The following is a 129,859-nucleotide window of genomic DNA, read 5'->3' as shown; positions in this document are numbered from 1 at the left end:
AGCACAGTGCATCCTGTTGCTGCAAATTTTAGTTCATATTAAATGGATCTTGTTTATCGCCTTATTTAAATTGTCCAGTACTTTAGCATTGTCTCATAATTCATTTCATGCTGGTCAATAGTATGCAATCACGTACTTTCATGTGAGGATACTGTTTGGTATTGTCATAATGCTGGTGGCTGATCGTATATGAAGAACCCACCGAGTTCTAGTTCTATTCCACATACTTACTACTTTTAAGCCTCAACCAAGCGAAGAGCCTTTCATTCAATCCGTCAGATCAATACCATTATCATCAAGAGATTGCTCATTGCTGTTCTTAGCATGAGACGCTGGATTGTAGTCCGGATGATCTAGGACCCGAGTGAGGGGCGAATACTGTGAAAAGTCCAACCAATCCGTCGTCGAATGTTCCTCATGTTGAGGCTGAGAAGCACCGGGGTTCTGCTGTCCTATCGATCTTGTCCGTGTGCTAGGATTCTCCGCTGATGTTATATTAGGCCGAGGCGAATCAAGTGAGATGCCGAATTCATTCCTTCTCAGATGTTCCTGAGGTTGAGGCTGGGTAGTATCGAGACTCTGCTGTCTTATCGAGCTTGCCGGCGTGCTAGGATCCTCCGCAGGCGTCATGTCAGGTTGAGACGAGTCACAGAGAAGCTGTGGGCTAGAACTATATGGTGGCTGCTGATATGATGAAGTTTGAGTATAATTATTAGGGGTTGGCTCGGCGTGAGACTGTTGCGGCTGTTGCAGATCTTGACTTTGGCTATGCAGGTAAGTAAACGCTGAAATAACTCTATTGGGCCGGATTTCTTACTGATTGCTCTGTGCAGCCTGCAGAGGAGACGACTGAGGTAGAGCTTGCTGGGGACTCACGAGGTATTGCCACTGAGCTTGAGTTCCGTTATAAGGGAGCTGTATATAGGGATTTGGCGGTATTATTGGCCAGGGCTTAGCGGTATACTGTTGCGAAGGTTGAGCTCCGTCCTCCTGGGACGCATCATTACTCATGCTGTTGTAGGTTGTATATATGGTGTCAAGTATAAGAGTTTGATAGCCGGTGTCCAGCGGTGTGGTCCGAGCCTTTGCAGTAAGATAAGGAACAGCGATCTCCACAAATTGTGTCCTTGGCCTTTCCATATCAGGGTATAAGAAGTACTACAGTTTATACCATGCTGCCTCGGGCTTTCGACCTATGGTGGAGTCTAGATATTGTTGCAGCTCTGAATCAAGCAGGATGCCTGACTCTCCCGGGCTAGTTGTGGCGCATTTTGACGGATCATGGTGGCTATCCTGCTTGTGATCGTAGATTTCCTCACGGCAATTCGGGCAAGTCCAAGGAGTAGAGTTGCTGTAGGCCAGGTGCTTCGATCTGAGATGATCCCACAGGCATGACATCCCTTTCAAAGGTTTGTCGGTGCACAAGTAGAACTGGATGCTATTGTATTTGTGAAATGGGCATTCCAAGAAGCTACGGGGGTTCGTAGTACGAGGAAACCTGGGCTCGTTCAAAGGCGCCATGGGAGCGTTAATGCGGCGTGATAGTTTTGTGGTGTGTATTCTGAAGCAATGATGATGAGGAGGAAGAAGAAATGCCGAAAGAGAAAGAACGGGTACTTAGGTATCTTGTGGTTTCTTCGGATACCAAAAGACCAAGGGCAGGACAGTTCTTTCCTGAACATGGGTGAATGAAGAAGAGGAAGAAAAGAGCAAGCTTTAGGATGTTCACGCACGCCTAAGGAAGGAACTGAAAGCCCGCAGCCTTGGAAGTGACAATACATAACCAGTATAGGTTAATTTTATGAAATATGTCAAAGATTTGTGAAACAGATCATAAGTTATCTAATAATAACGAAGTTTAGAGTGCTGATAGAGAAGAATTCTCAGTAAAATCTCTTACTTGCTCTTTCACCCACAACCAAACTCAGCGCGGTAGCTGTAAGCTCACAGTCAAAGCAATGTCTACTAATGCACAAAGTCGGTTCACAAAGCAGCTCAAGGGGGCTCCAAGCCGTACGCAATGGCCGAGAACACGAGGTGAGTGACGATAAGAGATAGCTCTTCTACAAAGTATTGACACGAACCACAGAGTGAGCAAAATTCTCAAGGTAGTCCTGAATGGCAGCCCTTGATCCAATACTCTTACGAAACTCCGAGGTTTGACGAGACTTTAAAATGTCACTAAAATGCTCGCCTGAGACATATGCATCGGATCGATAGAACTCACAGCAGCACGATGTATACAAATAACTGTTGGATTGCACTATGAGAACTGCCAGCATCTCTACTTCGGGTATCTTTCTTCAACAAAGCCAGATAATCATACTTGAAAGTTGAGTCCATAGAGACTAGCATCTATCATGTTCGGTCCACAGATCAAAATTCAAACGGCCTTGTTAAATTTTCTACTTACATCTGTGGTCAAATGCGCATGACAGCTCTGAGACCTTGTGTGCCGGCTATTGCCGGTGCATTGTTAACAGATGATTAGAAGTAAACGTACTTGTTTAGGCGGCCAGTGGATCTCGATATGCCAGTTCCTTCTTGCAGCATTTGCAGCATTACTTCTCCCATCCTGTTGAGCCGATAGCCACGTTAAACAAGGCCAACCTACAGTGATAAGACCTACTAAAATGCCTTTGTCGTATCTTTCGGCGTCTGCTTGCCAGTGAAGGTTCATTACCGCATTCCGCGAAGTATTTGACACCTAATTATCATACTGAGGACATCCGCCTATCTGTGTTTCGACGTCATCATCGTCACCTCAGTAGTCACGTCAGCAAGAGAATCTCAGGAAGGGCCATGATAATTATGTTAAAACAGTCGAACTACAGCGATGAGTTAAAGACCTCTCGACCTTCTGGTACACGGTTCCGCGGTCCAGTCACTTCAACCTTCACCCCAATATTGTACAACTACCCTATGCGGCGACACAAACGTTATAATTAGCCCACAAATTGGTGCACTTGGCACCGATAGCAGGATTCCACTTATATAGCTGTGCCATTGTAATCTTGTAATAGTTCTGAATCGAAGATGGAATACTAGGTACTGACATCCTAGGGGCTGGAATGGCTGCAATAAACTCTTGCTGGGGCAGAAGATATGTATGAGCAAAGGAAGTCCTCCACTACCAGCCCCGGTTTCGAACGCCCAGTGTGGACCGACCAAGCCAGGAACCAAGATGCCAACAGGTAACAAAAAGCTCGCTGATTTGAATCCTTGTCCTCTCAAGGCTTGCTGCAATATTTGGGGACAGTGTGGTAAGTGTCCGATTGCCCATAGAGCCCAGAACGAACCGACTAAGGCAACCTCCTCACAGGAACGACCAGGGACTATTGCACCATCTCCAAATCGACTACGGTTAACCCAGGTATGTCTAAGCCTAGAGAAAACGGTTGCATCTCCAACTGTGGCATGAGAATCGTCAACAACGAAAAGGCTCCAGACTCCTTCAAGAAGATCGCGTATTACGAATCATGGAACCAAGACCGACCATGTATGCACATGGACGTACGGACCATCACCTCTGCATTCACGAGCGGATGGACACACGTGCACTTTACCTTCGCCAACATCACTAGCGACTACAAGGTGAGTGTAAAGGATACATATGGCCAGTTCAAGAACTTCAAAGGCTTGAAAGGCATAAAGAGAATCATTGCCTTTGGTGGATGGTCCTTTTCTGTTGGTGTGGATACATATACGATTTTGCGCGAGGCAGTCAAACCTGTCAATCGTGAGGCCTTTGCCAACGAAGTTGTTCGTTTCGTCAAGGATCACGACCTCGACGGTGTCGACTTTGACTGGGAGTATCCAGGTGCAAGTGCCTCCACCAATCGCCCCTCCCATAGACTACGCATTTCTAACCTTTCATCCACAGGCCCCCGACCTCCCCGACATCCCGAAAGGTAGCTTAGATGAGCCTGCAAACTACCTCAAGTTTCTGCAGCTTGTCAAGAGTAAGCTCCCGTCCGACAAGTCCCTCTCCATAGCCGCACCGGCTTCCTTCTGGTACCATAAGCAATTTCGAATTGCTGCCATATCCAGAACAGTCGATTACATCGTATACATGACCTACGACCTCCATGGTATGAATCTGAGATTATAATACCTTCTCTAGAGCTGATAAAGTGTCAGGACAATGGGACTACGAAAGTCCCTGAGCCAGTGATGGATGCCCCAAGGGCAGCTGCCTCAGATCCCATGGCAAGTCGCCATTCTAGGTATCGTTGAACCTTGTAACTAACAGTGTTCTAGTAAATCTCACTGAAACCGAGAGTTCTCTGGCCATGGTTACCAAAGCCGGTGTGGAGGCTCGGAAGCTCGTGGTCGGTCGTTCAAGATGAGTAGTGCTAGATGCAAAGGTCCAATGTGCACATTCACTGGACCGGAGCCAGGTGCTGCCAAAGGTAAATGCACTGACACCGCTGGCTACATCTCCAACGCGGAGCTGAAAGCCCTCATGCACTCACACTCAGGAGACGTGGAAAAATGGCATGATGCCAAAACAGATAGCGACTATATGATCTTTGACGGTAGGTACGCACTCATCATGGCTTGAGAGGATCTGAACTGATTGGGTCATGATTCAGATACGAATTGGGTCGCATATATGAGTGAGGAGACCAAGCAAGGACGAACTGCCAAGTACAAGTTAAGAGGTGATTCTCTGATTACGAAGGACGCCATTACTGATAACAGGGCGACAGAGTCTCAACTTTGATGGTACATCGGACTGGGCAATTGATCTTCAAGAAGAGTGGGCTGATACTCACAACGTCGATGCAATACCGACGATGATGAGGAAGATTTGGAGATCATTGAATCGTGCGACAAAGAGTACAACTCAATTGACGCCATTCCCTCGTCCACCCCCGGTCACTGCGTTGCCCCGTACATTCTACTGTCTGTGGCCGTAAAGGACTACAAGGAAGTATCTAAGGACTATGACGATAAGGTAAGCCGTATGGAGAAGCCGCAAGTTCACGACCCGCTAACTCGGTCACAGTTCAAGTGGTACGTCGATTGGGTAAAGGAGGGCATTGACGCGGCCTTATACACATTCATGAAGGTCAAATCTGGTGAAGGCAATAAGTATATGGATTGCGAGTGGACAGCACCCAACAGCAAGGGTTCAGGTCCTTGCACTGACGTTGAGCTGCGTGTACCAGTGAATACTCCAAAGGCTGCCAACAGACGATTTATCACGTACAAGATGCGCGACGAGGATGGGTTCTACGAGGCACTTCTGGCAAATCACGGGATAGAGAAGGATTGGGTCGAGTGGAAAGACTATGCAGATCACGACATTTGTATCTGTCCCAACGGTCCACATGCCCGCGATGTTGATGAGAAAGAGCCCAACAGGTTTGCTGCTGGTCCGATCTGCCCTTGCGAGGCTCGCGCAGGTTTCACCATGCACAAGAACTACCCGCGTCGCATCCAAGACACTAGCAAGATCGACGTTCCGAATCCCAAGGCCATCATCGAAGAGGCTATTCCGAAGACTGGTGACCTTGCGGAGCTTCTCTATGAAACATACATGGATTCTCTAAACGAGGATCTCAATGCTTCTGGCTCTGATGCGGTCACAGCGTTCAGCATGCCTGTCTTCATGCTTGAAGACGCCATTAAGTCTATCAAGTCTGTGAAGGAGATTGGCGAGAAGCAGAAAGAGACGAAGACTCGCGAGCTGGTCCTTAGTATCCTCAGCATCGTTTTCGCAGTCATTCCTTTCGCCGGGACGGCAGCATCAGCTCTTGGTGGCGCTGCGATGATTGCGCGGGCAGCTCTCATTATTGGGGAGGCAGGGAGCGCTGCACTTAGCATTGTCGACATTGTCGATGATCCAGCGTCGGCTCCCTTCTCAATCCTTGGCATGCTTATTGGCTCCAAGGGCGTGAAGGTGAAGGGTCCTAGAAAGGCCTTCAAGGACGCAGCCGACGCTCGACGAGCCCTGAAGGGAGACAAGCTCGAGGCCTTTTCTCCAGAGTTCAGGCGCAAGGACGCGATTGTCCAGGCCCTTGTCAAAAAGAGCAAGTCGTGTTCTGCAAATTAGAGACTTTGAATAGTATTATGTAACTGTTCTGGAGTAGTGTGGGGTTTGCGGTTATGTGGAAAGATTGTATGGCCAGTAGACTGGTTCGCCTTGTAGTTGCCGCTCAACAATGGGCGCATGTTGTGAATCAGTCGATAAGAGTGATTCTGCTATCTTTTACCGCCAATTTGGCAGTTATAAATGTGAGAGAGTCGACTGTATTGTTCATTTCTATCCTTTTAATATTTTTCCTTGTTGTACTCGCCCGCCATGCTCGTTGAGGAACTTGAGACGTTGCGAGAGAGCATTCTCTCTCTAGAGTTGGACCCACTACGAGCTGCCATCCGTGGACAAGAAGTTCCCCATGATTTCCCGCATGAGTTGGTTTACAAGTGCCTGGTTGCGGGCATTCGGTATCACGATGGCTTCGCTGTCGAACTTCGTGGCAAATCGATACACCAATCCTTGGAACGAGCCTTCAACGCTAGAGATATCATGAGTAACCGACTACCCGAGATGGAGAACCCAGAAGACATCCCATACTGCTTCTGGCATCCCGACGTCCCCAGTCAAGAAACTTTGCGACAGCTCTTGAAGGCCCATCCCACACTCTTCATACGCTACAAGGTTGGACGAGCGTGTGCTGCTGGTGGATACGTGAAGCTTTACAAAGAGCTAGATCTTCTTCCTGATGTCGCCATTGCAGAGGAAGCCCACGATAGTTTACCTGCCTCCAAAGGTATTCACGATATCGTAATGGGTACACGAAACCTCTACCGTGTCATGGACGATTACAATCTTTGTCTGTTTGACGAGCCCCAAGTTGGAGCCTTTCTGAACGGCGATACCTGTGTTCGGTCAGCATTGGACAAGAGGCAGCCAGTGCACCACGAAATCTTCCCTCCTCCGTTTGACATCACTGAAGATTGGTGCTTGGCTGCTGATGGGAAACGGCCGGAAGAAAGGCCTATTCCAAGCGACATCTTGAGTCTCCTCTACGCTCCCTTGCCACGGCAGTTACCTTCAGTTGAAAAAGACATCCTCATTCTTATGGCGGCCTTTACTGGAAACATTGATCGTTACGTCCGACTAAGAAGACCTCGTCCTATCAATGGTGAGATGCAGTGCATAGTGCGCGGTATCTACCACAACACCTTTTTCGCCAAGTGGTGCTATGAACAACCAGACCTGGCCGTGCTTCAGAAGTTTGTTCATGCGCGCTTCATCATGAATGACGATCTGTCGTGGCTCAACAACGATAGGCCTTTCTCAAAAGAAGATGTGCCGCGTATTATATGGTATCCGCAGACAGCTAACCGGACAACTTATCTGGAGCTGCTGCGTTTGATCCCCGAGCTGAAGCAGCTTGTAGCTCAGGCATTAGTGGTATCTGATAGCCCAGCCGCTTTTGCGCGTCTCGAGCCGGAAATCACGCCGGAAATATACGCGGAGATAATGAGTGAAGCTCGTTCGGATGCATTCCAGGAGTTCCTACATCAGCGGCTATCGAAAGAGGAAGAAGAGGAACTGGCTGAGTGGATGGAGCTTCCACACGATATCCACGACGTGGCTTCTTATGATCATTTGGTATCAAAGGAAATGAAACCATGGTTTTCTAGAGCCCTCAGGGAACTCACTTTGGATGACGTTGGTTTTGAGAATAGAGAAGTGTACGAGCCCGATACGAGAGACGCTAGGGACTTGATGCGCTACATGTCTGCATTCCCCAAACAGCCGAGGGATCATTATCGAGAAGAAAGGGTCGCGAGAATGAGAACTGTAACGGGAGGGACTAGGAAGGGTTTGGAGTCAGAGACTTCCTGGACTGGTAGTTAAAGAATGGTGATTAGTTTTTATTGCTCTGTTACGAAGGTTACGGTAGTCTCCTATATCACTCTTGAGTAGGATGACCTTGTTTTCTAAAGCATTGGAGAATACAGGGCGAGAGGAATCTTAGAAATTACAGCCAAGATTGACAATAGGCACTCCTTGGTAATTATGTATCATAATGGAATAGGCATAGTGGAAAGCGAGAAGACCTTTGAAATGTTATGGTGCCCAATGTCAGGCTTGGAATTCATTAAGTATCTCGTCCGTTACTATCAAACAATATTCCTCTTCACGATAGGTATCTTCAAATTTAATACGCCGTCCACCATAACCCTATCTCTTCCATCCGTTGCGAAGGCGTTATCTCCGCCTTGGGCTTTGTACTCCTTGTGCTCTGGAACATCTGGCTATTCTGTATCGAAAAATGTGTGTACATGTGATATTCCCGGCTGGGAGCGTAGTAATATGTGTAGTAATAAGCCGCTGTACGAGTGTGAGTATTTGTCAATTGAAGTTGAGGTTGGGTTGGAGACGTACCAGCTGTAGCGACAATGGCGACAGTGGGGAATGCGCGAGCCGCCTGGGCTGTGAATTTTGGAGCAGCGGGTTGGCGGGGGAAATCGAAGCGGGGAAGCGCTGAGCCAAATGAATTGGTCGTCATGATTATTGTGTTTATCCAATAATAATGTTTTGGATGTTCAGTGGTAATTGAGTAGTGTTCAATTGGATGAGTAGTGAATTAGTTCGATGAATGCTACTCACAAGTTGCGGTCCAATTCTCTTTTATCCTCAATTGACCCGGCTGATCCCGATAATTTGGTCTTTTGCGCTGAGATCATGGGCGTTCGCGAGAATAAACTCGAATGGTGCTGCTACGAAGCTGTGGCCTGATCGCCGAAAGCTGCTGATTTCCATACGCTGGGTACGGGGGAACCCCCAGAAGTTCAAATTCACATGATCCAAAAGTCATCTCACATTTTGGCTGAGTGTCGTCATTCTGCTCTGAGAAAGACCCTGGCCTGAGCACGGATTAGTGGCGTGATGGTGGTTTCATGGACATTTGGTGGATTCTCTCGCTCTAAATGGCGCGCAATCCTGTCAAGACGCTGCCACAGCCTCATTTTTGCCATGATAATTACTCCTGCCAGCAGTATTTTATTTTCGCCCGAAGTTCAGGTTTCATAATTCATTAGTGATGACATGAATGCTTCATTTTCCCAATCCTGTATCATGAACCCGTGTCTTTTTTTACGGCAACGCCCGTATGTATTTTGTTTAACCGCTCCACTCCTCGCTTCCAGACGCCAAAACCCAAGAAAACGGGCAAAACAATCCCAATGAAAGACAGTATCGAAGGAAAATCGCATGGTTCGCACAGCCTGGTTAGCGAGCGCCGTTGTAATTGTTCGTGGCCCAATCATCACTAGCAAATGTCTGGTTTTGTGTCGACGTTGTGAGGGGTTGTGCGAGACCAGGCTCGAACCGCACTGGCCTCATTGTTCGCAAAACAGTAGGTGCAGCATTTGGGATGTCGCTTGTGGCATAATTCATATTTCCAATATTATCCGCCATATCCCAGGGGCCAGGAAAGAGGTTGAAAAGCATATTTGGGTCTCGTGTATAATCCGGGATCGGGGGTGCCAAAACTTGTGGAGGGTCATGGTTGGGACGGCGAATCTCATTGACGGCGCCTTCGTACGGCATTTGTGGCTGGGTACCACCACCGATTGGAGCAACATTATCCGTAGTTTCTGCCTCATTATACTGGGTTTGGGTAGATTCTCTCGGAAAACATGTGGTCCATATCTTCTCCCACTTCTCATGATCGCCAGACACCGCAGCGACTGCGCCTTTGAGCTTCTTAAACTCGCCTGGTAGCAAAACCCCCGTCTCCGCAATGCTTTGTTCATCGCAGCCTGTATTTGTATGACTATCCCATCTCTCATCGGCGCCAAGGCCATGGAACTCGATCCGACATCTCCAACAGTAGAAAACTATTTTATCTGGGTCCCTTGTCGTTCCTGGGTGTGTCGCATTGTCGTCCGTAGATTGGTCGGTTTCCTGTACATCCAGTGTAACATGGTTCAATACATGGCATCGGCCAATATGTTGAGTAACATAACTGATGGAAGTGATACGGAGTCCTTTGCACAGACAATACCGGTCTGGTTGGGCCTTGTAGAATGGGCATACAAAGCTTTTACGGTCGGAAGAGTTCTCAGGCCAAGGAAAACGTGGTCCGTCATGGTCTTTGCGGCGCTTACGACGTTTGCGACGTTTGTCCTCCCCCCCATTATCATCACTACCATTGTCACTCTGGGCCTTGTCGGAAGTTTTGCTTTCCCTGCGCGGCTTTTTGCCAGTGCTGCCAGACTTGCAAGGGCTTCCAGAGGGGCGTTTTTGGCTGGAACCGCATTTAGTAGCCCCGCGATGATCGTCGCTAGAGGTGCCTATCCGTAGCTTGGGTACTGGGTCTGTCGGGAACGGGCCGATGCGCAAGGCTGGCCCAAAAGCACCAAGATGGCCACTGTGCGGATTGAGAACTAATTACCTGAAGTCAATAACAGTTTCGATGCAGCCGAAGTTACTATGTACCGTTTTGCTGAATGTGCAGCCTTGCCCGAGACAGGATATCTGCTTTAGGGTAACCTGACTTCAACAGGAGGATCAGGGGGTTACAAGTCCTATCCCGGACCTCTTGGTCAATTGATTGGTCATCATCGTTTCCATTGATCGGTGTGGCAGCACATGCTTGCTTGGCTTCGATATCTTTGACATCGGGCTTGTTTCGTTTGCGTCTGTAAAAATGTAAGAGGCGTTTGGTGGAACGCCTGTGCGAGCCCGAGCAAGACGATCCATCGTTATCGCTGGCGGACAGCCTCCAACGGCGGGGCACTGGAAATGCAGAGAGCATCGTCCCGCTGCTATTGGGTTTCAGGGCGTCAATAACAAGACGCCGCGTCTTTCATCCCTTTGGTCCTCAAGAGTATAAAGAATTCAATTGTGACTTGTTAAGAATGTGAAGTTAAATAAAGGTCAATTGTTTTGTAAGAGTTATGTTGTTTGGCTATTGGTTTTGTTCTTATACGCCAAGTATCTGCCTCATCCACCATTGTGTAGGCGTTCGCATCGCATGAACATGGCCTCGACAGGCAGACAACCGCAGAGCCTCATCACAATGGTGTGCATGGTGTAGAAAACAACAGGCCCATTGCATTTAGCCAGATCCTTAAGATGCGCGTACGCACCCTGGCCTGTTTCGTCGCACAGCAATGGGTTTTAGAAGGGTTTAAAACGAGAAAAGATATGATATCAGGGTGATTAAAGTTCAATAGATCCAATGCCAAGATATCAAGAAATGCGGTAAACCATAGTAGCCGGGCGGCTGGGTCCCACGAATGTGCAAGCTTGGGGGCCATTGTTGAGAAAAGCAGGGTTTGCGAGTGTAGCTGCAGAGTTTACTGCACCGATGTGGAGGAGTTAGGGGGTTCGCAAAAGAGAATGCAATGCAGGAGGCCTCATTTTGAAGACATGATCCTCCACAGATGTGGGAGTTGCGGGGAAATATTGGGACTCCACCGTACAAGGCGGTTCAGGTTTCCACGATTGTGGAAGGTTATCAACTGATTTAAGGAACTGGAGAATTTGATTGGCTGCAGCTGAAATGGCTAGATCTCAGAGGGGAGCTCACGAGGAAGTTAATCTAATAAGAATCAACAGTGCCGTAAAGCTGCGACTGTTACCGCATGTCCCGAATCCGCCTTGGCATATGAGTGGTGTGCCATCATTAGGTACATGTACATCAGGACCTTCAACACTTGAGAGGGTCACTGTTCATTGACCTATGTTTAATCCATCAGAGATTCACGGCGGTGGAAGAGAACCATGCCTCATCAACATTGTGAAGCTGAACAGACACGATTGTGGAAGAGAAGCGTAGTCATAGTATATAATTCGGGTTCAAGTTCTGGTAGTTGAAACTCGATCTGCATAGAATACAAGCCCAGATCATCATGTTTGCCAGCACACAATGTTCGAAAAGGTTCTTCAATCTGCGCAGACTTCCACGTGAGAAGAAAGACTAAGTAACTGAATGTACCTGCAGGAAATCGAGTCAATCAGTCTTGGACAAGCAATACGATGACCGCATAAAGGACTGGTTGCTGGACTCGGGCCTCGACGTTCAGCAACAGCTGCTTACAGGGGGCTACAGCCAACGAGAACCAACATCACTGCCCCCAACTCCTCGAAAAACAGGCCGGCCCAAGACAAAGGACCCCAAAGCAAAGTTTTAAGGCTTATCAAAAGTGCGACACCTTGGAAAGCATGATTATCTGTGCGACTGCGGTGGTTGGCATAAGGATCATAACCACAGAAAGTGCAATAGTAATAATAGTACTGTGTTCAAATGAAACATGTTATCAGTCTTGTGCCTGTTGTACCTCTATGTAGCAGGCGCAGCAAATGCATGCCCCCTACCTGACGTAGGCCGATGCTCTAGGCCGATGGAGCCCCACTGGAAGTTGAAACGGTATAGCTAGCTTATCCCCCCAGGTTGCCTTGGATGCCTTGTGATGTTTTTCATGGCCACCAACCCATTCGACCAAAGTAACCGCCCACGTTCTTTTCCATCAGTGTCGAGCAGTTCGACTTGAAATCAATGTCAGTTATATCCTCTTGTAATTTGTGACTGCTGAAAGATATAGAGTCGTTGTCTCTTCGCGAGATCGGTCTATGCGCGCTATCCGGTGCTGTGGCTGGCTAAATACCCAACCGACGATACTGACTACATGAGATATAGGATATGCTGGTCCGATACTATCCTGGTGTTGCAGACTCGGTTGCACCGTGTTCTCAAAGGAGTGAATGCATCAATTCGGACGGGGGCCATATAGAGACTGCGAAGTCCGTAGGTCTGGTTGACGGGCATCCCAAGCAAGCGGAGAAGAACGGACACAGATATGCCAGGCCTTCAACACAGAATGTAACACAAATGAAGGAGAAGGGGCAATCTAGCTTCAATAAACGAGCACTTGAATACCGCACGAACCTGGATTTAAAACCAAGACCACTAGCCCCGAGTAAGTGAAAGCCTGTGTGCCGAGAAAAACCCTCAAAATCGATGCTAATAATATCAAGAGCATCAAGTAAAGTTTCTAGATGATCAGAAGAATGGTTATTCTGAGCGAAGGATAGGGAGACTCATGTCTCCTGATCAAACAAGCTCTCGGCGTGCGTCCCTACCAAACAACTTGCTGTCCTCAGCAAAGACGAGCTACTCGGTATCAAATTATTCACCTAACCAGGATTTAACACTAAATGTATTTGACAGTGGTTCAACAAGTGCTCAACTACACTCTGACGCAAATCACTCAACACAACACAACAAAGAAGAGGCTAGGCAGGAACTCCCTCCTTCAGGGGCTCAAGCTTCAGGAAAGTCGATAAAAAGCCCTGCCGAGAGCAGCAGCGTACCTCATAAGAAGAGTCGCCGAGCAAAAAGCCATAACGACCTTGAGGAAGCTGATGGCGATGATGATAATCGCCATAGCAGCGCTGAAGACAAGAAAGAAGAGAAGTTTGCGTGTCCGTTTTACAGAAAAGACCCGGTGCGTTTTCTTGAGTGCATGAATCTCCGACTGGTCTCTATATCCATCGTCAAACAACACCTGAAAAGACGGCATGCAGCAAATTCAGATTCAGATAGACTGGGGTACCGGGAGGGTTTTGCATTGTCAACAGTGGCAGGGGACCATAACACAAAGGGAAGCTGTGCACGAGGCAAAACGGAGGGCCTCGATAGCATCCCTCCTCAAATTCTGGAAGCCCTTAAGCTCCGTTCCGATAGACGCATGTCATCCACGGATCAGTGGCATGAAATTTGGCTGCTTCTATTTGGGGAGTCGGACTTTACGCCGAAGCCGCTTTTGGATGGTGTTGTGAAGGAAATGACGGGTATAATTCGTGACATCTGGAGTAGAGACGGTGACCAGATTGTGTCGAAGCATATTCAGACACGAGGTATGCCAGTTAGTTCGGACCAGTTGTTATCATTGCTTCCGGAGCTTCTCGATTCTGTCGAGGATCGATTCGAAAACAAACCTGTTGAGATGGGTTCAGACCAACAGATTGCCGGCACCAAAAAGCCTGCGTTGAAAATGACGACAGAACGAATATACAGCGGTCACCGGTACTCTACGGATCCTTACCAAATGCCCCATCATATGCCCAACGTTTCTAACTACATCCCCATCTCAACTTCAGCTTCTCTTACCAGAGATTCTCCAACGCCAATATTCGGTATCGAGAATCCTTATGATCTTCGGTCGGTTGGGGGAGTCTTCGAATTACAGGCCATGCCCTACTCCCTTACTAGCTTCCCAGCATACCTGGAACCGCTCAACGATAGAGGCATTTCGGATTCGGTTTATGATCCATGGGGTATACTTAAGCAGATTTCTGTGGTAAAAATGGGGATGACTGAAGTCCAGCAACAGTGTCTAGAGCTCCAGAACAACTACTATGATAACTATACGGGGGATCAAGAACTTGACTCGGCGTTACCTTATATGTACAGATGAGTTCTTCTACTCAACGTTCAAACCTCAGCTGGGCTATTTACAAGAGCCAAATATGCAGACACGCTTGCTAAGCTCAACTTTGGACTGCATCCGATTATAAATCAGTTCGCCTGAACTCATTAGGCTGCATGAAGTTTCTTATGTCTCTCAAGATCAATAGAAGGGAATAGAAAACTTAGTAGAGTTACATTGTATCGTTTTTGAAGACAATATCTTTAATGGCTTGCAGAACTTGGTGGAATCACATGTAACAGGTCATTTAAAGAAGCGGTAGAGAAGAGCAGTGCCTGCCCTGAAGAAAAGTTGAAAGAGCTAAAATAAGTTGAGGACAACTACTGCGTCCATTTTAAAAAGAATTCAGGCCAATTACCTTAGAAAAAGCAAAGGTTTGGTCGCACGTTCTATGAAGAAGCCCCAGTACCCTCCAGGACCTTGGGGCAGGATTGAAAATATGGGACCAAACTTGGCAGGCTTTAAATTTTCCAGACCATGAGGTGCCCAACCCATTTATGGGCACCTACGTAAGCTGATAGCCAAGAAAATACCTAAGAGCTATATAGAGAGAATTAGACTCTTGACTTAAGGATCGGGGATATAATAAGCACCTAATAAATATATTATATTAATAAATTACCTAAGTAAATAAAAGGAAGTTAATATATATAATAAGCAAGTGCTCTAGATAAGCAAGTGCTCTACTAATCTATACTTAAAGACTTAAAAAAAGGAATTAAAATATTATAACCTATCTAATTAATTAAAATTAATTATTAAATTATTTCTTATTAACTTTAATTAACTCTTAATAGGTCTTTATAGTATACCTAGTTTTTTTATAAATACTATATTACTAAGGCTTTAATCCTTATAACCTTTCTTAATTACCTCTTAAGGCTTTAACTATTACCTATATATTAATATCTATTTAATTAAGTATTTATAATACTTTTATTATAACTAAAGCTTTTTCTTTTTATATTATAATCCTTTTTTTATTTTAATACTACCTTATTATCTTATTTTACTATTTAAATTACTAATTCCTTTTATATAATAAGGCTATTTAATTTATAAAATTAGTTATTAACTTCTTAAAATACCTAATAGCTTAAATTATTAACTTAGGAGAGCTACTTTTATATATTTTAATTTTTCCTTATAAATATTTAAAATATAATTAGGCTTTTATTATTATCTTTAGGGTTCTTAAAGTCTAAGGGGTTAATAGTATTATAACCTTAATAAGAGGTATTAAAGTTTATAATTATATATTAAGCTTTAAAATAATATTCTTTAAGTTAAAAGAAGTAAACCTAGCTCCTCTAAAACTACCTTTAATATTACTTTTTATAATAGTAGTTTAATAAGTAATATAAAAAGTAAGAAGGAACTTAGTCTTAGTAATATAGGTTATAAAGTATTTAATTAAATACTTTATTTCTTAATTATAGGCCTTTTTTAATAGCCTAAAGTACCTTATTATGACGGTTAGAGTCCAATTATATTAAACTAAGCTGTGCTTGGGTTTATTATTGGCAGATTGCATAGGGTATATAACTAAGCTTATTAAAGTATTATGTCTCTTAATAGTAGATTTAATGCATATTAGGCTTAATTAATATAAAGAAGTTTTATTAATAGCTAGTAAGATAAGTTTTATAGAAGTATAATAAATATAATCTATATACTTAAGGTAGTTATAAAGTGATTTATATAGTTACTATGTAATTCTAAGAATTACTAGTGTTTTTAAAGTGATTATTATAACCAGATCTTAGCGGTTATAAATAGAATCTCTTAGTCTATAATAATTATATGTAATTAGTAAAAAATATAGGATATATATAATATAACCGCTAAGATTATAATATAATTTCTCCTCTCTCCTAGTCTTGCCCTTAAGACCTTATTTACCTTAAGTATATTATTTCCTCCCTATATAAGTCCTAACTTATTCTTATAATTATTTCCCTTAATATACTAATTATATCTTCTTTAGAAACTTAGTATTATCTTACCTAAGTAAAACTTATTATATTTATAGGTTATAAAATTATGCCTTATTCTTTTTGCGCTAAGAATTATAAGAGATATATAATAAAGAAAGGTTAAAAGAATTATTCTAAGTATATTTATTAGGGCCGTTCTTATAATAGGAAGGGCATTTCTTTATCTAAAGGTTTATTATACCTTCTTTAGGTAAGTATTTTTATCTTATTAATTTTCTTTTTAGCTAATTACTTAGTTTAAGAGAAGAACTAAATTAAGGCTAATAAAGAGGCTATTAAGAAAGAGCTTATTAACTTATAAAAATAATTAAATAAGCGTTTATTAAAGCTTATATATCTTTGTTATTAGAAGCGCCTTATTTAGGTAAAGGGTTTATAGGTATTAGAAAAGGATTTTACTGTAATAGATAATTATAAAAAGGCAGAGAACTTAGTTTCTAATTCTAATAGGATAGTTAAGTTAGTTAAGGCTAATATAATTAATCTTATTAATTAGTCTATTATCTTTAACCCTTCTTTTATTATAATTAGTAAAAACTTTTTAGAAGTTACTAGGTATTAATAAGATATTTTAGTAATTCTTATATATTTTCGCTTTCTAGGTAGTTCTTCTATTTAATTAGGTATATTCTTTATTTATTAATTATATTTATTTTCCTAATTACTTCTACTTTATAGGTTTCTAATCCTATAATTTATTATAATTTATTACCTATTTTGACTTATATAATATCTGCTGCTAATTCAAGTAATAAAACGTAAAAGACTAGATAGAGCCTAACTTTCGGTAGTAGGTCTAGTTTATAGTTATTTTCTAAGATTTTCTGTAGTACTTTATAAGGTCTGATGAATTTATAGTCTAATTTATGTATTAGTTAATCTATTTTAATGTTTTTTATGGCTAGGTAGACTATATCTTCCTCCGAAAAGGTTAGTCTCTTTAACTGTTTTAGATTATAGTAGTTTTTTATATATTTTTTAATAAATTTAAGTTCTATTTTTATTTCTTTATATAGATTTTTAAGGTTATTACTTTTAATTATAATAGCTAGGTTAATTAATTTCTCTTATTATATATTATAGTATATATTTAGTATAAATCTAAAGTTAATATAAGTTAATATAAGCTTTATACTTTTATTATAAGCGGTATTATAAGCAAGTTAAGCTATTAGTAGTTTCTTAACCTAATTATTTTATTTATAGTTAATATAATACTATAGGTACTATTTAAGTACTTGATTTATTTATTTAGTTTGTTTATTAACTTATAGTTAAAATGCTATTATAAGTCGGTGATTTAATCTAAGTTATGCTATAAGTAATTGCTAAAATATTACTATAAATATAGGTCCTTTATTTAAAAGGATTTCTATAGGTAACCTATATATACTAATAATATATTAGTAAAAAATATAAGAAAGTTCTTTTGCATCTATTGCTTCTCTGTAGGGTAGATAGTAGGAAAATTTTATAAGTTAATTTATAATAACTATAATATTATTATAGAAGATTCTAGTTAAGGGTTCTTTTAATAAGGGTAACTTTATAATAAAGTCTATTATAATTAAGTCCTAAGGTCATTATACTACTGGTAGTGGTTATAGTTATCTATATAGTTTATATCTCTAGGCTTTTATTCTTATATAGAGGTTATATTATTTAATAATATCTTCTATATCTCTTTTTATAAACTTATATCCTTAGTCTTATAGTTATTTTACTATTTTCTTAATACCTTAGTATCTATATAGCAGATATAAATAATATTTGCAAAGGAAGTTATATTCTTTATCTAATAGGAATTTTATTCCTTTTATTATTCTTATAATTATTTTAATAGGTTAAGTAAACTGGTATTTTCCTTTAAGGTTAAATTCTAGGAGTTATTCTTTTATTTTTATAGTCTCTATATTAAAGTTAGGTTATTAACTAATAGCATCTATATATCTATTATCTATGCCTTTATAGTGCACTATAGTAAAATTAAATTTATATAGGTATTCTATATAGTATAGTTATTATTAATTTAGCTTTTATATTATTATAAAGTAAGTTATATTCTTATAATTAGTAAAGACTTTTATTAGGTATTTACTTCCTCTAAGGTAGTATTTAAACTCCTTAAAGCAGTTAATAATAGCTAGGAATTCTTTATTATAAATAGGGTAGTTAAGTTCTGCTTTGTATATCTTATAAGAATAAAAAGCAATAGGATATAATATATTATAGTTATTTTATTATCCTATTTATCCTTCTAAGGCAAAGTTAGAAGTATTAGTCTTAAGTTTAACTTACTGGTTAGGATTAAATATAACTAGAATAGGTTTATTTATAATAGCTGACTTAAGCTATTTAAAAGCTTATTATATCTTATTATTTTATTAGAATTATTTATCCTTTTTAGTAATTTTTATAAGAGGGATAGTAATTCTGCTAAAGCCTTTAATAAATTATCGGTAGTAGTTAGCAAATCCTAGGAAGGATTAGGTTTCTTTTACTAATATAGGTGGTTTCTATTTAGTAATTATTATAATCTTTTATCTATTTATTCTGATTTTATTATATGAGATTTTATATCCTAAGTATATTACTTAAGACTAATAGAAGTGACTTTTGGTAGGTTTAATTAGTATATTGGCGTCTTATAGTGCTTTAAGAACCTTATAGATATATTCTATATACTTTTCTTCTGTATTAGAGAAGATAAGGATATTATTTAGGTAGTAAACTATAAAGATATTAAGATATTCTTAAAGTATATTTATAATTATATATTAGAATACTGCAGATATATTAATTAATCTAAAAGGCATAACTAGGTATTTAAATAATTTATATTTTATTTAGAAGGCTATTTTTTATTTATTACCTTCTTTAATTTAAATAAGATTATAAGCAGATTTAAGATTAAGTATTATAAACTATTTCTTATTAAATAGGCAATCCTTAAGTTTAGTAATAAGCAGTAATAGTATTCTATTTTTATTTATAATCTTATTAAGTTATTGGTAATCTATTATAAGTCTTAGTTTATTAGAGTTAGGTTTTAGTATAAATATAACTAGGTATCCTGCTAAGGATTTTAATAGTCTAATATATCCTTTCTATAGTATATTATTTAACTATTCTCTAAGCGTATTAAGCTTATCTTAAGATAGGTTATAAATAGGGAAGAATTTTAGGTTCTTTTTATCTTTTAGTATAATTTTAATATTATAATTTATATATTAGGGTAACTTTATGTTAAGTTCTTTTTAAAATAGTTTTTTATAAATATAATACTCTGGTAATATATTCTTAAGTTATTTATTAGATTCCTTTATAATAATCTGTTTTATCTATTTAATATCTTAGTCTAATTATTTAAATTATCCTTTAAGAGTTACTATTATTTATCTAATATATTTTATTCTGCCTTTAAGGTGCTTATATTATATTCCTTTTAGAATAGGTAATACTTTATTATGCCTATCTTTACTGCTCTTATTAATTAAAGTTTAAGATCTTATATTATTATTATCTAAATTAAACTTATTATCTAAAGGGTAATCTTTATAGTTTACTTGGCTAGTTCTCTAGTTAATTTATATATTATAGTATTATAACTATAGAAATCTAAGTATTAAATTATATTTTTATACTAGGATAATATTAAAATTAATACCTTAGTTTTTTCCTTTAATAAATACCTTAAGGTAATTAATCTCTTAGGTAATTCTTTTATTATTATAATTATAAGTACCTCCTTCTTTATCCTTTATAATATAGGATTTCTTTTTATTTCTCTATAATAGCCTTAGTTTATTAACTATTTTAGGGGAAATAAAATTTATATTAGCTCTGCTATTTATAAGTATATTTAGCTACTTATCTTTAATTCTAACTTTTAATTTTAGGCAGGTTTATTAACTTCCTTTTATAGTTATTCTTAGAGCTTTTTCTAAGAGTTTATTTTCTTTTGCTTTTTTGCCTATCTGCTGCTTTATTATAGATAGTATATGCCTTTTCCTTATAGGTAGTCTATATTATATTTGCTTCTAATGCAGTTAATATTATTAGGATATTTATATTAGGTGGCAAGTTGTTATTAGTATATAGCTTTTATTTTTCTTACTTTATAGTCTAGGATAATATTTGCTTTTTCTTCTTTAATAAGAGGTCTTCCTCTTTCTTATTTTAATTCTTTTAAGCATTCTTATAGTTATTACTTATTTAGCTATTAGATAATATCTTATTTATCTTAAGATATTTCTTCTTCCTATTAGGTAATATCTTAGTTAATTTAATTAAGTTCCTAGTTAAGTACTTTATCCTTAGTAATTTTAACTTCTTATTATACTTTTTATCTCTACTAGGTAATATATTAGGAATTCTAAATATATACTAAAGCTTATTCTTATATTTTAGTATAAGCTTCTAGTTTTACTACTTAAGATCCTCTATATCTCTTTATAACTTAATATCTAATAGTATTAATAATTATATAAGGTTTTTATTCTTAATACTTATTAATTTATACTAGGAAGTAATTATTTACTATTTTATTTTATTAGTATTATAGGCAGTAGTATTATATATATAATATTTATAATATCTACTAATAGTTTAGGTAATTTAGGTATCTCCTTAGATCTTTTTTAATCTAAATGCATTCTTTAGGTATTATAAAGTCTTTTATTACTTCCTTTATATATACTTAGATATAAATATTATTATCTTATTCTATAATTATATATTCTCTTATAAGTTCTATATATTTCTAATATTTATTATTCTAGAAACAGACTCTATATTTATTATATTAGGGTATAATTTCTATATTTTAGACTATTTTATTTTCCTTATATCTAATATATCTAAAGTTAAATTCTCTTTAGACTTAATAAGATTCTAGGTAATTTAGGTTATTAATATATTAATTTAGGCGTTATAAGATAGTTTTAATAGGAATATTATTAATTTCCTAGTTAGCCTCTCTAATACTTAGTTTATTATCTAGGTTAGGGTTAACTTTTTTTCCCTTTCTAACTATAAACATAGATTTCCCTTTAGTAAGGTATTATATTCTTGATTTAGGTACTAGTGCCTACTTAAGTTTAACTTCTATATTTTATTTTACTTTTAGTCTTTATTATTTTTATTATTTACTTTCCTTTCTTTTAAACTTAGGGTCTTCTTATCTTTTTATATTATATACTTTTTTCTTTACCTATTTTTTACTTTTACTTTACTTATAAACTTCTGCTATAAGAGCTGCATATCCTAGGGTAGGTTGTTATTCTAGGTCTAGATATAAGTAATATTTCTTAAGGGTTTCTTCTTTATTAAGGAATAGGTCTTAAATATTAAGAGATAGATTAAAGTTCTTAATATATTTTATTAGTTTGGTTATATTATATCTATCCTTATAGGTTATATTAATAGTTCTAATTACTATTTAGGGTTCTTTGTCTTTTTTAATTATATTAATCTTCTTATTTTTAGGAACTGGTTTATACTTCTAGTTAATTTTAATAAGGTTTTTATATTCTAGGTTATAATATCCTTTCTTACTGTAGTTCTAGTAAGTAATTTTAGACTTATCTTTTTTAGTTATTCTAATAGTTATTAGCCTTGTATTAGTGCTATAAGAAGTATTATTATTTTATTTCTTTCCCTAATTAGTATTATAATATAGTTTATTCCTTTATTTTCCTTAATTATTTTAATTATAATAGATTCTCTATTAAAACTATATATTATTAATTTTAATTACTTATCTTATATAGTTAACTAATATTTTAGGTCTTATTTCCTTATAAAGTTCTACTTAGACTAATTCCTTAAGTCTATTAAAGAAGAGTAATATTAGGGGTTCCTAATCTTATCCTAGCTTAATAGCTAGCTAAAGGAACTTAGTTTTATATTCTAAGGCTAACTTATTTTATTAGAGTATTTTAATTTTTTATTTTGCCTAGCTTTTCTTATTAACTAATCTAAAGGCTTATTATAGGGCTTCTTTAAATATTATATAACTTTTATAAATTTAAAAAGTTTATAATAGCAGTTTATATTTTAGTTTAGTAGTTATATCTTCTAATATAGGTTAAAACTACTAGGCTATATTACCTTTAAGTCTTCCTAAGGTATATATAACTTAGTTACTATCTTTATTAAACTAATTTAGAAAGTAGCTTATAAAGGCTTGGCATTAAGTAAGGAATATAGCTAGTTTTACTAGGTTTCTATTAAATAGTTTAGGTATATTAGGTTTAAGGATTTTACCTGCTTCTTTCCTGCTTATAGTAGTAATAGCAAGGTGGCGTATTTCCTAGATAATATTCTAGTAGTTAGTAGCCTATTAAGCCTAGAGTGCGGTAGCTTTAATAAAGGCCTATCTAAGGTTATCTATTTTAGTTATTATATTAGTTATCTGCTGATAAAGCTAGGTAATATTAGAGTTAGTGCTATTCTTAGAATTATTATCTATATCTTAGTTGTTATTAATAGGTGCTAGAGTAGCATAGGATATAGTATATTACTAGGCAGGGTTAATATAGGTAGCTATTATATTTGTATTACTTAGCGTTATGCGGTATAGTTTAAATAAGAACTATTAATATATAACAGTTAGAGTCTAACTATATTAAACTAAGCCGTACTTAGGTTTATTATTAGCAGATTGTATAAGGCATATAATTAAGTTTATTAAAGTATTATGTCTTTTAATAGTAGATTTAATATATATTAGGCTTAATTAATATAAAGAAGTTTTATTAATAGCTAGTAAGATAAGTTCTATAAAAGTATAATAAATATAGTCTATATACTTAAGGTGGTTATAGAGTGACCTATGTAGTTACTATATAATTCTGAGAATTACTAGTATTTTTAAAGTAACTATTATAACCAGATCTTAGCGGTTATAAATAGAATCTCTTAGTCTATAATAATTATATATAATTAGTGAAAAATATAGGGTATACGTGATATAACTGCTAGGATCATAATACTTATATTAAGAGGCTAAAGTAAATAAGAGATATAAGTAGATATATAAAGTATAATAATCTTATTCTCCTTATAATATCCCTTAAATTTAATAAAATAGTAATTTTTATAACTATTAAGGATTAAGAGTTAATAGTAACTATTTATTTATTTAATTATAACTTAATTAAAGTATTTTAATTACTTAAGACTTAAATTATTATTAGTTTATTTATTTTTACTTAATATAATAACCTAATTACTAAGAAGGTTATATTTTTTATATTAAGTAATAAGGTAATTTTTATTTATATTAATAATAAATAGTAACATTAATTAACCTTTTATATTAATCCTTTTAATTATAATAATTTATTTATAATTCTTAGGCTATACTTATTTTAGTAATCCTTACTTATAGGAGCCTATAATAATTATTCTAGGCTTAATTATATTTATTATCAAGTTAATCTTATTAAAGTTTTAGATATTATTTAATTAAATATTATATTTTATAATTATATTTTTTATAAGCTAAAATTAGCTATAAATAATAATTAGATTTTTATATTTAGCTTTTTAATAATTATATCTATAAAACTAATATATCTTTAGCTTTAGTTATTACTTAATAAAGTTATATACTTATTACTTATTAATAGGTAATATATTATAATTAGTATATAAAGAATTTATAATATCTTTTATATATATTAATTATAAGGGAAATCCTTATAAATCTAAGTTAAAAAGGTATTAAATTATTATATCTTCCTCCTAATTAGAAAATAATTATAACTTTATAAGAGTTTTATACTTTAAAAGAATACCTTATTAGTAATAACTTAAGGCAAAGCAGTTAATATAATTATTATAATCCTAGCGGTTATATCACATATACCTTATATTTTTCACTAATTACGTATAATTATTATAGACTAAGAGATTCTATTTATAACTGCTAAGATCTGGTTATAATAATCACTTTAAAAATACTAGTAATTCTCGGAATTATATAGTAACTGCATAGGTCACTCTGTAATTACCTTAAGTATATAGACTATATTTATTATACTTCTATAGAACTTATCTTACTAGCTATTAATAAAACTTCTTTATATTAATTAAGCCTAATATATATTAAATCTACTATTAAGAGATATAATACTTTAATAAGCTTAGTTATATGCCCTATATAATCTGCTAATAATAAACCTAAGCATAGCTTAGTTTAATATAATTAGACTCTAATTATTATATATTAATAGCTCTTATTTAGACTATACTATATAACACTAAGTAATATAAATGCAATAGCTGCCTATATTAACCCTGCCTAGTAATATACTGCATCCTATGCTGCTCTAGCACCTATTAATAACGACTAGGATATAGATAATAATTCTAAGAGTAGCACTGACTCTGATATTACCTAGCTTTATTAGCAGATAACTAATATAATAACTGAAATAGATAACCTTAGATAGGCCCTTACTAAAGCCGCTGCGCTTTAGGCTTAATAGGCCACTAACTATTAGAATACTATCTAGGAAATATGCTACCTTGCTATTACTACTATAAGTAGAAAAGAAGTAAGTAAAATCCTTAAACCTAATGCACCTGAACTATTTAATAGAAACCTAGTAAAACTAGCTATATTTCTTACTTAATGCTAAGCCTTTATAAGCTACTTTCCGAATTAGTTTAATAAAGATAATAACTAAGTTATATATACCTTAGGAAGACTTAAAGGCAATGCAGCCTAGTAGTTTTAACCTATATTAGAAGATATAACTACTAAATTAGAATATAAACTACTACTATAAACTTTTTAGATTTATAAAAGTTATATGGCATTTAAAGAAGCCTTATAATAAGCCTTCGGATTAATTAATAAGAAGAGCTAGGCAGAATAAAAAATTAAAATACTTTAATAAAATAAGTTAGCCTTAGAATATAAAACTAAGTTCCTTTAGCTAGCTATTAAGCTAGGATAGGATTAGGAACCCCTAATATTACTCTTCTTTAATAGACTTAAGGAATTAGTCTAAGTAGAACTTTATAAGGAAATAAGACCTAAAATATTAGTTAATTACATAGGATAAGCAGTTAAGATTAATAATATATAGTTTTAATAGAGAATCTATTATAACTGAAATAATTAAGGAAAATAAGGGAATAAATTATATTATAATACTAATTAGGGAAGGAAACAGAATAATAATACTTCTTATAGCACTAATATAGGGCTAATAACTATTAGAATAATTAAAAAAGATAAGTCTAAAATTACTTATTAGAACTATAGTAAGAAAGGATATTATAACCTAGAATATAAGAACCCTGTTAAAACTAACCAGAAGTATAAACTAGTTCCTAAAAATAAGAAGATTAGTATAATTAAAAAAGACAAAAAACCCTAAATAGTAATTAGAACTATTAATATAACTTATAAGGATAGATATAATATAACTAAACTAATAAAATATATTAGGAACTTTAATTTATCTCTTAATATCTAAGACTTATTCCTTAATAAGGAAGAAACCCTTAAGAAATATTACCTATATCTAAACCTAGAATAATAACCTACCCTAGGATATGCAGTTCTTATAGTAGAAGTTTATAAGTAAAGTAAAAGTAAAAAATAGGTAAAAAAAAGAGTATATAATATAAAAAGATAAGAAGACCCTAAGTTTAAAAGAAAGAAAAGTAAATAATAAAAATAATAAAGACTAAAAGTAAAATAAAATATAAAAGTTAAACTTAAGTAAGTACTAATACCTAAATCAGGAATATAATACCTTACTAAAGGGAAATCTATATTTATAATTAAAAAGGGAAAAAAAGTTAACCCTAACCTAGATAATAAACTAAGTATTAAAGAGGCTAACCAGGAAATCGATAATATTCCTATTAAAACCACCTTATAATGCCTAAATTAATATATTAATAACCTAAACTACCTAGAATCCTATTAAGTCTAGAGAAAATTTAACTTTAGATGTATTAGATATAAGGAAAATAAAATAGTCTAGAACGCAGAAATTATACCCTAATATAATAAATATAAAGTCTATTTCTAAAATAATAAATATTAGAAATATATAGAACTTACAAGAGAATATATAATTATAGAATAAGATAATAATATCTATATTTAAGTATATATAAAGGAAGTAATAGAAGACTCTATAATACCTAAAGAATATATTTAGATTAAAAAAGATCTAAGGAGATACCTAAACTACCTAAACTATTAGCAGATATTATAGATATTATATATATAATACTACTACCTATAATACTAGTAAGATAAAATAGCAAATAATTACTTCTTAGTATAAATTAATAAGTATTAAGAATAAAAACCTTATATAATTATTAATACTATTAGATATTAAGTTATAAAGAGATATAGAGGATCTTAAGTAGTAAAACTAAAAGCTTATATTAAAATATAAGAATAAGCTTTAGTATATATTTAGAATTCCTAATATATTACCTAGTAAAGATAAAAAGTATAATAAGAAGTTAAGATTACTAAGGATAAAGCACTTAACTAAGAACTTAACTAAATTAACTAAGATATTACCTAATAGGAAGAAGAAGTATCTTAAGATAAATAAGATATTATTTAATAGCTAGATAAGTAATAACTATAAGAATACTTAGAAGAATTAGGATAAGAAAGAGAAAGACCCCTTATTAAAAAAAAAAAAGTAGATATTATCTTAGATTATAAAATAAGAAAAATAAAAGCTATATATTAATAATAACTTACTACCTAATATAAATATCTTAATAATATTAACTGTATTAAAAGTAAATATAGCATAGACTACCTATAGGGAAAAGGCATATACTATTTATAATAAAGCAGCAGATAGGTAAAAAAGCAAAGGAAAATAAACTCCTAGAAAAAGCTCTAAGAATAACTATAAAAAGAAGTTAATAAACCTGCCTAGAATTAAAAGTTAGAATTAAGGATAAGTAGCTAAATATACTTATAAATAGCAGAGCTAATATAAATTTTATTTCCCCTAAAATAGTTAATAAACTAAGGCTACTATAGAGAAATAAAAAGGAACCCTATACTATAAAGGATAAAGAAGGAGGCATCTATAGTTATAATAATAAAAGAATTACCTAAGAGATTAATTACCTTAAGGTATTTATTAAAGGAAAAAACTAAGGTATTAACTTTAATATTATCTTAGTATAAAAATATAATTTAATACTTAGATTTTTATAGTTATAATACTATAATATATAAATTAACTAGAAAACTAGCTAAGTAAATTATAAAGATTACCCTTTAGATAATAAGTTTAATTTAAATAATAATAATATAAGATCTTAAACTTTAACTAATAAGAGCAGTAAAGATAGGCATAATAAAGTATTACCTATTTTAAAAGGAATATAATATAAGTACCTTAAAGGCAGAATAAAATGCATTAGATAAATAATAATAACTCTTAAAGGATAATTTAGATAATTAGACTAAGATATTAAATAGATAAAATAGATTACTATAAAGGAATTTAATAAATAACTTAAAAATATATTACCGGAGTATTATATTTATAAAAAACTATTTTAAGAAGAACTTAATATAAAGTTACCCTAATATATAGATTATAATATTAAAATTATACTAAAAGATAGAAAAAACCTAAAATTCTTTCCTATTTATAACCTATCTTAAGATAAGCTTAATATACTTAGAGAATAATTAAATAATATACTATAGAAAGGATATATTAGACTATTAAAATCCTTAGTAGGATACTTAGTTATATTTATACTAAAACCTAATTTTAATAAACTAAGACTTATAGTAGATTACTAATAACTTAATAAGATTATAAATAAAGATAAAATACTATTACTACTTATTACTAAACTTAAGGACTGCCTATTTAGTAAGAAATAGTTTATAGCACTTAATCTTAAATCTGCTTATAATCTTATTTAAATTAAAGAAGGCAATAAATAGAAGATAGCCTTTTAAATAAAATATAGACTATTTAAATACCTAGTTATGCCTTTTAAATTAATTAATATACTTATAGTATTTTAATATATAATTATAAATATACTTTAAAAATATCTTAATATCTTTATAGTTTACTACTTAAATAATATCCTTATCTTCTTTAATATAAAAGAAAAGTATATAAAATATATCTATAAGGTTCTTAAAGCACTATAAGATGCTAATATGCTTATTAAATCTACTAAAAGTTACTTCTATTAGTCTTAAGTAATATACTTAGGATATAAAATCTTATATAATAAAATCAGAATAGATAGATAAAAGATTATAGTAGTTACTAAATAGAAACTACTTATATTAGTAAAAGAAACCTAATCCTTCCTAGGATTTACTAACTATTACTAATAATTTATTAAAGGCTTTAGTAAAATTATTATCCCTTTTATAGAAATTACTAAAAAGGATAAATAATTCTAATAAAATAATAAGGCATAATAAGCTTTTAAATAGCTTAAGTTAGCTATTATAAATAAACCTGTTTTAGTTATATTTAATCCTAATTAGTAAGTTAAACTTAAGACTAATACTTCTAACTTTGCCTTAGGAGGATAAATAAGATAATAAGATAACTATAGTATATTATATCTTATTACTTTCTATTCTTATAAGATATATAGAGTAGAACTTAATTATCTTATTTATAATAAAGAATTCCTAGCTATTATTAACTGCTTTAAGGAGTTTAGATACTACCTTAGAGAAAGTAAGCACCTAATAAAAGTCTTTACTAATTATAAGAATATAGCTTACTTTATAATAATATAAGAACTAAATTAATAATAACTATGCTATATAGAATACTTATATAAATTTGATTTTACTATAGTATACTATAAAGGCATAGATAATAAATATGTAGATGCTATTAGTTAATAACCTAACTTTAATATAAAGACTATAAAAATAAAAAAACAACTCCTAGAATTTAACCTTAAAGAAAAATACTAGTTTACTTAACCTATTAAAATAATTATAAAAATAATAAAAAAAATAAAATTCCTATTAGATAAAGAATATAACTTCTTTTATAAATTTTATTTATATCTGCTATATAAATACTAAGGTATTAAGAAAACAGTAAAATAACTATAAGACTAAGGATATAAGTTTATAAAAAGAGATATAAAAGATATTATTAAATAATATAACCTCTATATAAGAATAAAAGCCTAGAGATATAAACTATACAGATAACTATAACCACTACTAGTAGTATAATAACCTTAGGACTTAATTATAATAGACTTTATTATAAAGTTATTCTTATTAGAAGAACCCTTAACCAGAATCTTCTATAATAATATTATAGTTATTATAGATTAACTTATAAAATTTTCCTACTATCTACCTTACAGAGAAGCAATAAACGCAGAAGAACTTTCTTATATTTTTTACTAATATATTATTAATATATATAGGTTACCTATAGAAATCCTTTTAGATAAAAGACCTATATTTATAGTAACATTTTAGCAATTACTTATGGCATAACTTAGATTAAATTACTAACTTATAATAGCATTTTAACTACAAGTCAATAAATAAACTAAATAAATAAATCAAGTACTTAAATAATACCTATAGTATTATATTAACTATAAATAAAATAATTAGGTTAAGAAACTACTAATAGCTTAACTTGCTTATAATATCGCTTATAATAAAAGTATAAAGCTTATACTAGCTTATACTAACTTTAGATTTATACTAAATACATACTATAATACACAATAAGAGAAATCAATTAACCTAGCCGCTATAATTAAAAGTAATAACCTTAAAAATCTATATAAAGAAATAAAAATAAAACTCGAATTTATTAAAAAACATATAAAAAACTACTATAATCTAAAATAATTAAAGGGACTAACCTTTTCGGAGAGAGATATAGTCTACCTAGCCATAAAAAATATTAAAACAGATTAACTAATATATAAATTAGACTATAAATTTATCAGACCTTATAAAGTACTATAGAAAATCTTAGAAAATAACTATAAACTAGACCTATTACTAAAAGTTAGGCTCTATTTAGTCTTTTATATTTTATTACTTAAATTAGTAGTAGATACTATATAAGTTAAAATAGGTAATAAACTATAATAAATTATAAGATTAGAAACCTATAAAGTAGAAGTAATTAGGAAAATAGATATAATTAATAGATAAAGAATATACCTAATTAAGTAGAAGAACTACCTAGAAAGTAAAAATATATAAGAACTACTAAAATACCTTATTAATACCTAGTAACTTCTAAAAAGTTTTTATTAATTATAATAAAAGAAGGGTTAAAGATAACAGACTAATTAATAAGATTAATTATACTAGCCTTAACTAACTTAACTATCTTATTAGAATTAGAAACTAAGTTCTCTGCCTTTTTATAATTATTTATTGCAGTAGAATTCTTTTTTAATACCTATAAACCCTTTGCCTAGATAAGGCGCTTCTAATAATAAAGATATATAAGCTTTAATAAATACTTATTTAATTATTTTTATAAGTTAATAAGCTCTTCCTTAGTAGCCTCCTTATTAGCCTTAATTTAGTTCTTCTCTTAAACTAAGTAATTAGCTAGAAAGAAAATTAATAAGATAAAAATACTTACCTAAAGAAGGTATAATAAACCTTTAGATAAAGAAATGCCCTTCCTGTTATAAGAATGGCCCTAATAAGTATACTTAGAATAATTCTTTTAACCTTCCTTTATTATATACCTCTTATAATTCTTAGTGCAAAAAGAATAAGGTATAATTTTATAACCTATAAATATAATAAGTTTTACTTAGGTAAGATAACACTAAGTTTTTAAAGAAGATATAATTAGTATATTAAGAGAAATAATTATAAGAATAAATTAGGATTTATATAAGGAGGAAATAATATACTTAGGGTAAGTAAGGTCTTAAGGGTAAGACTAGGAGAGAGGAGAGATTATATTATAATCCTAGTAGTTATATTATATATATCTTATATTTTTTACTAATTATATATAATTATTATAGACTAAGAGATTCTATTTATAACTGCTAAGATCTAGTTATAATAATTATTTTAAAAACACTAGTGATTCTTAGAATTACATAGTAACTACGCAGGTCACTCTATAACCACCTTAAGTATATAGACCATATTTATTATACTTCTATAGAACTTATCTTACTAGCTATTAATAAAACTTCTTTATATTAATTAAGCCTAATATGTATTAAATCTACTATTAAGAGATGTGATACTTTGATAAGCTTAGTTATATGCCCTATGCAATCTGCTAATAATAAACCCAAGCACGGCTTAGTTTAATATAGTTGGACTCTAACTGTTATAATAATATATAGCTATGGCCTTTTTAAGACTTAATTTTAGGTTATTTTAAAGGGCCTAAAAGGTAAGAATAATCTTAGCTTTATTTAAAGACTTTAGTATATTAGGTTATTAAGAAATATCTAATTAAAAAGTAATAATATAAGTTAAGGGATTTTTAGAGTACTTACTTATCTAAAGTACTTACTTATTATATATATTATATATATACTATATATATTTAAATATTTATATTAATAGTTATATTAATAAATTAATTAACTTATAAGATAATATATTATATACCCCTAACCTAAGTTCTATCTATTCTACTTAGATTTTATTATTAACATAACTAGAATCTAGTCTAAGACAACACTCTAATTAATAGCTACAGAGTAAGTATACTTATTATCATAAGAAACTTTCATCCTATTATACTTTCATTGCATTCATAACTCTTCTCCTTATCCAAAGTATTTGATATAGTGCTAGTGGCTCGGCAGCTATGTTGTTTGCTGCTTACAGAAGCCTTATCAAGAATCTGAGGTTAGCAGCTCGATCTGCACCCTGCATAGCCAGGAGCCGCTCCATATTTGTCACCATGTCTGGATAGATCGAGAGCCGATCAAGGTCACAGGCTCTGGCTGTGGAATTACACGCACTGTAAGCAACATATGATGTTCCGACCAGAAGCCAATGAATATAAAAGAAAGTCCAGCCAAATCTACACTGAGCATATAGAACACTTTTACAATTTGACATGTTCAATGACCACCACCAAGCTTACATAGCCCCGCCATATCCATTGTTTCAGGTTTATCCATCAGAGGTCGGAGAAGTTGACCTGCTATCCTGTTTGAAAACCCATTCCATCAAGGTCGCTAATGCAGTGTGGCAAATCGCATTATATGTTGCCTTGTTCTCATCAGTAGGTATGTCCTTGCCCGCGAGAAAGTCAGAGACGACCCCTTGGCCGTCGGCAGTCCAGAAATCCCTGACCATAGAAGCGCTCAGCCCATTACCATCGTCTAGGTACGGGGATTGAGGCTGCTCCGAGTCCGGGAAGACTGTGGACCAAATGCAACGCCAACGAGTTGCCTCGCCTAGATAATACCGATCCCTCTTGATCAATTTGGCTTTTTGACTTTCAGTGAGCCCGTCCAACTGCTCTTTGGTGTTCCTTTTGCAAGCGTTCTCCAAGGCGTGATCGTCTCGGTCAATGAGTGTTCTGAAGGTCTTGCGGCACGTAGGACAATATAGAGGCCTATTATGATGCCGTAAGAGATGTTTGATCAATGTCTCGATGGAGTCGAAATCATCTTTGAAAAGACATTGCTGGTATTTCTCTGGCGCATTGATGAAGAAAGGGCAAGCAAGGTGAAGGAAAGCCGTTTTGCATTCTGGGTGAGAGACCGCAACGAATTCTTCTTCGCTATCCTCCTCTTCCTCGGCTCGTGAAAGACCTGATTCCCACCGCAATGCCTTGAACCGCTTTCTTGGAGGCAATCTGTCCTCTGGTGGCGCAGCATATTCTGTCCCATCACTCCAACAGCGGAACCTTTCTCTCAAAAGCTGTTGCAAATCTGTTGCCTGTGCTGGAGACAATTGATTTCCGAGAAGGCTGTTGTGTTGAGCTGCAATATTCTCGTCGGCGCTAGTGGTTCCATCACCGTCATCGCCGTCATAGCTTGAGCAATGTTCGCTCCTCGATCGAAGGGAAATAACTTGGTGGCATCCAGAGCTTTTACATTGTCGTTCAGAAGCATACATCGGCCGACCTGCTCTGCCCCGTTTCGTCCCAATGAGGCTTGGTAGTTGGGCCAATTGTCCAGGGAAGCGCCTCACTGGTAACTTGCCAGGCTTTTGCGATATCATATTGGATATTGTGGTTATCCTGTAATAAATAGAATATAATCCTTTCTAACAAATACAACGAAATGAACATATGGTGAGAGTCTTTGCTGTGAAGAGTATTATGAAACATGGGGTTGAAAGAATGCGAAGAAAGGTGCTCTCGCTGTTGATACCAAGATTTCACTCGCGGGAACGATGAGCTGTAATATATCCTAGCCTGCAGCCTGATTTGACGTCGTATAAAACTTTTAAAACTGCAGTTTTCTTACGGCGAAACAGCCAATGAGATGGTCTATGTTGACACCATGTTGAATGACAATCTAAGTTAGTCATGCATTTAGCCGCCAATGAACTGGGGTGTCTGCACAATCGTGCGCCACTTTCAACCCGAGCCGAAAGGGTACTTACTCCCATAGATTCGAAGTCCATTCAACAGCTGAAGTCAAATTCTAGGATTTAGACTATTTGAAGGACAGCGAATGAGTACATGTCACAACTAAAACACTCCAAGTCATGCTGAATGAGACATGCGCAATGCTGCATCACAAGCCTCCAACATCAGCCTGCCACGACTGTGGGTGCTATCAGATGCACAACTGCCGATTACATTCCCGGTCGGAACACAAGTACTACATGAAACTAACAAGTGTTATGTAGCTTGAAATTTATTTCATGCACAGCCGAGATTTGAAACCGGATGATTGGTGTGTGCTATGTTTTGAGGCACTCGTTAGTTGCTTTTTGCGTCATCTTCCACGTTGATTTATGCCAGACGGCAGAATATGAGGTAAACATCATACTTTCCGATCGAGTGACTATTCTATAGAGAAGTTCACAAATCGTCCTGATGATGCTGTGTTTAGCCCGAGTATTAGAACTCCATAAAGCACGGGTGATATGCGAACACGACCACTGTGAAAGAAGGGACCTGTTCTAGCATGGCCAGAGTACTGCCTCGGCCCTTTTCCTAACCACCAGAATGAAAGGGATCAGCTGGACTAACTCTCTCAGCCTTCCCTGATACCGCTTACTCTCCTTATTTTAATCGAATAAATCACGCATAGAGTTTCTTACGGTCACAAACGGACTTTAAAAGAGTTAAATGACAGCTCAACCTCATAAATCATATTCGGAACACCGCTTACGCAAATATCAGCATGAATGTAACCACCCACTAGTCCTTTTGAGAAATTGGAAGGCCCTCGTGATAAATTTCCTCCGCTGAAGTAAGCCAAAGAGGTCATAGGTTTCGCTGCTGTTGATTGGCCTCGACTTTCAGCTCTATCCTACTATTGAGCCGTGGCTGCGACAACCCATGACTGCATATCGTGGCAGGCTCTCAGCTTTTCCTCAGAGGAGGATAAATAATTGCTAATTTCCCACGAGCTCCCTCTTCTACCAGAACCCAGGACACACGGTCTTGAACCACGCGCTTTCATCGAACCCAATCGCCAGCAGTGCCATTCAAAAGCCGAAGTGAGCAAATAGCCATGAATTACCAAACAGCACTCTATGGCAATAAGTTTGCCGAACTAGTCGCCCAAGACGTGTCGAACCCCTCCAGCCGAAAATGCAGTCAATGCTAAACTACCTAGCATCGACGGCACTGGGATTGCCGCCCTGGTCAGCAGCCTGTATGTCCCTGAGGATACTAAGAGGTACGGCGGCTTCGGTCTCATCTTCAAAGATGATTCCAAGTACGACGGCTTTGCATGGGTGCAGTTCATTACCCGACAGCTCGTCATTAATGGTGCAGCCCAAACTGGGAGCTTGTCCAACAAAACGAGCAAGCCCGCTTACCAGTTGGTAAAGTCTACGGAGGACATCACAGACTTTACAACTGGCTCGGGGGCGCCAAACTGGAACACTTGCTGGGGAGTGGACTCTAAGCTTACCGACGTTTTCTTCGCCAGCACTCTTGAATACGTTAGGTCTGATACCCTCAAACTGAACGGTATCATGGACACTCCGAGCGTCTCGATCGGCAAGATTCCGAAACCGTATGACAGGGACTCTTATCAAGATGCTCCGGATGACTTGGTTGATATGAAAGAGTTGGCGACTGGCCCAGGCACTTCGGGTGCTTACTTCTCGGACTATCTTGTGAGGAAGCTCGATGGGGGTGGACATCGCATCTGTGCGCGCTTTGACCTCAGTTTGACCTGGAACGCGAGCGAGGGGGATAAGAAGAACTTTGAAATCACCTCTTTGAGCTCTACTGCGACCAACACATTTCTGAGCTGTCACAGAGCTGCTCTTCAGCACTCGACAAGGCCACTCAAAGAGGGCAGTATGTCAAAGCAACCTTATCTGGACTTTCTCAACTCTATTGTACCGTGATCAGAGTCAAGGGATGGCTTTTAGAGACTCGCGAGAAGACATTGCCCCTAAGGTTCTTGAAGATAGAAGAGTTTTCAGGGGATCTAACAGGATAGTAACAACACTTAAATTGGCTCTAGTCCTCTATACTGGCAAATCAGTGTGATTTCTTCCACTCAGCCTCGACCTCCCGAACAAACTGTCCATAGGCCCTATCGCTATTCGGAATAAACTTCCTCCTATGCCCCTCCTCATCCTTCCAATAAAACGCCTCGTCATGAATTTGATCATCGTCATCAAACTGATAGCACTGAAGAGTGATACAAACAGTATCCGAGGTATTCTCAAGCTGATGAACTTGATACTGATCCTTGCCCAACCAAGTGACTTTGCCTTCTTCAAGAATGACTGGATTGCCAATCAACTGTGACGGACTTCCCTCTTCAACCTTGTCAAACCAGGAAACTTGGATCTTGCCGTAGAGGACTCTGATGACTGCTGAAGCATCGCCGTGCTGGTGAATGGGTGATTTGTGGCCAGGGGGCCAGATCTCCATCACATAGGGGATACCAGGAGAATCCGCCTGTTGGTGTTAGTTGTGAGCAATTCCGGGAAGGAAGAACATACCAGGTTATCACCAATTGTGATACGAAGATAGGTCTCCAGTTTGTCTCCAAAGGTATTCTTTCCCTCGAGGATCTCACCACAGACCTTTTTAGGATCTCTACAGCTCTCGTCGATGGCTTCAGGGAGCTCCGGGAAATCAGCCGGTCTCGCTGTAATCTTGGCCCCAGAAATATTGTGGTACAGTTTCTGACAGGCCTTGGGCAGATTGGCAAACGTCATGGCTGACATTTTCTCCAGTATGTCTAGTGTCATCTCCGACTCGGGGATGACCACGGGCGGGAGATCAACCGTGACGGGTTGTGGCTTGTACACAATGTCTTTGTTGGAAATCGGAGAACCATCTTGCTCCACTTGGGTAGAAACGAGGTTATCCATCCAAGCAGCCTTGTCCTTCTCGAACTGGATCTCCATGAAAGTCATGGAATTATTGATCAGATGCTGGCCATACCGGATGCGAGCGTTGCTTCTGTCAACGGAGATCCAATAGGTAGCCTTCTTAGTCAACGTGTCAAGCAGAGCTGAGGTTTTTCCTTTCGGAAACATGACAAAGTCGTAAAACTTGTTTCTCTCCTCGCCAGGCTCAAACTTCAGCTTTTCCTCATATGCGACAAACTCGTCGGCATCTTTCCCTTTCTTGGATAAAACGCAGTCATCTTTTGTGATCTCAAGCTTCAGGGTTGGCTGCTCATTCCGCTTTCCGGGGCGAATGGTGAATGTTACACCTTTTTGGGGGGAGGTAGCCTTGGCAGCAATGGTACCAAGACCTCCCACGGCAAAGTCAATTCCGACGGGGGTAGTCTCCCAGGAAGACGAGATTGAGTATAGAAGATTGGCGGTTTTGAAGGGGCTGACTTGGGGTTGATAAGTGTCGGATTCAGCAGGGGTCTGATCCTGGGGTTCCCAAAAGGGATCAGTGAAGTGGGACGGATCGGCCATGGTAGAAGCTCAACAGTGAATAGTACGAATTGATCAGGAAACTGATGATGCCCCTCTAAGAGAAAATTGTTTAGTATAAGTAGGTATTCTTCGAATTGTGCTTTGACCTCAGCATTTTGATACATCATTTGATACACGGCCAAACTGCCTATCGCATCTGTTGAATTCGTCATCCAAGACAACCCACTCAGTTGCAGGAGACTAGTGGTCTTCAGCTAGCCACAAGAGCCCTTTACGGGAAAGGATCACAGAAACAGTCGGTCTAGGACGCAAGAGTTTCCTTTCCGAGATCAATCAGGTCTTGCGAAATGCTTGAGTGCGGGGGTGCAGAGACATGTGCGGCTTTTGCATGGGGACGAGAAATCGCAACCACTTACCCAACAGCATACTAAAGCTATCCCAAATTTACTGAGATATTATAAAGGTATTAGATATCCTCTAATTTAGCCCTGTGTGAACATTCCCCCTACTTATAGTTGATGTCGGGATTTATGCATCATGAGTGACACTGCCTGCAATACCTACCTGCTCGATACCCATGAACTGTTCCACAAGAGTACAGCCTCTTAAGAAAGATATGGGACCAGATCTGCGGTCAAAAAGCGTTGAGGGGTTGATTCAACTCTGTCAATGGGCTTATACAGGCCATAGCTGCATATATGTCTCAGAAAAGCAGGCCTCGTTTCAGGTATGACAGGAAGGTCAATGTCAGTTTCGTTTATTTGGCTAGATAGTTCTCATCTTGACCATGAGAGCGTCCCAAATTCGCGATAGCAATCCCTGTTTACTTTTGGGGAGCTCTTGCCAAGATAGTACCATACTTGGAGTACGTGTTGTTAGACGAAGCAACGAAATCCTCAACCTGAAGCCCCGCCTGGGGCTGGAACACACAAATGACATCCGATCCTCCAAACTGGAAGTACGAAATCTCTTGTCCCTTCTTCACTCTGTCACCCTTCTGAATCGTTATCTTGACGGACGAAACTTGTGCCATTCCAATGGGAAGCACAGCAACCTTGCCCAAGACGGGGTTATCAATGATGATCATTCCACGGGTCTGCAAGAACTGATATCCCGGAGTGTCAGGAGCATCTGGACCGCACATAACACGCATGGGCTCACACTTGGAGTTGACCTCCATGTACGCCGCGCCCTGGATGTTCTTCGCCTCAAGGACCTCGCCAGCAACAGGAGCGTGCTGGCGATGGTAGTTGAAGGTGTTGAGGAAGGCATGCATCCAGACACCGCCATGGAATTCATCCGCGTATTCACTTCCCTGAAGGAGCGACGAGATAGTCCATGGAAGGTTCTTGATCATGATCACTCCGTCAGACTCAATGTTGACAATGTTCTGGTTGGCAACCGAATTGTCATACGTGCAGTCGGCCGGATACACAATGACACGGTCGTTCTCTGGCTCTGCAATAGGTCGCATGCCTGGCTTGAGATGGCGAGAGAAGAACTGGTTAAAGGTACGGAAACCACCGTCTGGGACCAAAGCTTCGTCATAATTGTACTTGGGAGAGTTCTTCTGGCTGAAGCTCTCCAGGGACTCTTTCGTGAGCGAGGCAGGGGAGTCCATGAACAGTCCAATAAGCTGCGCATATACGACTATCCATGAGGAGAGCCAGGTGAGTGGCTGACCGACCTGATCAGGGGAGATGGAAGTCTGGAGGTTCTCCAGAGGAGGTTGGTCGATGATGAAGTAGAACATACAGAGAATATCATAGATATCCTTGCCTTCGTAGTTCTCATGAGGCACCCATTTGAGGAGATCGTTGGCAAAGTCCAAGAACGATCGAGCATCACTGATGTTCAGCTTGTCCATGAACTGGGGGATCTGCTGGTATGCAGAATGGACAGCTTCATCGAGAGCACCAGGCTTGATGGTCTCGAGGTAGCCCGTGAGGACGATGATGACGGGATTGTAGATGACAGGTTTCTCGCCAAGCTCAGGCAAGGGAATGATGCCGACAAGACCTTTGCGGATCTTGTCGAGGGGACCCTTTGAGGGAGGAGGCGGCTGGAAGCCGATCTCAGTATCGGGGGCGGTGGGAAGGCCAGAAGGCATGATGTTAGGTTTCTGTGCAACGTGGTTGAGGTGAAGTGATAGATGATGATGAGTCTGTCTGTTCTCTCGGTATGAGGGTTGTGAGATTTATACTCATCGCTCCTAACCCCCATCTCCTTTGGTAACCTTTGTCTTTTCACTCTTTCCTCTTTCCCCTCAATCTTCAGAGTTCAATCGGTCCTTTGTTGCCCCTCCTTTGGCAACATCAGAAGCAATTGCTTGCGCAACACCATGATGTGCTTTCAGGTAATTCGCCAATTCAACTTCGGCAAGTCTATCATGTCTCACAACCCCGCGTTCGTGCGTCGAAGCCCCTCCTCAGTCAACAGGAGCTGAATGTGTTCTGCATCTAATGACCCTGAGGTGATTGGTTGGTAGTTGTTTTCTCAAAAAGGTCGAACCTACAGCTGGTGGTCTTGGTCCCTTTATGAGCCACTGGGGGCTAGGAATCGAGGCCGGGGTTGACTTGAGTCTGCAGCATGTGCTTCCGCCTCTTTTGACGATGCTCTTCAGGTGAGGTCCGTATGAACACAGTACCATTGATCTATAGTCTTTGCTTCTCTTGTCTCTTCTCTCTTGTCGCACTCACCAAGTCTTGGTTACGAGTGAGCTGCCTCTTCCGGAGCAACGGACATGCTGTGAATGCAATGTATGTCGCACACTCGAGCGGGCTCCAATAAGCAAAGAATTGCAGCGATTCGATGCTGTTGGTAGCTTTTCCGGGAAATTGACAGGCGGATGGAGCGGGCCGCATGCATGTCTCACTGATATTTTTGCTTTAGCCAGGAACTTTGGTTGTGGACATGACAGTTATGCAACACATCCTTTGCTTTTCAGTGACGCGCAATGTTAATCGAGTGAGGGGATCAAATCCTTCGGGACCATATTGTTATCTCCTCTATGTTTCTAAGTTCTGTGTGTTGATCATAAGCTCTCGGTCACAGGTCTCACCTGTAAACAACACGCCTCTATGTTTCAACAAGCCTTCAGCGCCATCGATAATATCAAGTAATCAACGCAGCCTTAAAGTGAGCTCCTAAACGCGGTTTGCCAATCAACAAGATATTCCAAAATTAGAGAATGAGAACATTGTGTAAATCAATTAGGCAAAAGAAACTAAGCATAGCTCCGCTCCGCTCCCATCTCAGCTTTGGACCGTTTAGTTCAGTCGTCAAAGCAATCTTCCCAATCTCTCGCTCTGGATAAACATCACAAATCCGAACCTTGGCATCTTTGATCGTTTCAAGTCTGTCTGAACCACCTTTTCCACTTCCGTCTTGAGAGACATCTACGAATGGAGAATCTCTTGTCAACCCGGCGACACTATCCAGAAAATCGGGGGCTTTGATACGCTGGCGAACAACGATATTGTCAACAGCGCAAATCATCAATACCACCGTCGATAGCATTGTCGTAATGAACCACGGCTTATTCAGCTTGTATATATCCTTGTCAAACTCCGTCCATGTTGCTGTAGTATTCTGCCAGAGCACTGGTCCCCCTCCATCCAAGAATAATCCTTTACCACCAGTTAGCACATTCACTTCATAGGTCGACATAGTAATCGTATGTAGAGCAGTCGCGAGTCTTCGTTCAATGACCTCTGGTGGAAGAGAGGCTAAGCATGCAAACCTGTCAGCAGTCTCCGGATCATCTCTATATCCCCCAAAGATTCGCTGGAAAATACCCAGAGGGTCTCTCAAGTACATTTCGAGGGTGCTGGATTCATCAACATGATGACTCGCGCCTGTGGATGATAGTTCCCGTAAAATCCCTCTGGAAAGTTTGAGGCTTGATAGCGCCGTCAGGTTTCCCTTGATTGGGTATGATGGTGTGTGCCTAGCCTGTTTGGCCTGACAAACGAGGTCGGCATCACCTGTTGCTCTGCTGCAAGCAACTTCCATATCGATATACGAGGTGCTGGTATCGCAAAGCCTTATTATCTCCGATTTTTCGCCCACAGCAGTAGTGCATAAGCCTCCCATCACAAGCTGTAATTTTGACTGTGGCTCCGTTTCGAATGATGCTGTGAAATGCTCCGTGATTGTTGCGCTATTAGGGAAGTCGAACCAGATATTCGGGTACACCATATTTGGCTCTACTCTACCATTGTATTGTTGACTTAGAGGAACACTGGAACTAGTGTTGTGAGACCATGGGGCCATGGAACCACTTCTGACCCATTCGCTCCCATTGAAGGCTTTTCCACATGAAAGAGTCTGATAGTGGAAATGGACTGCCATAGTTGAGTTTCCTGGCCTTTCAAATGAGCCACCTCTGATCGGAAGTCCAATCAACGAAGCATAAGGGACGATTTCATCCTCGGGAACGGAAATCCAAGTATGAGGGTCGCTGGCATCGTATGCTGGTAGGAGTTCCAGGAAAGGTATACGAATATTCCTCCATAGGTCCCCACGTCCTCTGCAAGACGCTTCCCACTTCCCGCCAAGGTCAGCTATTATGTCATTGTAGTGTGAACTACTGGTGTTGGCATGAGAGACAAGGACATCCTGTGTTGAAAACGAGGCAGAGAGAACGGTTCTCATATCAGAAATCATAGACTGTTCAGCCGATGCTCCAATAAACACACTCGCTCCAGAACGATAGTACTGGTAGATCTCACTTTTGTTGTTACCAAGATAGTATGTTGCCGGTAATTCCGTGAACATCGGATTTTGCTGAAGACCTAATGAGCGGAGTGTGGCTTGACCTCCTAAAGGACTCAGGGACCATACTGCAATGACGCATATTGCCCAACTACCAATCCACCCCGTCGTGAGAATGTTTTTCAGGGCAGAGGCCGTGGTCTGGCTGGTCAGCAGGAACTCCAGGGAGCCTAATGCTGATCCTCGTTCAACACAGAAGAGCGCGATAGACTTCAGTAATGGTCCAAGGACGACAGCGAATAAAATTGGCCGCAGAGTGGAAGCAACGCTGAGAACCTCGAGTACTGTATCGCCGAATGAACTCTGTTTCTTTCCGTGTAAGGAAACCATCATGGCAAGGAGAACTATTCTCCGGTGAGCTTCTGTGCTTCTCTGACTCATGTAACTTACCTGCATATGCGATAGGGATGAGAAGAAGTAGCACAGCTAAGCCGACTCTCCTGAGCCAGGACGGCGAAGATTGTCGAAGTGACTCTCCAACACCAGCAGAGTGTAGGATTGAAGCATTTTCAGGTATCCGCGACCCAGTCGCTGAAATGAGGCTCTTCAACCCCAGCGGTGTAGTTTCGTCCATGACGTAAGTATCTGTAACATAATGAGAATTTTGAAAATACCCGTATCCTGAGCCCAGTTGGGGACTTTTATATTTGAGCCTCCATTGTAGTCCTACTCACTAAGAATTGAATCTGAGAGACAATAATAGTTGAGAAAGCCTTTCGCAAAATTAGTGGCTCTTTGCGTTGCTCATTCTTTTCACCCGGAGGTTCTCATCCCCAGAGAGTCACATTCTTAAGAGACATGCGTCCAACTGCATGGCGGTCCTTGGTTTTCTTTGGTCAGGTTTCTCATGTGCGTTACACAAGAGGCTGAAACTGTCCGAGTAATGGCCTCCATGTGACAACCGATGGACGCTGTTGGTCGAGAAAGCCACAGCCTGCCTTAGAGCTGAAAGCCACATGTAAGAGTGAGTCCCAATGCAGCCGATGTTAATACCAACGAGGTCGTGAACCAAAATATTTAATAATCTACAGAGTGCAAGATTATCACGAAGAGCTTCCATGACTTGAAGGGGCAGAGTATGTTTGAGATCGACACAATAAACTCAGCCCTACCTTATAACTCAACATCAACGGTTCGTTGAAAGTCAATTAACAACTCAGCTTATCGATAACGTCCGGCGAATACGGGATTCCGCTAGCTCAGTGATCATCCCTGCAGGATAAGCACTAAGCCTCCGACAACCCTGCAACAAACCACCAATCGCCAATCTAGCGGCGGGTCAGTCCCTTTTTGGTTCGAGATGTCTCCAAAACTTGGCACTCCTGATGCGAGATTCCCAATTCTTTACTCAAAGCCACGAATCGATGCTGATCATGAAGTGATGAGAATGGAAACTGCAACAGAAGATCAGAGCTAATCAAATGTTTTTCGGTCATGTAACGGTCAAAGTGGCGGGGATCAGCAGCTGAAACGAAAGCGCCTCGTAAGGATCAAGCTAAGAACCAGGGTCTCCCCAGCTTACGTATTTTGTTTAATCTGCCCTCGCACTCTTGAATGCGAGCTGTGTCTTTTCTCATCTTTTAAGTCCATTCCAGTAATCTCAATCTTAATTTTCACAGCCTCAACTTCTTCACAGCCTCATCAACACCCGTCAAAATGTCGACCGTATCGCCAGAAACAACAAACGCGGATATAATCTCGCCTCCAAAATACACAGCAAACGCTGAGTCCCCCAGAGACGAGAAAATCGCAATTGAGTACGCTACGCTAATTACCCCCCAAATCTTACGCGACGCTGACAGTGAACAAGACAACCAAAAGTTGACGACGAAAACCTCCCCGAGGTCGTTACCGAGCAAACCAGCCCAGCGCAAATGAGCCCTCCCCCCGCAAGCGAATACCGTCCTGTTTCGACCGTTTCTCCCGCACCGGAAAGCACAATGAACTGGGACGGTACGCAATCGCCGCCCATCCTGCAGCATCCTGCTCTTGCCCAGCAGCAGTACGCGGGCCATCAGTCAATGGTCATTCCAGCGCAGCAAACACCACAGGTTCCCCCGGGAGAAACTGTTACGCCGTTGCATTTGCTAGCTGACCAGGCTGATACAATGGATTGTCCGTTTTGTCAGCGTCGCGCTGAGACAAAGGTTAAGAAATCTGCTTCTTCAATGACACAGTACGTTTTTCCGCAACTGATCAAACTTGAGGTATCTAATTGAGATGTAGTATTTACGCAACCGCTCTTTTCTTTACGACTCTTTTCGGTGTCATTTTCCCTTACGCATGTCACTGCGCGCCAAACATTAGCCATTTCTGCAAGAACTGCGGTCGCAAAGTCGCATTCAAGGAGCGCGGTGGACAGATGGAGGCACTGGGCACGCCTGATCATTTGAGGGAGGTCTCGAAGTATCCAGCTGCTCCGCCTAAGCAGAAATGAGCTATTACGGGGGGTAAGGCGTTGGTAGCGATCTATTGTCTAATCTAATGTTGCGGCTCTTCTTCTGCGAGGAGAGGTGCTGTCTCGGGGGTCTTTTTGTCTTTCTTCATCCCGTAGGATGCGACTGTGTAGATACCGAAAATACCCATGAATGTACTGAATGCGAATGCGAGGATGCCTTTGAGCGTGAAGCTGTGACTGTTAGCGGTGTCGCATGAGAGATTGGGGGACATACCCTTCTGGAAGACGTGGTGGAGGGACGTTTTCGCCGGAGAGATCGAGGAGATCAGTGTTTCCAGCTGCGTTGCCGACGGTGGGAATGTTGCCAGCTTTGCATGCGTCGAGATGGTTGTGGGGGAGTTTCAATGAAGCTTGTAATGCGAGGGGATCTTCAACGAATGTCGCGATCAATCCGGACGTGACGTGCCATTCGATATGGCAGTGGAATAGCCAGACACCTGAAGATTAGCTTGGTTCAACACTCAATCAGACGACATACCTGGGTTGTCGGCCTTGAATCTCAGCACCACATTGCCATTTCCGTTCACAACAACTGTATCTCGTCTCATCGGCGTCTCTGCAAACTCCACTGATCCATCAAAGTCACCAGCGTCATCATCGCTCCGATGCAACACTTGAAAGTGATGACCATGCAAGTGAAATGGATGTCGTCCATCATCTCGGTTGTTAATCACCAACTGCACGATCTCATCCTTCTCCAAGACAAAGCTATGCGTATACGTTCCATAGATATGAGGATTCGTCGCTTGCTTTCCACTCGTCAATGCAGTGTAGAGTGTCGGAACCTTGGGAGCTTGGTAGGTGATGTTGTTGAAGAAGGCATAGTTTGCGCCGTCTCGGAGGTTATCCATGATGACATCCAGCTCAATACTTCTGCTTGGTTCAGGAAGTCTAACCATTTCATCGTACGGCACAAGATCCATATCATCATAAGGATCAAAGTCGTAGACGACAGATTGCTTGGGAAGAGGCTTTTCTTCATCGTATACAAGCCAACCTGTAACGTTCCAGTTGAGATCATCGGGGAGAACATCGAATAGATCCTAAACGGTCAGCGACGTAAATCAAAGAGTAACAAGCTTACAGTATCCATGCTCGCAACAATAGGGAAGTTTGCTGATGCGTCGTCCTTGGTTGCTATCAACACACTGCATCGTTGTCCAGCAGATAAATAAACCATATTCGCTTGTGCCGGCTTCGTGTATGCACCATCAACTTCAACAATCGTCATGTTATGTCCCTCAATCCAGAAATACTGTCCCGCAAAAGCACCGATATTCGCCAATCTCAAAAAGTACGTCTTGCCTGTTTGAACAGGCACTTTGAGATCTTGAGTCTCGTTCATGAGAGCTGCTTGAGGGACGGGCTCTGCACCAGTTGGGTTTCCTTTCCTCATAAACTCTGGTATTAACGTCTGCATTTGATCGTGATACCAATCTGAGATAGTCATGATAAGTTCTTCGTCGTATTTTCCTTTGAAAGGTGACTTTGAGTCGTGAATGATCAGAGGTCCTCTAAGTCCATCAGGATATTGGCTTTCAGTGTGTGAGTGATACCAATATGTGCCGGGTTGAGTGATCTTTGAAGTCAGCATATTCTCAGTACAGAGATAAGAGACATACCGTAAAGTTATAGAGAAATGACTCTCCAGGTTGAATAGGGCACTGCGTAACCTGCGACGGCCCATCCATATGATTCGAGCCATTCATGAAAAGCCCATGAAAATGCAAACTCGTAGACTGATTCCCCAAATTATTCCTCACATTAACCAAAACCGTATCCCCAACACTCGCTTCAATCCTCGGTATCGGCCACTCTCCATTAATGCCTATCGTCGACCTCTCAAACGCGCCATCTGGATTTGCTCGAACCCAATCAATAGAAAAGTCATAAGACACCGTCGCAGCTAACGCCGCCGGCAACAAAGCCAACCGTAAGATTCTCATGTTGACTGGGGGAGGTTGGAGGAGGGATTGGGGGAAGTGGATCTTATCAATCAGATAATCCGACGTCGGACGAAAAGAAAAATGTCATGTTATGCGCGGTTATTTAAGATTTAGGGCTTCTCTTTGGACAGAATTTTCTTAGCCTGGTTTGATTCGACGGTCATACGATCAATTGTGGACATCGTGTGACCCTTTAGTTCCAAACCCGGCCGAGGCAGAGACGAGCTTGGCAAGCGGTTATCGGAAATTCTGTTATCTGATCTTTCTGATCTTTCATCGTCAAACATCGTCAAAAATGCTCGATTTATTCTCCGTGCCCGTGTTCGTCGTCGTCTTTCGGGAGACGCTCGAGACTGCTATCATTGTCTCGGTGCTGCTGGCTTTTCTGAAACAGACGCTCGATGGATCACAGCGCGATGCTGGCATTTATAAAACCTTGCGCACACAGGTACATTTGACTGAGTCAATTTAGAGTACAATGGCTGATTCTTTAGGTCTGGCTTGGAACGGCTTTGGGTCTTGCGTTATGTCTTATCGGTTCTGGTATAATTATCGGAATATTTTATATCCTCGGTAACGATACCTGGGCTGACCATGAGTATTACTACGAAGGAGTGTTTTCGCTCATTTCGGCCATCATCATCACCATCATGGGCGGTGCGTTGTTGCGCGTGGGTAAGATGGAGGATAAATGGAAGACGAAATTGGCAAAGGCGATCGAGACACCAGTAACAGCTCAAGGAAAACGAGCATGGTTGGTTAATCTCTTCGAGAAGTACGCCATGTTCGTGTTGCCCTTCATTACTGTTCTTCGTGAAGGTATTGAGGGCATCGTTTTCGTCGCCGGTGTCTCATTCTCTGCACCGGCTTCTGCCGTCCCTCTCCCCGTCATCATGGGGCTGATGTTGGGCGGCCTTGTCGGATATGCTCTCTATCGGTAAGTCGGTCAGTCAATTGATGAACGTGTCTAACTTTTCAGGGGCGGTTCATCTGCGAAACTGCAATATTTCCTCGTCGCTTCAACATGTCTTCTTTACCTCGTCGCAGCGGGTCTGTTCTCCCGAGCAATCTGGCTCTTTGAGCAACAGCAGTGGAACAAGGTTGTCGGCGGTGATGCCGCGGAACTCGGAGATGGTCCTGGATCATACGATATCGACCGAAGTATCTGGCACGTTAACGTGAGTAGCCTCCAGAGCCTTGCGAACCCTACTGACAATCCAGTGCTGTAATCCTCAGCTCAACGGTGGTGGAGGTTGGGCTATTCTGAATGCTGTTGTCGGGTGGAACAATTCGGCTACGTATGGATCTGTGCTAGCCTACAACCTGTACTGGGTTTTTGTGATTGCGCAATTTTCCCTCATGTCGTTCAAGGAGGATCACGGACATTACCCATTGCTCAAGGAGGAGGACACAAGGACCGATTAATGTGTTGTTTGTTCCAGTAAATACATATCCATCGTGTGCGCCCAGATACTCTCTACATGTCCTTTTGGCTGTCTTGGCCGAAGCGTGCGCCTTGTCAAAGTGTAAATAGCCCACGATCGCTTCAATTGCTTCACCCTCTTCGCCAACTGTCTTCTCCAACCTCCCCAGACGCCCTTTAGTCGTCGTATCGCGGCTTCTTGCGAGGTCGTCCAGGTCCACGTGCAGTCTTGCGCTTCTCAGCAGAAGCGCCGCTAGCTAACTGCTTGGCCTCAAACTTCTCCAGCTCACCCGGCGCGATCAATCGCAGCTTCTCTTCGTTCTCCCAGGTAGAGTCGTTTTGCTTGTACCCGACCCACTGGACCTGGTAGCTGCTCTTCTTCCTGCCAGCGGCGGGGATACACTTGAGGATCTTGAAGACGTGGTAAACGTCCAGCTGGGTCGCCTCCTCTCGACCTCCAAGCTTCTCCCAGTACTTGTAGACGAGCGTGGGGACCTGCTCTTGGAGACTCCATTCTGACTCCCAGGAGGTTTCGCCGCCTTCCCATTTGACTTTGATGTCGACGGTCGAGTTGTCGGGGTCAACGCGATGCTCAACGAACTCGTCAATCGCCACATCTTCCTTAAAACCGGGATTGGCGGGTTTTGGCGCATCGCCGTTGACCTCGACACCGTTCACCTCGTCTCCATTGGGCTTGTCGCCGTTCTTCTCAGGGCTCTTTTCGGCGGGTTCTGCAGGGGATTCGGAGACGACGGGGGCGGATTTCTTCGCGGGGGTTTCTGTTTTAGGGGTGCTGACTTTGGGGGTTCCGCGCGGAGTGCCAGCCTTGGGTGTGCCAACTCGAGATGAAGTTCGTGGGGTTGCGCCTCGAGGAGTATTTCCACGAGGAGTCCCGGTTCTCAACGCAGGAGAAGCCTTTGTAGTGTCGGGCTTCTCGCGATGGGCCAAGCCATCTTCCTTAGACGGGGTCTCCGCAGTCATGGCGTCTCGGGTCTTTAACGGGGAAGCTGGAAAGTCGTAGGGGTCTGAATCGTGAGCAGAAGCAGCGGCATGCGATGAGGAGAAATACCTTTGTTGGGTGATACCATGACTGTGCAGCGAAAACCACGATAGTCGCGATGACTTTGCGATTGTTCGCGTTGAGTTGTGTTCAGTGGTCGTGGTATTGCGTCACTGTAGTTAGATGCTGGTCGCAAGTTGAGCGTGGGCGCGTTTACCGGCAACGCGTTGATATGGGGCTGTGACGCCACAATCAGCCACCACGTTTGCTGACTGTATATCGGCAATTGATACGGCTGCAGATAAAGACATGAAGAGAGTTTGCAAGGTAAAAGAGCTAATGTTAAAGTTATATTTTATGCCCAGAAATTGCTCGTGTGACTGATTCACTGACCGTTGAAGAGATCGGCATGCAATTTGAACCACTACTGGCCATGCCGCTTGTCATGACCATGCCGTCATCGTCAACGGCACACTGTCCCTGTCAATTGACAACTCGCAAGGTTGCCTGTTCTTATCGGCAGTTTTATAGCTGACATTTAGTAAATGTTGCATGCGTCGACAATCAACATTATACGACGCATAGCGATCAATTGGGGAGTCTACAGTCTGTTTCGGCATCCTCGGCACGCACACAAGGCTTTAGGAACATAGGTGCAAACACTTCTCAATGTCGGACGTGACTAAGAACTCCTTCACCGACCTCCTAGCTACTCTTTCATCGCCAGTGAACATCAAATTTGCTGTTATGCTGACCCGCGATGTGGTGGTGGCTAATGCTCATATCATGAGACCAAGCAGCAACAGGCCATCACACTTTTTCTGGTCCATGACCTCCCCAATGTGCAACCAACAGTCTAATGAACCAGAAATCTCTCTTAACAGGAGCTATCTCAGGATACTAGATCTTTATACGTGCCGTTGTTCCAATATTGGCACTTCAGGTGTTGCCTATGTGTCATGATGGCTTTCATGTGTTCCGCCAAACTTGTGAGCCAGCTGTGTATCTGCCAAATGCCAATGGACTCTTTCCCAACAGCACTCCATCTTTAATCTTAGCTTCGAGCGGAAATAAAGATAACTTAACAGTTCGGAACACTGCATCTGCATAGGTAGGTGAAACTTGAAAGGCGATGCAGGTCAAGTCTCATGATGAGCTCTTTGTCTCTTGGTATGATGGCCACGGTCGAAAAAAGTCTCTTGTGAGCCGGCCATTCTCAGAGGCAGAGGCCTGATGTCTCTTAGTTGGAGCAACTTTTGTAATGAATAGGTTCGAATCACCTTTGTCTCCAGTGCAGTCTATGCCCTTGACTCAGTTTGGTTCTCAACTTCTCATGGGCCAGGCTGCCAGGCGCATCTTGTGAGTTCTTTGGGTTATGTCAGTTTCTGAAATTAATGCTGGCTCGCACATAAGAGGATTTAGTGTTCCTCGAGATGCGCATCCGTTTCATTGAGTGGTATATAAACCATCTGTAGAATTGTATTATGGTGATGTGCTGGAGAGCTGAAAAGTTGACACGCAAGCTTTAAGGCCAGTCGATGGTAACGATCATTTGGAAGATATCAAACTTGGTACTTGTTGAAGCAATATAATGAGAGATATCTAGCGTTGATTTGCGACCTGAAAGTTGCTGCGCATTGGCTGGATTGCGGTCGTCCATAACCGTATCCTTCTCGCGTCGAATAACAATTTGGACGAGAGCCTTTGTACCATAAACTTAAATACCACACCGATTAAAACAGCAAGACTCAATATTGAAGATTAAACATGGCTCGATAACTCAAAAGAATATGGATGGGTTCTCCGGTATGTCCTAGCTGCAGGGTAAGGGCAAGCAACATTAGCTCAACACATGCAACCACTCAGCGAAAACGAATTAGAAAAACTCTTCCGCTACTAAAGAAGCACCTTAAACGCCTTCGGATCCAGTAGCCGGGAGATCATGCTAGGTTAATAGCCGCCAGGCAAACTAACGCCACCCGCATTGTCAAGGATACAGTAGTGTCGTTCTCGATCGTCCTCCTCAGTGGGGAGAGTTGTGATATTGGACACGAGATCATGTAAGTCTTACGCTATCCAACTGCTGACCGTGGGATTTTCGATCTATGATCGGTATTTTCCTCCTTTGGCGATGGCTCTATTTGGTGGCTGAATTGCAAATGATCGTCTCCATGATCTGAGTTCCATATCATCTTGGCAAACAATATTCACGGGCAACAAACACAGAATAGGCAGTTAATATCTGACATATTTCATCCTTCATACATAAATTCACATGAAGCCCGGTTCAAAGCGTGTGAAAGCGAGCAAAAATATTAAGTTAAGGGACAATCCCTTGGCCCGGGCACGTCATCGGCCAGCACCCAACAACAAGTTAGCCTCGATATAAGCAAACCAATAGTTCAGCAATTCACTACACAAAGCCAAGAATTAACAAAAAATGTCTTGAACTTTTGTTCAAGCTATTGTAGATCAGGCAGGTGAGCTTACTTGACGTGGTCTGAGGCGACGATGGTGATATTATCGCAGCTCCCGTGTGGCAAGCAGGGATCTTCGGGGAGTACGGCCTTATGGGTTAGGAACAGGCTGAAAGGGATTGTGTATATTATTTGTGTTAACTCTCTTTGGAAGTGTGTATGTTCATCACGCTATGCTTCGGGGAGTCTGGACATGTCACACGAGGCGGTGCTCCCTGTTACAGTTGGCCAGGATGAGCGTGGGATGTAATTTTCTTGACAAGCAACCACTTCCATCGAGTGCATCTGATCCTTGATGCAGACTCACCCGGACTTCCGATCGTATACCTCATACGCCAATATCCACAGCTAAAATTGGAAGGTAGTTAAAACAAAGACCTAAATTGAGCCTCAACAAGCCGCAATCCCACGAGTCTGGATTCATATACAAGCGGCGCGATGCCCGGGGAGACTTTTTCGTACCCATGCCAACTGTGGATCAATTGTGCGTCTTGGCTAAAATCAATTGGCTAACTGGAAATAAGCGTGCGATCACCTCAGATCGCGTCATCGTCCTAGTCACTCTAAAAACACCAAGCAAAGATTTTCATGACACATTAGCTGCCCACCAAGAGCTTCACCCCATCCACTGTCCGGTGATGATTGGTGGCTCACCGAATGGCACGATTCAAGGATCGTGCCGTTCTGGCGGCCTTCTAGATTCTTGGGTCCGCTGCGCTGTGGATCACCCAAGCTTTTTAATTTTTTGCCTTCCCATGGGGATTAAGTTATGGGGAGGTATTAAAGAGGATGGGGATCCCCTTTGTTGGTGATGGCTCATCAGAGATTGGCTTTTTGTTTTGAAGAACTGAGTCGGAATCATGAGTAACGACGATCTCAAGGGTCTTGAGCCCAAGGCTAACAAGACTAACTATGTCGGTTCAGACAGCGAAGAGGGTATGTCTAGGCACAATACCTTGATGAGAACGTCACTAACTTTACAGGCCGTCTTCAACACGCCGCCGATAACAAACGCCAGATCGGTGTTCTGAGCGCGTCTATGCTCATCTTCAACCGTGTCATTGGAACCGGTATCTTTGCTACACCCGGCTCTATCCTCGCTCTTCTCGGCAGTCCAGGTCTTGCTCTCATCATCTGGGTAGTCGGTTCCATCATCGCCGCTGCTGGTACGGCCGTGTACCTCGAATGGGGAACCGGTATCCCCAAGAACGGTGGTGAGAAGAATTATCTCGAGTTCATCTACCGCAAGCCCAAGTTCCTCGTCACCGGCATCTACGCTTCGTACATTCTTCTCATGGGCTGGGCTTCTGGTAACTCTGTCGTCTTTGGAGAGTATATCCTCCATGCTGCGAATACCGAGGTTGATCGCTGGAACCAGCGTGGTATTGGTCTGGCTTGTATCACCACTGCGTTCCTCATTCATGGATGTGCTCTCAAGTGGGGTCTTCGTCTTCAGAATGCTCTCGGTATCATCAAGCTCTTCATCGTCTTTATCATGATCATCTGCGGTTTTGTCGCCCTTGGCGGTCATCTCAAGACTGACGAGAAGCCCAACAACTTCAAGAACGCCTTTGAGGGTACTACCGGCAGCGCTTATGGTGTTGTCACTGCTCTGTACAACGTCATCTGGAGTTTTGTCGGTTACAGCAACGCCAACTACGCCCTCAGCGAGACTCGCAACCCCGTGCGAACCCTCAAGATCGCTGCTCCTACTGCCATCATCTCCGTCTCGATCATCTACATCCTCGTCAACATCGCTTACTTCGCTGCCGTCTCCAAAGCTGAGATCATTGCCTCTGAGCGTCTCGTCGCTGCTTCGCTCTTCCGCAACGTCATGGGCCCTGCTGCTGAGCGCGCCATGTCTGTCTTTGTCGCTCTGTCGGCTTTCGGAAACGTCCTCAGTGTCATCTTCTCTCAGGGTCGTCTTGTCCAGGAGCTCGGTCGCGAGGGTATTCTGCCCTTCTCTCGTCTCTGGGCCAGCAACCGACCTTTCAACGCTCCTCTCGCTGGTCTCTTTGAGCACTGGGTCATCTGCGTTATTGTCATCCTGGCTCCTCCTCCTGGAGATGCCTACAACTTCATTCTCAAGTATGTCTTTGCCCCAGCTCTGTCTGTCAACGTCGCTAACCAATCAGCCTCATCTCTTACCCTCTCGCGATCGTCAACACCTTTGTCGCTGGTGGTCTCGTCCATCTCTACCTTCACGGCGCAAAGTACAACTGGAACCCTCCGATCAAGGCGACCCTCCCCGTCACCGTCTTCTTCCTTCTCAGCAACATGTACCTGGTGATCGCACCATTCATCGCTCCCGACGATCCCAGCCAGAACCAGTACAAGAGCATGCCTTACTACATCCACTGCGTTGTCGGTATCGCTATCTTGGTCGCGGGTGCCTTCTACTGGCTCATCTGGGCTGTCATTCTTCCCAAGATTGGTGGTTATAGGCTTGTTCGCGAGACTCATGTCGATGAGATTGATGGCTGGGAGTCTAACCGCTTCCATCGGGAACCTATTAACAAATAATTGTAATTGCTTTGAGTTGTCAGCGTCTTTAGACTAGATTAATACCCAAATTGCTGCTTGTTCAACACAACAATTGACTTTCACCTGATGATCTTCGTGGTCCACAATTAACCGTGATGCTGCATGTAATCGAGCTATGACTAAGAATGAGATACCGAACTGAAGGTCTGTCGAGCTACAGAGTGGGTGTCGCGTATGACTTCACTGAGAATGCTTTAGACATCATCTTTTGCCTGGGTACCCTGTATTGCTTCAGCTGTATGGGATCAACTATGATCCGGCGGCTTTGAATCAATCGCGAAACCAACACCAAACACCGCGTTCCAACCGACAGAGATTATCACGTTCATTCAGATCCAACTCTTCCTCACACCCGAAGTCCGATGTCAATATTCAGGGTCCGACCCGCTCAAGCTCATCGGTGCCAGTTCTCCCGCCGAAAATGACGTCTCTCCGGTCCTACTTCTGTCCCCGATCGCCGCACACTCGGAACCACAATTGCTCCCGATCCTCTTCTTTAAACATATCGCAAGTCGCAATCATGACTACGCCAAACAAGACATCACAGCAATCATGTCGAAGCTACTAAGACTACGGGCGAGACCTCTGACGTGGGGAAGCAGCTTCACAGCGCGCCAATTCAGCACAACAAGGCCCGCGCTGGCGGTGCGGGGAGGGTCGAAGCTCTTTAAAGATGCGGACGCTGCAGTTGCGGATATCAAGAGCGGTTCTACTCTTTTGAGTTCGGGCTTTGGACTCTGTGGTGTCGCAGATACATTGATTGGAGCGCTGAACAGAAGAGGCCGCGATTCTCTCAATTCGCTGACTGCTGTGTCGAACAATGCTGGCGTTGAAGGCAAAGGCGGTTTGGCAACGCTCACAAGCGCTGGTCAAGTCGATCGCCTGATCCTATCATACCTCGGAAACAACAAGGTGTTGGAAAAGAAGTACCTGACAGGCGAATTGGCTATTGAGCTTTGTCCTCAAGGAACTCTCGCTGAGCGCATTCGTGCTGCCGGCGCTGGTATTCCTGCATTCTTCACGCCAACTGCAGCTCGTACGTTGTCCGTCAATTGATAGAACGAAGCTAACAAGTTAGACACTCTTTTGCAGGATGGAGAAATCCCCGTTCGCTTGGACAAGTCGGGCGCTGTTGTCGAAAAGGGACGAAAGCGAGAAACACGCGAGTTCAAAGGCCGAACATTCCTCATGGAGACAGCAATTGAAGGCGATGTAGCTATCATTCGAGCTTGGAAGGCTGACAAGGAAGGCAACTGTGTATTCCGGTATGTCTGCCCAATTGAACTCTCAATTGATGCTAACAAGTTAGATACGCAACAAAAGCATTCGGACCCATCATGGCAAAGGCCGCGAAACTCACAATCGTCGAAGCCGAAAACATCGTCGAAGTTGGCGCAATCGATCCCAACGATGTCGACCTCCCCGGAATCTTCGTCGACCGAATCGTTCAATCGACAGCCGAGAAGAATATCGAGGTTCTCAAGTTGAGAGAAGAGGGATCGGATGGACCACCCAAGGCTACGAATGAAGCGCAAGAGCGACGAAATCGCATTGCCAGACGAGCGTCCAAGGAGTTGAAGCCCGGTTACTATGTTAACTTGGGTGTTGGCATTCCTACACTGGCTGTTTCTTTCCTCCCTGCCGATTCGACTGTGCATATCCAGTCTGAGAACGGTATTCTTGGAATGGGTGCTTATCCTACAAAGGATGAAGTTGATCCGTATGTTAATCGTCTCTGTGTGAAGCGTCGCTAACAAATTAGTGATATCATCAACGCTGGTAAAGAGACAGTCACCCTTGTCCCCGGCGCATCCGTCTTTGACTCCGCCGAATCATTCGGCATGATCCGTGGCGGTCACGTCGACGTCTCAATCCTAGGCGTAAGTTCTCCAAACCCCTCTCACTTTATTTCTCCACTAACAATCCCAGGCCCTTCAAGTCAGTGCAGTCGGTGATTTAGCCAACTACATGATCCCCGGCAAGGTCTTCAAAGGCATGGGCGGCGCAATGGATCTCGTCGCCAACCCCGACAACACCAAGATCGTCGTCGCCACCGAACACTGCGCCAAGGACGGCTCATCAAAGATCAAGCAGCAGTGCACGTTGCCACTAACAGGCGCACGTGTAGTAAGCACCATCATCACGGATCTGTGTGTGTTTGAGGTAGATCGCGAGCAAGGTACTCTTACGCTTACAGAACTTGCGCCGGGGGTTAGTGTGGATGAGGTCAGGAGTAAGACGGATGCGGACTTTTCGGTGGTGGATGATTTGAAGCAGATGGAGTGATACCAAATAGAAAGAGTTAATGAACTTTTGTTGTGTAATCATGTACTTGCACTTTTGTGTGATGAGTGGAACTTTTGAAGATTCGTCATTGGACCCTGGTGACTTGGAATAGAGTTGGCTCCGCTGCGGGGAATAGATTAAGGTTAGGAGTCTATTTGGGCGATCGGCAGGGCGGTTGAACGGTTTCTTGCGCCATTGATACCTTGTTATAGCGAAGATGAACGCCAGTGCCGATGGGGAAGGTCCTGTTTAGTTTGCTGATGATCATCTGCGGTGCTCAAAAGTTTGCCCGATGTTACTGTCGCCAAGAATGAGGAGACGGTTTATATAGCAGTGTTGGGTTGCACGTAGTTCAATCATCACGCATCAATCATGAGGTACTCAATCGTTTCTCTCCTCACCCTCGCCTTGGGCGCAATTGCTGTTCCCAAGACTGAGATCAAGTCTTATGACGGTTATAAAGTCTTCCGTGTAAACACCCACGGCAAATCCGCCATCAAAGAGAAGCTCACTCCTGTGACTTTCGATGAGTGGGAGCATGGCTACCAACACGTTGACATTGTCGTCGCGCCCAATGACATCAGCGCCTTTGAGAGTCTGAAGCTTGACTACACCACTCTGCATGAGAACCTCGGCACTTCAATCACGGGCGAGAGCGTGTCCCGCAAGAAGTGGAAGCGCCAGGCAGATGATGATTCATGGTTCGATGAGTTTCACAACTATGAGGATCACATCGACTACTTCCGTGACTTGCAGGCGCAGTTCCCCAATAACTCAAAGCTGGTGTCTTCGGGCAAGTCGTACCAGAAGAGGAACATTTATGGGCTGCATCTTTGGGGTGAAGACGGTCCTGGAAAGCCTGCTGTGCTTTACCACGGAACTGTCCACGCTCGTGAATGGATTTCCGGTCCTGTAAGTTCGCTGCCTTGTTATTGACTTTCGTGGCTGACCGTTAGACCCTCGAATACATCACCCTTCAGCTCGTCAAGGGCTTCAAGAGCGGCGATGAAGATGTTCAGTCTTACCTGAACAAATACGACTTCTACATCTTTCCCTTTGTCAATCCCGACGGCTTTGTAAGTTAATCGCTCATGCTGGATGCATTAAGCTAATTGTTAGGTCTACTCTACTACCGCTGATCGTCTCTGGCGCAAGAACCGTCAACCACCTCCCGCCACCGCAGCCAACCAATCATGCTACGGTCGCGATATCAACCGCAACTGGGAATTCGGCTGGGACTCCAACAAGCGCGGTGCCTCCACCGATCCCTGCTCCCAAGTTTATCGCGGTGAAAAGCCAGCCGACACCCCAGAGAACCAAGGTCTCGATAAATTCGTCCGTCAGCTTCGCGACACCGTGGGCATTGCGCTGTACATCGACTGGCACAGCTACGGACAATACATCCTCTCTCCCTTCGGCTACAAGGAAGACCTTTACGCACCTGAGCTCGGAAAGTGGACCAAGGCCGCTGCGTTGGTCAGTGAGGCTATTCGCGAGAGCACAGATGATCACACAACATATACTTTTGGACCTAGTGGTGCTGTTCTATACGTTACCACTGGCGCTGCCCCTGATCATGTTTATAGTGTCGGAGGAGCCAAGTTCTCGTATACTATTGAGCAGCGCGATACTGGTGAGAATGGTTTCGTTCTTCCACCTGAGCAGATTCGACCGAATGCCGAGGAGCAGTGGGCGGGTCAGAAGGTGCTGCTGTCGCTGTTGGATGAGACGTTCTTTGATGGAAAGGGACCTGCTCTTTACCAGGGACAGACTTAGATGGGGATTAAGATCTTCGTTTCTTGTACATAGTTGAGAAGCCAATTGAAGTGGCGGAGGATGCGCAAACGTTGCACTCCTTCGCCGTTGAACTCTACAGCCATTCCGAGATCAGACCGTTGCAAATAGCTTGATCGCATGAACTCAATTGTTTAATTATCCAATTGTATCATTTACAATGTCTATCATAGCTTAGAATCTCTACCTGGCGCAAAGCTGCTTCCACCGATTGCCTCAACAATCTTATCCACCGTATTCAAGATCCAATGCCCACCCTCATCACTAGCCAAATACTGCACAGCCTCTTCACTCTCTCCATCCTGATCATTCTTGTACGTCCCATCCTCAAGCGCCTTTCTCAACCCAAACACATGCGACAACACTTGCGGTCCAACACCAGTCTGCGCACGTAGACAAGAAATAGCAATCATAGAAGTATGAACCCGTCCCAGGCTCGCAAGTGTATCGCGCTGTGAAGCAGGAGGATCGGAGAGCAGAGCAGAGTAATGGCTGCTGAGGATATAAACGGGCAAATCGGGATGCGCAAGCGCAAGCTTCTCGAAGAGCTTGTCTTCGTACGGCCTGTAGATCGAATCCCATAGTCCGCGACCGCGCGCTAACGCCTCGTCGATGTTTTGCGATGTCGGTTGTCGGCTTGGTTTCGTGCAGAGTTTCGATGTTACTTCTTCGGGGAGCGATGCGTGGAATGCATTTAGGGAATTGATCGTTCGTGGGATGCCGTTGAAGCTGATGCATTTGAGACCAACTTCTCGGATGAACTCGGCATTCTGGACAGCGGAGTTGGGGTCTTTTGCGGACGCGACGCGATGAAGAACGGGTAGGGAATCAGGAGAGTTGAGGGTAAACGTCGCAGCAGCCTGAATTGTCAGTATATACAATCAATTAATGCGACAACGGTGGGAGAACGAACAGAAACTGTTAGCCATGACTTTGGGCCGAGGTTCCTAATCGCAGCATCATTTGCGATGGCCTCGTACAACTCCTGTACTTGCTTCGGCGCAGGACGAGGTCCCGGCTTTGCAAACGGCGCATTGATAAGCGCTTTCAGCGACGTAGATAGTTTCGACATGTCTGCTTGTTTCTCGTCTGACATTGTGTTTCTGCCGAGGATGTACTGACGCTTTTGTGATAATGACGATGATGGGCGGGAGTCAGAGTTGGAGACCGAGGGATGGATCCGCTTTTTCTACGGGGTTCAGAATGGATGTGCGGGCGGAGCTAGATTTGGATGCCGAGAGCATGTGTAAGTGTACAAAACAATGAGATGGAAGGGAGATGGAAGGGAGCTGTGAGGAGTAGTTAGATCACAGCGTGTTAGGATAGAATATTGTTGAAATGACTTCTGATAAGAAAAAGGAGCCTTTCTGGCTTGGGTATGTCTCTTTGAGTGCGTTATGAATATGACTGACTGTTTGTAGTGGTGCTGCAGCTTGCATGGCTGTTTGCTTCAGTATGTCTTCTTCAACCATGGAGAGCTTGACTAACATATGAAGCCCACCCTCTGGACCAAACGAAATAGTAAGTTTCTCATTCAACACTTGTATCTCCAAGCTAACCAGTTAGTCGCATGCAAGTACTCAAAAGCAATGCCTCCATGCTCAACGTTTTATACCGCTTCGCTGCACGCGATGGTAAGCTCCTCGATCTTTGTACCGCCCATCTACTGATTATCAGGCATCCCATCACTCTGGAACGGCTTATCAGCTTCCATCCTCCGTCAAGGAACATACTCAACCGCCCGTTTCGGCTTCCACACATACTTCTCAGATAAACTGAGAGGATACACAGGCAAGAAGCTCTCAGTTGCGCAGAACATCGCCTGCGCAGGTGTAGCTGGCGGTGTTGCTGGTTTAGTCGGCAATCCAGCTGAAGTTGTCCTTGTCCGTATGTGTGCAGATGGCGCAAAGGCTCCTGCGCAGCAATTCGGATATGCTCATGCTTTTGATGCGCTGGCGAGAGTGTATAGCGAAGAAGGCATGAGGGCGTTCTGGAAGGGAATCGCTCCGAATATTGCGAGGAGTGCTTTGATGAGTGAGTTTCCTGTTCTATGTGTGAACATTGCTAACAAATTTAGATGTGTCTCAGATCGCTACGTAAGTTTACTACTACTGTGGGTTGACTCAATTAACAACTCAGATACGCATCCGCCAAACAATACCTCCTCGGCAACGGTTTTGGGGATGATACAAAGACACATGCTATCTCATCTTTAGCCGCTGGAACAATGGCGACAACTCTATGTGCTCCCGCAGACGTTCTCAAAAGTAGAATGCAATCTAGCGCTGGGAAAGAAGGCCTAGCCCAAGTTCTGAGCACTGGTCTTCGCGAAGAAGGCCCACGATTCCTTATGAGAGGCTGGACTCCTGCTTGGCTAAGACTTACGTACGTTCTCCGTTCTGATTTGGGACCAAGCTGACTTTCTAGACCGCATACTGTCTTGACTTTTGTGTTTATGGAGAAGCTTCGACAGCTTACCTCGATAGATTGGTTAGGTGGAATTACTGCTGCTGAGAAGGAAACTCTGCGTTGAGAAACTCGCATTCTGGATTTGAGTGAGATATTGATTTGAGCAAGTAACTTGTTTGTTGATTTATGTAGCAACTATATACCAACTTCAGGCCAGTAAAGCCATTCGAAATTCGTCATGTCCTCCCATGACAATCCCCCAAACGAAGGCTCAAAATCGTTGCCTGGCTGATTCAGCGCTTGAACGATTTGGTCATCAGACATTGCTGAGAACTGTAACGGTTCGGGCCATAACGCTTGCTGATCCAAAAAGGTTGGAGTCGTAATTGGTGCTTCGTTAACGATTGGCATTCTCGGGTCTGAGATACCATCTCCTGTCGCTGCCCTCCTCACGATCTGCTTGAGGTATTTTCCGTACTTGATGGAGAGGCCATTACGATGCCGTGTGACTTTTCCGATCCTTTCCAGAACTGTGGCTGTTTCGTCGATGAGGTTGCGGACACTTGGTGCCAGGGCTGATCCACCGGTTGCGTAGGAACTTAGTGTAAGGGCAAAGCAGGCCGCGAATGAAATCATGATGGCTGTGTTGTTCGGCATTGACTGCAGTTGTGACTCTCCCTGGATCGCAGCTCGCATGACGTTGAGGGCGGATGAGAGACCAGCCGTGTGGAAGAAACGGCGGACTTCGAGTGGTGCTGTTGGATGGTTTATCACTCCACCGTAGATAGACAATCGGGTATGTGTGACGAGAATTTCGACGTAAGGAGGAAGACGACGATCTGATGGTCAGCGTGGTCCTTGTCGAGAGGCCATAAATCTTACCTGGTCCTTTCCCGATCGATACTCCCCATTCGGTGTACCATTGATCAAAAAACCGTTCGATTGACCCTTGGATTCTGTAACTGTTAGCTGCGTCACTGGCCTTGGTGACATACGTACGATTGCGCGATTAATGACCCATCGCTGGAAGCCATCTGAGATCCATCGCAAAGGGCACGAACAGTCGCAAAAAGTGCATCCAGATCTCTTCTTAGCACCGCCATGGAAACCAAATGACCATCAAGAGGATCAGCATATTCAGAACGATGCCAATTGTCGCAATCTTTCAAAGATCTTGTCATCGGTACTGAAAACGGACGCCCTCTAGCCAGAGACATTCCTCGCTCAAGAACAAACAACGAAAGCCAGCATCGTTCGCGATTTCTCAGAAATAGCCGTCCTTTTTCTGACCATGGATCGATTTCAGGGAACCCATCCATTGCGAGAGCAGCTCTTGGGTCGAGACAGTCACCTCTTGCTAGGCCAATACCAGACCCTGAGCCAACCATTTCCGGTGAGATTAGACTCTTGTGAAGTGATAAATCCGTAGCAACTGTGTTGGCAATCGAGATGTAAGTGCATGTCTCATCGTCAGTTGAGTGCTGTCCCGGAAACATCCATGGGATATTAACCATGAATGCAAGCACAATTTCAACTGATCGATACCGATTTACCATGACTCTATGCGCAAGAGTTCTAGCGTGATTCGATAATCGTTTTGAGAGAGCGGCTGCTGATGGCATGAAGAGTGCAGATGCAGCCATGATAGACGTGTAAAGGAACGCTGATCTTGAACGCGTGAATTCGACAGTGTATATTCTCGGATCAAGACCCCATCGTGTATGCGCGAGGTTCCGATGAAAACTACGCGGTTAGTACGCGCCAAACATGGAGTGATGAACTCACAAGTTGAAGAGCTTGTCTGCTTCCTCCTCCGATACAAGGCCCAGAGAAACAGGGTCAACATCATGTCCAACATCGAGATGGACTTGCGCCGGCGCAAAGAATGCTTGTATTTCATCCTCCGTTTGACCCTGCGTACTAGCCGTATGCGCCTGTTGTGGAGAATTACCATGTCGCGACTCAGGCGACGGTTGAATATACGATGCCCTCGCAAGAAGCTGTAGGGGATTCTCAGCATCGTCAATAGCAAGACTCTGTTGCGTTCTCTGAATGAAATCGGGCATTGCTACAGGATCCTGCTCCTCCTCCTCTTCCGAGTACGCATCTTCATCGCCATCACCGCTGACACTGTACCCACGAGTAGTCGCGTGTTCAGGTGTATTCGCATTGCTGAGTAATTCCTGCAAATGGTTCAGAATCCTATCATCTTCCGGATTCTTCTGCGACGCTGATCGGGCGCGTTTAACAGCCTGGTCAATCTGATACAGCGCCTTATCCAACCCAGTTCGTTTACTGACAAGTCAGCATTGAATAGACAACAACATCAGATCGGCAACGTGCGGGGAAGCTTACTTTTTAATACCCTTTTGTCGTCCGGGATGATATGCAGGACGCACACACTCGCAGTCAAGCTGTATGCATCTCCTACATCGTTCCTGGTGAGGTTTCCAGTCGCATTTGATCTTTGAGCGACGACATACGAGACAAGCAGCTTGTCTCGGACGCGGCGAATCACCAGACTCGAGCGGGGATGTCTGGCTCTGAGAGTCAGAGTTCCGCCCCGCCATGATTCAAAAAGGACAAAAGAAAAAAAGTCGGAGGTTGATCTGTTACCGACGATGGGAAGTCGATGAGGTGATGAGAAACAAAGTTGGGTAACGGGGGAATGGGGGAGTTGAGAGGCGGAGACGTTTCCGACTCGAGCTCGAGTCAGTTCGTCGGAAACACACATGATTGGTCAGTATTTAAGCTTCCGATATTGACTCGCGAAGCGGAGATGCATCTTCAACGGTTCACTAATAGGCATGATTAAGATTATGCATAGTTATTTGATTTTATCGATAAGTTATATTACTTGCAGATGCATTATCCACAGACTACAGAGATTATCATGTCGCCATCGACCCTGTCGAGCACGAAATGAACGGACAGTCGCAAAAGTGGAAATGGCCACTGACTATATCGTCGGGCAACTTGCGATTCTAGCCTGATTCGGAAGAGTTGTGCACTAACCCTGTTTCAATCCACATTTGATACTCCATTGATGAAAATCTTTTGAAAGAATGGTGATATGAGAGGGGTTTATAAGAGGTGAGGGTTGGAATTATTTTTGAATTGAGTTTTTGGTTTGGATGTTTGCGTAGCCGTCAAAATGTCGTCCAACGCTGTGATCGAATCGGGCAGCGATAAAGATGTCAAGGATGTCACTGAACAGAGCGTTGAGCAGTCTAAGCCTGTATCTCGGTTTACACGATGGTATCGCAGTCCTTTATTCAATGTCATAATCGTTGGTTTAATCTCCTTCACCCAGCCAGGAATCTGGAATGCCCTCAACAGTATGTCAATCGTCCCCTTACTTTACATGGCTGACGACTGTAGATACCGGCGCTGGTGGTCAGCAGGAACCATACCTTGTCAATGGCGCCAACTCACTCACTTTTGGCATCATGGTTTTCGGATGTTCCATTTTCAGTATCCTGGCCAATAAGATTGGTCTGAAATGGGTTCTTGTTATCGGTACCCTTGGCTATGCACCTTATTCTGCAGCGCTTTACACCAATAACAGATATGGTGTTGAGTGGTTTGTACTCCTTGGCGGTGCCACTTGCGGTATTGGTGCTTCTGCTCTTTGGGCTTCGGAGGGTGCCATTGCTTTGGGATATGGTGATGTCAAGGATCGTGGAAAGTTCAGTAAGTGGCATGATCTGATCGTGAAGTCACAATTCTAACCTATGTAGCTGGAATTTGGCTCGGTCTTCGTGAGCTTGGTCAACTCATTGGCTCTTCCATTCAGCTCTCACTCAACGTTGAGTCCGGAAAGAGAGGTCGTGTTGGATACACCACTTATCTGGTCCTCATCGCTCTCCAATGCCTCGGTCTTCCTCTCGCCCTTCTAGTCTCACCTCCCAACAAAGTCATCCGACCTGATGGCTCCAAGCTGCCTCACACCCAAACCAACAAGAGTATCAAGGAACAATGCAGACGATGGGGCGCTCTCATCAAGCGCAAGCAATTCTTCCTCTTGATTCCTATTCTCGTGGGTTTCAACTGGAACAGCACGTACCTCGGCATTTATCTCGTCAACTACTTTTCCGTCCGAGCTCGTGCTTTGGCGTCGTTGACTTCGGGTATTGCTGCTACTGGTGCCAATATCTTCTGGGGTTGGTTCTTCGATCTCAAGTACTTCAGCCGACCTCAGCTTGCCAGAATCACATGGGTGTTCTTGGCTGTTACCATGACTGCTCTGTTTGGTTGGCAGTTTGCTATGGAGCTGGAGTATCGTAACGCCAACCCTGCTGTTACTCTCGATTGGGACCTCCCTGGCTTCGGCCGTGGATTCGCTGTCCAAGTTCTTCTTCGGTAAGTTCACATCTACCTACATGTGAGGAAACAAGTGCTGATCAACTAGTTTCATGAACGAATCCCACTACATGTTTGTGTACTGGATCATCGGAACTTTCTTCGAGGACGTTGAAACCCTGACTCTCGCTGTTGGCTTGGTCCGATCTTTCGAATCTCTTGGATCATGCTTGGCATTTGGTGTTGGTGCTGCCAAGGTGCCATCTCTCACCAACCTCATCGTCGCCTTTGTCATGTTCTGCATCTCTCTCCCTTCAACATCTTTTGCCGTTTTCCTTGTCCCTGAGCGTCCGGCAAACCATGTACTTGACAAGGATAACGAGTCTGAGGAATAAGGTTAGACTTCATAGCTAGACTTTAAATAACATTTTGAGACTCTCCCACTGTGCATTCCAGGCTCCCGGTTTTCTAACTCGTATCTAATCGATGGTGGATCCGATCGATCGTGATCGCGATGCAGGGTCGCGGCACAAGGTCCTGCTGGATGAATGAGGAAGTCGTTCAATCACAAGCCACATGTGTTGGTCCAGAAGAGGAAGTTGGCAATCTCCAAAAGAGCGCCACGAAGCCAAGAAAATATACACACTTGCCAAGCAAGCTGCGCCGTCATATCCCTGAGGGCATAGGTCGAGGGCGGCATAGGGCTGAACATCCGAACACAGGAGACAACAGCCAAGTGTAGCATTAACTAAAAAAAAATTACAATCGAACCCCTGTCCATAGATAAAGCTATTTCAACGACGAAATCATGACCTCCTCCATATCCCTATACCGTATTGTCCCATTCTTGAACGCTCGAACTAGTCCTCGCACCTTGTGCTGTAGAGGAGTAATCTTTCTCAACTGCAGAAACTTGCGAACCAGCTGAGCAGCGATAGCGAAAGCTCCCGAAACAGCACCAATCTTGAAAAAGACAGATGGATCACCTTGCAAGGTGACATGTGGCAAGGTGAAGCAAATTGCCATCCTGAGTTTGTAAGCAATGAACCTAACAGGGTCATGATACATACCATGGAACGATGAGTGGAGATATTGCCGTGATATAAGACCGCTCCTGTTGTTTGATCTGTCCAAGAATGGCGTCGAGCTTGACGAGATCTTGTATAGCGTTGGTTTGTGAGAGTCGGGCATTCTGATCTGCTTCTGAGCCTCGGGGCTGAAGAGGCCTGGCATACAGCCCAGCAAGATCATATTGAATCTTTTCATGTCCGATATACTTAAAATATCTGTTCAAGTGGCCATTTGCGGACTGTCTGCAAGTTTCAAACTGTTTAAGCGCATCGTTGTCATGGTAGATCGTTGAAACTGGTGATAGTGTTTGAATGGTGATGCCCGCTCTCTTGATAAGAGAGCTGCCCATGTTGCCTTTGAATTTCCGAATGTTCCTCGTTCTTTGATCTACTTTCAGATTTGTCCTTGGTGGAAACAAAAGTGAAAGCGTTCCCTTTAGATACGATCCCTTGCAAGCATGAGCTGAAAATGACCAGAAAGCAGCAAGGATTCATGCATGTTGATTGGCTGTATAAAGAACAATAGCTCGTTTAGGTTCAGAATCAGGTTGAATTTGATATTCTTCTCAAGACAATGCAAAGTGGCGTCAAACTAGTCACGGAGGTGGGCTTGCGCGCATAGCGGCAGACGAGAGAATCAAGGGCATCGTTGAATAAATTTCGAGTAAATTGGGGGAATAGTCTTCGAATTCTTCCTCGGACAGGGTCCGCGTGACTCTAGACATTCTTCATTTTAATAGACCTACGAATTGCGATAGCTCCTGTAGTCGAAATGCGCTGGGCTGATAGGTCTCCCTCCACAATCACTCTGGCTCAACCAACAAGGACGTTACATGTTTGTGTGTTTGATGGATCGCGTGCATTGACCCAATGACGCGCTTGGTTCTAAGCTCTTCAAGAATTCAGACTGAATGATACTTTACAGTTTGTAAGAATGTATTCATTAGTTTTGCTATAAAGGTATCAATCAACTATCGTTCTACAAAGACCTATCGCTCGGACTTTCAGACCTCATCTGAGTCGTAACTTGCGTCTTGTTAAACTTACTCTCCCCATTAACAAGACTCTGCTCATCATTCTCACTATACTGTACATGGAACGTCCTCTGCAACTCAATACCTCCATGCTCAGGCGTGTGTATAGAGTCACCCGCATGAGAGGGTAACTCCACACGAGCACGGCTGCGACTCATAATATGTGATTTCCGTCCGTAATGTTCTCCGTAGTTGTTGTATTTGCTCGAATCGTAGGATGAGCCTCCGAGAGAGGGGAACATACGCACGAGAATCACGCGAAGAGCGGGCATGGATGCGCAGATGATACCGACGTTGATTTCAACGGTTGACCAGATGGAGATGTCTGTTTGGTCGTATGTTGGGTTGTGAGATGAGCCGAGATCGACGAGGAATTGAAGACGGATGATGCTCACGACGGTGACACTGAAAAGTTAGCTAGGCTCATTGAAATTGACGGACGACTTACAAAGTTCCGACGATAAACATGGCGGCAACACCAATCTTCTTTTTCCAATGCAGCTTGAGCTTTCGCAGATACCACATTGGAACTGCAAGCATCCATACATCCACAGCAACACTGATGGATGCATTGGCCCAGCCGATGGCAGTTGAGTTCATGCTGACACTGTTAGCCAAGCCCGACAATCACAATTGTCAACATACCATGTTCCCTTATGCTCCCCATCCCAATTCAACCAGAAATAGCTCACAGGCGTGCACTGAAACGCCGCCAAAAACATAAACAAAACACCAAAAACACTATTGAAAATGATAGTCCCCCAGAGCAACTTTTGCGCCGTACCCGGAAAGATCCTCAGGTAAAAGAACAACAATGACGTCTTGAGCAGCGAGACCTGGGCAAAGTAGAATATCTCGAGTAACCAAAAGTAAAACCCAAACTGTGTTATGTCATCAAACTCTAGCGTCCAGATATCGCGGCCTTCTCCGTGTCCGGCGGTCCCGTGGATGTTCATGGCTGTGGAGGGCATGCCGATGAAGAGCGTGAGGACGATGAAGAGGTCGTCGAGGCCGAGTTCGGTCTTGGTGAAGAAGAATTTGGACCAGAGACGGAGGGCGGTTGCGACGCCGGATATTACGCCGAGAACGATCGTGACGTTGATGAAGATGGGGGTCTTGTCTCGCACGGGGACTTCGCAGTAGGTGTATGTCATGTTGAGCGTTGCTATCAATGTTAGGGACAGGCGACGTCAGAGGAGGGTCGACGTACTCAGACTATCTCTGACGTGACATGCTTGGGCGGCGCATGCCTCTGCTGTCTGGATGATGACTTGGGTCGAGCACACGCACTTCACATCGCTCGATCTGCACTCCGACTTTGTGATGGCATCCTCATAACAAGGAGCCTGCGACATTAGCACAAACAACCAAATTGACGGGGCGAACTCACTGCGCAAGCAGGCAGATTGGTCAACAACTCCTTCGTTGCATCCGCTGCCGCTACCAGGGGCACAAAGGCCACCAGAAAAGGCACAATCCACTTCATGTTGATCGACAAACGTTTTACAAGGAGGACGACCCGCGTGTGCGGACCCCAGGGGATATTTAACAGATTTCCTCTGGGTGAGATCTAGGGGTTCTCTTTTTGAACCTTGACCTTACAGTCATCGTCTCAAGGGATCAGCGCAACCCCACCGCGTTCGTCCCGTCAATTTGGGAGGAAGTTAAAACATGGATGATCCGGATTCTTCCAGATACAGCGTCACATCGCCTACAGGTTTGTCCCTGCAGGGGCTAATAATTTTAGTGTATTAATTGGCGCAAGCTCAGTTTGTCTAGAGTATCTCGTAATATGGACTGTCACTGGGTGGTAATTTAGTTTGGGCCGAAATATCAGGTACCGCACTAATCGGCATGGGACTGCCGGGCTTGGGTAACCTCCTTTTCGTGAGAAAAAGACCGGAGTTTCAAGTCGTGGATGAGGTCCCAATTCTGGAAGGTCGTCTCAAGGGTTAGTCTAGAGCAAAGGATCCTTGACACTTCAAATCGTCGCCTTGGCATGTGCCAACGGCCCGATCCCTGTCTCGCCAAGGATTGGTTGGTCTGTAGACGAAGATCATCTCAAGATTTGCTCTGAATGTGAGAATGGAAATGATCAGCATATCACTCGGTTGAGCATGTTAGAGGCGCTCGACTTCGAGTCAGCCAAATGCATGATTCTGCAACGGAAATCGTTCCGTAACAACGCCCCCTTTATTCCTGAGCCTGATAAAACTCGGGTTAGCTTGGTCCGATCCTACCCCAGGTTTCAGCTCAACGCGGCAATTCAACCGAAGACGAGGAAATTTCCAAAAGCTTATCAGAAGAAGAAAACATTACCCCGAGCGCCCGGTTGACGGTCTATTCTCACATGTAATTTGATAGCTTCGGACGATTGAACAGAATGGGTTCGCTCTCGAGAAACAAGGTTCTCGTACTATGGTCGCGTTTTGCGGAGGTGACCCATTTCCCATCCTCGCCTCGGTGAAGCTATTGGAGCTAGAAGCCAAGACCTGTCCAGACCGCTAGCCTAGCTAGTCATGATCCTAGGGCTGTTACGCCAACGGTCACTAAGGAATCTGGCAGAAAGCGTTCTGTCATCGGCCGGGTAGTTGACTTGGCAATGATTAATGCTCTCTCCACTTGGTAGTCATCATTTGACTATAATTATGCCCGTGGTTTGTTGGCTTTAATGTTTTGTCGGCCTCCATCGACATGGGTCACTTGCATATACCCTTGCTATCGCGTCGTCTCTCATTAGAAATGCAACCTTGACTGATGCAATGTCCACCCCTGATTGTTTGACAACGTGTTCTAGATTGCTTGCAGATGTTCCATGTGGTCAAAACCCCCCTGCGTCTGTCAGTGGCGATGAAGCAGATCTGGTATGCATCTCGCGTGGCGTTGACATGTTGCGCAAAGTGTTCGCTGTTATTCCACCTTTTAAGCTACTCTCAATGATCTACCGAAAAGCTTTGGCCTCAAAAATGCGCAGATTGTTCCTTTATGAAGTAACTTGTCCGGGTGGGTAAGAAGCATATCGCCGCGGGTAGCAGATCCCCTCGCAACCTAACGAGTCTGAATGTCTCTTTGGTTGCATTGAAGATTGGCGCAATACAGCACATGATATTGTCGTTTCAATGCAACGATAAGGTTACCAGTTCCAGTGATCGAGTCATGAAGGCGATGAATACCGCTTGCATTGAACAGGACCCAAGCTCGACTTTGACATCGTGAAGAATTAAGCAATAGTCACCAGGGCATTTGCGAATTTTACAGGGACTATTAATAAACCCATACGGGTACTTGACAGCTGCGTTCCGATTCGTCGTATAGTCAATCTAGTGAATTGATACCGTGGGCGGATAGTCCGTTACCATCCAGCTGATCACCCTGTCCACAATCGGCCGTATTCCATCCAATCCCGGAGACTGTGCACTATTCTTCATTGTGTTATGCTTAATACATATAGGCTGAACTCGATTTCTTTGTCGAGAACTCCCATAGCTTTCGTCCAGTCTTTTGACAGGTGCCCAGGACCTTATCAGCCTCTCTCCGATGGCCACGATCCTTATCTTGGTTCAGGGGGGACTGCCAGCACACACGGGACATCAGGGCTCTGTTCGTGGGGGGGGATCTGTAATGGTTGTTCTGAAGCTTTTTTGTTTCTATCTTCTGACATGGTATTTCCTCCAGCTTGAGCATTTTCGTTGGTAATGAGATGAATATATTCGTTAAACCTTCTTGCTTCTTCGCTATGAGTTTTCAACATTATGTTCAATGGTAGCTCTCGGGCCACAATAGAGATTAGTTCTGCTTCTCAAACTATTTAACAAGTCATCTAGAATCTGCCAGTCATTGTCGTCGCTTTACTGGAGAAATGATTTCGTATCATTCTTCAAATCAGGCTGGAGGTATATGCTCCATTTGGAAGCGGTCCGTAAACTATCCATAGATAATTTCAGATGGAGATACCAACTCAAATGGGAAGTCTAGTCAGGATGTAAGTATGATATTGCCTCTGGTTATTGTCAAGGATGCTTATGCCCAGCCGGACAAGGAGGACTTGGCCGTGTCAACACTGGAAGCCTCCCCGGGCCGCCACGTGGGTCCCGATCGTGGGGAAGCGCCAATGCTTAGGTTCCGGGTAGGTATCGCATTTTATCATTGAGTTATGTTATCGATAGTCGAATGAAATGTGCGTGAGTGAACTGGAAGATATCTGAGTTGCTGGACAGGCTTGTGAGGATGTGATGGCAATTGCTTCATTGACCTACCCTGAAGATGAAATAATGACGTCAGATTCAATCGTTACTTCACACATCAAAAGCTCAATAAGATCACAATCGCTCAGTTCTTCACACCTTCAATACACTATACATAAAACTACTCACAATGTCTCTAACACCGCTCTCGTCTCTCCGCGTCTCTAAACATCTCATCCCATCTCACAACCTAATCCCCAATTGCAGCACCCACCAAAAACCCCTTCTTCACTACCACGCCGCCTTCAGCCCCCCCATAACCGCATCAAAGATCGAATCGCACCTATCCTCAATTGACGTAGTAACACCGCAGTGGCGCTACACAATGTACTCTCAAACACACTTCCACAGCACCACCCACGAGGTCCTCTGCATAAGCCACGGCAGAGCCCGCTTATGCTTTGGTGGCGAGGATAAGAAGGGGAGGGTTGAGCCGGTGGTGGAAACGGGCGATGTTGTTATTGTGCCTGCAGGAGTGGGGCATCGGTTGTTGGGGGATCTGGACAGCGGGTTTGAGATGGTGGGGAGTTATCCGACGGGTTGTGACTGGGATATGTGCTATGGGAAGAAGGGTGAGGAGGACAAGGTGAAGGCTATTAAGAACGTGGAGTGGTTTCGGAAAGATCCTATCTACGGGGATGAAGGGCCAGCTACTGAGGTTTAACAAGTCACGTTTGTGGCATGTGCCGTGGCTTCGGGAGCATCAAGAGTTCAACTTTTACTGCAAGGTACAAGCCTTGGGTCAAATCATGTATTCAATCCATCATTACCATCGTCCATTAATCCATACCATTTACATAGCCATTAACCATTAATCCAACCAAGCTTAGAAGTTCATGACAAGGGCAGCACCACCGAACAAGGCGCCGAGCGCAATAGCGGCAGTGGCCTGGGCAGCGCCTTCAGTGGAGGTCGAAGGCGACAGGCCAGTGGCCGCAGCTGTGTTTGTGTTCTCGGGAACGCCCGATGTGAAGGGGATGTCGCTGACGGAGCTGGCGCCGGAGAAAGCGGCCTCCTGGGTGCTGGCGGTAGGGTTGGCGGTGGCAGAAGGCTTGTCGGGGTTGAGGACACTGAAGATGTTAGTTGGGTTTGTGAAAGCGGATGGGATGACTTACGCATCAATGACATGGACAACACCGTTGGCGATGAGGACATCAGGAACGATGACCTTGGCCTCGTTGACCCAGACAGTACCGTTGTGGATGACAATGTTGAGCTTCTCACCCTCAGAAGTGGTAAGAGAACCGTTCTTGAGGGTTGAGCTGTAGCCAAGAGTGTTGTTGACAACGTGGTACTTGAGAATGCTCTCAAGATCGGACTCGCTCAAGTTGGAGAGGACCGAACCAATGTTGGCAAAGGCGCTGTTGCTGGGAGCAAAGACAGTGATGTTCTTCTCGTTGGTGAGGTTTGTGACGAGCTTGGACTCAGTCAGAGCGCCAGCAACGGCGGAGAGGTTGGCTGCGATGGCCGTGTCGGAGAGGTTCTTGGGGACAGCGAGGACCTTGTTGATGATGTGGATGACACCACCAGTGAAGTTGAGGTCCTGAGTGTGTTAGTGAGTGTTGTTATTGATCAATGGGAAGACTTACAGCCTTGGTGACATTGGATTGTTGACGGAAACCACTGTAGAAGCTGACAGTATCGCCCATGGCCAGAGCCTCGACACGCTGTCCACCAGTGACATTGGCATATGTCGCATTGTTGAGGAGCGTAGGGACAAAAGCGGGTGTGTCGCTGATGTTGCTGGCATAGTAGGTACCGTTCAGAACGTGGTACTGAAGGATAGCAGCGACGGAGCTGGGATCATTCTCGACCATGCGGGCAACAGCAGTGTCATTGAGGAGGTCCTTGATGGCATCGTTGCTTGGGGCCAAGATGGTGACATTCCTAAGACGGCCAAGGTCTCTAAGAAGACTGGGCTGGGCACGAAGAAGGCCTACACGGTCAGCTTGCGTCGGCAGATGAGATACAGTAACATACCGCTGAGCTCAGAGAGGGTAGAGTTCTCAGACTCAAGAGCAGCAGTGAGATTGGGACGGCTCTGGGCAGTAGCATAGCCCGAGAGGGCGACGGTGACAAGAGACTGCAGCTTCATTTTGATGATCGACTAGACAGAGTTGATCTTGGAAAAACATCACAAACCCAAAACACGGGGGGGATACACAGCTTAAGAACTCCTCGAGAAACAAGCTCGACAAGAACCCCGTTAGCTCTCGCGGCAGTATCCTGGCCAATTGGTAAAGCTTCGCCCAGCACGCGCCCTTGCGAGGCCAGACTCAAAACAGAGTCAATGACATAGACCAAGAGCTCGAGCGTCATCAATGGCCAGAATGGTGAAGTGCTACTCAGCCAACGCCAAGGCTCTTGGTCTGAGACGATGTCAAGGGGTGAAGCTCAGTCGTGGCTTGCCGTGTGCCGAAAGCCGGGGAAGCTGTGTTTTCGGGAGTTTGCAGTTTGGAGTCGCACCGTGGGAGAGACGTGCATTCAATTGGACAACGCGAGAGATTCCATTTGCTATCGTAACTAACCCTGCTCGTATTGAACCTGAGAAAAGCCTGTTTGTTGTATCGGTTCAAGGCGTTGGAGGCCACCGAACCGCGTAACAGACAACCTACACAGACAATAGCTTCATTCTCTTGCTGGTGATATCCGAAAAATCTCATTGGGCTTGGAGTCAATTCGGACTAGGCTGCAAGCTTCCTCAGCCCGGATCCCCACACTCCACAGCCGATCGGGTATCGTGATATCGTCATAGATATTTATTAAGGTATCGCAACAGCTCAATTTTCAGCACAGCCGACTTTTGTTTTGACTGATTCTCACTCAATTGAAGACGCTGCCAAGGCCTCGGCACTGCTAGCGTTGCATTCCAGCTGTTTCATAGGGTGATGAAGAGCTCCCTTGGACTGTGAATCGGCCAATGCAACGCCGAGGGATGAAAGGGATGTTGGTCAGCTCATGCATCGGTGAAAAATGGCCGGACATGGTTCAGAGTCCAGACTGTCGCAGAGTTTGGCAAAATTGTTGGCAGATGCCGATTGGTTTGGTCGTTGGGTGAAAGGATTGTTCACCAATTGACTGGACAACTCAGAGAGGAGGTCCAAATGGATCGGCGTTTTCCAGTTTCACTCTCTTTGTTTCTCGGAGATCATCCCCAAATACTGTGCCGTCCTCGTTGGCTGCCGACTTCTTTTCTTTGTTCATAACTTGTTCTCGTCTCGCTCGTTGAAGATTGACCAGGTTCGCTCGATCAGGATCACGACATTTCTGCAGTTTCTTTCGAAGTGGTTTCATCGCTTTGACAATCTCGGGCTACTCCTGTTAGTCTGGTTCGGGCAACAAGCTTTAAACGTACCGTCCCCCAATACTCTGTCATTCTCTCGGGAGGTTCCTCTTCAAGCATCTTGCGGCAGCTGTCCACAGCTCCTAGAATCTTGTCTCGCATGTTTGCAAAAGCTGATTCCTGACTAGCATTGCCGCCTTGACCAGGAGTCGGGATCAAAGTGTCGAGCAGTCCATGATCTACCATGGAAAGTGCCGCCATCATGATTTGACTCGGCGCATAGTGGAAATATGCGTCTGTCACCAGAGGACTGAACTTGAGAATGTCTCGCGCGCGGGCATGCGCCTTATTGATTCGCGTCTCTTCGTCTGGTAGCCTCCTTCTCAACTCCAGGATGGCACCCTCGAGCGCTCTGAACGGATGTCGCACATCAAACGCAAAGCGGATTCCCTGACATAGAAGAAACTCTCCCGCCAGAATTTGCTCGCCCGTTGTGTTTGGAAACTTCTCCGAAAAGGCATTTAGCTTGTAGAAGAAACCTTCGGCCTTGCATCCAAAGAAGAGTGATGTTTTGAGGAGATCGGTCGCAGGGTAGGTCATGACCGAGTTGGTCACGTAGAATCGTCGCAGAAAGATAGCGGCCGTCGCTCGAATCTCAGTAGGAAGCTCGCAGAATTGAGCCGCACGAATAAGCTCGACGGTGAAGAACTTGACGAGGCGTATCTCTTCATCGGGGGTAAGAAAATCGGGCGGAGGATCTGTCGCAAGTCGAGGAGCGATCTGTTCTCGAGCGAGGGAGTTTGTTTTTGCGCGCAGTTCTTGAAGGTTCGCCGGCGTAAACGACCAGAGCCGATATTGGCTCGACTGCCTGTAGCGCTCGTCTTCTGTCGCCATTTTGTTGTTGTGAATGATGATGCAGAACAGACATGCTGCATGATGGAGCTGCCTACCACTTGTTTTGGATGTCACGTGACCTTATCTTATCGAAATGATCGTCAGGGACCGCACCCCATTAAAATAGCCTCACATTCAAGCTCAAATTCAATCAATTACAGACGCATTCGCGTGATGACTCTATTGTCCAAATCAAATCCAAACGCCAGCCAGATACCAAGTTTACCAATTGACTCATAAAATCCATCAATATCCCAAGTTCTCCCTTCTCGCAGGAGGAGGAGGCGGGGGCTTTTTGGCCCGGTTGGGAGGGGGAGGCGGTGGCTTCTTTCCAAGAGCCAAACCGCTTGCGCTTCGGCTTAGACTTCCATAGCTAGTTGCAGGGCTGGCAGTGCGGTGTTCCCAGTCAGGACTGCCGCTTCTGCTTGTCGAAACATCATCAGAGAACACATCGTCATGTCGTCCGTATGAACCGCTGTCAGTAGCAACGCGAGCAAGAGGAGCACCTGGGACTCTGAGATTGGCCAGTGGTGTAGCTGTAGATGAGGAGCGGCCTTCAAATGTTGAGGCGCGTCCAATCGGGGGTCGTGCGGGTTGGGGAGGGGGAGGCGCAAGACGGCTTCCGGGAGAACGATGGGGAATGCGAGCGGGCTCTTGTTCAGCCTCTGGCTCTTCGTAGACGGCCTGATGACGAGGCTCTTGCCAAGAACGAGCGGTGTTGGATCGGCTTCGGCCAATCTTGGGAGCACTGGTAGGCGAAGACGCAGCTCCAGCCCAGTTCTGACGAACACGACGCAACTCTTCAGCGCAGCGCTCATGGTAGTCAAGCTCAGCGTCGAGGAATTGGGTCAGGGATGTAATGTTGTCCACCTCGGATTCCTTGATGTCCTGCATACGACGAAGGACATCCTCGCTGGTCTCCTCAAATTTGGCCTTGTTCATGCGAACTTCTTCTTCGATGCGGAAATCGTCACGGCGGGCCTTTTGCAGCTTGTTGGTGCTGGCGTCATAGGCGAGACGGCGGTTCTCAAGCTTCTTGCGGGCGTTCTACTCTTGTTAGCGGGCGTATCGTCGAGGCAACTGATTGACATACCTGGTACTCTCGCATCATCGCCAGACTCCTCTCGAGGTTGTCCAGCCAAGTAGCATTGGCGCAGTCTACGTAGGAATCTTGGATGCCAGCAATGCGCTCGTTGGCGCGACCCAAGGACAACAGGCAGTTTCCGAACTCGGACTCTTGCTCAAAATCCTCGCCGTGGGTAGCCATTGTACGGCCAAGAGACGACATGGGAGTGCCGCGCTCCTTGTTATCCATAAGCTCATTGCGTTGGGACAACCATTTAACGTAGCCGCTCATAGATCGTTGCATGCGCTCCATACCTGGGGTCGTTAGCCGTCGAAAAGTTAATGGTCAACGGGGAACAAACCGTCTTGTCGGAGAGCCATTTCGGTCTCTAGATTCTTGAACTCATCAGAATGAGCCGTTCGGGCTTCAGCGCCCATTCTTTCACCGGCCCATTGGAAGGCTCGGTCAATCTTCTTTGTAAAATGCATATTGACTCGTTCGTTATCGTAATGTCGGATCCAGCCCGATAGTTGTTCGCGGGGTCGTCTGGCGCCGTCGCTACTATGCAAAAGTATAACGAGGGACAGAGGCAAGTTGTAGAAGTAAAAGAAAGAGTATTTGAGAGCGAGAGACGGGGTAATGAATGATTGCAGAGCACGAACAAGGGGTAGAAGAGGGATGGGATGCTAGGGTGGCGAACAGTTGGGGCGTGAGATGGAAAAGGACACGACCTTGAAGGTCTTGACTGAATCCAATCCTTGACTGGTTCTGGTGATGCGACCTCAAGTCCGTTGGGAGTGAGCGTCTTCAGGGGTGCTTGTAGTGGTGTGGAGGTGAGGTTGGGGAGCCCCAGCCCCGAGCTTTAAGGGAAAGCCCCCTGAAAAGTCCCAAGCTACAGTGCGCTGCAGTAGTTTAGCTTATCTTATCGCCCTGCAGAAGGCAGTGAACTCAACTCAGCGGGGACCAAAAGTCTCAGGAATTGCATTCATTTTTATGAAACAGAGCCCGAGCAAACAAAGCGAATTATTGGAACAGCAATTACAGGTGACGTTATTATTGAGTCTGTGGAATCCTGATCACGTCTGACAAGGAGAGACGTGGTGCCATGGGCAGGCGATGGGAAAGCCAAGAATGGCATGAGAAATGAAATCCTGAGGCGAATCGACCCCAAGATTTGGTCGAGGCAATTTTAGATTATAGCCTACGGACACTTAACTGAACTCTCTTGGCTTGGCTGGACTGGACTGGTCAAACGGGCTGGGCGCTTCGGACATGGCGCGGCTAGAAAATTGATCTGTGGTCCATTCGATCTGGAGCATCGTGTAGACATGACACGGTGACTGTATCGCGCTGACGTATTGTACAGTCAGAGTTTCTGAAAATAGGACAATCGCTATAAGTCAACGTGATGTAGAGAGTCTGTACCCGGAACGAGCCTGAGCGAGATGGATCCTGATACGAGTACGGATCATACCTGTAACCACGTATTGGCGTCTTGGTGGCCCGTGTCTCCAATGGCCCCTGAGACAACGGCGCCAATAGCCTGCGGTACCGCTACACTAACAACGGGAACTGTCTCCGGCTGGGAAAGCCAAGTTGGTGATCCCCACCACGAGATAGCGAAATGGAACCTACGCCGTTGGTTTCTTTATCTGGGGGTCAGCGACAAGGATGGATAGATAAGTTATTGAATGCTGCGTACGGAGTATATAGACCGCTATAATTCATTGAACACCCGTCAAAGTCAATCAAGATGCCATGCATCATGTCGACTCCCAAGTTGACCGCGACTTTGAACTAGAGACGAAAACTCTGAAAGTTTCTTTAAGCATACCATTCTCCATAAACTAACCTTACTACAAAAGGTTCGTCGTTGGGACAGTCGACACCACCATTTTGACTCTTTCTCCTTCTCTCTCTGTCCGTCAATACCACCCACTGCTGATCTTAACAGCAGTGTCGGCCCGTCCAGCCCATCACCAACCTCACACCTTTTCACTCTCACGTTACCCTCGCGTGTCCTGTTCAACCCCGCTTCAAAAAAAAAGAGCCGCAGGGCAGGAAAGTGATCGACCAGGTTCTTAGAATTCATCGTTATCTCGTTCTAGAAGACCCCAACCTCCAGCCTCGTTGGGAATAGTTGAACTGTGTGTGTCGCCTAAAAAGGGCCTCGCCCCCCTCATTCTTTAACCGCTCCACTATATACGGGGGGACATCCAGACCATTCCTCCAACTCTCCACCAACGAGCTTGCGTAATGCTGCACGGGAGGAGGGAAAAAAGCACGCAAGACATTGGTTTCAATCGGATACTGTGTGGTCTGTTACATTGAAGAGTACGACGACGATAGAAAAGCTTTCCACTTGCCGATCTCATTCCCATGCTTTTTTCGTCTGACACAAAGAAAAAGCTTGGCCTTGGGATTTATGCGCTAAGATGCCGTAGACTCTTCTGGCTCAGACTTCCCCAGAATTCTGAGCGTGGCCGATTTGGCGCGCGCCAGTATTGGATGATCCATATTTTCCCTGAGGCAGTGCTGTTTTTGCTGTGATCTTCATTCATTGCGATCCGCGCTGGTGAAACGTACATGTGCGCCATTTGAGACACTTGCGTGGCACAAGTGATGTGATCTGCAGGGTATGGACGTATCGATTTCAAGGGCTGGGCAAGGGTGATACCGTGATTGACGTCTGTCAGCATCCCTTGTCTCATCTGGAAGGTCCCTTATCCAGTTGATGATCTGTAACTCGGTAGTTCGGTAAGAATGGCTACTGAAGGGTCCGTCTCTCAACTTCAATATTGGTGGTTTGCTGCTATGTACTCGTTAGGTACATCATGACCTTCATCCCACCAGCCACTCCTCAGTATATACACTTTCCGCAATATCCGCACTCTTGATCACACGCAGCATAATCACTGCCACTGTCACTATCACTATCCGATTGCGCCGCCGTCAACTCTTCCTCGCGCTCCGAGTCCTCCGGATTCTTGTTCTCATTCCCCAACCAAGCCTCCCATTGCTTTCTGGCAGGATTAGACAAGACGTCACCTGCACCCGACAGCTGTTGGCGAATCTCGAGAGAGCCGCCGTTGGACCATACGATCTCCAATCTACCGTCCTTTGACGCGTGGGCCTTGTCGATTATGAGGCGCAGGAGTGCAGCGAGACGCTTGAGAGATGGCTGGTTGAGATCCTGCCACTCGGTGATGTCGGCCTCGACATTCTTGATCTCAATGTTTGAGTCTCTGAAGAAACCTCTTTCGTGGTAGGCGAGGAGGAATTGCGTGACTTGAGCGATCCACAAGCGTGGAAGTTGTTCGCCAAGATGATCTTCTCCACGAGCTATGACTGATCGCGTCTTCAAGTCGAAGATGCTGCTTTGAGGGACAGATTCACCTCCATCTGACAATTTGAGTTTGCCAGTACCGTTTGACAGCGATTCAACGATGCCGAGACTTTCCAAATCGTCAAAAGCGTGTCCTTTCACAATGTTTGCGACGGGACTGGACGAAATGTAGCCATCGCCTTCGAAGCGGACCATGAGATCAAGACCGCCGAATTGATACGAAAGGATTCGCTGATGGGAGGTCGAGCGCTTGACCGAAGAGTCCCATGTGGTGTACATCTCCGGGAATGTATGCCCGTATCCTCGTACACCTTCAATCTTCTCCCGAGGCGAATTCTCTCTGCGAATGAGATGGACAGTTTCGCCGACCTTCTCAACGAGCATACGAAACGGACGATCTAGACCAACGCCCCGAGCAAAGCGCAAGAGGTTTCCGATCGTGCTTCCACATGCAACGATGTTGACGGGGATAGGGCTGGGATTCATCTTCATTACAGAGACGATTGCAGGCTCAAGAGGATGTTTGGGGAAAGCTGCTGCGTTGACGTCGCGATAGTACTCGCCAGAGTCACCAGGCAGCTTGCTTGGGCCCTTGGGAGGTGTCCATCTTGGAGGTTGACCTGCACATGTTAGGCATGCTGTTTTTCTGGAGTGGCTCACGTACCTGGGATGATGATCTCGGGAGAAGATGAGCTGATCCAGTTGTAGGACGCGACTAATTTGACATTCTCAATCCCCACGTGGTCGCCATCGCTTTTGAGGCTGTCTTGAGTGATGCGCTCAATTACATCTCCGAGTGGAGGTGCTGGTGATGAAGTCACAGGCGCAGGTGCTCGCCATGCGCGCGAACTTGCTTGACGCCGTCCGTACATTATGGAAGTGAGTTTTATGAATGAGATAAATACGAGAATGGTATGCTAGGTATGACTGATAGGCTGAAGCTTGTGAAGATTGGATGAATGAGGTTGATGAGCTGGTTGAAGATGAAGGCAGACACCTTATATGTTCTCAGATACCATTCATTTCTTCCGCGTAACACCAGGAGGCCTACCAGACAATGAACTGGGACATGTCACAGTGTTTGCCTAATTCTGCATTATTTACACTTTTGCCCACCCTCTGTTGGTTGTGACAACGCCGGCCCGTTTCGCGACCGTTACTGGGCTGTGAAGAATAGGCATTCTCAGGAATTCACTCACATGGAAAAATTTGAATGAGCCAGTACAAAATAAACCAACAGCTTATGAAGAGAGTTTAAGCCAAACCTATCTGAGTATTTCTGCCATTTGGGACTGAGGTCTTGTTGTACTGCACCAGAGGTAATTGCCAAGTCCTTCTTGTCGATGTCTCCGCTGTGAGATGTGGGAGGCCGACCAAAACAACACAGAGCCTGATTGATAGCGAATTAAATGTGGTTTACGTTGTCGCATCACAGGGGAGGCTTTGTCGGCCCCATGCATTTTGTTGGCTGCCCTGACGATGCTGGTTGGGTGAAGTCAAGGCAGACAGACGGACAGCTTCATTCACAGTACAAAAGCTGCATTCTCTCGCTCACTTGTTCAGTGATATCGTATTCCTCTAAGATTATCTATCAGTCTTAATTCCATCAACAACTTCATCATCGTCATCATCTTGTCTCAGTGTCATCGCTATCGCTGTCATGGTTCTGGTACAAGACGCATCTGGCTCTCGAGCCGCGAAGCTCATCAAGACATTCTGGGCCGTCATCAAAGGCGAACAGCAAATCACAAATGCACACTCTGCAAAGTTATTTGTACAAGCTTGCAAGATCTACAGTAGCAAGAACTCACCTGTCAAATTTGTCGAGGTCTTGATCTCAAACCCTGCCGGCATCGCGGCGTTGGAGAGAGTAGTCCGCGTCGACTTGAGCTTTGGCTTCATAAACACCACTGCCTTGCCGTTCCTCCTATCGCTATCGGATGAGGGTGTCGCTGCTCTCAGCAATGGTGGATTTCTTCGCCAGATGCTGACGGCTATTCTGGAGCCAACAACCTTTTGGACTGCTGCGGTGGACGCTTACCATAGTGACCAACTCAACAATGTCGGGCTTGAAGCTTTTGCCTGGCTGTGCCTACAAATTGTTTCGGATCAAACCAGCTTCGACTACCACAAGGAAGCAGTCACAGGATTGATGGAACATAAATCTCCTCTCAGATCGGACTCACCCGAAGTGAGGAAGATTGCATACCGCATCAACAAGATCATCAAGATCTTTGCCCAGCCCGAAACTGCATCCAGCGGAATCACTCCTGGAGGACGTCACGACAACGACCATGCCAATTTCCGCGATATCTCAATCTACCCGACCTCTGACGAGCTTCTCTCGACTGATCCTCCGTATCTCCAGCGACTGGGGGAGGTTTTTGACACGCCGATGGAGACCCGAAGTCAGAGCTACCGCGATTGGCTCTTCCGTCTCCTTCGCGAGGACATGCTTTCTGAACTCCGAGAAGACCTTCAAGTCGCCATGAGTCAGAAGAAGAGTAAGCGCCGTCCTGTTTCTTTGGGGCAATTGAGATTGGTTGGGATCAATGCCGACCATGACATCGAGACCAAGCACATCCCGCCATATGCTCTCTACGTCGCGTGCCAGCAGGGCATTAGTTTTCCAAACAAATTACCAAAAGGCGGGAAGAAGGCGTTTATAGAAGAGTCGAAGAACTTTATGAAGCATGACTCTTTTGGCGCGCTTTGCTGCAACGGCACCATCATCGCATTTGGGTCACTTGTCAGAGATGTCACGAACCTTCTTAAGACACCACCCATCGTCGGCATCAAATTCAACGACGGTTCCGGGCTTAAGAAAGCGGTAGATGTCCTTCAGAGTCCATTCAAGGATCACGTCAAGTTTTTCATTGTCGACACCGCTACTTTTGCCTTCGAGCCGATCCTCAGACGATTGAAGACTATCGTCGAGTTGCCTCTTGAAGCTCAATTGATCGACCCCGAGCAACCCTCTGGAGACGGTCCGAGATCGGCAACATTGAACGCCTTGCTTCACAAGCTCAAGGAGGCTTTGGATTCAGGGAAAAGTTATCAGATGCCTACAGATTTAAAACTAAAAAAAGAGATAAAGCTGCAAGGTGCTCAGCTCAAGTCCTTCATCCACGGCATCAGCAGCAATCTGGCTCTAATTCAAGGTCCACCTGGTACAGGAAAGTCGTTTTTGGGCGCGCTCATTCTCTTGACCATTCTACGATTGGCAAAATCGCGTATTCTTGTGCTGAGCTATACGAATCATGCCCTTGATCAATTTATGGAGGACCTGATGGACATCGGCGTCAGCTCAGACCAAATGGTTCGGCTAGGCTCCAAGTTTACTGAAGCCACCAAGTCTACCCTTCTGAGAGAATACGACGGCCAAAAGAAGTATTGGTTAAAGATGGAAGAGAAGAATATCCTCAATAACCTTCGCGTTGAAGAAACGAGACTCAGCTTGGAGCTTCAAGAATGCAGTAGAAAGCTCGCTGCACGAGAGGCTCATCCGGCCGATATCCTGGAACACCTAGAGCTTTCCGAAAATTTCAGCATCGCATGGGAAGCTTTTCAGGTGCCAGAAGATGACGGCTTCAAGATGGTTGGTTCGGATGGTAAAGCAATTGAACCGGCGGGTGTTTACCAGTACTGGCTGGACGGCGGTGATGTCAATCGTCTCGGACACCTCAGCGCATCTCTCGACCCGAGAGCCCGTACCGTCTGGAATGCGCCGCTGGCTGTAAGAAGGCAGTGCCATTACGAGTGGTCTCAAGTGGTTCGTGAGGAACAGAGTGCCCGGTTCGTTGAACTCAGCAAGCGATTCAGTGATGTGAGGACTGAGATCAAGAGTATCCTCGACGAGCGCGGGCGACGAGTGCTTAAGGATAAACAGATCATTGCTTGCACAACCACTGCTGCGGCAATGTATCAATCCATCATCGAAACCGCCAATCCCGACGTCATTCTGGTTGAAGAAGCGGGAGAAATCCTTGAAGCGCATATTATTACAGCAATGAGTGGTTCAGTCAAGCAGCTCATACTCATCGGAGACCACAAACAACTGAGGCCGAAGGTGGGCAATTATCTATTGACAAAGGAGAAAGGAGAAGGCTACGACCTGAACGTATCGCTGTTTGAGAGACTCGTTGCTCAAGGCCGCCATTTCACAGCTCTTGAAGAGCAGCATCGCAGTCATCCAGACATCTCACAATACCCTCGCATGCTAGCCTATCCCGAACTGAAAGACACGCCATCGACTTCCGACCGCCAGCCGATCCGAGGATTGAAGACTCGCGTCACGTTTGTGCACCATGAACGACCGGAGGATACCATGGACGATGTCGCGGAGCGCCGGGACCCAACAGCCAAAGCCAGCAAGAGAAACCTTCACGAAGCTATGATGGTTCTTAGAATGGTTCGCTATCTATCGCAGAACGGATACAAGACCAAAAACATGGTTGTTCTCACGCCATATCTGGGACAATTGTTCCTTTTGAAGGAGACCCTTCGGAAGGAGATGGATCCTTGGCTAAATGATGTCGACAACCATGACCTGGTGCGTGCGGGACTGGTCACGCAAGCGGCAGCCAAAGTGAATAAGATGCCCCTACGTCTCTCAACAATTGGTAAGTCAACCGACACCCCGTAAGTTCGATGCTGACAATACAGATAACTATCAAGGAGAAGAATGCGATATCGTCATCGTCTCACTAACGCGCAGCAACGCACCAGGAGATATCGGATTCCTAGACGCTCGCGAACGACTCGTTGTCCTTCTATCACGAGCCCGAAACGGCATAATTCTTTTTGGTAACATGGAGACATTCATGAAGAGCAAGAAGGGCGGTAAAATGTGGACGCAGTATTTTGATGCGCTGAAGGAGAATAACTGTATATTCGATGGAGTGCCCATCCATTGCGAGCGCCACCCCGAGACATCCATGTTATTGAAGTCACCAGAGGATTTTGATGAGAAGTGCCCCGATGGAGGATGCGCCGAGCCTTGGTGAGTCTAATTCTGTACCCTACCTCTTTGTGTCCTCATTACGGGAAGACATCATCGCAATTGCAACAACATAACTAACCTCTCAAAACTCTAGTAATTCCCTATTGAGCTGCGGTAAACACAAATGCAAGCGACGCTGCCATAGGGTACAAGACCACTCAAAGATCCAATGCTTTGCCAAAGTCGACAGAATTTGCGATAAAGGTCACAAGACCAAGGTCTCATGTGGAGATAAGACCAAAGTCTGCGTGACCTGCATCAAAGAGGACGAAGAAAACCAGCGACGTATCAAACGCAACCTTGAACTCGAACGACTACGCCAGGAGGATGATGAGAGACGTATCAGACGTGACCTCGAACTGGAACGAAGGCGCCAGGGGCTCCAGGACAAGTATCGCTTGCAGTTACAAGAGATTGAGGATGAGATTGACCATCGTCGTCGAACTATGAAGTACGAGTCTGAAGAGAAGAAACATGCAGACGAGCTCAAACAGAAGAAGGAAGAGCTTGAGTCTCTCCGTCAAGCTGAAAGCAACAAGAAGAAGATGAAGGCGACTCAAAAGAATGTCCCGCCACATCAAACCGTAAATCCACAGTTTGATCCCATATCCAATGCAGCCAATGAGTGGAAGAATATGAAAGACGTCGAAGGTGCTCGCAACGCTGCTTTGGATAAGCTCATGGGAATGATTGGTCTGGAATCTGTCAAAGATCAAATACTCTCGATCAAGTCCACAGTAGATACCAAGATACGTCAAGGGTTCTCACTTGGAGATGAAAGATGGAGCTGCTCACTACTTGGCAATCCAGGAACAGGTGAGTACATCAAAGGCCCAGCAGCGCAGTGAATGGCTTCGACTAACCTCTCAACAGGCAAGACGACAGTGGCCAGAATATATGCCGAATTCCTCACGACGGTCGGCGCAATTGCAGGAAGCTGCTTCAAAGAGGTGACCGGCTCTAAACTCGCCAACATGGGTGTTGCCGGCTGTGAAAAGCTTCTAGAAGATGTGAACAACAACGGTGGCGGCTGCGTCTTCATCGACGAAGCATGCCAGTTGTCATCTGGCAACAGCCCCAGCGGCAAGGCCGTACTGGACTATCTCCTGGCAGAGGTTGAAAACTTGAGGGGTAAGATTGTGTTTGTCTTGGCAGGGTACAGTAAAGAGATGGAGTCTTTCTTCTCACACAATCCCGGCATCCCCAGCCGATTTCCCATTGAAATGAAGTTTGAGGACTATACGGACAAAGAACTCCTCCAAATTCTTCAGCTACAGATCCATCGCAAGTTCAATGGTAGAATGGCTGTTGAGCAAGGAGTCGATGGACTGTTCTGCCGGATTGCTGTACGTCGGGTTGGCCATGCTCGCGGGAAGAATGGTTTTGGGAATGCACGCGCCGTGGAAAACTGCCTTCAGAAGATCAGCCAACGACAAGCAGCACGTCTCAGAAGGGAACGCCGAGCTGGCAAGAAGCCAAATGACTTGATCCTCACCAAAGAAGACATCATTGGGCCAGAACCCTCCGAGGCCTTGCTGAATAGCAACGCTTATCGAGAGCTCAGGTCCCTGATCGGGTTGCAGGAAGTCAAAGATGCACTTGGTGTTCTCATGGATACCTTGAGAACAAACTATGAGCGCGAGCTTGCGGAGCATCCTCTGGTAGAGTTCTCGCTAAACAAGGTATTCTTGGGATCACCCGGAACTGGAAAGACGACTGTCGCAAAGCTTTACGGGGAGATCCTCAAAGATCTGGGACTTCTTTCGAATGGGGAGGTCGTCACCAAGAATCCAGCTGATTTCGTTGGGGCTGTTCTTGGCCAGTCAGAGGCTCGGACCAAGGGCATCCTTGCTGCCACGGTTGGAAAGGTTCTTCTGATTGACGAAGCATATGGCCTCTATGGAGGAGGAGGCGCGAATGGATCTGTCACTGACCATTACAAGGCGGCTGTTGTCGACACCATCGTTGCAGAGGTTCAAAGCGTGCCAGGCGAAGATCGATGCGTCCTCCTGCTTGGCTACAAGGAGCAGATGGAGGAGATGTTCCAGAACGTTAATCCTGGCCTCAGCCGACGCTTTCCTATCTCATCTGCCTTTGTCTTTGAAGACTTTGATGATGTTGCTTTGGCAAAGATTCTGGACCTCAAACTGGGCAAGTCGGGCTTCAAGGCAACAGTCAAGGCCAAGGTTGTCGCACTGGATGTCCTGCGCCGTGCCAGAAACCGCCCAAACTTTGGAAATGCGGGTGAGATTGACATCTTGCTTGGAAGAGCTATGGCCAGCCACCAAAAGCGTGTGTCGTCTGGACGCGTCAAGAGACATGGGACCTTGGAGCCGATTGACTTTGACGAAGATTTTGATCGCGCTGAAAAGGGTGATACCGACGTCAAGAAATTGTTCGAGGGCGATGTCGGGCGTGACCATCTGATATCGATCCTTCAAGGTTACCAGACCCGGGTGCGTCAGGCCAAGCAACTGGAGATTGATCCAGAGATCCCCTTCAACTTCCTGTTCAGGGGTCCACCTGGAACAGGAAAGACTACAGCTGCGCGCAAGATGGGCCAGGTATACTATGACCTGGGCTTCTTGGCTAGCACTGAAGTTATTGAGGTCTCTGCTACTGAGCTCATCGGTCAATATGTTGGCCACACTGGACCAAAAGTACAGCAGCTCCTGGACAAAGCTTTAGGACGGGTTCTCTTTATTGATGAAGCGTATCGACTGGCTTCTGAGAGTTCGTTTGCTAGAGAGGCTGTCGATGAGCTTGTGGACTGTGTCACGAAGCCAAAGTATCATGGCAAGCTTATCATTATCCTTGCTGGCTACGTGCAGGACATCAACACTCTGCTGGGCATCAACCCAGGAATGTCTAGTCGGTTCCCGGAAAGCATCGACTTTGACCCTCTCGCTCCTGCTAGCTGCATTCAGCTGATGACCAGTCAGTTGCATGCTAGCAAAGCCAAGCTCAAGGGAAAGTTACCAGTGGATCTGTCGTGCTTGGAGCGTCCTGAGAGAGAATTCTTGACGGAACTGACCAAAAAGTTCAAGGAACTGTCGGAGCAGGATAGCTGGGCAAATGCGAGAGATGTCAAGGAACTTGCCAAGAAGATGTTTCACAAGTTTGATCTATCTTCTAAAAGCCTGACACTTACTGAAGAACTGATTCGCAGCACTATGGATGAGATGATGGCGGAGCGTCGAGGCCGAATGACGGACAAGAAGCCTACTGCTGCGAGTGAGATCGCCAAAGCACTCACCAATACGCCCATGTTCACACCACCTGCGATGACGACCAACGCCACCACGGTTACCCAGGAAAAGGAGGAGGAGGAGAAGGAGGAGCCAGAAGAAGAGCTCCCAGCCATCACTGTTCCCCATGGCATCCGAGACGCCGGGGTAAGCGATGAAGTTTGGGAGCAGCTTCAAAAAGACAAAGAGCGAGAAGCCAAAGACGAAGAAGAGTTTCGTCGTCTCAAAAAGGCCCAACAGAATGCAAAGGACGCTGACAGGGAGAAGCTTGTTCGTCAGATTTTAGCCGAGGAGGAGAAACGGAAAAAGATTGAGGCGAGAAAGGCAAAGTTGATGAAGATGGGAGTTTGTCCGGTTGGATATGACTGGATTAAGCAGAGTGCTGGGGGATTTAGATGTGCGGGAGGTTCGCATTGGATGTCTGATGAGGCTGTTGATAAAATGTAGGCATGTGCTTGGGCATGTACCAACATTCGCTGGAGAAGACTTGAATCAAAACACCTTCGGCTTATCGGAGTGAAGCCACCACTCACAGAGCATACACCACATCATCGAATGTCACGTACAAGCTATATGGCGTAATGGGATGCCTGCTCGTGGCTTTCGGGCTTTTAGTGACGAATACACCCGGAGAGACCTTCCAGGAGACTTCGGCTTGGTCCAATGCACGGGTGGTCCTGCTCTTGGATACAAATGAGGCCAACTGAGCTTGGGACCTCGTTCATGCCCATCTTAGGCCTGACACACCTCAAACCTGCATTGCTGCACGACACACTGACATGAAGCAACCCTCCCGATAGGGTGAAGGGCGTCGTTTCAACCCAAATGCCAGTTACGTGGCTTGTCTGTTGAACAGGTGAATAATAATGTCCATGTGGCACCAGCCCCGCATTTGCGTCGCTCAATACGCCCGTGCAGTCATGATACTTTCCATTCCAAACCACTATCATTCCGATGAACAGACAGCCTGCTTCGAAACCTGCTAATAGGTAAAGTAAATTTCATGGACAACTGATGCGTTTCAACCTCCATGTAGCCTCCTTCAACCATCCGATCGCTAATCGAAAGTTCCGGTATCAGCGCTTCCGCGATTGCGTACCTAGCTCGAAATGACCTAACATCATTGGCTCAGGTGATACAGGTGACGTCTGAGCTGAGTATTCTTGGCATCAAATCCCACCCGAGAGTCAATCTGATTGGTCAACTGTCAAGAATGTACACAAGTGTGCTGTGTATTTAAAAAAAGAGCAAGACGACCAGGCTGAGAGTTCATGGCCAGTATAATAGGGACATCAGTGTCTCACGCAAAGAGAATATCAAACATTGCGAAAGTCCTTCACGATGTTTCTCTGTGGACTAAATCGTTTATCTATCCTATTCCAGCAGTTCAAGACCTGCGCACAAAGAAATACAGCAGAAATGACAGAAACAAAGTTTCACAAGCCTCCACCAAGCCAAAACTCCTCCCAATCCAATGGCAGCCCAGCCCCCTCATCGGATGCCAGAGGAGTCAAGCGAGCCAGCGTTGACCAATGTGATCCCCGGGTTGGTCATCAGCCTAATGCACCTCTACCCGGATGTGCCGCACCCTTGTCCCCCAGACATGACAAGGGCTCTCAATACTCATCTTTAGAGGACATAGAGGATGAAGATGATGATGTTGATGACATCCAACGGTGGGAACAAGAACTTGCCGCGAGCGAGTGGTTTCAGACCCTGAGACTTGAGCTTAAGACATACGCATCTGCAAGGTTCAGGGTTTGGAAGGAAAAGATGGAATACATCGCATCACCGGAGGATGAACTCCGTTCACCAGAACGCTTCGGACCTTCATCTATACAGCCAATGACGCATACACGGACAGGTGATGAACATGACCTCCGTGAGGAGGAATTGGCGTCAATGTCTCGTCCTACTTTCTCAGCGGTATTTCTATATCTCGCTTGTCCTTTTTATGTCTATGATCATGAGAAATGCCAAGAGTGTCTGCTTACAAGCGACCTACGAAGCATTGAGGATCTGGTCGAACATTTGTTCCAATGTCATTCACGCCGATGTTACTGTCCGCACTGTTACGAGACGTTTGACAGTCTGATTAGCTGCGATGATCACGTTTTAAGGGAGGAGTGCCAGAAGCGCGTTCCGAGCCCGATATTTGGGCTAACCGAGGGCCAGAAGGCGATGTTGCTCGATATAGACACTCAATGTATCGGTCAGAAGGCACTTTGGTTTCGAATTTGGTCTATTGTGTTTCCCGATACAACAGAGCCTCGGTCATGGTTCCTAGATCGAGACCCCGGGTTAAGCATCTCCATGATGCGTGACTTCTGGAACTCCAATGGATTTAAATATATTGCACAATCTCTGGGAGATCGGAGAATATCGCCAGAGAATTCTAGGAAACTTACGGGTATCTTGTACGAAATGGTTCTGGAGGACCTATTAATTGGTGTCATTGACGAGCGGAAATGTTCCGGGACTACGCTTGCTCCGGGGTGAATGAGCTTGGGGTTGGCTCATGATAACAAGGCATGTGATTTCTCCAGATTATCTCAATAAATAAACGCACTGGTACTGTCCATTTCCACCAGTTTCTTTTCAAGCCCTGAAGATATGTTTCACGTGCTAATGCCAACCTCGAGGCGGATATACTTCGAATACGGGAAAACGGCCACCTGGAATTTTAATATGGTAAAAGAATATGTAGGCCTCAGGCATTTAAGTCATACTTGCTATAGTGACTGGTTTCTAGGCATTCAGGATCCTCTCCTGTGCCTCGATGCCATGAGAATTGTAATTTTCAGCAGGCATGATATGGGATCGCTGTCAACCAAACCGAATTGGAACCTTAGTTCTCTCCTTTCGCTTTGTGAGTTGCTATGCTTACTCAGAGTACTGCGATGTCCTCTAATTGCCGAATATATTGGAGGTTCTGCCTGGATGTGAATGATTGATAGTAGAACTCAAGGTGTCCGCCTTATAAACGAATCCAAACCCGCAGCTGTCCATTGACTAGTTACTTCTCGTCATGATCCCCCGTCAAAGGTAGGCCCAAGATGTTGAGCTCCATTAACCCAGTGAAAAATATCCTGCTGTAGCCCCCAATGCATCTCAGGATATTCGATCTGCCTCAAACTTCGTGATCCTCAACCCTCGATTCGTTGTTTTTTACGATTTCGTTCCAAGGAGAATTGGGACTCAAGAATAGCTCTGGGGTTTGTATGATAGACGCTCAACCAACGATTTAGTCAAACATATTGGGCATCTGAGCCGAAAGGAGATCGTCTTCTGGAAATGTAGAGTTCTCCATAGAAACTTGTTGTGCCACGATATTTTCCACTGCAGTAATAGAATTTGGACCCGTAAAATGCCAATTTCTTCCATCATCAGGATGAAGCAGTCCTGCTGAGAGATTCATAAACGGGCACCCAACCTGCTGGTTCTGGTATTCCGGGAGCACAGTATAGTTGAAGAAGTTACTAGATGAGTCGAGGCCGGCTGAATAAGACCAGTCTTGCATTGGTGGATTATAAGGCTCGTTGATTTCGAGCTGCTCGTTGTTGTTCTTGACAGTGCTGAGCCCTGAGGGCTTGCAGTCATACTCCAATTTCCCCTCTTCTGGTGATTTTCTCGGGGTATCTTCAATGCTCTTGGATCTTTCATACGGACTGCCTTTTAGAGGCTTCTTCTCTTTTTGCTCAAAGCAATCTTCAACTTTGGTAAGGATTTCGGACAGAAGCGGGCGCAGTTGATCAGCGCAAGGTACATTTTGTGTTTCCTTCAAACTAGAGATGATACTCTGCTCTTCGTTCCTCCATATGCCACGGATAATTCCTGTTATCTCCTTGAAAACACCATCTTGATAGGGGCTCAGTGAAAGCCCGAGCGTCCCAAAGAGTATCCTGCATATCTCATGCCACTGACGTTCAGAAGAGGAACTTCTATCAACGCGGTACTTGAGTGCTTCTTGCGCATCGGGTGAAACGCCATCGTTGTTGTTACAGTCAGTGATCGGACAAGACTGTTTTAGTACGTGGTCCTCGTATGTCTTGGACGAGGAGAAGCCCTCGAAGCATCTGGTGCACGAGTAATTGAACGTATGCCGCCTTTTTAAATGTTGCTTGACGTCTGATATTCGAATCATCTTCAAGTTAATACAATCAAGATAGCGTTCGGGGTGCTTTCTGTAGTACGGACAGGCAAATGTCTCAAGCCTTTTATTCGTATCGGTTGCCATGGAGGTACGACTCTTTTTATGAGGCACCTTGGTGTCCTCAGCCCTTCTCTTCGAATTCAAAGGCTTTTCCTTGACCTTGTCACCTGAAAGGGCCAATTCGTTCTGATATTCCTCCTCGGAAGGCTGCTCCTGATCTTTGCTTTTTGGGACCAAGGCAGGATTTGATTCCACCTTCCGTAGGCCCTCCAAATACTTCCCTTTGGCGGATGAAGCTGTTTGCTGAAGACTTTCCCCTTTGGCCGAGCATTTTACATCTGTCATTTCCCTTTGGGTTTCTCGAGGAAGATGCAGCCGAGAGACCAGATATTGTCCATCGCAAAACTCTGTCCTATCCGGACTCGGAGGCCCATTGTGATATGCAGTAAATTGTCAGCTTTCTTGAATGAGGTAGAGAAGTGGAATTTATCATACATCGAGCCTGGCAAGCATCTCTCTGCGGATCAAGGACTTGTGCAGGATGGCCGCGCACGTCTTTGACATCATCGACAGGGCCCGAAAACTCATATGGCTGTTGAGATACCTGGCCTTTGGACTGTTTTTTTGAAACACAAGGTGCTGAAGTTGTCTTGTTGGCCATTTCCCTATACTTCGCTGCGCGGGCAGTAGCACGATTGTCATGGGGGGACTCATTTGAATGCCCTACGAATACCTTCGGCTTTGAAGCATCGCTCTGACCAATTGTCATCGTGCGACCCTCCAAAATCTCAAATGATGTCACAGTCGCGTATCCGTACTGTAGAACGGATGAAGGCTCGGTCTAATATACTGTGAGGCCATAGATTTTGTCAATTCGTGGTACAACGTCGAGTCTCTTGGGGGTTTTGAAAATAGCTTAGGTGGTCTGTTTCACGCAGGTCTAAGGGTCGAAGAATTACACATAACAAGGCGACGGGGGACCGTTTCCTAGACATGGCCAATTTATTACGAACACGGGAGGGGTATGAAAGCATGTGCAACGTGCAGACACACAAGGCAGATTAGTGAGACGGGCGTGATTATTCCAGCCTATGGCATTGGATGTCAAATGATATTAATATTATAGCCTCAACACGTAAGGTTGATAATCTGTGAGTATCTAATCAGGGTTTTGTAGTCGCTTATGCTAAAAAGGCACGCCTTAAAATCACAATGGGTACATTTTAAATCGCCTTCAGATATCCATCGCACCAGACATCCCGGACATCCGCCTCAGTCCGACTTAAAACTTTTGTCTTAATAGATTCCTTATCGCTTGATGTTGGGCCGTGGGGCCGTGCCATGGTGCCGACCTGGTAAGCAGCCTGCCTTGGAGGGCAAGCCCTTCATCCGACATCCAAATCTGAATGCGCTCATCATAGCCTTGGCGCTCAGTTGGTTGATTCGAATCGCTGCATTTGCGGTTCAGTTAGCGAGCAGGGCTTGGTATAATGGATACTCGAGACAAACCTCGTTGAAGATGTGTTTGAGGAGGGCATGCTGAACCAGACAGTGATTTTGTGACAAGTTTACGGCGAAACGTTGTGTTCTGATTCAAAAGTTCTGTCAAATGTATATATAACCAGTACTTTCTTTCCAAAGCGCCATCTCCCGCAACGGTGGATGCCATGACATGGTACTATTCACAACCGCGTACTCGAATTTTAAACAATTCATCGAATTCCCTATAACAGCACAGCGTCAACTAATGAGCTTCGAGTCTGGCCAATGCGAACCACAAATGCGAACACTGAGGGCTTGGCGGTTGGGAAAAGCTGAGCGAGTGGCGGCGAATGAGAGTTGCTGATGTGTTGCACAACAGCAATAGTGGAATACTGCATCGAATGAAATCATCGAACAGGGATTTACTGCAGTTCAGTCTTCCACATTTGCGTAGGGAGACACAGCCCAGATGCGAGGAGGCCTCTGCGATGGATTTACTTTTACGGGTGAAATTACACCCCGCAACAGACTGTGAGACACCAAAAGATGATTTCACCCCTCCGCATCTGTGTAGTTCAAGGCGCGATTGCGTAAGACATGGCAGATCGAAGACAGGGCATTTCTGGTAGTCTCGAATTTCTAGTCGTCGCGTACCTTCTTGGTTGCCCCAGAGTTGGATAATAAGGTTACCGGTGAGAACAATAACGGGTTGTGTGACAATGCTATGCCTGTTTCGATAGTAAGAAACTCTAAAGACAGTTACTTGCAGACATTTTTCGCAAGTTAGAAGAGGAATATGCCTAATACGCAGGGCTGTTTCATTTCCGCGATTGTGGGAGCCTTCCTGGATAACTGCGCGTATGTGTAGTAGAGAGCCTGCTTCACGATGGAGCGACAACAGAGCCTCAAACGGGCTACACCATTGTGTAAGAGGCAGACTACTGCCTTATGATTATAAGGTCACCACCTCTTGCAGGTTCGCTCGTACCTCTCAGCAAGTACAGACGCCGGTGTTATCTGAGTTGTCGAGCATTGTCTCATCGCCTCGAGTTCCACAAAGACACAGCATAATCGTTCCGAGACTTCAATCCTTCGCTTAACTGTCCCCCCTTTCAATCATGGTTTCTCAATTATCCTATCATCATGGACCATCTGTGGATGTGCCCCGGGCAACTTTGGCCTCGAACTCGAGGTTTTCAAGGATTCGCTGGCGTCGTTTGAGACAGAAGTTCTCACGGCATCAACTGCAAACACCTGTACCAATAAATACGTCGACAACAACTGTGGATAGCAGCGACACCAACCTTGAGTACGGCATTCCCGCAGCGGCGTCCAGTGACCTCAGCCACCCGTTGGTCGAGTGGGGTCATCAAGCCACGCCCTGGCTCTACAGGTTACTCAGCAAGCTTAATACCCAGTCAGCCCCTCCAAACAATGGCTATTACAAGACCTATGGAAACACCAGTCACAGGGTCTCTTCGAAGACAGTCGAAAAATCTGGACACAAAGGGAAGAGTACGGTGAAAGACGCCCGGAATTCTGGCTCCGGTGGTGGAGGCAAAGGTGGAAAAGGCAAGGGGGGCAACAACTCACAACCGCCACCAGATGGCTACCGATTTCCTTCTCTTGGCGACACTCGACCTCCAAAAACGTTTGGATGCCCCTTTTACATGACCGATCCATTGCAGTTCCATAAGTGCAGCAGTCTTCGACTGCGTCGACCTAATGATGTCTCGCAGCACATCATGCGAAGCCATCTATTGCGGCGGATAAAGCTGGTCAGACGTCGTGACGCTGAGTCTACCGACAACGCTGAATCCGAGGAGAGGATGCAGCAGGCTGGGACTTGCACCAACGCCAATGACATCAGACTCTACCATACAACGTGTCGTATTGAATTCTGTGGTCCCAACGCGGAGGAAAACCTACAAAACCACTGCGATAACATTGTATGTTATAAAGTGGGTGTTGAGCAGACCGGTGTGCTGCTCCCTTCAGAGTTCAGAGATCTCATAGCTGCACGTGATAGCGTTACTGGCAGTGTAGCCAAGTGGTATGCAATGTGGAGAGTATGTTTCCCGCCTCTGGTTACGACAAGATTTCGGACCGTTCCAGCCTCACCATATGTCGAAACAACTGTCCCTCGCGAGCAGGGAGAGTATACAATTCGCCAGGCTCTGAGAAATATGTTGATGGGGGACCGAAGTCTCACCTTTGATCAGGTCGTCAACCAAATCTACCTTGGCGACGCCCAAACCGATATAGAGGTGCAACAAACAGTCCAATATCAGCAGCAAGAGCGGGATTTGAAGCTGCAACAGGCAGACTACGATGCCTTTTATCAATCAGCCTCGTCTCAGCAAGCCATGGACTGGGCCTGGGATAACCCTCCTCCCGACCAGCATGGCGGGCCTCATTAGTCCAGTTGCTATGCCTGCTGATCCGGTCACTTTTCTTTGTGTACTATTTTGGAGCATGCGGCGTTTTTTTCTCAAGATAGATATACCTTGGAGTTTTATTATTTTTTTTTTAAAAATTTAGGCCTGATGTCAAAATTTGTGCTTGCGTCTGCTCGAGACACGTATAGGGAGGTCCCCAGGGAGCAAGAGGATCAGATTAGACAAGGGTGCCAAAAATACATAGTCTAAGCCCCACTAAGTCTACCTTATACTGTACTAAGTTTACCTAGGTCTTTTTGTAATTTAGAGTAGAGGTCCTAATTTTTCTTGCCTCTCCTTGGGAGGGAATCCGTCGCACGTGAGGGTATTTGGCACCTGAAAAGTGCGGTAAGGTTGGTCTTATTGGCTACCGCCAAAGAAACGCACGGGAGTTGACGCTGAGCGCCAAAACACGGCTAATAAACCGTTACCACGCCACTAACCCCGTCCTGACAAGCATCTCCCTCAGAGCAGAATGACGACACTCAGCCTATTAACTTGACATATCATTTCAGGATTTCGATATTTGTTTCTAAATGCAGGAAGCTCAATGCATATTCCTTCGATTGTGATTAGAAGTGTAAGCGGTATCATGAATCCAACCACAATCGACTTGGAGGCTGAGGGAGTGAGTCCAGCAGATCTTTATCATTCTGGTGGTCGAACAAAGGGCCGAGATGGCAACCATGACCAAACCAGAATAGGTTGTTTCTTTCGAAAAGGACGTGCTGGTAGATCAATTGTGAGTTACAAAGTTCTAGCAAATTGGCTGAAAACAGTATCATACGAGACTAATGCGGTTTAACTATGCCAACGTAGTTAACAAGCAAGAAAACTACGTGCTCTGAACCTTTACGTACAAGTTAATATTGCAGCGTGACAGCGGAACACTACGCTACAGCATGAGTAAGCCATATTATGGCTTCTGTTGTGAACAAACTGCTGCTGCCAGTGATGACGTCAATGCTCACATTCACAATGCCCTGCCCTCAGTTCACTGCCACCAGGTACTCTCTTCCTCCTTCCCCTCTCTTTTCACCTTTTCTTCCTTCTAACATCGTGCCAAAAGGACTGGACTTCTCGGGCCGCGGCCGTTGTAAAATTCCGACACCTACCTGCCAAGGCTTGTTTTAGCAGCGAGGTTCAACGCGTATTCCGTATTCCGTATCCCGTATGACCCCCACATTATCAATCATGACTCCGCGCTAAACCTCTTCTGGTGCTTTGGAGCGCTGTGCACCTTCCTCCGACCCAACTTGATGGTATATAACCTGAAGGGATGCAACAACATGCGACTTGTCAAGATTATGACAGACTCATACCATGAATGCGGATAGAGAATTTGGCCCGCAGCGAGCAGGCGTTTTCGACTTCACGATCCTTTTCGAACAGAGTATTTTATCTCTCCTCCCGACTGGTCTGTTCATCTTGTTCGTGCCGCTGAGACTCTACGTACTTTGGAACAATGAAAGGGTCACCAAATCTGGACCCATGTTATGGGCGAAAATGGTAAGCGATCATTTCTCCTTGTTACTTGAGCTAATAGATCAGGTTACGATTGCCATTTATGCCAGTATTCAAGCCGCTTTAGTTGTCCTCTGGTGCCGACAAAACTCGTCAAATACAGCCATCGCTGAGCCCGTCCTTGGCTTGATCGAATCTTTTGCACTTGCCGCTCTGTCGTTCTTTGAACACCGAAACTCAAAGAAACCGTCGAAGTTGATCGGGACATTTCTTGTCGTTACCATTATCCTCGACATTGCCCTCGTCCGAACCTTTTGGATACGATCGATGCGGACAATTGCAGCTGTATTCACTGCCTCATTCGTAATTAAGACGATTCTCTTGATTCTCGAAGAAACACCAAAGAGCCTACTCGACGAAAAAGAAAAGATACACGAGACCTCATCAGGAGTGGTCAACAGGAGTTTCTTCTGGTGGTTGAATGGACTCTTTCTGCAAGGCCATCGCACTATTCTCGAGACCGAAGACTTACAGGCGATAGACTCAAAGTTTGATACAGACCATGTATCAGCGCCGTTGGAGAAACAATGGGAACGAGGTAAGCCGAGACTCTCCGATCTATCCCGAACCTTATTGCTGTGGACATCTAACAGTTGCAGCCCGCAATAGTGGCCAGCCCAGTCTCCTGAAATCCACTTTCCTCGCATACAAGTGGCAAGTCGCTGCCGGTATCATCCCTCGACTCCTTCACAGCGGCTTCAACTTTGCGCAGCCCTTCCTCATCCAATCCGTCATCGTGCTCGTCAGCAAAAAGGAAACGTCGGTCCAAATTTCCAGCGGGCTCATCGGAGCAACAGTCCTCATCTACCTCGGCCTTGCCATTTCTGGCGCCTGGCACAAACACATGTCTTACCAGTTGGTGACTATGTACAGAGGTGGATTGGTGTCTTTGATCTTCAAGAAGACGCTCAAGCTCAAGACCACGTCCATCAAGGACTCTGCACCTGTTACACTCATGACGGCGGACGTGGAGACTATTGTTGCTGCCGGAGCCTCGGTCCATGATATGTGGGCAAACATGCTTGAACTTCCTGTGGGGATTTATCTGCTTTATCGTCAAGTTGGTAAGCCTAGCTTGCTTGTGCTGGTTCCAACCGTCAGTGAGTACTCTATCCCGCGTTAGACCAAGCTAACAGTCAAGTCACAACGATCCTCAGCGGCATCATCTCTCCAGCCATGGAGCCAGCGACAGTGAAATGGAATGAAGCTGTTCAGAAGCGAGTTGGTGAAACATCAAGCATGCTCAATCAGATGAAAGGCATCAAAATGATGGGCTTGACAGATTTCTTTCGCAAAATGGTCCAGGGCCTAAGAGTCAAAGAGCTCAAAGTATCTGCCAAGTTCCGATGGTTGCTCGTCTACTTCAATGCCCTTGGTAAGTCGCCTCATGATTGCGTTACATCGCTAACGGTACAGCCATGATCTCTGCCCAGTTGACTCCGGTGGTTGTCATCATGTCTGCAATTTACTGGACCAAAGCAGATGAAGGCCTGAGTGTCGCAGAAGCGTTCACATCGCTGTCCCTGATCTCTCTTGTGACTCAACCACTTGTCATGATTCTCGTCTCCTTGATGCAGATTGCAGGTGTTGTCGGGGGCTGTGGCAGGATTCAAGCGTTTTTGCTCCTGGATGAGCAGGTTGTTGCTAAGGAGACAGTCGATGTTGACGCCGTCACTGTGCAGAACGCCAACTTTCAGGCGCCCGACGGAAATTCTTTGCTCACCGATATAAACCTCCGCATCTCGCCCGGGACACTAAATATGCTTGCAGGCAGGGTAGGCTGCGGAAAGTCATCACTCTTGAGAGCGATCATCGGCGAGCTTATACCAGCAGAGGGGACGGTCAAGACCGAGGACTCTCTTGCGTATTGCGACCAGGTACCATGGCTCCGCAACACCACAATTCGAGAAAACATCGTTGGGCTGTCGCCGATAGACGACAAGTGGCTGTCGACAGTTCTTCATGCTTGCGCTTTGGAAGAGGATCTCCATCAATTGCCCCAAGGTCAAGAGACAACTGTTGGTTCTGGTGGAGTGGCTTTAAGTGGAGGCCAAAAACAGAGGGTTGCCCTTTCACGAGCTGTCTATTCGCGAAAGAAGCTCATTATACTTGATGATGTCTTCAGCAGCCTTGACAAAACGACTGCAGATACAGTCTTCCATCGCCTTCTGGGGGCTGATGGTTTGCTTCGGACGAGCACTGTTGTCCTGGTAACCAGTAACGGTATGAGCTCTTCCGGTTTGAAGCTTTTCTAACAGTTTAGTTCATTATCTACCATTCGCGGACTTTGTTACCGTGATTGAAGACGGCCGAATCACTCGCAATCAAGTTCCATACTCTCAACTTGAAGCCACCGAAACTCTAAATACTATCGCACCAATCGAAACTCAGGAGCCTACACAAAAGGACATAGTCAAGCTTACTCCAAAGAAGGAAATTGACTTGGCTCGAAAGACTGGGGATACCGATTGCTACAAGATATATGTTAAGTCAATGGGTTGGAAAGTCATTAGCATCATCTTTCCAACTTCAGTGATCGGTGCCGTACTTGAAGCCATGCCTCGTGAGTATTGTGGTCTTTGTTCAAACGAGGCTAATGATGTAGAAATCTGGTTACGAATGTGGACGGAGAAAGGTGAAGGCTCGAAGGATGCCCATTACGCAGGAGGATATATAGGACTAGTCGTTGCTTCAATGGCCCTGGCACTCCTAAACATCGAGTAAGTGAACCGGCTATGGAAGCACCTCGCTGATTATCAGTTACTTTCTCATTGTAGGCGTCGAAAAATCATCAAACAACCTCCACGAGCAGCTTTTGAACTCTGTCTGCAGGTGCGTACGCCGTCTAGTGTTGGACTCGTCAGAGTTATCGAGGTGTCCGTATCTAACTTGGTTTCGACAGAGCCCCTTTGCATTTCTTTACATCAACAGAAAACGGTAGCATTCTGAACCGGTAGGTCAAGGCCCGGTTCCAAAGTCTTTACTGATCCGAGTAGCTTCAGTCAGGACATGACACTCATCGATATATCTCTTCCGCTAGCGTTCTACCTGACACTCGATTGTAAGCACTTCCTCATTATGAGACTCCGCTAACTCTCCCAGTGACCTTGCGATGTCTGGTTCAGATTGGCGTCGTAGCATCCGGAGCCAGCTACTTTGGCGCGTTTCTCCCAATTTCATTCTTGGCTCTATATCTCATCCAGAAGTACTACCTTCGTACCTCCCGACAGATGCGACTACTGGATCTGGAAGCCAAGACACCACTCTACACACAATTCACAGAGATTACTGCTGGACTCGCAACTATCCGCTCATTCGGCTGGACAGATGAGTTTCTGGATGAAAGCTGTCGTATGCTGAATACATCACAGAAACCTTTCTATCTCATGTTTTGTATTCAGCGATGGTTAGAACTAGTGCTGGACCTCTTCGTTGCTGGGATGGCCATCTTGTTAGTCACAATTGCGCTTCGAATTCCTGGTACCACTAGCGAGGGTGCTATTGGGCTAGCAATGGTCAACCTGCTAGGGTTGAACCTGACACTAACAACGGTGATTGATCAATGGACGACTCTGGAGACGTCACTTGGAGCTATTGCCAGGTTGAAATCGTTCATCATCAACACCCCGAACGAAAATAAGCAGGATGAGACCGAAGTGCCAGACAATTGGCCAGGGGGTAGAATCGTGTTCGATGGCGTAACTGCGTCATACAGGTACGCGAGAGTCTCTCCTGGGAGTTCCGACTAACAACCTAGTGATGAATCGCAACCTGTACTTCGTGATGTTTCTCTTACTGTTGAATCTGGGCAAAAGGTCTGCGTATGTGGACGTACTGGAAGGTAATGGCCAAAGTCGATTGATGATTCGGTGAACTGGCTGACATCTCAGTGGCAAATCATCTTTGATCCTTTCAATTCTACGTTTACTCGAGCTACAATCAGGAAGGATTCATATCGACGGCAAAGACCTAGCATCACTATCACGTCAACATATCCGATCCCAGATAACAACAATCCCTCAAGATCCCGTAAGCCTCACAGGCACAGTACGACAGAATCTTGACCCGGAAGCACTCATCCAAGCGGATGAAATCCTCATTGAAGCTCTTAAAAAGACTACCCTATGGGCAACCATTGACACTCGCGGTGGACTTGATGCTGATCTGAGTGAGCTTGGATTTTCAGTCGGCCAACGTCAATTGTTTTGTCTCGCACGAGCCTTCCTCTCACATTCAAAGATCGTCCTACTCGATGAACCAACCAGCAGTGTTGACAACGCTACCGACAAAGACGTACGACGTATCATTCGCGAGGTTATGCAAGGCCGAACAGTGATCGAAGTCGCTCATCGTCTTGACTATGTGACAGACTTTGATCTCGCCGTTGTCATGAAGGATGGGCGAATCATCGAGAATGGCGACCCAAAGGAGTTACTCGTCCAGAACTCAGCTTTGAAGGCGCTGCGGGGATGACATCACTCTACTCACCATGTATATCAATGTTCTTATATACATCTCATCTCATCTATTGTACATTAAATCTATTATACTTTTGTCTATCCATATCCCAATCTAATCGCTCTTTGAAGGCCACTTTATCCTTCGCTCTGCCCTCACATACAGGTTGTTCGGTCGAATCAATTGAAACATTGGATCATACTCAACAGGTCCATCTTGTGCAAGACTGAACTTGTATCGATACACCAACTTGGGCAGGAAGACCTTGACTTCTTGCAGAGCAAAGTTGAAACCAACACACATACGAGGTCCAGTGGCGAAAGGAATATACGAAGCATTAGGGCGGTTCTTGACACGATCAGTGTCCCATCGATCAGGATCAAACAAAGCTGGGTTGTCCCAAATCTTGGTGTTGTTGTGAATGTGGTGAAGGGCGGGAATGACGATAGAGTCTTTGGGAAGCTTATAGCCACCGGGGAGGATCATGTCGACGGATGCTGTTCGTGCAGGTTGGTACGAAGGGTTGTGTCGTCGTTGTGTCTCCTTGATGTACTTGTCAAGGAAGGTAAGTTTGTTGGTAAGGTCGGCAGTGATTTGGGTGTTCTCATCGAAGCCATTGTCCACCATCTCTTGGAGAAGCCTCTCTTGCATGCCGGGGTAAGCAACGAGGCCGTAGAGCAGCCATGAAAGAAGAGAACTAGTTGTTGTGAAACCGGCACCAGTGGCAACAACAAGAGGCTCCATGATTCGCTCACGAGGAAGCTTGTTGCCCTTGCTATCACTAGCACGAAGGACATAATCGACCATGTTCTCGGCTTGGACAGCAGCATCCTGCAGCTCCAAGTCTCCCTCACCCTTGGAAGCGTTCTCAACAGACTCCTTCATCATCAACTCCATGTGCGCGCGAGCATCCCGGAGACGTTGAGGGTCACCGAATGGGAGGTTCTTGTACCAGCTGCCCATTGAAGTGATCTTCTTGTTGAGTTCCAGAGATTGCGCAATTCTCATCACCATTGCATGAGGTCTTGCATCAGGAGAGGTAAAGTGTTGGAAGTCCATGCCAAGCACCAACTTGCCGACAGCCTGAGATCCGAGCTTCAACATGTAAGGATACACATTCCAAGCCTCGTCGCGCTCATCAAGTTCGTCAAAAACCTTGAACGCATCCTCAACAGTCTTTTGCATGGTAGGAGCATAGTGTCGCACGGCCTTGGGACCAAGGGCTGGAGGCAAAAACTTGTGCACCTCTTTCCACTCTTCTGTATCAGTGTCACCAAGGAAAACACCAGCCTCCTTGTTCTTGATGGGAAACAGAGGGTGACCTTCGATGATGCGCTTGGAGAAAAAGTCTGTCTCGCCGAAAACAATGTTGGCCAGCTTGGGATCATTTGTGTGATAAATGGTGCTGCCCATGTTGGTGGTCTTGAAGAGAGGGCCATACTTCTCGAATAACCGTTGGTGGTTACCGAGATGGTCAGGGTACACTTCAAAGTAGTTGCCTACAAGAGGCAGACCCTTTGGGCCTGGAACCTCGCGAACAGCCTTTCCATCGATGGTGATGGAAATATCATCAGCGGCGAGGACGTCTGCAATGGTTGTCAAAGCATCGGACTCAGTGACAAAACCAATGCCTAAAAATTAGCGACATCACTTCAGCCAATGAATCTACTTACCAGATGGATCAACAATTGCAAAATGCGACGCCACCAGATGCTGAAGACCTTGCTCGTCTAATGACGTATGGATCTCAATTTCCTGGGCAGTTGAAGGGTCTTCACCCATAAGATGGAAGCGTTTAGTAGCCATGATGGATGCTGAGAATTGTCTAACAAATGACAGGCTGCTACGGAGTGTCTGTCTATATAGACCATCGACGTTAAATGAGCCGAGGCTCAGAGCCTCAACGTCGAGTGGATCTACAAACCTTGCAATCTGTCGGTAGATATGGATAGGGGGTGAAGAGTTTGACGCTTGGACGGGATGATTCGGTGGCGCATAAAATCTCCGCTGTACGTTGGTGAGTACTTAAGTTTCGGTGTGGCTTGCACTATTGGACGGGTATCGTCGATTTGACTAATTTAGCTTATTCGTATGGAAATAACGCATTTGAGTCATGGAATTGGTACGAATATGCCGGCAGCTTATCGTGTCTTTAGGCAATCAAGGCATGAACAACAAATCCGACGGCATTCACGTTGAAACCGAATTCCGTGCCTCGGTCAATGCAACCTTTGATCCATGTTTATCGGGTTTATGTCCTTTAAAAGTTGGTGAAATCATGAAACGGAGCAAGCACGGTCTCTCGGCCGTTCCGGACCCACAGTCGGCCGAGAAAAGACCTTGGAGCCTCGGCTTGACCTGATGAGGAAATTAACTGGCCAATCCTTGAGGTGGTATTTGATTGCATTCATATAGCGTGCCTGCGCTCCGTAATTGTTTTCTGTACGGTTAAAGAAAATGGCTTCGTTTACTGCTAAAGAAGTGGCTGCTCACAACACTCGTGATGATTGTTGGACAATCATTAACGGAAAAGGTATGTTTTTTTGTTTTGGGGTTGAGAATTTTCTGACGGTTTAGTTTATGATGTTACGAAATACATTGAGGATCATCCTGGTGGTGCGGATGTCCTGATTGAAGTTGCTGGCAAGGACTCAACGGTGGAGTTTGACAATGCAGGCCATTCTGAGGATGCTTTTGAGATTATGGAGGAGTATCTGATTGGAACGTACAGTGGTGCACCTGTACGAGGCGCCCCTAAAGCTGTGACGCTCAAAAAGGCGGCTCCAAAGGCTGTTGCTGAAAGTAGCTTCACTTCAACGGCACTCACAGCTACCGCTGCTATTTCTGTCGGCGCTGTTGCGCTTCAAGCATATCGATTGAACCCTGAGATGCTTAACTCATTACCCAAGCTCAAGACCAGCGGCTCAGGACCTGGTTTCCTCGAAGGCTTCTTGATTGCTTCAGCGCTCTTCACCGTCGCTGGGACAATCACCGCCAAGAAACTCTCCAAGCATCTTCACTTCGAAGAGGGCGGCTTTATGAGCTACGCTCCTCACAAGAAGATGCCCAAGGTCACAAAAGTCAACCCCCTCATTCAACGAGGCTGGCTCGACCCAACAGCATACCACGCTCTTCCTCTAGCCGAGAAGGAATTAATCGCCCCCAACGTCTACCGTCTTGTCTTCAGCCTCCCAACACCCACAACAGTCCTCGGTCTCCCAACAGGCCAACATCTCGCCATCAAAGCTGAAATCGACGGCAAGACAGTCAATCGCTCATACACCCCCATCTCCAACAACAACGATCTCGGCAAACTCGAGCTCGTCATCAAATGCTACCCCGACGGTCTTTTAACAGGAAGATACCTCGCCAACCTCTCTCTCGGCGATGAAGTCTCTTTCCGCGGTCCCAAGGGTGCAATGCGGTACAAGAACGGTCTCTGCAAACGAATAGGCATGCTCGCCGGCGGAACAGGAATAACGCCCATGTTCCAAATAATCCGCGCCATCTGCGAAGACGATCGCGACTTGACACAAGTAAGCCTCATCTACGCGAACCGCTCAGAACAAGATATTCTTCTACGCAACGAACTCGAAAGCTTTGCGCGTCGATACCCCCAGAATTTCCGCCTGTACTACGTTGTTGAAAACGCACCAGAAAATTGGACATTTGGCACGGGGTACGCTACACAAGAGCTCATGCAGGAAAAGTTCCCCGCGCCAGGCGCCGACTCGAAGATCATGCTGTGCGGACCGCCGGGGATGGTAAAGGCGGCAAAGACCTCGCTTGGCAACCTTGGCTTCGAGCAGCCCGGCGCTTCTGCCAAGATGAGCGATCACATCTTTTGCTTCTAGACTCTTTTAGATACTTTAATGATACTGCATATTCCTCCGTGCCCGCACACCCATGTCGTAGGATCGGCACCCATGAAACCTTGTCTTATGCTTATGAGCTTATTTTGTGACCGGCCCAACGCCCGCAAATCTCACGACCTGCCGTTTTGAGTAACTCACTGCATATTCCACATAACCAGGATTAAATGTCGACATCGTTCTGCGCCGTACCTCCTTCTTATAAGTTGCACGTAAATCTCCCGTGTACTTTGTTCAGCAGCAATGGCGGACCGTAAAGAGACTCAGGCCTTTGATGGCTTGAGACACGATGACATCAGTGATGAAAGACCTGATAATGGGAGTACCATCGACGCGCAGAACTTTGCGTACAGTGAGGATCGAAAGATCGGTATTACGGGCGCTGTGTTTTTGATTCTGAATAAGATGATTGGAACAGGAAGTAAGTTTTTCACTTTTCTGAGCTGACCACGCTGACTTTTAGTCTTTTCAACGCCGTCGAGTATCTTTGCAGCTACTGGCTCTGTCGGCATCTCTCTTATGCTATGGGTGATCGGCGGCTTCCTCACCTTCTGCGGTCTAAGCGTCTTTCTCGAATTCGGCTTAGCTATCCCACGATCTGGTGGTGAAAAGAATTATCTTGAGCGCGTTTATCGCCGTCCTCGATATTTAGCAACTTGCGTTCTTGCATCGCAGATGATTCTTCTTGGGTTTTCATCCGGTAACTCTCTTGCATTCGGACGATATATCCTATTTGCATCCGGACGAGAAACACCCGATGGCTGGGAAGCTCGCGGCATAGCAGTAACATGCGTAACCTTTGCCGTCCTCATGCACAGCGTAACACCAAAGTGGGGTATCCGTCTCTTCAACGTCCTCGGCGTCTTCAAAGTCGTCATTCTCCTCTTCATCGTCTTTTCAGGCTTTGCCGCCCTCGCAGGCCATCGCCGCGTGCCCAACCCCCACAACTTCGACAACGCCTTCAGGATCGAAGATGGCGACGGCTACGGCGGCGGCGGGGCATACGCTTACTCAAACGCCCTCCTCAATATCATATACAGCTACAAAGGCTGGGAGAATGCAAATTACGTTGTCAGCGAACTAAAGCACCCCAAGAAAACTCTCGCCATCGCAGCGCCCATTGCGATCGGCGGTGTTACGATTCTGTACGTCCTCGCAAACGTAGCGTACTTTGCGGCGATTCCGAAATCAGACCTCGCCAAGTCCGAAGTCATCGTCGCCGGCCTCTTTTTCCGAAACATCTTTGGTGAGAGTGCGGCTGCGCGAAGTCTTCCTGCTTTTGTGGCGCTGAGTAATCTTGGAAATGTCCTTGCTGTTTCGTTTGCGCATGCGAGATTGAATCAGGAGCTGGCGAAGGAGGGTATGTTGCCGTTTAGTCGGTTCTGGGCGTCGAATAAGCCATTTAATGCACCAGCTTCTGCGGCAAGTTGTGTTCGTGTTTGGTTGAAGTGATGGGGCTGACAGTTTAGCTTTTTCTTCATTGGATTGTCACGGTCGTTGTTCTTCTCGCACCGCCTGCTGGACCAGCTTATAACTTTATCGTCAACCTGTAAGTCATCCTCCTCCACGCTTCGTCAACAAAGCTAACAACCTAGGTACACATACCCCGGCTCATGGATCAACGGCTTCGTCACAGCAGGCTTGATATAGCTGCACTACAAAAAGTCCGAGAACTGGTCATCACCGTGGCACACGTATCTCCCCATCTCCATAATCTACCTCCTCGCCAACGTCTTCCTGGCTTTGGTACCCTTCATACCACCCGATGGTGACTGGAACGCAGATGGATACCCGTACTACGTGTTCCCAGTTGTTGGTGTTGGCGTTTTGATCCTTGGTGGCGTTTACTGGAGCTTCTGGACAAAGATACTTCCGAGGATTGGGGGATACAAGGTCGTTGCGGATAGGACGTTTGATGACTCTGGTGTTGAGACTGTTAGGTACCGAAAGGTTCCTGTCAAGAGGGACTAGTGAGTGTGGCTTGGGGACGGTTTGTGGGAGGCTGATAGATGTTGCTAAGTGTTGTGAGGTATAAAGGTGGGGAAGTTTATGATGGTCTTAGGATATAGTTTCCTGAGTCGAGACTGTCCTAAGATAGTATCAGGGCAGTTTATAATGGGCTTCTATTGCGCTCTAGAACGGTTCCTGCTACTTGAGTTAAAGAGGCGTAAGCTTATAAACCAGAAAGAAAAAATAAACAAGTCTAAAACTAAGAAAGATTTTCGATATAATAGCATATGTACATTTAGCCTCTATAAGCTTTCTGCCATACCGCTAAGTATCTCGGAAAGTGCCCAGGCTCCCGGGTCAGGTACCTGCTGCTTACTAGCCTCACCAACATACAAAGCCCTTCCAAGTTTCGGTCTCAGATATCGCGTAGCCTCTGCCTTCTCTTTGGCCTTCACGACTCCAGCTTCAAAGCTCTTTGTCTTCACAAACTCATCCGAAAACGGCAAAAGAACATCCATCACGGTGCGGTCTCCCTCTCTTGCCGTTGTGCAAGTCTTGAGAGACTCGACAGCAACATGAAGCGCTTCAGAATAGATCTCAGCAGTTATTGCCTTGCTGACTTTCTGACCTGAGAGTTGACGCTTCAGGGCGTTGTTGAGAGCTGTGAGGAGAATGCCAAAGATGGCACCTAGGGTTCCGCCCATGTCATCAACTGTGTCGGTGATTGCTTCGAGGAACGACACAACAGAGTCTGGGGCAGCATCTCCCTCATCAAGTTTTCGAATCACTGATTCGCACAATCCTTTCACTGCTTCACCACAATCACCATCACCCATCATCATATCCCACTCAGTGAGCTTTGGCTCAGCTAGGATGGCTTTCTTACATGCTGATCGGATGCACCTCTCAAGCAATGAGGGATCCATTGAGTCATACTGCTTGGTGGCAGCAGCAGACTTGTTTCCATTTGCGTGACCATTTTGCTTTCCTTCGCTTCGAGACTCAAGCTTCTGTGACGGTCTGGCAAGGTTTGGCCATGAAACAGCTGTTGTAGGCCGGTCAAAAAGCTCGAGTAGTGTCGCGGTCGTTGTCTTGCAAAGGCTTGCAGAAGCTGATAGATTGCAGAGCGAGATCGAGAAACCCGGTGCATTCAAAGAGGTCTCAAACGATCCTGATAGACACCTAACTGGCTGAATAGACCATGTTGAAGCAAGCTGTTGCTGAACCTCGTCCACTAACGCACCAAGCTCCAGGTTTGAAAGACCACCATAGTTATTGACCAGCAGTAAAACCTCATCGTCTTGAGCGAATTTGCAGAATCCTCGTTCTGGATCGCTGCTGTCACATAGAAGCTCCAAACAAGACTTTATAACGGTCTCAACTGTTGGGAAAGGAGAAACGAGTTGTTGACCAGGTTCATTGTGGATGCCGGCTCCGATAACGCATACATCATCGGCGATTTTCTGGTATTGACGACCTGGCACGTGGCAATGATCAAGCGATGATCCGATTGAGATGGCGTTCTCGTTTACAGCTCGGCCCAAATTTACGCATTGCTCAAAAGACCAGTCCTCAGCGGCGGCAGCGCAGAGGATTTTCATCGCTGTCGCTGGCATTAGTACAGTGAGATGCACACTATTTTCGCAATCATCACTTACTGAACACATGACCAGGCATGCCTCTTCGTCCCACACGCTCCGATCTAGTCCTCCCAATAGAAACATCATCTGTAGCGGGAAGCACCAGATAATCTTCCCCAGACCCCGCAGCTTTTGCTTTTTCAGCAGCGAGGCCAAAGTGAAGACGATCCCCAGTGTAGTTCGTGATAAGAAAGATGGTTCCCTTGGTAGATGGTGCCAGCTTCTTGGCAGCTAGGATCTGTTTGGTGCTTGGTGAGGCGAAGATGTCGCCACATGCTACTGCTGAGAGAAGGCCTTCACCGACGAACCCGCTCCAGGAGGGCTCATGGCCGGAACCACCGCCACTGATGATGGCGACTTTTGAGGGGTCGTGATGTAGGTTAGCTACAACACGTTCGGGTTCGTTTAAGATTAGATGGGGGTTTGCTGTCACAAGGGACCTTAGTGCTCGGGGTACCAAAGAGTTTGCAGCTGCTTCTGAGAAATAATGTTTTGTTGACATGATGGAGAGCAAAATGGTGGGAGGATTGATAGGAACATATCACCAATGTGATTGAATCATGATTAATTGCCATTTTAATTAAATGCCTACATATATAAGTTTATCATCCATAGGTACCGCTTTAAGAAGCTCCAACCTCGTTACGAACCAAATTCCAGCCGGGTTACCTCTCCCGACTTTCCCTTAGAGTATTTCAGCGCCTAGATGTTATCTGCAGGGTAAGACATGGAAAAATGACCGCGAGACGCAACTTGTCCAAGCTCGCAGACTAGCAAGGTTCCCCGCAGTTTGGAGCCAACCTAGCTTGGGGAAGCAAGAAAACTTAGGACATCTACTCTAAGTGATGAAAAGATTTAGGTAAGCTTAGTATAGTTTAGTGAGCCTTTAGGCTAGTTAATTTTGGCGCCTTTGTTTAATGTTTACAGGTTTTCTTCCTAGCTTGACTCAGGGCAGCTTTGGCTAAACACCGGCAATGGAGCTTCCCATGTCGGGAAATCGTATGTTGTTAGTCCTGTTCTGCCAACCTTCGTCTCGCGTCACTCCATGCGACACTATCTCCAATGGAACGAGATGAGGACGATCAAACGCGGCTGAGGAAGAGACCTCGCAAGTCCCGCAGCCGAGGGTTGCGTACGAGAACTGGCTGGTTAGTGCATATCTCTTCATATGTGACTGCATGATATGATCATTGAGGTCTAATAGATACAGTTTGACGTGTCGCAAGCGGCACAAGAAATGCGATGGTGAGAGTGACCTTTCATGTTGCCTCCTACGATACCCGCTAATGGGCCATTATTGACGCATGCCAGAGAGGCGTCCAGTCTGCGGACCCTGTACGATCAGATCTCGCGACTGTGTCTACCCCGAAACGCAGTCTTCATTGACAAGCATTGATGAGTCCGAAACACAATCAGGGGACCAGTTATTCCTCGGTGATCAGGACTCTCCAGCAGCACTTGATCTACCAGACTCACACAGCAACCACCTAGCCACTGACACTGGCCCCAACATACAGCCGTCCCTGTCCGCAAACGATGTCTCACTTCTCGGCGTGGCCCCCCAGCCACTAACTACCTCTACCTGGTCACCAGACTCAGCCTTCTGGACTGCCGACTTTGCTTCGACGCGATGGCTTGACCTGCTCGCCAATGACGCTGCACAAGCAGATAGCGGCTTCTCGCTTGCGCCAACTCCAGCCTTGAGAGAAGGTGAAGAGAGACCTCCAGACATCGGAAGCCTTCAAGCACGTTTATCTCAAGTTGCCGAAGTTGAGCCTACAAGCTGGAAGGCTGGAGTGAGTCCGGCAACTTTGTCGCCGCATGAAGCTGTTCTGCTTCGCCACTTTGCGGAGAAGTGTGCGTTATGGCTGGACCTCTTCCATCCTCAGAGGCTGTTCTCTACATACGTTATCAGACTGGCACTGAAAGACCCGGGGCTTCTTCATGCCATTCTTGCTCTCGCTGCACGTCATCGCTCCAAGCTACCCAGTCCCAGCAACCGTACTGTAACGGATAACGAGTCGATCCGACATTACTATGAGACACTTCACTACGTACAGGAAGCTCTAGCCTATACAAGCTACACCAAATCAGAAGAGCTTCTAGCCACTGCCATTGTTATCTCGTCGTACGAAATGCTCGATGAATCAGATGGGCGGGGAAACTGGCAGAGACACCTAAAGGGCGTCTTCTGGATACAGAGATCTCAAGACGTAAACGGAGGCTCTGGTGGCCTTCGCCAGGCTGTTTGGTGGGCTTGGCTCCGTCAGGACATCTGGGCTGCGTTCAGGGAAAAGAGACCCTGCCTCAGTTTCTGGGTTCCAGTTCAGGACCTCAGTGAGCTTGATCAGCATGACTTGGCAGAGAGAGCTATATATCTTCTCTCTCAGGCGGTGAATTACTATGCACATTCCCATGCTGCCGTATCCGGCTCGACAACAAATCGTCTAGCGCCAGTGGACTTGGGTCGTGCGAGAGTTGACATTTTGAACAAGATAGAAGAGCTCAAGTCTCACTTCGGCGAGCAATACCAACCCCTTCCATCACCCTCCGAAACCACTGACATCTTCAAAAGAATTTGGATACACCCACCAGAATTTGGGGCTGCGTTGCAGGCACTTGCCTTTGCGCAAATATTGATAGCACTTCATAGTCCAATACCGGCTGGATTTAATGGGTATCTAAGAATGCAAAAGACACTCACGCAATCTGTAGACACCATCTGCGGGATAGCTATGGACTTGAAGGATGAGGCCTGTCAAATCGTCTCAGCGCAGTGCCTTTACGGGGCGGGTCTTTGTTTGCAAGAAGCTGATAAGCGTGAAAAAGTTATTTCTTTGATGGAGGCTTGTGAGGCTAGAGTTAACTGGGTCCCTATGAAGATGTGGAGAGATGATTTGAGAACAGAGTGGGCCAAGGCAGATCTGGAAGGAAGTCAGGACGCCTTCTGAGAACACAAGACTCAGCCAGTAAAGTCACCCTCATAATTGATGATAATGAACTATGGTATAGCTTCTCTTAAGCCTTCCCTGAAGAACCGTAGACATCCATCTGCCACTCCGTCAGCTTCTGAGCTTTCTCTACACCTTCCTCCATCAGTGTCGTCAAGTTGAGCCTCGAGGCTTGTTCCTTGATGTGAATGAGGTAGTCATCCAAGACAAGCTTGTTCACATTGACCTTGGACACACCGCCCTTGATGCAGGCCTTCATTATATCCTCTGGGAAATCGTTGGTCCCATGGAGGACAACTCTCACGCGCCCATTGACTCTTGATCGTATCATCTCAAGCCTGAAGACCTTGTTAGACTTGATGTAATCACTTAGCGGTTTTACTAACCGATCAAATTCGAGAACAGGACCACGCTTGCCATATTCTCCATGTACGTTACCAAATGCAGGGGCAAGGAAATCAATCCCAGTCGCAATGAAATCCTCAACCTGCTCCGCAGTCGTCAAGGCCCCCTCCAAATCAGCTGTATCCGCGATTCCGTCTTCCCCTCCTTCAATTCTCCCCGGTTCAGCTTCAGTAGCAATTCCACGCGCATGACAGTACGAAACCAGCTCCTTGGTCTTGGACAGGTTCTCTTCCATCTCGTGATGGCTCATATCGACCATGATGCTATCAAAGGGGAGAGAATCAGCGGCATGTCGAATAATTGCTTCGTCCTGTGCATGATCTAAGTGGATTGCGACGGGAACTGAAGCATTCCGCGCTGCGTGTGCTGCTGCGTGGATGAGGAGGTCAGATGAAAAGGTGATGGCCCAAGGGAAGACTTGGATGATAAGAGGACTACGTTTGACCTCGGCAGCTCGTACAAAAGCCAGAATGTGCTCGATGTTGTAAGCTATCGGTGCAACGACTCCGTAGCCTCCATCCTCAGCTGCCTTGAGGATCTGGCAGGTCTTGTTGTTTTGCGGTTCCCAAGTGAAAGTCATTTTGCGATGTTTGGCTGCTAAATTGAAAGCAATCTCTGCTTCTATACTGACTGAATGTATAAGCAAGATTGTCTACTCGGTCAGGCTGTGCTTGATTCAATCACCCATGGCACCCTGCCATTAATCCTTGCACTAACACCCAAAAGTGTCTCCGCACATTCGCGCCTCGAGGTAATTCTGCAGCGGAGACTAACCCAACTCGAGCTAGCTTTACTCGTCTGAACCTTGTCGACTTTAGCAGCTTGACCTCGAAGCGCAATACCTGCTTTGCGACTATGATTCGCTTCCGGGCGCGTCCGAAGGAAAAGGCATTGGAAGAGCATAAAGTACACAACAAAGGCAGAGACCAAATTTATTTGGTTATCAATATTGAGCTTTGAGATTTGGATTAAGTACCAATAATTTCTTCTTTACTACGTTGCTGACATACAATGCCATCCGGACTTCGCATTGTCATTGGCGGGGACGACGCCGGCTTCCCCTACAAGTCCATCATCGCCCAACAACTTCTCACTGACCCCCGTGTTTCGTCGGTCATCGACGCTGGTCCTTCGTCAGAGGAGGACAAAACTGCATATTCGCACTTCGCCATCGCAGCTGCAGAGAAAGTGGCAAAGGGTGAAGCCGACAGAGCTTTGTTGATCTGCGGAACTGGACTTGGTGTTGCCATCGCTGCCAACAAAGTTCGTGGTATCAGGGCTGTGACAGCACATGATAGCTTCTCTGTTGAGCGTTCGGTTTTGAGTAATAATGCTCAGGTTTTGTGTTTGGGACAACGGGTTGTTGGGATTGAGCTAGCTAAGAGGCTGGTGAAGGAATGGCTGGGGTACCAATTTGATCCCGTACGTACATCTATGCTGTTCTTCCAGCGAGTGCATTGTTAACTCTGTTCTAGAACTCGTCATCTGCTGCCAAGGTCAAGATCATTGAGGATTACGACCGCCAACAACTCATAACAGCGCCAGTAGCAGCTGCATAGGATTGGGAGATTGAAGTAGACACCAAAAACAATGAGTTTTATTAATCTCTGATAAGGGGACTTCTACAACTTTTTTCCACTTCTCGGTTCTCAGTAAAGAGTGAGATAAAGTGTATGATATCTTGTATGCGTTGAAAGCTTTTACATAAAGTTTCATGTCATTATGTTTTCGCTTATTAAGTTTGTGTAAACCCTATCGATATCTCCATCCAGTTGTGGGGGATGAAGCAGAAAGAGCGCCTTATTTCCAAAACACCATACGGCAATATAAACATTTGCCTTTATCTAATCTATGATTTACGTTTAACATCCTTTGTTGGCATTTCAGCGCTATTCAAGTGAGTAGTGAAAAGGCAAGCAGTCTGTTACCAGTCCCAGCTGCAAAGAATGAAGTACAACATTGAGCTTCTTTCATGATACAATTAAATCTATTGAAGATGGGTAACTATCTATAGAAAAGGGTTTCCATTACCAAGCGCCAACAATACCAGCAATCGGGATATCAATTCCCGTAGTGTAAGTCGCCGTCTCACTCAGCAGGTAAACATATGCACCTCCAAGCTCCTGCGGTAGCGCCAGGCGAGGCATGCCACCGTAGTACTTCATCTTAGTATCCCAGTCAGGCGCCGTCTCAACATAATATGTCAGAGCAGTTTTGACGAAACCAGGTGAAATGCTGTTCACTCGAATGCCGTACTGAGACCATTCCATCGCAAGTGTATGGGTCATGTTTCGCACTGCACCCTTTGTTGCGCCGTATGGGGCTGATGGGGCAGCCTATCCAAAGTTAGCGGGGAGAAGTCTTGCCAGAAAGTTTGGGAGGATACTGACTCTGTTTGGGCGGTAGGATGTCATACTGGCTGTAAACACAATGCTGCCCTTGCAGCCAAGCTTGATGAATGCGCGCGCAGCAGCCGTTGCACAATTCCAGGCCCCAAATACGTTTAATCGGAACAGCTTCTCAACTTGCTCAGCCGTAAAGTCCAAGGCTGGTTGATGCTTGGTGGCACCAGCGTTGGCAACCATACCATCGAAACGGCCCTTTGCAGCGATGATAGCATCTATGGCAGAAGTCACACTCTCTTCATTGGTCACATCACATTTCTGGAAACCTAATCTTCCCGGGAAGCGTTTGAGTAGAGTTTCAAAGGGTTCTGAAGGTTCAGTAACGTCGAGGCTGTAGACGAAAGCAGCGTCGTTAACAAGGCAGACTTCGGCGATGCCCAGGCCAATGCCCTGATTGGCACCAGTGACTTTTATTGTTAGCATCGATCAATTTTGCGTGATTTGGTGACTCAAAATTACATACTGGCAATAACCTTGTCTTGTAGGGTGACCTTGTAGTCATGGTTGGGTCCGGGCATAGTGCTTAGAGGCCCATGTCCATTGGCGGCGCCATTTGTACCGTTAGAGGTACCGTTTGTGTTTTGAGGTCCACTCGTCATTGTGTTATGGATTTAATTTTAAGCATGAAAGTTTGAGGGAATAGGTAAGTGAACTGATGTAAAAGAAGAGAGACAGTGATTCAAAAAGTCAAGTAAAGAAATCTTAAATATTGTCCTCAAGGCGGCTACCCACAAAATTGCTGCGCGAAACAGATCATGGCCACAATAAGCCAAGGAACTTAACATCGCCGCCAAGGACGTGACATCCTGGTCATTGTACTCCGTCTCGCGACCTCAATGAACCCCAAGCCGCGGTTTAGTTACCCCAATAGCGTCGTCCCTGGCGTTCAGCTCGCGTAGGGGCAGACACTAAATTAGTCTTGGCGAAAATCTGGGGTCTCCACGATTCTAGAACAGCTGATTCCTGAACTTGGAGCTAAGGAAAACCTCTCTCGTTCGAAAACCTGACAATCTCCAAGATACGACGTGAAACTGTGTAGCAAGAACTATGACATCTGTTTTATTTAAGTATCAGACATATCTTCCACCTCAATTGCTTCATTGCTATCACCATCAGTCAATCCTCAATTTTTCATTATCGGTCTTCCAAACGCGTCAACAATCCATCACTTGCCCGGCATCATGGACAAGGTAGGCAAACAGTCGTTCGAGCACGATGACAACATCATTGATCCTAAGGAAGAGTCCATGGCGCATGATGACTATGTACCCGGAACCGAAGAAGAGAAGAAGCTCGTTCGCAAGATCGACCTCTTCATTCTCCCCATGATGTGGCTCATGTACCTCCTTTCATACATGGACAGAACCAAGTCAGTATACTCCCTTTCACATACGCGTTAGAGTCTGGCTAAGACTATACAGTATCGGAAATGCCAAAATCGCCGGAATGGACAAAGATCTTAACCTCGATTCCAACAAATACTCCATCGTCCTCGTTGTCTTCTTCGTCGGCTATGTCGTCTTTGAAGTTCCCTCCAACATGATCCTCACACGAACCCGTCCGAGTCGATATCTTCCCGGCATCATGTTTGTTTGGGGCGGCGTCACAATTGCAATGGCTTTCACGCGCACCTATGAACATATGATCGGCTTTAGAATTCTCATGGGCGTTCTCGAGTCCGGATTTGCTCCTGGTGTTCTTCTGCTTCTCTCTTCTTGGTACAAGAGTGAAGAGCAGAGCAAGCGATTTGCCGTGTACATCTCCGCTGCCATCCTCTCCGGTGCATTCGGTGGTCTCTTGGCTGGCTCTATCACCAGTGGCCTAGACGGCGCACACGGCAAGGCTGGCTGGAGATGGTTGTTTGTTGTTGAAGGTGCTGCCACTATGGGAGTGGCAGTGATTGCATACTTTGTCCTTCCTGACTTTCCGTCAAACACTTCGAGGCTCAAGTTCAGCCAGGCAGAGATTGATCTTGCCATTCAAAGACTGCAACACAACAGGCCACAGGTTCATACTGAGGATGAAGCGAAACTAGGTCATTGGAAGGCTTTCAAACTCAGCATGACCAACTGGCGCACCTGGCTCTATGTTGTTGGTTATATGGTAAGTTGTCGATCACCCTAGTGATGTTGAAGGCTTGGCTGACTAACAAACCTCTTTAGGCGATCGTGGGCTCTTCAACCCTCTCCTACTTCTACCCCACTCTCGTCAAAGGTCTCGGTTACGAATCCACGACAGCTCAGTACATGACCATACCCATCTTTGGCGTTGCATTTGTGGTTACCGCTCTCACAGGCTACTTCGCTGATAAGAAGAGTCGATGGCGAGGCGTTATACTGTGCGCCTGGATGAGTATCGCCATGTTGTGTGCCATCGTCATCTGCGTCGTCTACAATTTCAAAGCACGCTACGCTCTCCTCGTCATCATGGCTGCGGCGCTTTGGGCTTCAAATGGTTTGTCGTTGTCTTACGCCTCAACAACCTTCGGTTCCATGCCCAATGAGACTCGAGCCATCTCGCTGGCGTTTGTCAATGCAATGGGTAATCTGGCGCAGATTTACGGGGCGTACTTGTTCCCCGCTTCAGAGAAGCCAAAGTACCTCAAGGGATTCGGTGTTATCAGCGGGCTGTGCTTCACTGGAGCCGTATCGTATATCCTCTTGCATGTGTTTCTCAAAGGCAAGAAACGGGCTTGAGTGATAATAGTACCAAGAAAGGTACATGATGTACTTCTAGTTACAGTTAGTTAGGTAAAGGCGATGTTAATCACGGCTTATGCATTGTACTGTTCCCCGACTACATGGGTCTCTTAGGGTCGAGATGGTTTTATGTAATTGCATAGGTAATGAGAACCTGCTGATGTATCGACCAAAGAGACTTTTCACGGGAGACTGCGACGATTCTTAACAGGAAAAGCATTCATGGCAATTGTCTCATCATTCGGGCCCAAGGTTGATGCTGCCGCCATCGTTCAGTGTTTTGTCCCTGAAGGGCTGTTTACGGTATACCTGACCATGGCTTACCGTCTGGAAACTCATGGTATTCTCAGGTGGAACACAGATGAGCGATTGGTTATGGGTCTGGAGGGTCGCGAGTTGGCAGTCTTTTTAACAGTACTCCCATTTGTTGAGTACGACTACCGACTGGCGTACTTGGTTGCGCAAGAATGCGAGACTGGTAGTGACGCCCTGCGTCAAACCAAAATTCAGTTGGTTGCTGTGATCAACAGTGGAGGGATCAATATTTTTGACTTTGATGATGAAAGTCCAGGGGATGATACTCCCAGTCCTCTCCATCATGCGGTCAACGGCTGTACAGGCTATAGTAAACCACTCTCCGATCAGGGAAATATGTTGCTTGCACTTGATCTCTGGAATCAGCTTGGTCGCTCTACCTGTAGCTTTACTCAGGTGAACATGTTTTCCAAGACTCCACTCCCAGGGGTTTCGGGACTGAGCGACAGCGCAAAGATGGCGTTGTGCTTGAAAGCTGACCAAACCTGGGCTGATATCTCATCTGCTCTTGCGACATGCGGCGTCGAAACTGTCCGGAAAGGATTCGCAGAAGAGTCTGAGCTCTCGGCTGATAAGTGCAATGAGATCTAAAAGCACTTGTTCAAAGCGTACGTTTTGCAGTTGTGTTTGTGCGTCAAACAGAATAACATAATCGAGCTGCTCGACATCTCGTCTAAACGCACCATCAACGGCTTTTTGCGGTGGAGCGAATACGCAATTAGCTTTGACAATATCCCAGAGGATAAGCCGGCTTTTGGTGTTTATCACTCCCTGGTTTGAGATAAGACTGAAGTTAACTTCCGAGATTAGATAATAATTCCAGGAAGGATTATCGTAACCTGGGTCAATGAGTTTCGAGACAGGTTGGGATAACCTGGGCTTGGGATTAAGTCTATGCTTAGGACTGACGGCAGCCCTAGACAGAATTACGATGGCATTAAGGGTGAGGCTTAGGAGGCACCATATTGGTAGATATCCTATAAACAGAGAGTGCTCCTTTAAATAATTTGGCATATCACCTGCTTTAAAATTTCTCATTTTCTTAAAGTGAACCTTTCCTGATGACTGAGATAGCATGCGTGACTCTGTAGTTTTCACTACACTTGTGTATTGGCCATCAGAACACCTTTTCAAACGACATCTACCAAGTGTCACACAATTAAGAGTTCAAATTGGCATTCAAAGTGACAGTGACAGAAATCCAATTAACCAGACTTTATGGTGACCACTCCATCCGACTATTAATCCCTTAACACCCCAGACCTTCACATCTCATCATCTCATGCGCATAGCTCTTTGTCGGGCGATCCTTTCCATCTCAGTCTTCTTCTTTCGCCTCCGCACTCGCAAAATATTGTCATCACTCAAAGTTTCCTCTTCATCAGACTCGATCTCCCATTCGCCTTCATCTTTGCCAGCCGATACAGGGTGACGCCATAGCTTTGCTGCGAAAAGCGGTCAGACTCGGCCTTAGCAGCCACAGGCTCTTCGGACAGAGGAGTGACACCAGACTCACCTTGGACGTGAACAGCAGGCGCAGATTGTTCCTCAGCGTGAGGAGCACACTCAGGCTTCCTTCTCCTCGTCCATGTCCTCCAGCGGCTTGAACCTGATTTTGGCGTCCTTATCCTACAACACCTTGTTGTCAGTCAACACCACGACGCCTGACACGTCGTTGTCATTGAACAGCAGCATGCCTGAAAATCTCTGATCGATTTTCTGCATTTCAGCTGCAATGTCCCCGACCTGGGTGAGGCAGGACTCGTTGTCGCCTTTGAAGAAAATAGCGGGCACGCCAACCAAGGTGGACACACACAACTGGTTCCTCCCCAGCTGGTCCGTGTACTGTTTTATAGCGCCAGCGCCAAGTTGGTCCATCACGTCCTCCACCGCCGGATGCCTGAGGGTGTTGGGTGGCATAATCTGCAAAAGGGTACCAGAACTATTCTTGGCACCTTGAGCCGGCGAGTTGTGCTGTCCGCTCTACGACCCAGCACCACTCGTCAACTGCTTGTCGTCGTCCTTGTCCTTGCCCTTATTCTTAGGATCATTGTGGGCCTGCTTCTTCTTGTCGCCGTTGTCGGCCATTTCGACGTATGACGGTGTGTCTCGCGCAAGTGCTGTAAATATTGTGTCGTGCCGTAGAAAGAGTGTGAGCGAGAGTGTGAAAATTGTTGTGAAGAGATTCCACACGCGAGCTGCGAAGAGCGCCAGGCAGGTACCTTAGTGAATGCAAAAGAGCGGGACCAAGGTGGTTTTGTCGAACGGATGCCCACGGCACATTGTTGACTGACAAACCTCACCTCATACAATGGATACTTTGCATTCGAAAGCACCAATCTATCACCGGGCTTCGGAATGGTATCTGTCTAAGAAGAGAGTTTCTTCTACATCAATGAACCAACCCTGTTCCATCCACCTTCCATGCTGGCTGCTTAGAGCCGCTACGTCTGTCTAGTGTCTAATGCCGCAAAGTTCGCGGTGCTTCATGTACAAATGATCAAGACCCTCAGAGACAGGCCTGACGCTGCCGTTACCAGAGGCAACCGAGTCAAACAGGTGATAGCAAAGTGTCCGAGATTCTCCATCATAGACCTTGGAGAGCCATTTTCGCATGTAACCCCAGAACCTGAGCAGCTAATTCCGATCGTACAGTTTATTCCCACAATCTTCGGCGAATCCCAATGGGAGCACTTGGTCGAAATCAGCGTCCTTGTCATCTTTCATGCTCAACTCCACCGTAAGAGCCAAACCGAGCGGGAGGAAGTCTGACTTGATTCGCCACCAGTCAGAGACGTTGGCACAGATGCCCATCGGGGCAAAATCTGGCAACTTCATCTGGAAGGGACCGTTGATTGGAGATTCGAAAGAACTGGTTCCGCCAGCGAGTTCCCAAAAGCCCTGGCATTGCTGGTGTTCACAAGACGTTTGAGGCAGCAGACGGGCCAGTGCCTTAGCGTTAATCTCGGATGGAACGGTTGAAGGGGGTTGTGAGACTGGGGCAACAGAGCCATTTGACGGGATCTCGGTGCCTGAATTCAAAGTTGGCAAAGGAACTTGCGGGACAAATGATAAGGAGTCGCTGGGCTGAGCGGCGCTCACCCCAAAACCGGAATGCTTGGTCTCCCTCATGGCTGTCTTGCGTTTCTCTCTCTTCAAATTGTTCCGGGACTCGGCGTATTCGCATGAGGATGGGTGACTGTCTTGCGTCATTTGCGGCGTTATTCTGAATGGCCATCGCGGGGTCTTGAACAGAGACTGGCGCGCCGTCTGGGACTTGATGTCGAGGACTAAAATGTGGTTAGTCATGGCAAAGCCAGATCCTAAGTCAACTCACAATAGCTTTCCACACCTCACGATCCACCAGAAAGTCGAATAGAGGAGCGTAAATCTTCTCTGCCCCGTTAGTGACATGGGTGTGGGAAACTGCTCGGCTCGTAGTTGTCCATCGTTTGTCAAGAGTGTGTCAGATCTGGAAACATGTACTCTAGATATGCTCGCACATGAGGGCGGCGAGAGACTGTCAATGAGATATTCACAGGCTCAGCCACATGGAACCTCCCTTGACGCTTAACTATAGGACGAAAGTCCAGGTAATCGTCAGACATGATGGGCGCGCTGTTACTGCGTAAACGAGTGTTGGTGGCTGATGTCGAAGTGTGTAAAGACGAGGAGGTTCGGCTCAGAAGGGAGCACAGCAAAACAAAAAGATCGGTCCTCGGGAGTAGTTCAGCCCGTTCAGCTTCAGCCTCCAAACAGGGCAGCCAGTGTGATGATTCTGATCAGTCCATTGGTGTGACACGCCACTGCGATTCACTGCGCGCTTACGTAGGTTGACCTACTGGAGTATATATCTCTCACCCATCCAATAAAAGCTTCATTCTTTCTCCCTCAACATCAAATTGCACAGAATTCATTCTGTCTTATTCGACTAATTGTTCATCACCAGCCTCTTTGGCTCTTCTCAACACATGCAAAACTCGCCTGTATTCATATCTCTTGAGCTTGCTTTTACACACACACACACACACATCAGCGTACACATACAACACAGTCAAAAATACGCACAATGTCGGAAAGCATGTCATACAAGGACATGAAATCCTCTTTCAACGAAGGGCGATTTCCTCAGGCCGATGCGCCTGTTGATCCGATGAAGACGAAGTCACGACGGCCAGAGCTGCAGCGGTTCATGGTCTGGCTTTTGCCGCCCTGGAACAAAAGGCTCCGCGAACAGTGGCACGTCGCTGAGCAGAAAGCATGTGCGGATTTGGCATCCGCAGGATGCAAATCTATCAGTGAGCCTTGGTTCGAGTTTGAGGTTGACAGGATTGTGTACTTGCACTTCTTCAAGCTATTCAAGGAATGCTTCAAACGCGAAGTTCCAGGTTGGCCTTGGGAGGGGATTTCTCACAAGGACCTGACATCGCCACAGGACAGAAACTCGGCGCTGTACGACAAGTACCTCAAGAATAAAGAAGTCGCCGCCATGCCTGCTGAGAAGAACGGCTCTGCCAAGGAGACGACCGAGATGGAGGGCGTAGAGGGACCCGCGACCGAGAAGCCACCTGCAGCCAGCGGGAAGCTACACGCTGGGGGTCTATCATTCGAACATCCCACCAACCAAGGTCCAGAGAGTCGACAAACAAAGGATCTTTCACGCACCGGGTATGCCGGTGGTTTCAGAGAGAGAGGTTCTGCTCGTGGTCGAGATCATAGTCGAAGTCGTGGACGTCGTCCAGGTAGGGGCTCTCACCGGGATGAGGCTCGCACTCGTGCTCAAGGCCGCAACCTCACGTTCAATGGAGATGAGTTCGAGCGGAAGCATGGCGATCCAATTCTCACTGGTCGAAACAGCAAAGCCTCGACAACTCGGAATCCGCGGTCGACTACAATGAGCCAGGAAGAGGCTAACAACGCTGCATCCTCACTTGGACCTTACTTTCCGGGTACTGTATACGAAGTCACGAAGGAGACCTTGATGGAGGACATGGACGGCACTGGCACAGATCTGCAGAAGCGCACACGGGTCTGGAACCGTTACATAGGACCGAGGGCTATCGAAGACCCAATCGTCGGGCCTTTCGAGATGAAGATCTGGGATTTTATCCCTACCGATATATACATCTCTGAAGATAGATTAGCCAGAGCCAATCTGTTCTACAGCGATGTACGAATCACTTTCAACCGGCGAACCAGAATGTTGATTGTTGGGTTTGCTGCGCAGAAGGGCCCTGGCACGGTACCGGCTCGTATGGAAATTATCAATGCTTGGTCAGATATTCAAGCGTGGATGACTGAGGTCTGCTCGCTGTTCCCACCATGCCTCGATGATGTAGTCTACCGGCAGCGGATTCTCCCCTGCACCATCCCCGACGACGGTTACCTGCAGGCCATGGCCAAAGCCAAACGCGACCCCAGAAACATCGAGTAGCTACTCCCAGAGAGTCGCTAACAGTCCACGATCATGAGCGAGCAGCTTGGGCCGCTGTTGAGTGGCCGCCTCGACAAGACACGTCATAGTGTCAAGGGCCGGGTGTGCCAGGTCCCAGACGAATTGCTTGGGATCCGCATCGGAAGTGCGAAATAGCTTGAGATCTACAAGGCCGAAGACAAGGAAACTGTCCTCAAATCATCCGAGCAACAGTCCTCAGCGAAAGACATCAGCTAGTTACTACGATAATGTGAATTACAATGCCTCCGACATGTATCTACTCCATTGCGTCGTTATGATTTGCATGTACTGTGTGACCTATAATTACTTGTTTCTATACAACACCAATACAAATTCCGCCATAGTTCATCGAGTGCCATTTCTGTTACTCTGTGTAGTTCACAGTCTCTGGCTTTGCCTGAACTGCGTTATCTTGACCGATTGTTCTTTCTGCTTTCTTTGCTTGTGAACCATTTCAATCTGCTCTGACTGTTCTTCCTTCCTTGCCATCATAGCGTCTTGTAGTTTCTGAAATGTATCACATTGGAAATTCGAGTCGTTTGTGGTAAGATGCTTGGCTTGCTTGACAAGGTCTCCCCCTTTGTTCCTGACAGAATCGAGTGTTTCCAGGAAATCAGGACGTTCGTCTATCCCTGCGACTGTGGTGTCCAGATTCTGCTTCACCGTATTTTGGTGACCAAAGAGCATCTCGGCAGACTTCTCCAACACATTCAAAGTGCCTGTGAGCATCGAGAATCCCGCCCCCCTGGCCTCGACGACGTTGAATCCATGCTAGTAAACAAAGGAGCATGCGATGGTGGCAATCAAACGTCCGCTACTGGCATTGGAGTTCCTTGCCATCTTCTGACAACAACTTATACACTTAGCTCCACAGGATGTTCCAGTGCCGAGAGAATGTTGACAACAAGGCATAGGGGCTTATTGACACTCAAAAGACCACCTCGCGAGTGTAGCTCGTACTTGCTTGTCCTCTCGCGCAAGTCTATTGAGCATCCAACATATAGTGGACTTTGAACTTGGCAAACCTTTCCCGTGGGATCCAATTGCCGATCGCAGCGTAGTTCAAACGAAGAGATCAACCCTTCTATCTTTGAGAACTCCCCATCGCTCTGGATGGATTGCGGAGAGGGCATTGAATCTGGTCTGAGATTGTAGCCCCCTTGCCAATCCACGGTTGACACCCACTTCACAAGCTCTTTATCCGCCGAGTCTAAAGCGTCTTGTGATTGATTCGTTCTGCACAGGCGAGCCCCCTTTACATACCGCCGAAGACCATCGATCAGTCTCTCGGTCTCAATGACGTTGAGAAATTTGCCGCCCTTCAGTGAGCGTTTAAGCCCAATTACGTAGATACCGGGAACCTTGCCCTCGGGCTCGGTAGGTATCTGTAACCACTTGGATTGCTTCATCGCGGCCGTGTACGCCACAGTGCCTGAGACAATAGCTTGTGAAGCCGTTCGATCAATGCTGTGAAGAAGAAACACCATCCTCTAGCCAGTGCTTCCATCCGCATCGATTTTCCTTGTAGTCACATTGACAGAGAATCTGTTGGCACGTAGTACTGGGTCATATTTCAGCGCGTCCGAAAGAAATGGTAGGTGTACGCAAAACTCGTATATAGACATAGGCGATCCAAGCGCTCGGATCATATCTTTCTGTAATGCGCCTCCAGGTATGGGCATCTCAGCAGATGTTGTTGATATCTGAAGAGGGGAAGACATTGTTGTTGTTAATGGGTTGTTTGTAGTTGAGACATGTGAAAAATGTTAAAATGTGAATCATATATTTATTAGAGAAGTAGAATCCATTAGATAAGATAAGAGATAGTATTAACATATGCGATAAGCAAGTGGCATAGATAAGCAAGTGGCATAAAAATCCCTTACCTTATATTAATACTATCTAATTAATTAATTCTTAATTAAATAATATATTATAATCTACTATTAAGGCTTATATAAATCTTATACTTTAGGCCTATTAGGAAGACTTAAAATTAAGTCTATAATAAGCTATATTTCTATATAATATTAACTTTTATAACCTCTACTACTAATCTTAGGGTATACTAGCTTATATTAATTATATCCCTAATAGTTAGAAATTAAGTAATTAGGAGGAATTGTTGAAATAGGCAGTATAAAGGGAAAATAAGCTAGTAAGCCTATGATTACTGGCATGCTGTGTTTTTGGCATAATGGCTTAATTTCTGATAGGAATAGGTTATAATTAAGTATATTCTAAACCTAGATTTATAAGAATTTCCCTCTTAGTATTATAATATTAAGAAAATAGTAAATTAACTACTTATTAAATATAATATATTATTAATTAATAAGTACTAGGCTATTAATTCTATTAAGTAGTAATTATAGCTTAAGATATATTTTTTTTATAAATATAACTATTAGAGGGCTTAATATAAGAATCTAATTACTATTTATAATTAGTTTAGGCTTATATAAAATATAATTATAAAATATAATATCTAATTAGATAATATTTAAAACTTTAATAATGTTACAACCCCAGCGGTTATATCACGTATACCCCGCATTTTCCTCTAATCACGCATATGCCTCATAAAACAGATCAGTGCCAAGACTCTATAATTATAGATAATCCATTATAATTAGTGTTAATTTACTATGATTACCACTAATCCTACAATAACCTTACTAATTACTATTATTATTTACTAGTATATAAACTATATTTATTAATACTCTTATAAATATAACTTACTAGCTATTAATAAGACTTCTTTATATTAATAAGCCTAATATATATTACTTAATTATTAAGAGATATAATAATTAACCTACTTAGTATTAATGCCCTATGCTATTTATAAATATAAACCTAATATAGACTAGTTTCCCTATTTAAAACTACCTTTATTATATATTAATAGCTCTTATTTAGAATATACTGCATTAATAACTAAGTAATATCATATTATTAAGATAACTAGTAACACCAGCCTAGCACCTCCTTATATAGGATTACCTCCTAGTGCCGCAGAAATAATAGCCAAGCTCTAGCAGCTCTGCGCTACTATTAACACTCTGCAAGCCCAGGTAAATAAACATCCTACTAAAACCACTAGCAAAGGCAGTAATAAATAGGACTTAGGTAAAGCACTTAAACCCCCTAAGCCAGAACCCTTTAGAGGACAGGCAGCTAATATAATCCTATTCTTAACCTAAATAAAGGCTTACTTCTGCCTCTATAAGAATAAGCTAAATACCCTTATAAAGAAACTTCTATATATTGCAAGTTTAATCTAGGGAGATGCAAAGGATTAGTTTAAATTAATCCTAAGAGACTTCCTTAAAAATAAAAAAGAAAAATAAGAATAGGATACTTAGAATATCTTTAGAAACTAGGATAATTTTAAATAAACCCTTAAAGATAATTTTAGTATAATTAATAAAGAATAATAAGCTATAGCAGAGCTATTTATGCTTAAGCAGTATAAGTCTTATGCAGTATACTCTGCTAAGTTTAGATAGCTTATATCTAAGACTAAATAGGATAATAAAGCCCTAATAAAAATCTACTATAGAGGATTAAAAGAAGAAGTTAAGGATAAACTATACCTAGCTAATAGGCCTAAAGAAGGCTTAACTGCATATATTACTATAGCAGTTAAAATTAATAAATAATAATATAAACGCAGAAGGGAGAAAGTAAACTATAAATAAGGTAATAACTTTAACCTATATTACCCTAATTAGCAATAAAATAATAACCACCAGGGTAACTCTTAAAACCAAGGATAATAATAAAGCAATTAACTAAATAACACCTTATATAAAATATAATCAGGACTAATACTACTTAGAGCCACCTAACCCAGTAATAATAATAAATAGTAAGACATATCTAGGACTAAATGTTATAACTATAACTAATTTAGATACATAGTGCACAGGTGCCTCTAACTAAGAAGGGCTAGGGACCTAAACTAAGGTAAATAAACCCTAGGACTAATTAAATAGTAAGACCCTTAAATAGCTATTTACACTTAAATACTAGGAATAACCTAAAGTAGTTATAAAATAGTTCCTAACTACCTAATTAAGTTTATAAAACCAGATCCTAAGTCCTAACTAGGAAGATAACTTAGGGTATTAACTAAAGAAGAAAGGAAATAATAAAGAATTAAAAGGAATAAAGTAAACTAATAATACTATTATAAATATATATAGGATCCAGAGAGGAAGGTATCTAAATAATAGAAGTAATAAGAAAGGAGATAAAGAAAGAAGAATACTAAAAAAGAGGCTCTCAGAGAACCCTAAACACTTAGAGTTATTAGAAGCAGATATAAGACTACCAGCCTAAAGGAAATAAAGAAACTAGAATAAGGCCTACACCTAGACAGCTTAATTAAAAAACCATAGGATTTATTCCCTACCTATAAAGAAGCCATAGAAAGAGGTACTACAACTAAAGGCAAGGGGAAATATACTAAAGATGCAGGAAGTATTAAATTTAAAGAACACTAAGCAGCCTATTACTAGTTAAAGAAAGATAAATAAGAGAATAACTTTATATACCAAGCTAAGGAAAATACTTAATGCCGAGAAAACTATAAGAAATAAAAACTTAGAGAACCTTAGATCCTTAGAGTTATTAGGGAAGGAAAAATAATTACCCCTAATACAGATAAGTAAGCCTAGTTATCCTAAATAATAGATAATATCCCTATTAGAATTAGACTCTAGGATAAGGAAGAAATATAGAAAAAAGAAGTTAAAGCCAGAAATAATATTTAATAGAAATAATACTAAAACTCCTAATTAATAAGATATAAAAGAAGAGCAGCATAAATAACTATATAATACCTTTATTCCAAAGATAAATAAATTATAAAAAAATAAATAGAAGAATACTAATTAAAATATAATAAGTTCAGAGTATAAATATATAGGATACAAGAAGACTTCTATATATAGGGAGCCAGGGAATATAAAGACACTAAAAAAGGAAATAAAATCTATATCAAAGTATACTACATAAATAACATACTTAACCCCTTATATAAAGAACCTACTTTTAACACTAAAGATAATACACAAACTATACCAATATACCCCTAATATAACAAAATATCTTAGGCATTATATAAGAATTATTAATATAATAAATATAAGTAAGAAAAGTTAGATAATAATTATTTCCTAGTAGTAATACCCGGCATACTAAACGATAAACCTTACCTAGAACATAAAACAGAAGGATACCTTATATATATATAATATAATAACCTTAGAGTAGTAGAATTATAATTTAGTATACCCTACTACCAATAAGTCTATAAAATAAAAAAACTACTAAAAGGGATTAAGTATTCCTAATAGCTAATTAAAGAAGTAGAAAAAGAGTTTAAAAAAATAACTTAAGGAAAGTATACTTATAAGAAGGAAGAAATCCAAGAATAAGAAAAAAAGTACTAAGAACAAATTAACAGCAGATAATATAACCATCTAATAAAAAAGAAAGCTATAAAAATTAATAATAAACGATATAATTACCCAATAAAATAGCCATTATCTAGTAATATAAGTATAGATAACACCAAAGAAGCATAGTATCAATAAGAAGCAGATAGACTATATATAACACAAGAGAATATACTATCCAAATAACCAACATTAGACAAAGACCTAAGCATAAAACTAAAAGAATAATACCAGCAATAGCTATTTAATAAAGAATTTATTAATAACTGCCCTAATAAAGAAAGGTATAATAATAGTAACTATAAATAAATATACCAAGATATATTAGGAAAAGTTATATGCTATCTATAACAGAGCATTAAATAAGCAAAAAGCAGAAATAAAAGTAACTTAGATTACTAAATACTCTAGGGTTATATGTCACAGCGCAAGACCAGACTAGGTTACCCTAGACCGACAGGCCAAGTGGATCTCAGTCACGTGGCGATACGTTATCGCAGAAGATCCTGACCGACCGCCTGATAGCTCCTGAACGTAGC

The 129,859-nt window shown here is 44.5% G+C and overlaps 50 protein-coding genes across 59 annotated transcripts; 25 read left to right on the top strand and 25 right to left on the bottom strand.

Moving 5' to 3' along the window:
- Positions 1-267: 267 nt before the first annotated feature.
- On the bottom strand, positions 268-1,011 carry FOIG_06391 (uncharacterized protein; the record flags this gene model as incomplete). The annotated part of the gene is made up of 2 exons (XM_031205450.1): positions 268-766; positions 818-1,011. The coding sequence occupies 2 exons, from the start codon at positions 1,009-1,011 to the stop codon at positions 268-270; spliced, it is 693 nt and encodes a 230-aa protein (XP_031064174.1).
- A 2,173-nt stretch (positions 1,012-3,184) lies between these two features.
- On the top strand, positions 3,185-4,166 carry FOIG_06390 (chitinase; the record flags this gene model as incomplete). The annotated part of the gene is made up of 4 exons (XM_031205449.1): positions 3,185-3,263; positions 3,323-3,826; positions 3,855-4,091; positions 4,141-4,166. 4 exons carry the CDS (start codon positions 3,185-3,187, stop codon positions 4,164-4,166), a joined length of 846 nt encoding a protein of 281 aa, XP_031064173.1.
- Positions 4,167-4,345: 179 nt separating this feature from the next.
- FOIG_06389 (uncharacterized protein) lies at positions 4,346-6,061 on the top strand (the record flags this gene model as incomplete). The annotated part of the gene is made up of 4 exons (XM_031205448.1): positions 4,346-4,538; positions 4,596-4,664; positions 4,812-4,960; positions 5,012-6,061. 4 exons carry the CDS (start codon positions 4,346-4,348, stop codon positions 6,059-6,061), a joined length of 1,461 nt encoding a protein of 486 aa, XP_031064172.1.
- A 249-nt stretch (positions 6,062-6,310) lies between these two features.
- FOIG_06388 (uncharacterized protein) lies at positions 6,311-7,686 on the top strand (the record flags this gene model as incomplete). Its single annotated transcript, XM_031205447.1, has 2 exons — positions 6,311-7,606; positions 7,660-7,686. The coding sequence occupies 2 exons, from the start codon at positions 6,311-6,313 to the stop codon at positions 7,684-7,686; spliced, it is 1,323 nt and encodes a 440-aa protein (XP_031064171.1).
- Positions 7,687-8,180: 494 nt separating this feature from the next.
- Positions 8,181-8,531, bottom strand: FOIG_06387 (uncharacterized protein; the record flags this gene model as incomplete). The annotated part of the gene is made up of 2 exons (XM_031205446.1): positions 8,181-8,353; positions 8,408-8,531. 2 exons carry the CDS (start codon positions 8,529-8,531, stop codon positions 8,181-8,183), a joined length of 297 nt encoding a protein of 98 aa, XP_031064170.1.
- Positions 8,532-8,984: 453 nt separating this feature from the next.
- Positions 8,985-9,973, top strand: FOIG_06386 (uncharacterized protein). The gene has a single exon (XM_031205445.1). It carries the CDS (start codon positions 9,236-9,238, stop codon positions 9,746-9,748), a length of 513 nt encoding a protein of 170 aa, XP_031064169.1. The 5' UTR covers positions 8,985-9,235; the 3' UTR covers positions 9,749-9,973.
- A 2,890-nt stretch (positions 9,974-12,863) lies between these two features.
- FOIG_06385 (uncharacterized protein) lies at positions 12,864-14,451 on the top strand (the record flags this gene model as incomplete). Its single annotated transcript, XM_031205444.1, has 2 exons — positions 12,864-12,951; positions 13,010-14,451. 2 exons carry the CDS (start codon positions 12,864-12,866, stop codon positions 14,449-14,451), a joined length of 1,530 nt encoding a protein of 509 aa, XP_031064168.1.
- An 18,168-nt stretch (positions 14,452-32,619) lies between these two features.
- FOIG_06384 (uncharacterized protein) lies at positions 32,620-33,678 on the bottom strand (the record flags this gene model as incomplete). The annotated part of the gene is made up of 1 exon (XM_031205443.1): positions 32,620-33,678. One exon carries the CDS (start codon positions 33,676-33,678, stop codon positions 32,620-32,622), a length of 1,059 nt encoding a protein of 352 aa, XP_031064167.1.
- Positions 33,679-35,147: 1,469 nt separating this feature from the next.
- FOIG_06383 (uncharacterized protein) lies at positions 35,148-35,997 on the top strand (the record flags this gene model as incomplete). Its single annotated transcript, XM_031205442.1, has 2 exons — positions 35,148-35,206; positions 35,253-35,997. 2 exons carry the CDS (start codon positions 35,148-35,150, stop codon positions 35,995-35,997), a joined length of 804 nt encoding a protein of 267 aa, XP_031064166.1.
- Positions 35,998-36,133: 136 nt separating this feature from the next.
- FOIG_06382 (uncharacterized protein) lies at positions 36,134-37,544 on the bottom strand (the record flags this gene model as incomplete). Its single annotated transcript, XM_031205441.1, has 2 exons — positions 36,604-37,544; positions 36,134-36,559 (listed from the first exon to the last, which is right to left on the bottom strand). The coding sequence occupies exons 1-2, from the start codon at positions 37,537-37,539 to the stop codon at positions 36,134-36,136; spliced, it is 1,362 nt and encodes a 453-aa protein (XP_031064165.1). The 5' UTR covers positions 37,540-37,544.
- A 779-nt stretch (positions 37,545-38,323) lies between these two features.
- FOIG_06381 (uncharacterized protein) lies at positions 38,324-39,610 on the bottom strand (the record flags this gene model as incomplete). The annotated part of the gene is made up of 1 exon (XM_031205440.1): positions 38,324-39,610. One exon carries the CDS (start codon positions 39,608-39,610, stop codon positions 38,324-38,326), a length of 1,287 nt encoding a protein of 428 aa, XP_031064164.1.
- A 1,073-nt stretch (positions 39,611-40,683) lies between these two features.
- On the bottom strand, positions 40,684-43,345 carry FOIG_06380 (uncharacterized protein; the record flags this gene model as incomplete). The annotated part of the gene is made up of 2 exons (XM_031205439.1): positions 42,667-43,345; positions 40,684-42,620 (listed from the first exon to the last, which is right to left on the bottom strand). The coding sequence occupies exons 1-2, from the start codon at positions 42,848-42,850 to the stop codon at positions 40,684-40,686; spliced, it is 2,121 nt and encodes a 706-aa protein (XP_031064163.1). The 5' UTR covers positions 42,851-43,345.
- Positions 43,346-43,639: 294 nt separating this feature from the next.
- Positions 43,640-46,727, top strand: FOIG_06379 (uncharacterized protein). Of its 2 annotated transcripts, XM_031205437.1 has the most exons (3): positions 43,640-44,033; positions 44,087-44,452; positions 44,503-46,727. In XM_031205437.1, the coding sequence occupies exons 1-3, from the start codon at positions 43,933-43,935 to the stop codon at positions 44,711-44,713; spliced, it is 678 nt and encodes a 225-aa protein (XP_031064161.1). In that variant the 5' UTR covers positions 43,640-43,932; the 3' UTR covers positions 44,714-46,727. The 2 variants fall into 2 exon arrangements, with proteins under 2 accessions (XP_031064161.1, XP_031064162.1); XM_031205438.1 differs by having other exon boundaries at positions 43,875-44,033; positions 44,087-46,727.
- On the bottom strand, positions 44,439-46,801 carry FOIG_06378 (uncharacterized protein; the record flags this gene model as incomplete). Of its 2 annotated transcripts, XM_031205435.1 has the most annotated exons (5): positions 46,357-46,801; positions 45,819-46,313; positions 45,213-45,777; positions 44,949-45,171; positions 44,758-44,905 (listed from the first exon to the last, which is right to left on the bottom strand). In XM_031205435.1, exons 1-5 carry the CDS (start codon positions 46,678-46,680, stop codon positions 44,758-44,760), a joined length of 1,755 nt encoding a protein of 584 aa, XP_031064159.1. In that variant the 5' UTR covers positions 46,681-46,801. The 2 variants fall into 2 exon arrangements, with proteins under 2 accessions (XP_031064160.1, XP_031064159.1); XM_031205436.1 differs by having other exon boundaries at positions 44,439-44,905; positions 45,819-46,727.
- A 36-nt stretch (positions 46,802-46,837) lies between these two features.
- On the top strand, positions 46,838-48,378 carry FOIG_06377 (high-affinity iron transporter; the record flags this gene model as incomplete). Of its 3 annotated transcripts, XM_031205433.1 has the most annotated exons (5): positions 46,935-47,128; positions 47,175-47,223; positions 47,293-47,617; positions 47,660-47,858; positions 47,902-48,105. In XM_031205433.1, the coding sequence occupies exons 1-5, from the start codon at positions 46,976-46,978 to the stop codon at positions 48,103-48,105; spliced, it is 930 nt and encodes a 309-aa protein (XP_031064157.1). In that variant the 5' UTR covers positions 46,935-46,975. The 3 variants fall into 3 exon arrangements, with proteins under 3 accessions (XP_031064156.1, XP_031064158.1, XP_031064157.1); XM_031205432.1 differs by having other exon boundaries at positions 46,838-47,128; positions 47,175-47,617; positions 47,902-48,378; XM_031205434.1 differs by having other exon boundaries at positions 46,911-47,128; positions 47,175-47,617; positions 47,660-47,924.
- FOIG_06376 (uncharacterized protein) lies at positions 48,281-49,084 on the bottom strand (the record flags this gene model as incomplete). The annotated part of the gene is made up of 1 exon (XM_031205431.1): positions 48,281-49,084. One exon carries the CDS (start codon positions 49,082-49,084, stop codon positions 48,281-48,283), a length of 804 nt encoding a protein of 267 aa, XP_031064155.1.
- A 3,081-nt stretch (positions 49,085-52,165) lies between these two features.
- On the top strand, positions 52,166-54,252 carry FOIG_06375 (uncharacterized protein). Its single transcript, XM_031205430.1, has 3 exons — positions 52,166-52,516; positions 52,564-53,668; positions 53,716-54,252. Exons 1-3 carry the CDS (start codon positions 52,441-52,443, stop codon positions 54,101-54,103), a joined length of 1,569 nt encoding a protein of 522 aa, XP_031064154.1. The 5' UTR covers positions 52,166-52,440; the 3' UTR covers positions 54,104-54,252.
- A 304-nt stretch (positions 54,253-54,556) lies between these two features.
- On the top strand, positions 54,557-56,460 carry FOIG_06374 (uncharacterized protein). 2 transcript variants are annotated; one of them, XM_031205428.1, is made up of 5 exons: positions 54,557-55,160; positions 55,203-55,389; positions 55,434-55,844; positions 55,887-56,004; positions 56,054-56,460. In XM_031205428.1, the coding sequence occupies exons 1-5, from the start codon at positions 54,677-54,679 to the stop codon at positions 56,408-56,410; spliced, it is 1,557 nt and encodes a 518-aa protein (XP_031064152.1). In that variant the 5' UTR covers positions 54,557-54,676; the 3' UTR covers positions 56,411-56,460. The 2 variants fall into 2 exon arrangements, with proteins under 2 accessions (XP_031064152.1, XP_031064153.1); XM_031205429.1 differs by having other exon boundaries at positions 55,434-56,004.
- A 319-nt stretch (positions 56,461-56,779) lies between these two features.
- Positions 56,780-58,186, top strand: FOIG_06373 (uncharacterized protein; the record flags this gene model as incomplete). Its single annotated transcript, XM_031205427.1, has 3 exons — positions 56,780-57,322; positions 57,367-57,486; positions 57,530-58,186. The coding sequence occupies exons 1-3, from the start codon at positions 56,783-56,785 to the stop codon at positions 58,184-58,186; spliced, it is 1,317 nt and encodes a 438-aa protein (XP_031064151.1). The 5' UTR covers positions 56,780-56,782.
- A 185-nt stretch (positions 58,187-58,371) lies between these two features.
- Positions 58,372-59,300, bottom strand: FOIG_06372 (uncharacterized protein; the record flags this gene model as incomplete). The annotated part of the gene is made up of 2 exons (XM_031205426.1): positions 58,372-59,064; positions 59,118-59,300. 2 exons carry the CDS (start codon positions 59,298-59,300, stop codon positions 58,372-58,374), a joined length of 876 nt encoding a protein of 291 aa, XP_031064150.1.
- A 212-nt stretch (positions 59,301-59,512) lies between these two features.
- FOIG_06371 (uncharacterized protein) lies at positions 59,513-61,457 on the top strand. Of its 2 annotated transcripts, XM_031205424.1 has the most exons (8): positions 59,513-59,580; positions 59,626-59,657; positions 59,701-59,725; positions 59,771-59,838; positions 59,882-60,238; positions 60,282-60,300; positions 60,344-60,589; positions 60,632-61,457. In XM_031205424.1, the coding sequence occupies exons 1-8, from the start codon at positions 59,543-59,545 to the stop codon at positions 60,735-60,737; spliced, it is 891 nt and encodes a 296-aa protein (XP_031064148.1). In that variant the 5' UTR covers positions 59,513-59,542; the 3' UTR covers positions 60,738-61,457. The 2 variants fall into 2 exon arrangements, with proteins under 2 accessions (XP_031064148.1, XP_031064149.1); XM_031205425.1 differs by having other exon boundaries at positions 59,626-59,725.
- Positions 60,599-63,312, bottom strand: FOIG_06370 (uncharacterized protein). 2 transcript variants are annotated; one of them, XM_031205422.1, is made up of 5 exons: positions 62,969-63,312; positions 62,399-62,908; positions 61,613-62,356; positions 61,496-61,569; positions 60,599-61,452 (listed from the first exon to the last, which is right to left on the bottom strand). In XM_031205422.1, the coding sequence occupies exons 1-5, from the start codon at positions 63,181-63,183 to the stop codon at positions 60,809-60,811; spliced, it is 2,187 nt and encodes a 728-aa protein (XP_031064146.1). In that variant the 5' UTR covers positions 63,184-63,312; the 3' UTR covers positions 60,599-60,808. The 2 variants fall into 2 exon arrangements, with proteins under 2 accessions (XP_031064146.1, XP_031064147.1); XM_031205423.1 differs by lacking the exon at positions 62,969-63,312 and having other exon boundaries at positions 62,399-62,933.
- Positions 63,313-63,767: 455 nt separating this feature from the next.
- Positions 63,768-65,358, top strand: FOIG_06369 (uncharacterized protein; the record flags this gene model as incomplete). The annotated part of the gene is made up of 4 exons (XM_031205421.1): positions 63,768-63,951; positions 63,995-64,306; positions 64,354-64,975; positions 65,025-65,358. 4 exons carry the CDS (start codon positions 63,768-63,770, stop codon positions 65,308-65,310), a joined length of 1,404 nt encoding a protein of 467 aa, XP_031064145.1. The 3' UTR covers positions 65,311-65,358.
- A 346-nt stretch (positions 65,359-65,704) lies between these two features.
- FOIG_06368 (uncharacterized protein) lies at positions 65,705-66,335 on the bottom strand (the record flags this gene model as incomplete). The annotated part of the gene is made up of 2 exons (XM_031205420.1): positions 65,705-65,942; positions 65,986-66,335. The coding sequence occupies 2 exons, from the start codon at positions 66,333-66,335 to the stop codon at positions 65,705-65,707; spliced, it is 588 nt and encodes a 195-aa protein (XP_031064144.1).
- Positions 66,336-66,909: 574 nt separating this feature from the next.
- Positions 66,910-68,505, bottom strand: FOIG_06367 (uncharacterized protein; the record flags this gene model as incomplete). The annotated part of the gene is made up of 5 exons (XM_031205419.1): positions 66,910-67,424; positions 67,468-67,620; positions 67,665-68,184; positions 68,230-68,365; positions 68,410-68,505. 5 exons carry the CDS (start codon positions 68,503-68,505, stop codon positions 66,965-66,967), a joined length of 1,365 nt encoding a protein of 454 aa, XP_031064143.1. The 3' UTR covers positions 66,910-66,964.
- Positions 68,506-71,393: 2,888 nt separating this feature from the next.
- FOIG_06366 (uncharacterized protein) lies at positions 71,394-71,927 on the top strand (the record flags this gene model as incomplete). Its single annotated transcript, XM_031205418.1, has 1 exon — positions 71,394-71,927. One exon carries the CDS (start codon positions 71,394-71,396, stop codon positions 71,925-71,927), a length of 534 nt encoding a protein of 177 aa, XP_031064142.1.
- A 162-nt stretch (positions 71,928-72,089) lies between these two features.
- FOIG_06365 (uncharacterized protein) lies at positions 72,090-73,358 on the bottom strand (the record flags this gene model as incomplete). Its single annotated transcript, XM_031205417.1, has 4 exons — positions 72,090-72,333; positions 72,379-72,806; positions 72,853-73,199; positions 73,244-73,358. 4 exons carry the CDS (start codon positions 73,356-73,358, stop codon positions 72,090-72,092), a joined length of 1,134 nt encoding a protein of 377 aa, XP_031064141.1.
- Positions 73,359-74,350: 992 nt separating this feature from the next.
- Positions 74,351-75,440, bottom strand: FOIG_06364 (cyclin H; the record flags this gene model as incomplete). The annotated part of the gene is made up of 2 exons (XM_031205416.1): positions 74,351-74,575; positions 74,619-75,440. The coding sequence occupies 2 exons, from the start codon at positions 75,438-75,440 to the stop codon at positions 74,351-74,353; spliced, it is 1,047 nt and encodes a 348-aa protein (XP_031064140.1).
- A 246-nt stretch (positions 75,441-75,686) lies between these two features.
- Positions 75,687-76,994, bottom strand: FOIG_06363 (uncharacterized protein; the record flags this gene model as incomplete). Its single annotated transcript, XM_031205415.1, has 3 exons — positions 75,687-76,487; positions 76,534-76,820; positions 76,868-76,994. The coding sequence occupies 3 exons, from the start codon at positions 76,992-76,994 to the stop codon at positions 75,687-75,689; spliced, it is 1,215 nt and encodes a 404-aa protein (XP_031064139.1).
- Positions 76,995-78,678: 1,684 nt separating this feature from the next.
- Positions 78,679-80,724, bottom strand: FOIG_06362 (uncharacterized protein; the record flags this gene model as incomplete). Its single annotated transcript, XM_031205414.1, has 2 exons — positions 78,679-80,472; positions 80,517-80,724. The coding sequence occupies 2 exons, from the start codon at positions 80,722-80,724 to the stop codon at positions 79,367-79,369; spliced, it is 1,314 nt and encodes a 437-aa protein (XP_031064138.1). The 3' UTR covers positions 78,679-79,366.
- Positions 80,725-81,449: 725 nt separating this feature from the next.
- On the top strand, positions 81,450-88,549 carry FOIG_06361 (uncharacterized protein; the record flags this gene model as incomplete). Its single annotated transcript, XM_031205413.1, has 4 exons — positions 81,450-84,474; positions 84,518-84,854; positions 84,949-85,670; positions 85,728-88,549. Exons 1-4 carry the CDS (start codon positions 81,513-81,515, stop codon positions 88,547-88,549), a joined length of 6,843 nt encoding a protein of 2,280 aa, XP_031064137.1. The 5' UTR covers positions 81,450-81,512.
- Positions 88,550-89,521: 972 nt separating this feature from the next.
- FOIG_06360 (uncharacterized protein) lies at positions 89,522-90,601 on the top strand (the record flags this gene model as incomplete). The annotated part of the gene is made up of 1 exon (XM_031205412.1): positions 89,522-90,601. One exon carries the CDS (start codon positions 89,522-89,524, stop codon positions 90,599-90,601), a length of 1,080 nt encoding a protein of 359 aa, XP_031064136.1.
- A 745-nt stretch (positions 90,602-91,346) lies between these two features.
- Positions 91,347-92,600, bottom strand: FOIG_06359 (uncharacterized protein; the record flags this gene model as incomplete). Its single annotated transcript, XM_031205411.1, has 1 exon — positions 91,347-92,600. One exon carries the CDS (start codon positions 92,598-92,600, stop codon positions 91,347-91,349), a length of 1,254 nt encoding a protein of 417 aa, XP_031064135.1.
- A 2,255-nt stretch (positions 92,601-94,855) lies between these two features.
- FOIG_06358 (uncharacterized protein) lies at positions 94,856-96,157 on the top strand (the record flags this gene model as incomplete). Its single annotated transcript, XM_031205410.1, has 1 exon — positions 94,856-96,157. The coding sequence occupies one exon, from the start codon at positions 94,856-94,858 to the stop codon at positions 96,155-96,157; it is 1,302 nt and encodes a 433-aa protein (XP_031064134.1).
- A 1,341-nt stretch (positions 96,158-97,498) lies between these two features.
- FOIG_06357 (uncharacterized protein) lies at positions 97,499-102,312 on the top strand (the record flags this gene model as incomplete). 2 transcript variants are annotated; one of them, XM_031205408.1, is made up of 13 exons in its annotated part: positions 97,499-97,684; positions 97,727-98,237; positions 98,299-98,799; positions 98,841-99,074; positions 99,116-99,922; positions 99,963-100,262; positions 100,305-100,419; positions 100,460-100,531; positions 100,602-100,652; positions 100,696-100,760; positions 100,802-101,414; positions 101,457-101,540; positions 101,590-102,312. In XM_031205408.1, 13 exons carry the CDS (start codon positions 97,499-97,501, stop codon positions 102,170-102,172), a joined length of 4,122 nt encoding a protein of 1,373 aa, XP_031064132.1. In that variant the 3' UTR covers positions 102,173-102,312. The 2 variants fall into 2 exon arrangements, with proteins under 2 accessions (XP_031064132.1, XP_031064133.1); XM_031205409.1 differs by having other exon boundaries at positions 100,802-101,540.
- Positions 102,201-103,971, bottom strand: FOIG_06356 (cytochrome P450 oxidoreductase). The gene is made up of 2 exons (XM_031205407.1): positions 103,831-103,971; positions 102,201-103,788 (listed from the first exon to the last, which is right to left on the bottom strand). Exons 1-2 carry the CDS (start codon positions 103,961-103,963, stop codon positions 102,272-102,274), a joined length of 1,650 nt encoding a protein of 549 aa, XP_031064131.1. The 5' UTR covers positions 103,964-103,971; the 3' UTR covers positions 102,201-102,271.
- A 637-nt stretch (positions 103,972-104,608) lies between these two features.
- FOIG_06355 (cytochrome-b5 reductase) lies at positions 104,609-106,058 on the top strand. The gene is made up of 2 exons (XM_031205406.1): positions 104,609-104,690; positions 104,735-106,058. Exons 1-2 carry the CDS (start codon positions 104,615-104,617, stop codon positions 106,009-106,011), a joined length of 1,353 nt encoding a protein of 450 aa, XP_031064130.1. The 5' UTR covers positions 104,609-104,614; the 3' UTR covers positions 106,012-106,058.
- A 181-nt stretch (positions 106,059-106,239) lies between these two features.
- Positions 106,240-108,279, top strand: FOIG_06354 (uncharacterized protein). The gene is made up of 4 exons (XM_031205405.1): positions 106,240-106,450; positions 106,493-107,451; positions 107,499-107,578; positions 107,625-108,279. The coding sequence occupies exons 1-4, from the start codon at positions 106,273-106,275 to the stop codon at positions 107,677-107,679; spliced, it is 1,272 nt and encodes a 423-aa protein (XP_031064129.1). The 5' UTR covers positions 106,240-106,272; the 3' UTR covers positions 107,680-108,279.
- Positions 108,280-108,281: 2 nt separating this feature from the next.
- On the bottom strand, positions 108,282-110,121 carry FOIG_06353 (uncharacterized protein; the record flags this gene model as incomplete). Its single annotated transcript, XM_031205404.1, has 2 exons — positions 108,282-109,582; positions 109,638-110,121. The coding sequence occupies 2 exons, from the start codon at positions 110,119-110,121 to the stop codon at positions 108,282-108,284; spliced, it is 1,785 nt and encodes a 594-aa protein (XP_031064128.1).
- Positions 110,122-110,635: 514 nt separating this feature from the next.
- Positions 110,636-112,637, top strand: FOIG_06352 (uncharacterized protein). Of its 2 annotated transcripts, XM_031205403.1 has the most exons (4): positions 110,636-110,767; positions 110,830-110,864; positions 110,931-112,139; positions 112,195-112,634. In XM_031205403.1, exons 1-4 carry the CDS (start codon positions 110,682-110,684, stop codon positions 112,257-112,259), a joined length of 1,395 nt encoding a protein of 464 aa, XP_031064127.1. In that variant the 5' UTR covers positions 110,636-110,681; the 3' UTR covers positions 112,260-112,634. The 2 variants fall into 2 exon arrangements, with proteins under 2 accessions (XP_031064127.1, XP_031064126.1); XM_031205402.1 differs by having other exon boundaries at positions 110,931-112,637.
- FOIG_06351 (tagatose 1,6-diphosphate aldolase) lies at positions 112,638-113,555 on the bottom strand (the record flags this gene model as incomplete). The annotated part of the gene is made up of 2 exons (XM_031205401.1): positions 112,638-112,908; positions 112,957-113,555. The coding sequence occupies 2 exons, from the start codon at positions 113,553-113,555 to the stop codon at positions 112,638-112,640; spliced, it is 870 nt and encodes a 289-aa protein (XP_031064125.1).
- A 431-nt stretch (positions 113,556-113,986) lies between these two features.
- FOIG_06350 (ribose 5-phosphate isomerase B) lies at positions 113,987-114,534 on the top strand (the record flags this gene model as incomplete). The annotated part of the gene is made up of 2 exons (XM_031205400.1): positions 113,987-114,397; positions 114,451-114,534. 2 exons carry the CDS (start codon positions 113,987-113,989, stop codon positions 114,532-114,534), a joined length of 495 nt encoding a protein of 164 aa, XP_031064124.1.
- A 468-nt stretch (positions 114,535-115,002) lies between these two features.
- Positions 115,003-115,979, bottom strand: FOIG_06349 (uncharacterized protein; the record flags this gene model as incomplete). Its single annotated transcript, XM_031205399.1, has 3 exons — positions 115,003-115,311; positions 115,366-115,787; positions 115,844-115,979. The coding sequence occupies 3 exons, from the start codon at positions 115,977-115,979 to the stop codon at positions 115,003-115,005; spliced, it is 867 nt and encodes a 288-aa protein (XP_031064123.1).
- A 440-nt stretch (positions 115,980-116,419) lies between these two features.
- FOIG_06348 (uncharacterized protein) lies at positions 116,420-118,076 on the top strand (the record flags this gene model as incomplete). The annotated part of the gene is made up of 3 exons (XM_031205398.1): positions 116,420-116,749; positions 116,802-117,483; positions 117,543-118,076. The coding sequence occupies exons 1-3, from the start codon at positions 116,562-116,564 to the stop codon at positions 118,074-118,076; spliced, it is 1,404 nt and encodes a 467-aa protein (XP_031064122.1). The 5' UTR covers positions 116,420-116,561.
- A 225-nt stretch (positions 118,077-118,301) lies between these two features.
- Positions 118,302-118,985, top strand: FOIG_06347 (uncharacterized protein; the record flags this gene model as incomplete). The annotated part of the gene is made up of 1 exon (XM_031205397.1): positions 118,302-118,985. One exon carries the CDS (start codon positions 118,302-118,304, stop codon positions 118,983-118,985), a length of 684 nt encoding a protein of 227 aa, XP_031064121.1.
- Positions 118,986-119,758: 773 nt separating this feature from the next.
- FOIG_06346 (uncharacterized protein) lies at positions 119,759-120,482 on the bottom strand (the record flags this gene model as incomplete). The annotated part of the gene is made up of 2 exons (XM_031205396.1): positions 119,759-120,023; positions 120,382-120,482. The coding sequence occupies 2 exons, from the start codon at positions 120,480-120,482 to the stop codon at positions 119,759-119,761; spliced, it is 366 nt and encodes a 121-aa protein (XP_031064120.1).
- Positions 120,483-120,848: 366 nt separating this feature from the next.
- FOIG_06345 (uncharacterized protein) lies at positions 120,849-121,703 on the bottom strand (the record flags this gene model as incomplete). The annotated part of the gene is made up of 2 exons (XM_031205395.1): positions 120,849-121,031; positions 121,089-121,703. 2 exons carry the CDS (start codon positions 121,701-121,703, stop codon positions 120,849-120,851), a joined length of 798 nt encoding a protein of 265 aa, XP_031064119.1.
- Positions 121,704-122,463: 760 nt separating this feature from the next.
- FOIG_06344 (uncharacterized protein) lies at positions 122,464-123,828 on the top strand (the record flags this gene model as incomplete). Its single annotated transcript, XM_031205394.1, has 1 exon — positions 122,464-123,828. One exon carries the CDS (start codon positions 122,464-122,466, stop codon positions 123,826-123,828), a length of 1,365 nt encoding a protein of 454 aa, XP_031064118.1.
- Positions 123,829-124,227: 399 nt separating this feature from the next.
- On the bottom strand, positions 124,228-124,578 carry FOIG_06343 (uncharacterized protein; the record flags this gene model as incomplete). Its single annotated transcript, XM_031205393.1, has 1 exon — positions 124,228-124,578. One exon carries the CDS (start codon positions 124,576-124,578, stop codon positions 124,228-124,230), a length of 351 nt encoding a protein of 116 aa, XP_031064117.1.
- Positions 124,579-124,703: 125 nt separating this feature from the next.
- FOIG_06342 (uncharacterized protein) lies at positions 124,704-125,258 on the bottom strand (the record flags this gene model as incomplete). The annotated part of the gene is made up of 1 exon (XM_031205392.1): positions 124,704-125,258. One exon carries the CDS (start codon positions 125,256-125,258, stop codon positions 124,704-124,706), a length of 555 nt encoding a protein of 184 aa, XP_031064116.1.
- Positions 125,259-129,859: the final 4,601 nt, after the last annotated feature.

This window comes from Fusarium odoratissimum (assembly GCF_000260195.1).
Source record: "Fusarium odoratissimum NRRL 54006 unplaced genomic scaffold supercont1.9, whole genome shotgun sequence".
NCBI lineage: Eukaryota > Fungi > Ascomycota > Sordariomycetes > Hypocreales > Nectriaceae > Fusarium > Fusarium odoratissimum.
Note: the sequence above shows the minus strand (reverse complement) of the source record. Positions and strands in the feature narration are given on the sequence as shown.

Excerpts from the sequence above, each read along its gene's own strand:
- FOIG_06386 (XM_031205445.1), top strand. The coding sequence starts at position 9,236 with ATGGTTCGCACAGCCTGGTTAGCGAGCGCCGTTGTAATTGTTCGTGGC.
- FOIG_06379 (XM_031205437.1), top strand. The coding sequence starts at position 43,933 with ATGTCGACCGTATCGCCAGAAACAACAAACGCGGATATAATCTCGCCT. Across the intron at positions 44,034-44,086 it reads GACGAGAAAATCGCAATTGA|ACAACCAAAAGTTGACGACG; the intron begins GTACGCTACGCT and ends ACAGTGAACAAG. Across the intron at positions 44,453-44,502 it reads TCTGCTTCTTCAATGACACA|TATTTACGCAACCGCTCTTT; the intron begins GTACGTTTTTCC and ends ATTGAGATGTAG.
- FOIG_06375 (XM_031205430.1), top strand. The coding sequence starts at position 52,441 with ATGAGTAACGACGATCTCAAGGGTCTTGAGCCCAAGGCTAACAAGACT. Across the intron at positions 52,517-52,563 it reads CGGTTCAGACAGCGAAGAGG|GCCGTCTTCAACACGCCGCC; the intron begins GTATGTCTAGGC and ends CTAACTTTACAG. Across the intron at positions 53,669-53,715 it reads GCCTACAACTTCATTCTCAA|CCTCATCTCTTACCCTCTCG; the intron begins GTATGTCTTTGC and ends CTAACCAATCAG.
- FOIG_06374 (XM_031205428.1), top strand. The coding sequence starts at position 54,677 with ATGTCGAAGCTACTAAGACTACGGGCGAGACCTCTGACGTGGGGAAGC. Across the intron at positions 55,161-55,202 it reads CTTCACGCCAACTGCAGCTC|ACACTCTTTTGCAGGATGGA; the intron begins GTACGTTGTCCG and ends CTAACAAGTTAG. Across the intron at positions 55,845-55,886 it reads ACAAAGGATGAAGTTGATCC|TGATATCATCAACGCTGGTA; the intron begins GTATGTTAATCG and ends CTAACAAATTAG.
- FOIG_06371 (XM_031205424.1), top strand. The coding sequence starts at position 59,543 with ATGACTTCTGATAAGAAAAAGGAGCCTTTCTGGCTTGG. Across the intron at positions 59,658-59,700 it reads TTGCATGGCTGTTTGCTTCA|CCCACCCTCTGGACCAAACG; the intron begins GTATGTCTTCTT and ends TAACATATGAAG. Across the intron at positions 60,590-60,631 it reads CCTGCTTGGCTAAGACTTAC|ACCGCATACTGTCTTGACTT; the intron begins GTACGTTCTCCG and ends CTGACTTTCTAG.
- FOIG_06370 (XM_031205422.1), bottom strand. The coding sequence starts at position 63,183 with ATGGCGGGGCGGAACTCTGACTCTCAGAGCCAGACATCCCCGCTCGAG. Across the intron at positions 62,909-62,968 it reads CGACAAAAGGGTATTAAAAA|TAAACGAACTGGGTTGGATA; the intron begins GTAAGCTTCCCC and ends CTGACTTGTCAG. Across the intron at positions 61,570-61,612 it reads GGGTCATTAATCGCGCAATC|AATCCAAGGGTCAATCGAAC; the intron begins GTACGTATGTCA and ends TAACAGTTACAG.
- FOIG_06356 (XM_031205407.1), bottom strand. The coding sequence starts at position 103,963 with ATGGCTACTAAACGCTTCCATCTTATGGGTGAAGACCCTTCAACTGCC. Across the intron at positions 103,789-103,830 it reads TGCAATTGTTGATCCATCTG|GCATTGGTTTTGTCACTGAG; the intron begins GTAAGTAGATTC and ends GCTAATTTTTAG.
- FOIG_06355 (XM_031205406.1), top strand. The coding sequence starts at position 104,615 with ATGGCTTCGTTTACTGCTAAAGAAGTGGCTGCTCACAACACTCGTGAT. Across the intron at positions 104,691-104,734 it reads GACAATCATTAACGGAAAAG|TTTATGATGTTACGAAATAC; the intron begins GTATGTTTTTTT and ends CTGACGGTTTAG.
- FOIG_06354 (XM_031205405.1), top strand. The coding sequence starts at position 106,273 with ATGGCGGACCGTAAAGAGACTCAGGCCTTTGATGGCTTGAGACACGAT. Across the intron at positions 106,451-106,492 it reads TAAGATGATTGGAACAGGAA|TCTTTTCAACGCCGTCGAGT; the intron begins GTAAGTTTTTCA and ends GCTGACTTTTAG. Across the intron at positions 107,579-107,624 it reads TATAACTTTATCGTCAACCT|GTACACATACCCCGGCTCAT; the intron begins GTAAGTCATCCT and ends CTAACAACCTAG.
- FOIG_06352 (XM_031205402.1), top strand. The coding sequence starts at position 110,682 with ATGGAACGAGATGAGGACGATCAAACGCGGCTGAGGAAGAGACCTCGC. Across the intron at positions 110,768-110,829 it reads TTGCGTACGAGAACTGGCTG|TTTGACGTGTCGCAAGCGGC; the intron begins GTTAGTGCATAT and ends TAATAGATACAG. Across the intron at positions 110,865-110,930 it reads GCGGCACAAGAAATGCGATG|AGAGGCGTCCAGTCTGCGGA; the intron begins GTGAGAGTGACC and ends GACGCATGCCAG.